Here is a 121896-nt window from a genome sequence, read left to right as displayed (position 1 = left end):
TCTTCCTCCCCCCCCCAACCAACCACCATCACCACCACCACCACCCCCAACCCTCTCGTCTCCACTCCCGTTCTCCTTGTGCTTAGTTCGATGGCACTGATTGAAAAGTGTTGGCGATGAGGATCTTTGGTTGTCCGCCGTAAGTGCCGGCGACGTTTTAATCAGGGCGTTTAATTCCTGCCCGGTGGGCGGGGGTGGGGGGGGGGCACATTCCCCCCCCCCTCCCCTCCCGTCAGTCAATCCACCTCGATCGATTCTCCGCAGTCGGCCGGGGCCTTGCATTCGTTGGGCGTGCGCTGGTGGCGGCTCAGCTGCGTGGCCTGCGTGAAGCTCTGCTCGCATCGCTCGCACCTGCCACGGGGGGGGGGGGGGGGGATGAGAGCGGCCGTTTCTTAATTCATCATCATCGTCGTCGTCGTTATTATTATTGTTGTTGTTATTCATGCTATGCTTGTGTACCCAGGACTGTCTCACTTGAGTGTCATGCCTCTCTTTTTCTGGGAGGGAGCCTGTTTCAGTAGGGGTGAGGGTGTTGGAGGGGAAGCGATTGTTGCTGTGCACAATCCCAATTGAGTATTGTTTCAAATTTGGCAAAATTGGACCATGACGCCGGAACATAATGGCCTCCTGTTGTGAATGACATCTCGGGATATTTGACGTCCGATGCGAAGCAGACGGCCTCAACCACGAACCTTGGCAACATGCAGCAAATGGGCTCCCGCTCGGTCATGTCACTGCCCCGTTAAAAAAGAGAGTAAAAAAATGGCGCAATTCACACGTGGTTGGTGAAAAATAGCGAGAGGAATTGTCCCACACATTCTCAAATATGGAACAAAAAACCGACGAGTGCGTCAAGAAGCGCGGGGAGATGAATGCGCGCGTGGAATTGCACAGGGAGGCAGAAAGAGAAGTGTGTGGATTGGAGAAGACACGAAAGTTACAGACATCACATTGCACGTTCAGTGAAGTAAAGAGGGCCTTGGGGCAGGACACTTCGCTCGAAGGGATGATGGCCAGTGGTCAAGACGAATCTCGGAGTGGTAGCCAAAAGAGAGAATAATAAAATAGGCTCGTGCACACGGTTCCCCGAGGGCTTGCGGCATCGTAGGACAGCGAAAAGATGGCTATGGCTTTGAGAAGCCTTTACCCATCAGGGAGTCAATCATGGATGATAACGATGGTCATATACGCACGCAGAGCTCTGCTCAAACTCATTCGCATCGATGGCAACCGTTTAGACACTTTAAACAGGTTTTAAGTCGCCACCTGTGTTTGCGAGGTTTATCCATATACAGCATCGGGTGGTCGCGGTGTATCGCTGTTGGCTTTGAGCAGGTGGTGTTGTGTCACAGAGAAGGCTTTGGGGTTTAGGTTATCTGCCTACGCGTAAGCCTATAAAATGTGGATGCTATTCTTGCTTGTCTGGATGTCTTGCCATGGGTTTTTAGTTGAAGACAGACACCGCGGATCGCGATCACTCCTCGATCTGTTTACCATTGCAGGCGTGTAAATTGTGCCTTTTAAAGCCTTTCCAGAGAAATTATATCCGACAACATATTGCCTCGCATAATAAGTTGGCTCTTACAGTGACACCGAGTCTAGACAAGCAGAGAGAATAAACTCGTGTCATATTTTATATCGTTTATTAATAAGTAACGCCATTACTAATGTACAGCAGTTTGCAATCCACCGCTAGACGTGTCCATCACGGGGGATACGTGACCATACTTCACGCTGGTCAGTGCAGCTTGGCGAAGGGGGTGTGGGGGGTGTGGCAATATGAATGTAAAAGCCACATTGTCATATGCAGCGGTGTGTAAAATAAATTATTTTGCTACATTATTTGCTTTATAGGTTTCTAAAAACAACAAAAACTCAACTGTTGTATTTCACCAGGTAAGGTCCACAGAGCTATACATCTCTTTTATCAGAAGCGACCTGGCCACAAATGATAGCTCAACGAAGTGGCTTATCACGTGGACATTTATATCAGCCAAATACTCCAAACATACGTTTCTAAATGTGCGGGGAAAAACCGGAGGACCAAGGGAAAAATCCACGCGACCACGGGGAGAGAGAGAGAACATGCAAACTCCAAATGTACGGTTCCTAGTGGAGGGCACGCGCGGTGGCATCGTGGTTAGCGTGCTACGTTTTGAACCTGGCCACCGAAATTCGACTCCCGGCAAACGGCCCAAATTAGTGGGCGAGGGATATTAGAACCCGGTCACAGCCTCCGCCCTCCCATTCATCAAGCCGCACTGATCAGCGTGGTGAAGTATGGTCAAAGCGCCCCGCGACTTTCACTGCGCGGGGGGTGGGGAGCGGGGGAGGTAATGAACAGAGGACGCCTGGAATTTATTTTATTTCCTTTATCAATTCCTATTAGTGCCGTGCCACCCTGGGTTAGGGTCACTGTCAGATCACTCACGGGTCCATCAAAGCCTCTTTGGCCGAGGCACGATTTCTCACGGGACGCGTGACCTGCGGGGGGGTGGGTTGCGATTAGTGTCTGGGAGCCGCATCAAAATCATCTCTCCAAGATCAAACCGTGAGGGCACCCCCCCCGCCCGCCCGCTCGCTCGCACGGATCTTCTCTCACGGCTTTCACATCAGTCGTCAGCGTCACGAGGGCGACGCGCGGCCTTTGATGGTTCGCGACCTGCCCGGGCGCGCGTGTGCGTCGTGAATTTTATTCGAATGCACGTTCATGCACTCGGGGGGTAGAGAGCCGTTGGTCAAAATCCATTGAAAATCCAACGCGCGTGAGTGGTGTACGTTTTTGTCTCTCATCACGATTATTGCTGAACACAGGCCGAAAAGGCACAGGAAACGCCAAGCAACAAACAGCGCTATTGAAGGTACAATAGGTATCAAAGATAAAGAGTTATACACATGTATTGACTTGAGCTAGGTTATTACAAGAGACTGGGAATAGAGACAATTGGGAAGTGGAACAGTGCGAGGAAAGACGCAGTCGTGGCCTCCGGCGTGGTGGTTGAAGGTGAAACAGTCAGTCTGGCAACACCGAGCTCTCAGCATGGGTGGACGAACCAACGAGTGACGTTCATGGGAACTGTAACCATAGCAGTAGCTATAGAAGAGTGACCGCAAACACTAAAACATCAAGTAGCCGGGATATATTCAACAACGATGCACAATTTCAATGGCAATTCGCCGGGCGGTGGGTGCTGCGTAAACTTTTGTGCCACCACACAGGGTTAGCTACTACTGGGAGGGAGCGGCGGGGGGGGGGGGGGGTCCCTTGATTAGACTGCAGCAGGGCATGGGGACGGTTGAGATGTGACAACGTAAGGCGCTCTGAGTTGCGGAGGTATTCAAGCGAGCACCCTTTGAATGCAATGAATTCCTCATCCTTCTCGTTCCACCCGCGTCGTTCACCGTGAGCGAGCGAGCGAGCGCACGTGCAACTCACTTGAAGGGCTTCTCGCCCGTGTGCGTGCGGATGTGGTTGTTGAGTGTGGTGGCTCCGGCGAAGGCGCGCCCGCAGTAGCCGCATTTGAACGGACGGTCACTCGAGTGGGTGACCACGTGATTCCGCAGCTCCGAGGGCTGGGAGAAGGACTGTGCGCAGTGGCCACACTGGTAGGGCCTGCGGGGAGAGGGGCGGCAGAGGTTCAGAGACTCACCGCCACACAGACTCACACCGACACACACTCGCATAGACTTGCACAGACTCACACAAAGACTCATCATTATACAGACTCACACCGATACACACTCACACCGACATTCACAACGACACAGACTCACACAGACACACAGGCACACCGACACCAGACTCACAAGAATACAGACTCATCCCAACAGACTCAGAACAGCACAGTCTCACAATACACACTCATAATAAAACACTCACCTCAACACAGACTCACTCCAATACACAACCGTATCCCAACACACTCACCCAAACACACTCACCCCAATACAGACTCACCCCAATACACTCACCCCAATACACTCACTTGTTGTACTTGATAAGTTCAAGTCAATGGATTAAACACTCTTCAAATTCCCCATACATACATTCATGACGTGAAATAGTCCATAATCATTCACCAGTATCTGTCCAATTCTGGATGAAGACCTCTCCAAGCCGTAGCTATCTCTCATAGTTTCAACGATGTCACCATCCACATAGCATCCTGCACGCAAGCTGATTTCATTGGTCCATCTCTGCGATGGATGTCTTCTCAGGCATGTTTCCTCCTTTGACTGCCTATCTGCCATGAGACTTAACCCAGGCGATACTCCCTTCAAGAAACGTGTCCTGCCCATGCCCAATAACTTTACTTTGAAGTGCTGCAATTGTACGTTTATACACTCCTAACTGGTGCAGTTTTTGTCACGTTTTTTCTGACAGCTTTAGTGTCACATTCAATGGCAGGGGAAAATTACGTTGTAAACAGATTATGGGGATTGAATGTTTTTAAGAGTTTGGCATAAGACTTGAAGCAGTTGAGGACTTTAGGCAGACCCTGCCGAATCAGCAAAACAAACCATCCTCAGGGCCCTCATTTTTGCAGGGCCTAAGTATGAAAATTTTAGTTTTGAGATGATTCTGTTTGTAAGAATACATTCGTGCCAAACTGAAGTTTTCTAGTCCTTGCTGAACACCATTCGAATTTACGGAAATTTTTCATCGACATTTTATTTTAAAAATGCCACACGGCATATGTCAGTTGACTACCGAAAGGCGTAATTATGTGAACGTTTACTAAATCCAACGTTTCAGATGTTTAATAATAACCAGCAGTTTCCGAAAAAATATGAAAGTGTTGGTAGGCCATTAGACAAAGCAGACAACTTGTTAAAGGTTGTGACATGAAAAGGATTTGCTAAAAATAAAAATGTTATGAATACAAAGTTTATTTTAATACGGTACGGTAATACATGAGCTTGGATTTAAATGCAACACCTTACACACACATGTACACAATACGCAAACGTTTACCACTGCAACGAGGCTATGTTTAGTGTAACTGACTAGATTCACATAGATGTATGTGTGGACATCTACACATATATTGCATTATAAACGTGCAAATAACCCGTCTTAAAATTAAAATATTAATTTCACGTAACAAAATTAAGCCGATCTAAACAGTGCATTACAATATTTAGAGTGGTGCAGGTAAAATACTACGTGTTTCTAAAATGACCTCTGTGGTCAAGTGTAAGGGAGACAAACATTCAGCGACAGAAATAAGAACTCGTGGATTAGAGAACGCACAAGAGTTTGAGACGAAGTTCAAACTGTTAAGAAGAAAAGTGGCAGTGGGCAGGACGCGTCGCAAGAATGATGATGGAGTGGCGGTCAAGGATGGAACGTAACACGTCCAAGAGGATGTACACTGTGGAGACGGAGCAATGAAATCAGTTTGCGTGCAGCATGTGCTTGGTGGATTATTACACCGCAGGACCGCGATGGATGCGGCACGGTTTGGAGAGGCCTTCATCCGGCAGTGGACTGGTCATGGCTGATGACGTTAATGCAACAGATACAAACAAATAACTTTCCTTAGCAATGGGCACAGCTTAACTCTACTTCCAATCTACATCACAGTGAGGGTTTCATCACGTACATTGTCAAGCTTGTTACATTTATTCAGTATAAGAAATGCATTTTGTACGTGCAATGGGATGATCGAATGTAATTTTTGCCGCGTATCAGCAAGTATAAAAAAACGTGGAGTGCACTGTGTGCTGTACCCGGCGATCTGAGTTCTATTCCCGACCATGGCCCACATCAGTGGCGAGTGATGTCTGAACTGATCCTGCGCCTCCCCTCACATCACCAATCCGCACTGACCAATGTGTAAAATTATGGTGAAACAAACTCCAATAACCAACACGGCATGGGGCATCCTTCATCCAGCGGTGGATTGGCAAAGGACTGTCAATTATTAATCATTATTATTACTATTAAATGTATGCCTACGTAGCATGAGAGACCTGCGATTGTTGTACAACGTGTATAAATGTTGTTGTTACGTTCATGAAAGTAATCACGTGGCAAACTTACAAAGTAGAAATTGCACCGTCCCGATGTTGTGTCCAGTATGAACACGTATTTTCCTTAACGCTCTTTTAGGATGTGAAACCCCACGCAAATCTTCTTGGTTCTTTCGGTAAAGTCACGTAGGAGGGAAATAAAAAATAAAATAAAAAAATAAAACATAATAAAATACAATTATCACGACGTTTCGACCACAAAGCAAGCAGCCGTCCTCAGGGTGAGAATTGTATTTTATTATGTTTTATTTTATTATTATTATTTTTTTATTTCCTTCTAGGTGACTTTACCGAAAGAACCAAGAAGATGAATCCCTGCAGTCACGAAAGCTTTAAATCGAAACCCACGCAAAGGTTTTTTTTTGCGTGTGTTCAAAGCGCGCTGAGATTACGCAGAAACCTGTTGTGTGGGTGGCCGTGTTATCAGTTTGTTAAAAAAAAAAATCCAGTGCACAAAACTCCGAGCTGTCAGCTACCGCCCTGGGAGTCGTGTGCTTGACGCCATATGGCCTGATGCGAGAGCTCTGATGCGAGCGCGCTGATGCGAGAGCCCCATTCTCTGTTTTCATCTCTTGGTCTGGCGATAACGGGAAGGCCTCGCCAGCTCCACCACCACCACCACCGTCCGTCCCCCTGACTCTTTGTCAATGCAATTGACTCAGGGCGGTGACACGGGCCAAACACCCAAATGGATTTTTTTTGTCTTTCATGTGACCATTTGTAGGTTAGGCTTTTTTTCGGACCTGCCAGAATTACACCATCGATTTCTGCGATCCATTGTAACAATAAACGCGCTGCAGGAATCAAGGTGTGATAACGACAGCTTGAAACAATGCGCCAAAGCAGACTAGAAAGTAGCGCCTTCTTCTTGGTTCTTTCGGTAAAGTCACGTAGAAGGGAAGTAATAAAATAATAAAAATAAAACATAATAAAATAATAAAATAAAATAATTATTATTATATTATTATATTATTTTATTTTATTATTATATTATTCTATTATGTTTTATTTTTATTATTTTATTACTTCCCTTCTACGTGACTTTACCGAAAGAACCAAGAAGATGAATCCCTGCAGTCACGAAAGCTTTAAATCGAAATTTAAGTAGCGCCTTGTATCCACTGTGCTTTATAACTGATGGCACATGCTCGCATTATAAAGCGTCAAATACCAAGATCCCCCATATAACCTTTAACAGGCTGTTACGGCAAGCGGTGTTAGCACAAAACGGTGGTGTGGCTCGCATCGTGCCCAGCCACCTTTGTCTCCCCAGTGCTAATGTTCATACAGCAAATCAGGTGCTCATTTAAGGCTGAGTCGGCCTAGAAAACAGTTCAGTTATTCTCCACTGATATCACCCATGGCAGGGAATCGAAATCGGGTCGCTGGTTTCGTAGCACAGCGTGCGAACCACTCACTACCGCTCCCCACACCAAAATGTCAACACACGTTGTCACATACACATGCAGCAAAAGTAAAGGGCAAGTGCGTGTGCGTGTTAATGTGTAAATGCGCGTGTGTGTTCGTGCTGGTGCGCGCTCACACTGTTCAGTGGAACAGTCTGATTTGGGCATTGTCACCTGCTCTTAGGAGTGCCATCAGCCATCCTGGCACTAACGCACCTGTCCGGGTTCTGCGAACACACGTGCATCTGCAGCAGGATTCGCTGCGTGAAGGTCTTGAAGCATTGGCCACACTTCCACAGGTGCCAATCACTGAACTCCCCACCCAGCTGGCTGGTGGACGTGGGACTCGCCAGCACCTTGTGACCGCCGACCCCACCGCCCCCTGCGCCACCGCCGATCCCACCCAAGCCCATGCCAGAGCCGGGACTGCCGCCCACGCTGGCGCTGCCGTTGCAGCCGTAGCTGTAGGCCGCCCCGGGCCTGTCGCCCTGCGGGTACGACCTCCCGGCGGCCGGCAGGGCCTGGCTCGGCCAGTGCACGGCGGGGGGCGGAAGCTTTCCCACCTTGCCGAAGGGCGACAGGGCCTCGTGCCGCGACATGGCTTCCGCGGCAGACAGGGGCACGTTTGCTGCAAGAGAAGATTCGATCACAATCAGAATATCTTATTTATCCCGGAGGAATCTGATGAGCTGTGAAGCTCTTTTTCACAGATGTCCAGCAAACTAAACTATTTTTTATTTTAATAGGTAAGGCCCACTGAGCTGCATCCCTCTTTTTCAGAAGCGACCTGGCCACAAATGATAGCTCAACGAAGTGGCTTATCACATGGAAATTTATAGCAGCCGGAGGATCCGGAGAAAACTCCACGCGACCATGGGGAGAACATGTAAACTCCAAATATGCAGCAGGCGTCAGGATCGGGATGGAACCCACGACCTCCAGGCGAGGTAGCTAACATCTCGCCACGCCAGCGAGATGTAGGGGCGGGTCAGCAAGTTTAAAGTGTGTTACGTAAGAGAAGGTGAGATGACTCTTTCCGCTCCAGTCAAATCGCACCGAATGATGCGCCAAAGCTTGCGGCAGATGTCGGATGTTAAGCGGGGTTCAGCGTGGTGAGCACTTAGATGGGAGACTGCCAGTGGAATACACCACAGGCGTGGAGGGCGTGGGCTACAGAGTGGCCAGGTAATGGCAGCGCACCTGTAAATGTAGACATCTGTGTGGCGCTCTGCGTGTTACTGCCTCTGGTTTTCTCCCACAAGCCACACACTCATTATTGGCCAAACATCCCAATACAGGAGCCTCTTGAAACTTTTGCTTACGTTTTGAAATGTAAGACTCTATTTCATGAAAGGTAAATTAGGAATGGCATGGTGATTCTGCAGTTGTGAAATGCCACGTTACGAGCATCGAGAAGCCAGTTTAAATCGTGGCTGGCTGGCCAGATTTGAACCCAGGATCTCATCACCGTTGCCATCTAAGTTTGTCATCGTTCCGCCGCATCTCCCGATTCGTGCGGTTGGCTACGTACGTGTGCGAAAGAAGTTCAACATACATACACACGCACGCAAGAGAACTCGCAATAACCAATGAGAGATCCCTTAATCCGCGTCGCGTGTCGCCACGGATTTTCCCGGCGAGCGCCGGGGTATCCACGGCCGCTGGTGGTGGGGGGGGGGGGGCGAGGGCCCCGTACCGGTGTCGTCCTGCGCGACGTGCTGCAGAGGGATCCCCAGGAAAGAGGCGTACGACTCGTCGTACCACACCAGCAGCTCCGAGCCCCGAGGGATGTCGGCGCATGCTCGGTAAAATATGCACGACCTGCACAGGGTCGTGGGGGAAGAATGGTGGGGGGGGGGGTGAAGCGCTTGAGGCTCAGGGCATGATGAACGAGCCCGTCGCGAAGCGGCCCCTGCAGTTTGTTTTGTGTTCGCGAGCGAGCGAGAGAGAAAGCAACGCGTAGTTCGCCACAACGGGATCGGTAGGGGCAAGTGGGGGGGGGGGGGGGGCTGCCTTCCTCCCGGCTCGGCTGAACCTGCCTTCGTCAAACGCCGGCCGCATCTTCTCGCGCCCACGCGCGCACACAATTAACCACCTCCTTGAAGGTGACCTTTAACTTCGTGGCATCGGTGGCAGGAAACTTTGAGCAGGAATATCGCTCCCGTCGTGGTTTGTCCCCCCCCCCCCACGGACAAACGCCCTCCCCCGCCACTGCTAAGCTCGTTCGGCTGATTAATTTCGAGTCGGTTGAATTTCTGTTTAGAGTTTTTTTCAGTGTTTTTTTTATTTTTTACGAAACTCGCAAACGTGATACATTTTTTGCAGCAAGCGTGAGCCAGCGTTACCGGGAGAATTCATTGATAATGCATTACGCTCTAAGTGAAAACGGATAAACGCCGAGGAGATAGAAACTGCGGGGGAATGGCACGCGCATTAGCGAGATATCGATCGCCGTGCGGCTCTCGATCGCCGTGCCTGTGAGATTCTCTTGTTGCGCCGTTAGGGAAATTATGATCGGCAAAAAACAAGCTCGTGAAGCTGTAGGTCACGGGAGATGCGCAAGTCATGGCCAGTTTTTCTAAAAGAAGGAAATGACTTCAAGAGAATTATGCGAGGACGTCACCCCACGCAGTCCTGCGACACACTGTGTTCTCTCGCGTAAATGCGACAGATCGGAGGAGAGCCGTTATCGCACGTGATGATTTATAGAACGTCATGAATTATCCAGATGGTCATTTTTATACGCATCTCCCAAACCAGACATACATAAACATACAATTATACGCACATAATGTGAGTGCAAATAGTTTACATTGGACGCACATACTTGTCTGTATAAAATAATATATTTTTAAATGCACCCATTGTTAACATACGGCGAGGTGTAAGTACAATAAACACTCCAATGCTTTGCACGTTGATAAATTACCACATGCCACGTTACATGTGAGAACGTTCAGTTCAGAGTGAAATGTTTGGCTGTTTCAGTTGTACGTGGCGCTCTAGCAGTCTCTTTTGTATCACACCCAGTGCTGGATTCAGCTAGTGTGGGGCCTGTAGCATAAGTTATAAAGGGGTCCTAAATATATATACAAAAAAAACATTTTTACTTGCATAGTAAAGCAATTGTATTGTTATCATTTTCTGTACAGCCAGATAATACGACAAATCGCTAACCTTAAACACCCAGTCGTTCATTAAAGTTGAAGGCAGTATAGTACTATAGTAATAAAGCAAGTGCAGAATCGCTGCACCGGAATTGATAGCTTGAAAGCATTTAGCGCGGGGCCCTCGAAAGTGCGGGACCCGTAGCATGTGCAGCTACTTGTGCTACTAGAATAATCCGGCACTGATCACACACACACACATCTGAACCCGGCCGTCTGAGTTTTAAACTCAGCCACAGCTAACGCCAGCGGCGAGTGGTATCTGAACCACGAGGGGCACGTGCCATTCCCGTGAATGATTCTTTCATAATGTCTGCCACAAGTAAACAGGAGATGTCAGCGGTTATCGAAGCGAGTTATGAACCCGACGAGCTGAGTTTGATTTCCGACCACGAGCTAACGTCTGTGGTGAACGATATATCTGAACCGGTCCTGGGCCTCCCCTTTCACCAACCCAGAGAGGCCAGCGTGGGCAGCATACGATCAAACAACACCTGACAATTAAAAGACATGAGAAGCCCTTCCTTCCAGTAGTGAATTCACAAAGCGCTATACATTATAATAATAATTAAAATGTATTCCTCTATATGCCAGGCCAAGTCTTTTCTTAAGTGAGGCATCTCTGCTGCTGTAACCCACAATACGCTAATCTTGCAAATGTGGTCAGCGTGACCTCGTTGGCGTGGCCTCCATAAATCATCGGTAGCACTAATAGAATTTAACAACGCGGCTTTGACCATTACAGAAATTGATGACGATGCATCACAAACGATTCCTGGAAGAAAAAAAATGCGCGTGTTTTTTTGGTTTGTTAATTAACATCTTCATGGTATTCAATGTCAAATTAGAATGTTGGCATTGACACTTGTAACTGACCGCTCCGATTGTGCACTTTGTTTGTTTGTTTGTTTCTTCTGACCAAACTAGAATAGCGTAGAAAATAGTTAAAAGTCGAACCTTATTTCAGAATGCATGGGGGGGGGGGCATTGAATGGTCTGTATTTAAAACAAGGGCGATGTTGTGTTCTCCAGATTACAAGATGATGCGGAGAGTAATACGCACCCCGAACTTGTGCCCAGCGTCCAAAAAGTTCTACAAATCTTTTGACAAACGAACACGTACACTTTACCCGATTACATGACACACCCCAAATGATGCATTATAATACAGGGGGGGGGGGGGAGGTGCGTCTTATGATCTGGAGGATTCGTTAAATGCAATTGCAAATTGAATGGCGATTAATTAACAAGAAGGTAAAGGGCAGTCTAGAAGAACAAGTATGTCTCTCCTGTGCCAAGATGTCTAATGAGAGTATTACATAATTGAAATCAGAAATGGCCAGCATAATGAAGCTTGGATTGCAGCTCGGCAAGGCTCCTGATTGTGAGATCATGAATCCAAAAGCTGGCCATGGTCCATACTCTTTGGTTCTTTCGGTAAAGTCCCGTAGGTGAAAATAAAAATAATAATAAAAATAATAAAAATAAAATAAAAATGAAAATAACTAAATTAAATGACGAGTGTCCACTCCAGCAAATTATTTCTTGCTGTGGCTGTCCTATCTGATGACGGAGACTTATGTTGCTTCCGAAACGTCGTGATAAAATGTTATTTGCATTTTTATCTCATTATTTATTTATTTTATCTTCACCTACGTGACTTTACCGAAAGAACCAAAGAGCATGGATCCTTGCAGTCACGAAAACTTCAAATCTAGAATTAACTGGCCATGGTCAATTCAGCTCATTATCATCACCGCACCAGGATCAGTAAAACCAGCAATGATTAGTGAAGGGGCCACCAGTTAATGGTAAAAGCAACATTGGTGGTCCTGTGGACACTGGTCCCTTGCCATGGGAATGTGTAATTTCCACCACCAGCTCACATCTGCGACATGATATGAGCACTTCTCAATGTCAATTTGAGATTTTCACACACGGATGCCGACGCTTCTTCGGTATTTTTTTTTTATCAGGGCTCCATTCCTCATCAAATGTTTTCCCGGTTGCTGCGAAGCTGAAGTAGGTCACACGTGACTATTAGGCATAGCCATAACGACAACTGGGTTAGTTTTCTCAGCATTGCCCTTTTGTTGAGGCAGCTGATATCTGGAAAAGCTGTGAGTCTTACCAGGACTTTAAAAGTTGTGGAATAATAACGAATCACTCAAGGCAATGCTTTTACATGAACTTCTCCCCCTCTTCCAGTATTGTGAGATATTCTGCTTCTCGTGATATGTCCTGTGTTTTTACGATGACATGCTGGTGGATAGGCGTGCTGCAGCTGATGTGCCGACATATTTTACGGGTCACAAATCTGGACAGACCTGGCTGAAATTAATCCCCGGGTTGTAAGCGTAGGAAAAGAGCAACGAGGAAGTTCGAGATCAAGTTGAGGAGGAGAGAAGCATAGCAGCAACAATTCAGTCTGGTAACGGAAGGAAGATTTGCAAGAAAAATGTTGGGAATGCGCGATGAGAAGGTACTGTGGCTTTAAGGGATGCTTTTAAAACGACTATTTACAAGACATTGAGAAAGAAGCCAAGATGCAGAAGGCTGCTGCTTGATGGCTTGAACAAAGGAGGGGAGCAAATACGGCGAAACAAACTAGAAGAAAACTCACGATCAGACAGGACGGAGGGATTCATTGTTCATTTTTGCGTCAGACCGACGCGTGTGTGTGTGTCGTGCACCCTCCTCCACCCGACACAGCGGCCGAACAATTAAAGCCGTCAGGCGAGCAAAACGTGCCAAAAACGAACGCCTCCGCGCTAAACCTGGGCTCAAGAAAACTCGAGCCCAGGCCCCCTGTCGTTTGGCAGAGGACTAAGGGAAGGTAAACGTGGACCCTGCGGGCAGCGACGCAACAGCGGCGGTCGAGGCTGCGTACTTGTGCTGCAGGACGGAGAGGTTCTGCTCGGCACGGTGGCGGGCACAGCGGATGTAGCGCATCCAGCTGCTTCGTCCGGGCTCGCTGCCATCCAGGAAGTGCAGCAGGCACCCGTCGCTGTCGTACACCTGCACGCGTCGCACGCCAGAATTTCCAGTCAAACGGATCGCTCATCGCCCCCCACCGGCCCGATATCCGACGATCTATTCCGCATGTCGGGAGCGGGACGTCGCATGCACGCGCACGCTGTGCTCGCGGCTCAGATCGCTCGTGAAGCCGCAAGCAGGCACTGTGTGTGTCGGTCGTGTGACGACACGCTGATTCAGCAAAGTGCAATCCCGCACGCATGACACACGCGTCGAATTGCACGCGTACATTTTTTTTTAACAAAGTATGACTCGTGTTAAAACTTTAAGCGCACGATTTAAATAAGGGTATGCACATTCCAGTCCTAATGAAGTGAACAACAAACACTGTTTGGATGGCTAGAAAGAGGATTGAGAAAGTTCGAGGGCAGATTCGGGAAGAGAGAATGCTGATCGAAATGATCCAAAAGAGGCAACACAAAGATTGCGAGAGCTCGATGAAAGCAGAATCCATACGGGTGAGGGATGTTGGAACAGAGGCCAAGAGCCAGGAAGAGAAAGATGCTGCTTCATGGCTTGAAACAAGGAAGTGGGGGGAGGGGGGGGCGGGGGGCTACAGTGAAATAAAGAAGAGGGCTCAAGATCGGACAGGATGGAGGAAGTCAAGGATGGAGGGAGTCAAGGATGGAGGGAGTCAAGGAGATGACATTGTGCATATGACTCGGGAAAGACGACTGGACACAACTCTACAAAAGCGAGAGGCAGAAAAAGCGTGGAACAATGAAAGCGCGACTGATGAAAACGAGACACACATCGAGTGATTCGGTAATCGAATCACAACTCTCAATCATGGCAATTCATTGCGGAGGTCAACTGTCGCACACTGATGGTAAGTGCCGTATGCACGCATCAGGCAAGTTTGTGAACGTGACGTCAAAAGTATAAATAGACCCACATTCATTCACTTGTTTTAAATAAAACTAGCAGCCGGCACATCCTTTGGACGTGGGCGTCCGTTCGTCTCTGCGGTCAGCCAGCAAAACTTTTTTTTACAGAATAGCGAGGGTGCTCGTCGCTGAACGAGGGTCCTCCCCCACCCCCAACACCGCACCTCCCCATCCAGGCCCCCCCCCGCCTCATCCAACCCGCACCGCAACCTGCACCCTCCTCCTCATGTACCCCTTTCCGCACGTGCCCCCCCACCCACCCACCACGGCCCCCCAACGCACCCCCCACCCGCGCTATCCCTCGGCGTGCCCCGCCCCCCCCCACCGTGCCCCCCCACCATGCACCACCTGCCCTCGGCGTGTTGACCTCTAGCCGATCAGAGCCCGCGCCGTGTGGCTCATGGCCAGCCAGCCGGCCAGCCAGCCGGCCAGCCAGCCGGCCAGCCAGCTAAACTTGGTTTGTAATCTAACATGATACCTCCTCGCATAAACGCACTTATTCTACGCGATCGACCGATTCAAGCACGGTGTCTACATCGCGAGGCTGCGTAGAATCGAGGAGGAAGAAGAAGAAGAAGAAGAAAAAAAACCCATTCCAGTGGCCGGGTCACCGCGTTTCGCTTGCGCTGCAGGACGTCGGCAGCGGGGCGGCCACCGCGCGCGCGTCGGTGGCCATCGCGCGCGCGTCGGTGGCCACCGCGCGCGCGTCGGTGCGCACTAATTTGCAGAGCGGGGCAGATGGGGCCGGGAGGGCAGGACAGGGGGAGAAGGGGGACAAAGGTCGCGAGGGTCGAGGTCTGCTAAGTAACGGGACGCTCTCCCCTCCTCCGCCCGGGCCAAGGTCCCATTGCGAACGGGGGGCAACGCGGGACCTGATTAGGGCTGGAAAACTGCAGGCACCTCATCCATCACCTTTTTGTTTGGGGGGTGGTGGGGGGTGGTGGGGGTGGTGGTAGTTGGCTCGCCTTAATCAGGGCCAGTGCGCCTGACTGGGGCGGGGCAACTCCCGGCACGCGCGGGTTAATGCCACAGACAGCACGGTGAAGCGGCGGTCACAGCCGCATAATCCCCGAGTCAGCACCCATCATCACCGCGCGGACCCTCATTGCGGAAAATGCATGCGTTACATAACAGAGACGGAAGACAAAGATAACCTCCCCCCCCTGTCCGCCCGCCCGCCCCACACCGTATAACCCGACACAGGCTGCTGGGGAAAGTGCTCTGAGCGAGAAGATGTGAAGGCCGAAACACCATTTCAAGTTCTAATTTCGAGCTGAGTTGAACTATAGGTGACTGAGAACGGGTTCAGATCTTGGCGACTGGTGTTTGCCGTGAAGCGAACGCGGTTCGCCGAGTTCGGAGTCCAGGGCACTAACTACAACGCTTCCACTCCCCCACAATATTACACGTGTGTTAGATGACAACACACAAACACACGTCCACTTACACAATAACACACAATTGCATGTACAGGGTAGGGGCATAATGCCCCAAGAGGCAGACGCTTCAGAGAACGACATCATCATACGTTATCAAAAATAAGCAGAAATATACACGAAGACGATTGCTTGTGTTGCGATCGAAACGTCGTGATATTGTTATTATCTTGTTATTTGTTTCTATCTACGTGGCTTTACCGAAAAACCCAAAGAACAGAAACAGATATAAACAAATACAAACCCGCCATACAAACACACCAGAGCCATGCCGGGCAAGAAACTTGCACAGCTGCCCTGTATCTCTGCGCTCAGACGCGGAAAAAAACCGCTCTTATCCCCAGGCTCCTCGCACATTCGCTGAAAGGGTTTGCGTCATTGAAAGCGACGTGGCCTCAAGTCCGCGCAGTTTTTTCTGCAGTGATGGCACCCCCCCCCCCTCCTCGGCTATATTTTGCGCCCGTCAAAACTCGCCAACTCGGCGTCGTATCTGAGACTCGTGCCACTCAAGCCGGAGCGACTTCTCCTCCGCAGCTGGCAGAGTCAGCCACCAGCGCGGGTTTATCTATCTCACACCTCGAGCGGTGGCGTTTTCCCACGGAGGAGGTCACGGGCTGAGAGGCAACGCTGCACGGTCCAGCGTGCCACACGCGCTGAAGCACTCGAGTTCTGATGACATCAACACCACCTCTATATCCACGTTGCCTCGGGCTCTATCTGACGTGGGCCACTCTCCCCGGGCCCTTGATTGGCTCACTCTTGAGCACACTTCCCCACTTTGTTAATCGAGTGGCTGACGTCACCTCACTTTGCGAGCGAGGGGCCAACTTCACCAAAATAGCCTTGGGCTCACGGCCTCGTGATGACGTGGGACAGAGGTGCAAAGCGGGTCGAGCAGTGGGGGTGTCTGGGACATCGCGCGCCCACTGCCGCCGCGATCATCGCGACGGCTCATTGAACGCGCCAGCCACGTGCGCGAGCGTCGGCGATGACGATGAGGCTCTATTTGATTTGACTTTTCTTCTTGGTTCTTTCGGTAAAGTCACGTAGAAGGGAAATAATAAAATAATACAAATAAACCTTCTTGGTTCTTTCGGTAAAGTCACGTAGAATGGAAATAATAAAATAATACAAATAAAACATAATAAAATTATTCTCACGACGTTTCGGCCACAACGCAAGCAGCCGTCCTCAGGTTCTGACAGGCCTGTTCTTCACCTGAGGACGGCTGCTTGCGTTGTGGCCGAAACGTCGTGAGAATTATTTTATTATGTTTTATTTTTATTATTTTATTTTTTCCATTCTACGTGACTTTACCGAAAGAACCAAGAAGATGAATCCCTGCAGTCACGAAAGCTTTAAATCGAAATAAAAATAAAACTTAATAAAATACAATTCTCACGACGTTTCGGCCACAACGCAAGCAGCCGTCCTCAGGTGAATAACAGGTCATTCAGACGCTGTCTTTCCGACAGACCTGTTCTTCACCTGAGGACGGCTGCTTGCGTTGTGGCCGAAACGTCGTGAGAATTGTATTTTATTATGTTTTTTATTATTTCCCTTCTACGTGACTTTACCGAAAGAACCAATAAGATGAATCCCTGCAGTCACTCGAAGATGTTTTCTTGTTCGTGTTTATGTTTTTGTTTGTTGCGGCTGCACCCGATTCAAGAGCCGAACGGCTCACATGGCTATACCAAATAAATGAAAGTGAAACTGAAAACTGAAATAGGCTGATCAAATACAGCACACGTGACCCGAGCTGCGTTTAGCAGCCCAGTGCACGTGATTTAACACACGTTGCATGATACAGCTGCTATACACAACACTCATTACCCGTTAACATTACCCTATTATGATCTATGGGGGGCCAGTGCATCCGATAAAACTCATTTTATCCGCGGCTCCACTATTGCAATTATTGGCGAATTATCCGTGATTCTTTGGCCTCCCTGCTCATTACGGCAGATAAGAGGGAGTTCTCCTGGAATAAAGTAATTCAAGCGACAGAGCCACGAGCAGAAGCAGAGGCACGCATCCGCCTGACGCTCATCCCTGCTGGAGGATGAAGGTCCAAGAGAGCGAGCGAGAGAGCGAGCACACCCCCCCCCCCTCTCTCGCACGTGCACACAACGCACCAGGTCACGGGGGGGTTTGATTTATTGCCTCGCCCGGACCTGGATCTGAACACAGTGCAGGGCATTGCCTCCTCCAAAAAGGTAACGCTAATTAAGCGATAGAGGGGTAATAATGGTTGACAGCGCTCACAAACACTTCATATCTGTGCCCCGTGGCCACCATCCATCATGCGCGGGGGTGGGGGGGATGGCGCGGGGTGGGGGGGCAAGGGGGGGGGGCTCTCGTGCCATGCCCCAAGAACTATTTCAGTCTCGGCCCTGAAGAGGGGCCCACGACATTGGAGTGGGTGGCGAGAAGCCGCGCGCGTGCGTGGCAGTCCCCGCCGCGTGGCACTCTCCACGACTCGGCCGTGTCATGAAACGTTGGGGAAAGTCGACACGCTGGGGCGGGTTTTTTGTTTGGGGGGGGGGGTTCGACAAAGGTGCGCAGCGTTCAACCAGTGCGGGATTAGCCCAGTAGCAAAAGTAGCTACATGTGTAGTAGCTACTACATGTGTACTAGCTACTACATATGTACTACATATGTAGTAGCTACATATGTAGTAAAGGTGCGCAGCGTTCAACCAGTGTCGAATTAGCCCAGTAGCAAAAGTAGCTAAATGTGTAGTAGCTACTACATATGTACTACATATGTAGTAGCTACTACATATGTAGTAAAGGTGCGCAGCGTTCAACCAGTGTCGAATTATCCCAGTAGCAAAAGTAGCTAAATGTGTAGTAGCTACTACATGTGTAGTAGCTACTACATATGTACTACATATGTAGTAGCTACTACATATGTAGTAAAGGTGCGCAGCGTTCAACCAGTGTCGAATTAGCCCAGTAGCAAAAGTAGCTAAATGTGTACTACATATGTAGTAGCTACATATGTAGTAGCTACTGCATGTGTAGTAGCTACGGGCCCCGCACGTTCAAGGGCCCCGCGCTAAAAGCTTTTAAGCTATCAATTCCGGTTCAGTGATTCTGCACTTGCTCTATTACTATAGTACTATACTGCCATATTATTTGGGTCTTTAGGTAAAGTCACGTAGATAGGTTGAAATTAAAGGCGACCGCCTGATGACAAACGCTTGTGTTGCGATCGAAACGTCGTAGTTGCATTATTATTTTATTATTATTATTTTGAACCTATCTACATCACTTTACCGAAAGACCCAAAGAATATGAATTCCTGCAGTCATGAAAGCTTTAAGTCAAGATTTACTATACCGCCTTCAACTTTTATGAACGACTGGGTGTTTAAGGTTAGCGATTTGTCGCATTATCTGGCTTTATAGCAAATGAAAAAATACAACTACTTTACTATGCTAGTAAAACGTTTGTGTTTTAATATTTACGTGTGTTGTTTTATTATTATTTAGGGCCCCTTCATAACATATGAACTTGATACAGCAATCGTGCTGTGACGGTTCCACCTGAAGACGGAAGCTTGTGTTGCCTCCGAAACGTCGTGATTTTTTATTTTACTTTAATTAATTTTATTTTTTACCTACGTGACTTTACCGAAAACACATAAGAGTATGAATGTTTGCAGTCACGAAAGCTTCAAATCTAGAATTAATATGCTACACGAGCTTAATCCGGCACTGTGTTCAATGTGTGATGCGTGCGTATGGTTACGTTCTTTTGTTGTTGTTTCAATAACGAGGTGGGGCTTAGTGGAGTCAATTCAGTTCAACGTGGCACCGGGTAGGTGCGCAGCTGCTCTGCATTCGCAGCTATCGATGTACACAAGTCGACGAGTGTTTAAGGGACTCCTCCACTGAACACTTGGGAGTTTTGGAACATGGCAGGTGGGGTGGGTGGGTGGGTGTTTGAAAGGTAACTACCCCCCTTCTGGACAGGTCAGGCAAGCTATATGCCCATAGTTTTACGTGCACCTTTTAATGGGATATGGTCATGTACAGATACAATTATTTTTAATGATTAAAATGTATTCTTAGAAATCACAATCAACTACACTTTACAGTTTACTCAAATTATAAGCTAAATATCTAAGTGATCCATTTCGTCTGGTGCAGTGACCTACAGCTGAGTAGTACAAACAACAGGACGAACATGAGAAACAATACAAACAAATCGTGAGCCCCGTATCGTGACGATCAATTGAATCCCTGCGGGCGGTGAATCATTGCACGCTTGTCAGATGGCTCAGGAGATGAGAGGGCGGCTCGCAATCGGAAGCTTGCGAGTTCAAAACCTGGACTCAGCCCATGATCCCTGCCGGGTCGATAAAATAGGGGGTGGCTAGATGTTGACTACCTCGCCTGATATACAGGAGGACGTGGGTTAAATCCCGACCCTGACGCCTGTATACGTGGAGTTTGTATATTTTCCTCACAGTCGTGTAGATTTTTTCCGGATCGTCCAGTTTTTCCCTCCGCATTTAGAATCAACATGCGTTTAGAATATTTGCCTGATATAAATGTCCACGTGATAAGCCACTTTGTTTAGCTATCATTTGAGGCCAGGTCGCTTCTGAAAAAGAGCTATATAGCACAGTGAGCTTTACTTGGTAACAAAAAAAATAGTCTACTTTTTTCGATGTTAGTACAACTTTGTGGGGAAGTCAACAATGGTTGCCCTATGGCTGGACCTGCTTATGTGAATGGAAATGTTGAATTTTCACCACTGGCTCATTTGAGCAGGAAATCACTTTGACTTGATGTGGGCCCTCTGGCCACTCGGATCTCCAGCTTAAATATCATTCCCAGCCACGGACACACCTGATGTGGAGTCAGCAATAAGAGTTGTAGTTGCCTCGAAACATGTTATGATATCTGCTGTTCAAAACAACAACTTCCCAGTCATCATCAAGTCCACGTTTTTGTATAAAAAAAATGCACTCGCTTAAATAATGAACTAATTTAGTGGCGAGTGGCATCTGAACTGATACTGGTCCCTCCACTTTAACCAAAAGACATTGACCAGGGTGGTGAAGTATGGTCACACAACCCCCATGACCAACACGGCGTGAGGGAAGGCCTTCATCCATCGGCGGATTGACAAATGATTATACCTCTTTTAAAAACGGATTAATGGAATGGTCATTCAAAAAGCTAACAATATTCGGATACTTAACTTGTAAGTGGGTTTATTTAAAATTACGCAGCTGTGAACTTAAGTGAACGTGATAAGCGATGAAGTGGCTTTGCGAAAGAATTATTTAAGTGAGCTCCACACTTAATTTGTTACCACAAAATTATCGCCTCCTTAAAACAGTCCAGATTTTTTCCTCTCAAATGACACATCGCTAGAATATCCAACATTTTACATTTCGCATTAAACTCTGGTTTGATTAAAATGCGACTGGCTCATATTAGTTAAAAGTAAACAAAATTCATCTCCCTTGAATCCATACAAAGCAGCACATAGGTGCACCACAAATAGCTCTTTTAAGACGTTATTTACAAACATTAGTATTCCCAAGACCATTGGATATGCGAGCACTCTAGAGGCATTGACTCTGCATTCAGAAGTGTAGCAAAATCCAATTTTCCACTCAATTGACTTTCAAACTTGTGATGAAAAGCCCATTTGACCAAACGTGGCAAAATACAAATGAGGCTTTTGGCACACGCGAGAAAAAAAATCACCACCACTTTTTAAAGTCGAGAGAGAGAGAGAGTGAGAAAAACTCTGTTTTTGGGAACGTATAAATAAATTGATGGACTTTTTTTTCTTAAACTGGCACCACTCATTTAACACGTTGAGCTCAATAAATTGCGTGTTGTTTTAAATCGACGATACATTTTCTCGTGACTTGCACCGAAATTCGCCCAACGTGGTGCATATAAACAGATGCACAGCGCAATCAGCATCCCAGAAATAATAATAGGGGTAATAATTTTTCTTTCTTAAAGGAACCCGAGCAGTGATTATCAGTCACTCGGTGTTTACATTGGGCCTGCCCAATGTTTAGCCTTCACTTTTAGCTGCACGAGGGCTCACGTGGGGCTGCGAGAGTGGACGCCACAAGTTACCATTCAGGAAACTGCTTCCCTGATGTTTTATTAAAAGCATTAACTTGAGACCAACTACAACCGAGCAAAAAAAAAACGGCGAGGCTTAAGAAAACATGTCTAAGATATAATGCACAGCTGGGTAAAATGAGTGCCTTTTCTTCATAACTTTTTTTTGTGTGTGTCACTGCAGGGTGTCTGGTGTATTAATTGCATTGCCTCGTATCCAGCCGAGTATAACAGACCATGCAATTGTACCACTCGGCGAATAGTTTATTGCCCAAGAAATGGTATAACTCAGTTAGGAATTGTTGTGGTCCATAACAGCAGTTGCTTTATTTTTGTTGCTCACGTAAGTTTCCTGGGGTTGTTTATTCTCCCATTAAAGTAAGGGTTTTTTTGCAATTAAGAGTACATCAGTTTTTTTTACAATTCTTAAAATGATATTTTCAAGTGAGATATGTTCATTCAATCTAAACGATAAAAGTAGGTACGGAGCACACACACACAAAATGACTCCATACGCCTAAAGTACCTTGCAAGAGTCCTGTGGAAACGGCTGTCCAATACCGCCACGTCAGTGGTTGACAGTGGCACGGGCAGCTCACTACCGTATTTGCACAGGCTTCTCAGAAATCGGTCCACTGCGAGAACACCTCTATGAAATGCCACCACAGGGGAAAACAGATTAGAATGGTGGTTTAGCAAAAGGCGAAGCAATTTGCTCCATTGCACGCGCAGTCCCAACGCTGTGTGGGGAACTCGCGCGGGCCCCGCTTGCTTCCTGCAGCAGCGAGGGAAGGCAAATTAAGTGTGGCCTGCAGAGGCTCAGCTGACGGATTTGTCCGTGACAGCCGCACGTCGCTCACGGCCGGCCGACCGAGCAATGAACTGACTCACTGGTCGACTAATTCAGCAACGAACCATACGACTGGCCGATTAACGAAATAACTGACCGAGCAAGAAACCAATTAAGTGACTGACCAACTGTCCAATTAAGTGACTGACCGATCGACCAATTTACCAACCAACTGACTAAATTTCGATTTAAAGCTTTCGTGACTGCAGGGATTCATCATCTTGGTTCTTTCGGTAAAGTCATTATTTTATTATTTCCCTTCTACGTGACTTTACCGAAAGAACCAAGATGATGAACCAACTGACTGTTTAAACGATCGACTGACTGACCGTCTGACTGACCACTCGGCCCGACCCACTGGCTGACTGATCAACCAACCGACCCGATCGACCGACCAATTAACCGACCAACTATCCGACGGACGAACAAATTAACAAACCAACGAACGCACCGACCGACCGACCGTCTGTCTGACTGACCAATCGCTTGACGCCCTCCTCAATGCGGGTGAACGCGAGGCGCAGGGCCGCCCGCCCGACGGGGGAACCCTGCAGTCGGTCTGCGCTAACTCACGCCACTTCCACGTGGCTAATTTTTGTTCCACCTAATGAATTAACGGATTAATTGCCCCCAACGGCGCGAGCGCATTCTGACTCAGTCCCGGGCGCAGTGTTGGAGGCACTCAACACAGGATACAATTGTTGGCGTGAGTCAAAGAAGTGGTTATTAGCCCTGTAAGGTTGTAATGTACACCGGTGCGTTACTGCAGACGAAGCTGTGTGGGGAACTATTTTGTAAATGTCAAAGTTTATTTTTTTTCCAATATATATAAAAGCTAAGGTTTTTAAAAAAAATTGTGTTCCCTTCAATTAATAATTAAACAAATTACCATCCAGTAAAAACTACAGTTTCATTAAGTCAAGGTCTCCCTCACAGTGATTTGCCAGTAAGTTGGTGTATTTTAGTTTTCAATTAAAAGTCCAAGAAGTAAACATGTTCTGCCCGTGCGTACAATACTCTATTTATTTAAAAAGCAATTATTGAATTTATTTTTTTAAATACTTCTGAAAATTGTCGCATTTGTTCAACACCGTGTGGTCTTTATTTAAACAGAGGTGGGAACGGATTGTGGAATGAAAGGCTTTTTTACTAATTTCACACGTCTTGCACAAATACATTCCAATTATTATTTTCTAACAACTGTTTCTCTGTTTGTCTTAGTCCATATTTCTCCGAATTAAAATTCTAAGGGTCCATTCTGTTATGTAAAATAAGTGTTTCATATCGCATAAGATAGCTTTCTGTAATATTTACAGTTCATAACTGAAAGGAGAAGGAAAGAATAAGAACATTAATTTAAGTTCTTTATCAGAATTAAACATTAAGCCAACAAATGATATGTCAAACATTTTCATACTCATAACACTGTTGAAATATTGCGTGATATACATGGTTTTTTTTTATTATAATTTTAATGGCAGGGGCTATGGTCACGCAGCAGTTTCCTCACTACGCTATGGATCTGGCAACCTGAGTTCAATTCTAAACTAAACTATTTGAACTTTTTTTATTTTATTTTACCAGCTATGGCCCACTGAGCTGTATAGCTCTTTTTCAGAAGCGACCTGGCCTCAAATGATATGCCAACGAAGTGGCTAATCACGTGGAAATGTACAGCAGCCAAACACTCGAAACGCGTGTTGATTCTAATTTTGGAGAGGAAAACCGGAGGACCCAGATAAAAATCCACGTATACAGCAGGCGTCAGGGTCGAGATTGAACCCACGAACTCCTGGATAACAGGCGAGGTAGATAACATCTCGCCTGTTAGCCACGGCTAACATCAGCCTTGAGGTGGCACAGTGGTAGCATTTGTGCCTCACAAAAATAATCCATGGGTTTCAATCCCAACTCGGGCTTCTTCTTGTGTGCAGTTTGTATGTTCTCCCTTGTTTCACACGGGTTTCCTCCAGGTGCTCTGGTCTTCTCCCATCAGATAAAAAAAACAATGTAACCGGTATTGGTCAAACATCCCAATGGTGGAACATTTTACCTGCATATCACTCAATTTAGATTACACACAGCAAGACCTTTCTGAAAAAGAGTTGAGCCTCAGTGGGGATTTCCTGGGTAAAACAAGCTGAATAATAATAATAGCTGTGCTCGAAATCTGAACCACATTTGAATGTTATGCGCCCTGCTTTTGGTAACCCATACTGACCAGCACGGTGAAGTATGGTCAAAAACCTCCACCACCATACCGAGACGATGTGGGGAGGCCTTCACTAAGGGAAATAATTTATTACATCGTTTGAAAAGTATTTGGCAAATGATTAATTAATGTGAAATTAAAAAAAATCCATATCAGCAAAGCACGAATTGCAGTGAATTTTAAATCAGGAGCATATAACGTTACAATGATGTCAGTGATACGTTTCCCAAAAGGCTTCCACTATGACATCACGAACTTTCGTGTGAGGGCAATATAACTCAGAGAAAATGTAACACGGTACTTTAACGTTGTGCGATGTATTCAACATATTGTTTAATATATATATACAGCCGTGACATTAAAACTGCGCTTATTGCTGGTCAGGATAAATCCTCACGCTACATCGATAATGTAGCGAACCATCGTTCCTCTTGTTTTTGTACAGCGCAATTCTGGCATTGAATCGGTCAATGTCATTGTGAATACGGCGCAAGAGAAGAAGACGGAAAAAGTCCTCTTAACGTGCACACTTATCCATATTCCATTACGCAGTGATTAACTTTAAAGCCGGTTTCAGTAGCGGCAATCAGTACCTACGGCATGAGCAGGACAGCTGCTTTTAGTTGTGCGAAGGGGCCTTTTTTGTGTGTGTGTGTGCCATGATTGGGAGTTAATTCTACTCCACAACAACAGTTACCCCGACGTAGCGCACACTGGCAAGGGGACGAAACCACTTAACGTATCAGCTTTGATAGCTCTGGACAATTTATGGCAATTACTGCAATTTTCTCGTGCGTCGTTCTGTCTTTGACTGAAATAAACCGGAGCCCAGCGCCGGAAATCTTTAACATATGTTGATTGCTACTGGAAATCAATCACTGACGGGGCCAAACTTAAATGCGTCCAATACAGTACACACAACTACAATAAACACACGCTGTAATGAATTTTGTTTCCATTTAAACAAAGTGGGTTATTTTAAGGCAATTGCGCGTAAAAAAAAAACTCCTAATGATTGCCGTTTAAGGATTCGCAAACACAGATCGCCTCTGGAAAAAAAATAATCCCAAGCCATTCACGAATGGAGTGCGCGCGGCAGCTTGTCAGCAGGATAAATGTTATTGTCTGGATTTTTTAATATTTCACTCCTTTCTGACAAAAATAAACAAATGAGAACTTCAGCGTGTAAGTTTATTTGTAATATTTTTTTTTTGGACGGAGGGGGGGGGGGGATATGCCGGTAGATACTACACGAATAAAAAAAATAAACGAGCCTATTTTTTTTTCCCTTGCGCGGTGCCGCAACGTGACATTTTACACCATTTCATTACGGCGAGTTTTAACCATTTTTTTGTTGTTGCCGTAAAGAATGGCTAAAGCAACAGAGCTCTCATCCAGCCGTGATTATGATGTTGAACTTGGACCAATTTCCACGCGTGTGCGCTCTCTCTCTCCCCCTCTCCTCTTTCTCGTCTCCGCCACCCTCGCTGCTTAGCGCGACGCATCAACGGGGACGCAGCGAGAAGGGGTCCCTCTCCTACCGCGCGCGCGTGCGTACGCGAGATAGATTTTTGTGTGCGTGTGTGTGTGTGTTGAAGCAGGCAATAGGGCACTGTGAGAGGCCTCTGAGGGCTTTAGTGAATTTCTTTTTTTTTTAAACATCCTGCAATTATTACACCAAAGGTGGCAGCCCAGTGACTGCTTGAGCTGACCCTTGCATGTTTCACTAAACAGACGGTTGAAACTCTATCCTCTGGTTACAGCATCGAGGCTGTTTTTATTCCGTGACAAGTTTCAGCACTTGTTATTTTGGCGTCAGAGGAATTAATGGCATCAAGAGGAATTGCAGTTGCTTTTTTTCCCCTCCCTTCTCCTCCTCCTTCTCGCCTTTTTAATGCACGCCTAATATACAGCTCTCGAAGAGGGTCCCCGCTGGACGTAAATTTGAGCATTTTAAGTGCCGTGCGTTTCCCCTGCCAGGTTCCTGCAGTCTGCTTGAGGTTGTGCCAGTTAACGGGCCGTCTCTCTCCTCCGTTGTGCGATTTCTCACCATTGTTTTCATAGCGCGGCAAATCACGCTATTGTTGCCGACCGCCGCCGCAGATTGCGTCTGTGTTTTATTCCGTGGCCATGAACACATGAATAAAGTACCGTGCAGCTCGTACCGCACTAAACAGGATCTATTATTATGGTTTCATTTAAATGCCCGCATGATGGAGAGCAGAAACAGTGTAATGCAATATTCTTTTCTTTTTTTCACGCGCACATTCAAATGTGTGAATTATTTGTCGTAGAAAAAAAACCCAATAATAATCTACATTTGTGCACTTTAATGGGACTCAGTCTTGTCTTCATCTTCCCTGTTCCCTTCAGGCACACATGAGGCACCGGGGGAGGGGGGGGGCAGGGTGTACGGCAATCTCCAGGGAGTCCAGGCCCGGCCCAGGTCACCCCCGTCTCCTGCCGTGGCTGACTTAACTAATCACGCTGGCAATGACTGTTTAGACACCTCCGGCCTGAACTTAAAAATAAAAAATCGCCCTTCCCAGCACCAAACCTACACGACCCTCCCCTCCGCACGCTCCACGTAGCCCCAGTGACTCTCGCTCGCTCGCTCACTAACGCAAGTCGCGCACGGTCACCCGTTCCGTTCCCACCGATCCCACACATCCCTCCCGCCCGCCCGCCCGTCCGCGCGCCGCTCACCACCCTTCAACCCAAACGCCCGAGCGGTAACCCACACTGTAAACTAGCCGCGGTGGTCCGCCGCCAAAAGTTACATGGATCCCCGCCGCCCGCAGACGAGCTCCAAATTCGGGGAGGGGGTGGTGGTGGGCGGGGGGGGGAGGGCTCGCGCTGTTTTCGTTTGCGCCCCATCCATCACCGGTGTCGGTCTATCCATAAGCGAGACGACTTGCAGAGCCGCGGGGCTGGGGAGGGGAGTCCCGCTCGCGAGCGTGCCAAGCTCTGCGCCGTCTCGGTCAAGCCCCCATCCCGCGAGCCATCTCCTCCGCGGCTCACAGCCCCATGCTGCTGCTGCTGCTGGAGCCGAGCAAAGCCCCCTTTCATTTGCTTTTGGTTTGCGATCATTTATCCGGGACATGCGGGGCACGCGTAAAACACTTCGACCTGCGCCCAATACGAGGTGCAGACAAATGTTTTAATGCGCGGTTATATTTCGGCCGCCCGCATGCAACTTTGGTAGAAGTGCCCACGTTTGCTAACTTACTGGATTTCATCTCAATTAGGGGTCCACTAAAATGGAGCAATGTCATTGATGGGTGCCCCAAGCTGCTGATTGATAGTGCAGGCGTAGCGAGCTGGGGAAATTGGTCAGTTAAGTGAAACCTTTGTTGGTTGAGTTTAGATTTTTAATAGCGGATCACCCGCATACATTTTTTTAATTCACACAAAAAAACTTTGTTACCTTGACGCGGGTGCCAGACAAGCGTGGAATCTATGCCAAATGTGAGTTGGGTCTTTATAGGAGTTAAGTGTGGAGAGTTTTCCGCATGGCAAGTGGTCTGAATAGCCACGGGGGGTAGAGCGATTACACCAGAGGTTTCCACGCGTGCAAAAGCCTAAATATCGCGTTGGAAACAGGCATCGCATTTCAACAGAGTCGGTATTTTCATTCGATCCCGTCAAATCGTAGCCCATTAATAATATTTTTACTGCACAAATGTAGAGTACATCGTGGCTCACTGCTGCTCAGTGGGACCGTGGCACGATTTGCTGTCATTACCATCGTTTTCCAATGAGAGATGGATGCGCTGTGCTGCCATAATGAAATTAAAAATCCCTTCACTGTTGCGCACGTCTCTGTGACTCTGCTGCACTGAAGCTCTCGCGTGTGTTTTCGGTTTGCACCGCGTGTTCTGTTCGGCGTGATGACCAACGTTGAAATCCATGTTGCTGGGAGCTTCTTCAATTCCCGAAGAGAGCTAAACAATATCTCTTGTTTACTCCCCACAAAACATTAATCACCTAGTCTAAAGTCTATTTTTTAGGATGGCCCTACATTGAGATCATTGTACACGAGTAAAAGACTTGAAGAGCAACCAGAGCATTGTCTGATCATGTGACGGAACCCACATTTTTTTTAATTTTGCCAATTCCCTCCACTACATCCAACAGCTCGTAACATAGAAATCGCTCAGGCTGTCTAACTCAACGTGCATTTCGATAACGTGAGACACAGCGGTCCCTGTCGTGGTGGAGCTGACCAGGGGGGTAGGGTGAGGGGTTACCACGTGGGAGTCAGAGTGGGAGGAGGAGGTTGCAATCACCCCAACTCCTCTTATTCAAACAAACAAGAACCGAGTGAGATAAAGCCTTTGAGCTCTGCCTAATGCCGAGTTGACCAAACCTCTGTGTCAGGGTGGCTGGAGCACATCCTTCACGTCAGTTATTCCTTTTTAAAAAACGTTCCTACTCCCACACCGAATTTAGGATAATTGCCCTTCAATTACTCAAATTGAAGCAACAATATATTTTGGGGAGTTGTGGCGCAGTGGTTTATGAGCTGCGCTATGAACCTGGGTGAGCCGAGTTTCATTCCCATCCATCAGCGGAAAGTTGTGTTTGAGATACAGCTGCAGGATAGGAGCTCTACGCATCCCAATTGCAACGTACTGTCATTGTGTCCGACAATGTAATCACAGCTAGCTAAGATGGTATTTGGGGACACATTTGCCCCTCTTGTTAATGATGGAGGTACATAATCAACGTTTTTGGGTTAGATCGCGTAATTTATAAATGTGTCGTAACCCTCCACCACCCGACACGGCCAATCAGCAAAAAAGTGTCACGTTGACAAAAGACAAATAGTTCACTACTTTAGCCCACCGGTGTGTTGAAGCGTGAAACCACAACATTTACAAATGTAGTGACCCATTTGTCTTTTGTCAACGTGACACTTTTTTGCTGATTGGCCGTGTCGGGTGGTGGAGGGTTACGACACATTTAAAATAACGCGATCTAACCCAAAAACGTTGATTATGAATAATATTGGTCGCGAAAGCCGACGTGTTAAAATGATGGAGGTGTCCAAAGCAGAGGCGCAGTTGTTACCACACCGCGCCATGAGCCTGGGTGCCTGAGTTTCATTCCAGGCCAGTGGCTAAACATCAGTGGTGGGTGAGTGATATCTGAACCGGTCCGAGGTCTCCCACCCATTTCACCAACTCGCCTTACCAGCGTGGTGACGTATGGTAAAAAGCAATTCCCATGGCGTGGGGTGACTCTCGGCCATTAGTGGACTAACAAACTAGTGATAACTATTGTGAAATTAGTGATGGAGACATTTGGAGCATTTTTGCCATTCTATCTCCCGAACATGAAGAGGATCCAAAAAAATCGCTCTCGTGAGTTGTTGAGATCTTGTTGCTGTGGTTGTAACCAGCAAAGTAGAATTTAGAAATTGAATCGATTACTCTACCGACTATCAGTACAGTCACTCGATGAATCGCATAATGCTAAAATACTTTGGGGAGGGGGAGGGGAAGAGGGCCTCACGTGTTCCCACGTGTGGTTCGGTGATGTTATTAACATCATCAGCCGTGTGACACTGGGCATTGCTGGAAGGGGGCGGGGGGGGAGGTCCTGCCTTCAGCAGGTAAAATGTTGGGGGGGGGGGGGACACACCATTTTTAAAGGGGCCAGGGTAATCGGCCACAGCAAAAAAAGTCATTCATAGTTGTTTACCCGATTATAAACTCAATCGACCAAATGTCTCAGCTTGAGTAAAACGTACATTATTCATCCCGTCTGACCAGATGCCACAGTCGCCGAGTGCCTCGCGAAGGGGTTAGAGACACAACACTATCCATGACGCTGAACGCGAACTCGCTCTAATGCAAGGCCAGCGTGAAACGAAAAACATTTCAAAATTACCGTTTAAATTGGCCTCGAAAAAAATAACCCAACAGGACTTAATTGTGGCTTTTAAGCAACGTGAGTAATGACTGAATTAACTTTTATTGCCCGCGAGAACGTAAACATTGCGTCTGGACCGTACGAATATATTTCGTTTGTTTGATTGAAAGAAAAATAGAACCCGGTTATACATTCCCATCAAATAAAGAGGTTATTGTCGGCGCAATTAAGCGTACGGGGCAATGCGGCATCTCAGAGAGACAGAGAGCTCCACGGCATTTCCGTCTTTTTGTATCTTGGGTAATCGTAAACCGTGCCACGGCCCCCGCGCAGCGATGAAATATACTGAGGGGGAAGGTGATTTACAGCTGTGGCTGTGCATTCATCATTGTCTTCGGCATCACATGGATTTTAACTGACGTTTTAAGTGTGTGTTTTCTCTTCGGCTCTGCTGGCCGAATGGTGCAGTCGTGGTCAGAGAGGTTTGTGGGGGGTGTGGGTGTAGGGATGGCGGGGGTGGGTGATGGTCTGAGGATGTGAGCTATTATGTATAATTTATTGATAGAGTTTTAATTTCAGCAGAAGCCTCTGCAGCCGCGCGTAATCACGACCTGAAACGGGACACCGACAACCGCTTGCCCCCCCCCCCAAAAAAAAAACTGCGACACGGGCCGACACGCTGAATGACACGCGGGGTAACTGCGGTTCCCCAACCTCTCTTTTGTTTCGCTCCCTTCCCGCGGCCGCTATTCCGCGGGTACTTGCTGAACAACGCTTCGCGAACAGTAAAACAAAGTAATCGGTGACGTTTCAGGCAATTAACCTGTTTTTTTCCATTAGCGGTGAGATACAAAAATAAGGGCCATTGCTCAAATGCGTCGCCTGTTGTTATATTTGGGAGGTTTTCTTCTTAATGTTAGAGTCACAATGTTATTGACGAATCCGTCAGGAGGTTTTTTTGCGATCGTGCACCACTGCCCAATATGTGTCAAACAATAAAATAAAAAAATTCACAGGAAATGTACTGTAGCTGTGTTACTTTGTTAATACGAGGTTTTAAAATAAATACGTAAAAATCACCAGGTTAAAGAAAGGCCACCTGCACACGCACCACTTACGCGCGGGGTTTGCACTGCGCGTAAATATTCCACGCGTCGAATGTTGGGTGCGCAAAAAAAACGAACAGGCCAGGAATCTTTGGGTTGGAAACGTCTGGGTGTGTAAATTACATATTATATATACACACACAGCGCTCACTGTATGAAATACATTTTGGAAAAGTGTATCAATTTCAGTAGATAAATATACACACGTAGACATGAATCTACACCTACAGAGAGAATTGATTTCGTTTTATACTCTTGGAGGGAAAGGTTATTTTTTTTACAAAAAAATATTTTGAGCATTAGATTCGCTTGTGAATTTCAAGTTTAGTGCCAAACCTTCCAACGGTTCTCTATCTCTCTCCGACCGTTGATTATAAAATAGCCTCACCACAACCCTTCACTCACAACTGCCGACAATCACACTCTTGGAATTTAGTTTAAATCGCTTGAAAGTAGTCGGACTGATGAAATAAATAAAATAAGGGCCGCGTTGGCAGTTGTGCGAAACGACAGATCCATACATATTCCAGGAGACTTATCATCGGCACTGGCCTTGTATTAGAACAAAAAATATAGGAATTATGAATGTCACATCTATCAGGGGAAAGCATCAATGAGTCTCAGGAGACCTTTTTTTTAAGTCCTACCTTGGGACGTTATGGTCAATGTGCACTTAAGGAACGAGTGTTTTTGCGCGTTGGAGGAAACCGGGATGATAACAATTCACCTCTCTCCCCGGAGTCGACGAGTCGTCCGAACTTGGGATAGCGATTACGATGACTACATACAGAACTGGACGTGATTTTCTTCGTAGTGGTTTAATATAGCGGCCTCTAGTGGATGGTGACTGTCACTTGAACGCATTACAAACAACGAAAAAACGCACTCATAAAAAACGATCGATTATCACTCGAACGATTCAATGATGATTTCGATTTTTTAAAACAGAAATCCATCGATTAATCGATGACGCACTATCGTCACGCAGACAAGACAAAGACCCTGATGGCGCGGGTGATGTTAGCGAGCAGCTATGAAGGTCGCCACGGGGGGGATAGGTGGCCAACACCACACCCGACCACATTTATCTCCCTCGTTCAGATGTTTATACACCGCTCCATTTAACGTTGAGTCAATCTACAAAGATCCCCCGTGTAGCCTTTAACAGACTGTTGGGGCAAGTGCTGTTCGCGATCACCTACGAAGGCCGGCACGGCACACGAGGGGGTGGGTGGGTGGCCAACACCACGCCCGGCCGCCTTTATCTCTCCAGTGGTGATGTTTTTTTTTTTACACACCGCCCAGGTACTCATTTGAGGCTGAGTCAACCTAGGGGTAGGAGGCCCATGACCGGTTCAGACATTCATCACTGCTGTTTGGCCGTGAGCAGCGTAGCGCAAACCGCTGATGCAAAGCGGGCCGTGGCGAGGTTGGTCGTGGGCTCGGCCGTCCGTTACCTCCCAAAGGTGGCGAGTGTTGCGGACCGCTCCCGCACGCAGCCTCTCCACGGGCACCCGCGCTCCGTCGTAGGGACCCAGCCAGGTGCCCGCGGGCAGCCGCTGGGCAGCGCAGAGGCCGAGCCCGGCGCCGGGCAGGCCGCTGCTGCACAGGCAGAGCTCGCGGGGCAGCGAGGCGCGCACGGACGCCGGCGGCTCGGGGCGCAGGGACGACGCGGCCGATGCCGGCGGTGCGCTGGTGCCGACCAAGCGACGGAGCGAGTGGAGGGGGCCGTGCATGGGGCACTCGCCGCTGCGGTTGTCGGCGCACATGTCGCAACCTGTGCGTGGTGGGGCAAAGGTGAGGGTGTGGATTAAGAGGAGTGGGGATGATGGCGAGCAGTGGGGGGGGGGTAGGGGAGCGGTAGTGTAGTGGTTAGCGTGCTGCGCGACAAACTCGAGTTCGATTCCCGCTCACGGACAACAAGCACCAGTGGCTATTATCCTGAGCTGGTCCCTGGGTCTCCTCTCCCCTAGGTCGACTCTGCCTCGAGTGAGTACCTTGGAAACATCGTGACTTAGAAAGACAAAGGCGGCCGGGCGTGGTGCTTGCCGCCCCACCCCCTCGTGTGCCGTTCCGGCCTTCACAGATGCTGCTCGCTAACAGCACTTGCCCCCTACAGCCTGTCTGAGGCTATACGGGGGGGGCGGTCTGTGACATTGGGGAGAGGAGTGATGAGCGAACAGTGGTCAACATTTCCATCCCACAACTTCCACTGCTGTACCGCCATCGTCACCATCATCACCATCTCCACAGTCACCATCACAGCCGCCACCACCATCACCATCATCATCCCCGACTGCCCTGGGGCGGTGACACGGCAAGAGTTTGCAAGAGGATTCGTGGTTCGAATCTCCAGGCCTCCCTGGTCATAACTGCGAGTGCTAATTACCATCACGATATCCGCCGTCTGCTTCACAGTGGACCTGTCCAGGACTGAGCTCAGGAAAATGTTTCGCCGCTGCGAGGCTACGCTGTGACGTTCATCCAGCAGTGGATTGACAAAGGGCTCCAACGTTAACAATGTAAACGCGGTCTACCCAAGGGAGCAAGTCAGCTGCTACTCGCCACCACCGGCGTTAGCCGCAGATGAGAATCGACCTCAGGTCACCATGTTCATAGCGCAGCGCGCTAACTGCTGCGCCACCGCTCAATTTGATCTCAAACGTAAGTCTGCTTTAAACATATTTTTTGTTGTTAATAGGCTTATCGCTTTTACTTGTAAGGGAGTTTAATTCGGACATAATGTAATGCATTACCGCGCGCTACGAGGAAGGGCCGTTCCCCAAAACATCGCCAGTTACATATTCAGGCCAGGCGGGTTGTCGACGAGCGTGCGTCGAGATTGTTTCCTTGTTGCACATTGCTCATTCGTGAATCACGTTTGTTAACGCGCACGACGTGAACTTTAAAAGGGCATTCGGAGAGGGCCGCCTCTGGCCTCCACACACGTGTCAGGCTCGGTGCCCCGACAGCCGCGTGTTTACATTTCGCGCTGCCAGCCCCAGCCCGAAGACATTCCCTGTCTCCCTGCCATGCATTGCACACACGCACACGCACACACACACGCACGCACACACACACACACGCACGCACACACACACACACACGCACGCACACGCGCGCACACACACGCACACACGCACACACACGCACGCACACACGCGCACACACACGCACGCACACACACACGCACACACACGCACGCACACACGCGCACGCACACGCACGCACACACACGCACGCACACACGCGCACGCACACGCACGCACACACGCGCTTGAGCATTTTACTTGCAGGCTTATCTCTATGTCCGAGCGTCCTATATTTAGCCACACGACGGCCCATTGAGACGAATTGCCTCTTTGGTGTGTGAGACCTGTGCAATAATTCTGGTTTAGGCAAAAGGACAGCTATTTAACTTTTGTTTTAGGATCTACAGTACTGTATATATATGTGTGTGTGTTTGCTATGACTTTCCGGGTACATTTAAATTGTAAAAAAAAATGTGCCCTGTGATACTGACCAGGGAACCTCGACACTAAACGCATCCACTTCTCTCGCTCTTCCTCTTGCAAGTGGCCAAGGTTGTTATAAACGACTTAGCGAACATAAGGCGCTGCAACACCATGGCAGTCGTTCCAAATCCGTGTCGGTCATTGGGGTTGATTGACCGTGCGTCACCAAGCGGGTCATCAGTGTAGCTTGTTTGACTGGTCGACTTAACACTCGCCACTGATGTTAGCCGATGATGGTTTATGCTCCTTTTCGTCAAGGCGCAGCTGCTATTGGCTAACCATCGAACAAAGACGCTCGCCGCATCGTGCGCTTTCGGATGCGCTTCTGCGGCCGTCTGGAACGCTCTTCCTTCTGATATTCAGAAGCCGCTGGAGATATGCACTTTGAAATCGTCGAGATTGAAAACTCATTTCTTTAGAACTGCTTTTTGCACGGTTGGCTACGTGCGGTGCGAAAGAAGTTCAACATACATACTGCGGCCCCGAATTCAACTTGTGATTTCGGCTTCATAGCACATTGCGGCAAACCGATGCTCCATAGCTCGATAGACTACACACTGGCTAATGTACGTCATACAAAACAAAGACACCCTAAAACCATATAGACCCTTGGGGGCGAGTGAATGAGCGATCGCCTATGAAAGCCGGCACTGCGCACGAGACGGTGACGTTAACCACGCCCGGCCGCCTTTGTCTTCCCAGCGGTGATGTTTAACCCACAGTGCCGGATGCTCATTTAAGGAGGCCCGGAACAGGTTCAGATATCTGCCACTGTTATTGTTCGTACGGGGGATTCGACCTCGGGTCGCCGGTGTTGGTCGCGCACTGCGATCAGCGCCGCACTAACCGCTGCACGCGCGTACTGTGTGGTAAGGGGCCATCCATTGAGTAGGTACGCAAAAATCTGTCAAAACTTGACCCCTCCCCCCCTCCCTGGACGCACGCGGACGTTTTACACCCCCCTCCCCCACCTGCGTACGTACGCTTGACACGCACCCCCCCCCCGAATCCTATAGAACGGCCGATATCTAATCCACGCAGAAACGATGAAGGATTAATCATATTCACGTGTTTCAGCAGACAGATAGTCCACCGCCGGCTGCGTTAAAGAATCAAGTCGCTTACCTTGGCCACTTATTTTGCTGAGCTGCGTGATAGATGGGGGCACGGGGGCACGGTGGCACACAAGTGACACCTCTCCCACAGTGCCACTTCTTCCGGCAGTACTTGTAGTTGTCTGACAGCTGAATAAACTGAACTGTGGCTCATTTGAAGGCCAATGTAGACAAATTATCGAGGCTTCACCACCCTCTCCCCCCCCCGTTTCCTATGCGCACATTGTCAGTAGACCCCCATACGCAAGCGAACGCATTTGGGTTAACCACCCCCCTCCCCTCTCCATGCGTCCGTACTAAAAGGACGGCCCCTAATTACTACTTCCACGTGCACTCCGCACGTGGAAACCAATTCGCGTCTTCTCCCTTCCGGGATGAGGAGCCGCGCGTGGCGCTTCCATCAACGCCGTCCCCAGACCCACACCGCGATGCGCGTGCGTACGAGCGTGTTTGTTTGTTTGTTTTACAATGAACCTTTAAAAAAAACAACAACGCCAAAGCGTGCCCCTGCGTTGTTTATAAAACAAACACGCGCTCGTAAGAGAGCAAATCCCACCAGAAATTAGACCGTCATTAAAAATAAATTCTGGTTCCACGTGTCCAGACCGGGTCACTTGTTTGGCTCTCGCTCCGTGGCAGATGCCGAGTCAAATCTTCCCTGCAAGGGGGGTTCTACCCCCCCCCCCCCGTCTCTTGACCCGTGGTTGTAGTCACAGCGGGGTTACACATCACGCTGTGTACGCGTGCCCGCTTTGTCAACGATATCGCTGGACGAGGGGGTAAGGCCCCCCCCCCACCCACCCACGCTGTTGTCGTTCATGAGAGGGGGTGGTGGGAGGAGGGGGAAATTTGACCATACTTCACCACGCTGGTTGGCGAATAGCGGTATCTGGTTACTGTGTCCACATATCACTCGCCGCTGATGTGTCGCTGGCTAGGATGGGGAATTGAACTCAGGGACATGGTTCACGTTTAAGTAGTGCATGCCGCAAATCCACTGCGCCGCTGATTGACTGTAGCACATTGCATGGTGTGCTAACTGTTGCATCAGTGCCATTATGCTAAACACTATCGCACTTACGATAACGTTAAGAAGCTGATCGATGTGTTATAAGCGCCAACACTTATACGCATGTTCCGCATTTGGTAAGTAACTAATCTCTCTTGATTCGGAACCCTCGCCATGTGCACCGCACATTCCGTGATTAAAAACTCACCATTTGATTTATAATATTGCCATCCAGCATATAATCAGCACTCATTATCTATCCACTGCTAGATGAAGGTATTCGTGATGTGTTGCCACCATGCTTCTTGGGTATATAAACAGGATGACATTTTTGACAATGGGCCCTCCTTGAGTGACAGGCGAATGGTCCTCATGCCCTGAAGAAGAGTGCTTGCCCGGAACATCACCGACAATAATTCGTGCTAGAAGGAAGTGCATAATAAGGCGTTTTTTTCTTTCTTGGGCTATATCGCCTAAATATAAATGCGTCGTTAAACCCGCCACCACCAGACACAGCCAATTAGTAAGGGTTATCACGTAAACAAAACGTGCCAATTCGTTACAACTTCAGCACAATCGGTGTGCTGGGCAGTAAACCCACAACATTTACAATTCGAGAACGACGTTCCGCTGGTGATTACACCCAGCCTCATCAAGCGATTAGCCAGAATTTTGCAGAAGTCATCCTCAGTTTAATACGTAGGCTTTCGCGACCAATATTATTCATAATCAACGTTTTTGGGTTTAGATCGCGTTATTTATAAATGTGTCGTAACCCTCCACCACCCGACACGGCCAATCAGTAAAAGAGTGTCACGTTGACAAAAGACAAATAGTTCACTGCTTTAGCCCACCGGTGTGTTGAAGCGTGAAACCACACCATTTACAATTTGAGTACGACGTTTCGCTGGTAATTGCATCCAGCATCATCGGGCAATTCGCCTTTTGTCAACGTGACACTTTTTTTACTGATTGGTCGTGTCGGGTGGTGGAGGGTTACGACACATTTATAAATAACGCGATCTAAACCCAAAAACGTTGATTATGAAGAAGTCATCCTTTTTGCCGTCTTAAGGCAGCGCAGTTATGACGAATGCGGCAGATGTTGCAATTAAAACGTCTACACCACTGCCGAAGCAATGCCTGGTATCGTTTCGTGTATAACCATGGCCGCCGATGATGGTGACGACGGAGGGGTGTAATGGAGTAGGCGGACAACGAGTTCAACAGAGAGAAGGTGGCAGAGACGGTGTGGTGACGGGATACACGCGCTCGCAAGCTTCGCCACAGCGCTATCTAAACAGGCATCCGGGTCCCTATAGCCAATACCCACCCACCCCCAGTAAGATCTTGTAGTCTAGCAGGATTTGTTTATAAAGGCCGACTCTGCTGATGAGACCCAGAAGGTCGAAACCGGTCCAAGAGCTTGCCGAAACAAATGTCAATCTAACAAGGTTGACTTTATATAAAAAATAAGAATAGGATTTTCCCCTTTCTGGCATATAACACAGGTGTCAAGATGTCCGAGCATCAAATAGAAACCGTTTGCAAGGGATCAAGTCCGCATTGACCACGCGGACTTGTGGTGAACGTGCAATCCAACTTGCTCCAATAATAATAATCAGAAGGTTGACTTTGCCGGTGAGACCCAGAAGGTCGAATCCGCTCCAGATTGTGCTTGTTGAAACACGTACTTTTGTTGTTGTTTGTTGTTGTTTGGTAACACTAACTGTTTTGGTCTGCGAAAGCGCAATAGACTGACGGACTAAAAACAACTGCCACGTGTTCTTGGTTCTTTCGCTGAAGTCACGGAGAAGGGAAACTGACGTCACGTGTGTTCGTGTCGGTACGCACACGCGTGCTCGCCACCTTCTAACAAAGAGACGCCAAGTAGCCCATCAGGTGGACGACACCCTGGGCTGGTTTGTGTTGCGCGCCACGCCGAGCCTCGGACAATCTATCAAAGTCAGTTAAACCGAAGGCTTTTTTTTCTCTTCCCCCCTCCTCCTCCTCTCTCCTTTGCGCTCCGTGAAGTTTGCTGAGCCCGCGGGGCTGATTGATGGCTTAGACGCACCTCTAAGCCTCGCCCCTTGACAAAGAACAAGCTTCGGCCAACACGGCGCGACACCCGAGATCCGAAACGCGTGTTTTTCTCACCACGCGACACGACTCGAGCGCCCGGACGCATCAATCAGTGCTTTCCCCGCAATGCAGATCGCACGCCTCATTCTATGCAAATGCAGATGGTACCTCAACCCCCCCCACTCACCCCACCCATACTACACCCCAACCCCCCACTCACCCCCACCCCTACCCCCCACTCATCCCCACCCTACACCCCAACACCCACTCATCCCCACCCATACTACACCCCAACCCCCCACTCACCCCCACCCCAACCCCCCACTCATCCCCACCCTACACCCCAACCCCCCACTCACCCCCACTCACCCCCACCCCTACCCCCCACTCATCCCCACCCTACACCCCAATCCCCCACTCATCCCCACCCATACTACACCCCAACCCCCCACTCACCCCCACCCATACTACACCCCAACCCCCACTCACCCCCACCCATACTACACCCCAACCCCCCACTCATCCCCACCCTACACCCCAACCCCCACCCATACTACACCCCAACCCCCACCCAAACTACACCCCGAACCCCCACTCACCCCCACCCATACTACACCCCGAACCCCCACCCATACTACACCCCGAACCCCCACTCACCCCCACCCATACTACACCCCAACCCCCACTCACCCCCACCCATACTACACCCCGAACCCCCACTCACCCCCACCCATACTACACCCCAACCCCCCCACTCATCCCCACCCATACTACACCCCAACCCCCCCACTCATCCCCACCCATACTACACCTCAACCCCCCACTCACACCCACCCCTAACCCCCACTCATCCCCACCCTACACCCCAACCCCACACTCATCCCCACCCTACACCCCAACCCCCCCACTCATCCACCCCATACTACACCCCAATCCCCCCACTCATCCCCACCCATACTACACCTCAACCCCCCACTCACACCCACCCCTAACCCCCACTCATCCCAACCCTACACCCCAACCCCACACTCATACCCACTCTACACCCCAACCCCCACCCATACTACAGCCCAATCCCCCACTCACCCCCACCAATACTTCAGCCCAATCCCCCACTCACCCACACCCATACTACACCTCAACCCGGCTCCTTCACCCGGCTCACCACCAAAAGCCAAGATCCCTCGTGTAGCCTTAACAGAATGTTGGGACAAGTGCTGTTAGCGAGCACAAATGGAGGCCGGATTGGCACACGAGGGAGTGGGTGGCCAGCACCACGCTCGGCCGCCTTTGTCTCCATAGATACTCATTTAACACTGAGTCGACCTAGGAGAGGCCCAGGACCAGTTCAGATAATCGTCACTGTTGGTGGCCGTGAACGGCAATAGAACTCGAGTCACCAGGTTCGTAGCGCAGCGCGTCAACGACTGCTACTCCATCCCGCACCTCCAATTAGCACAGGTTGGCTACGTACCGTGCGAAAGAAGTTTCGCCATACACACGCACCACTAACCACCACCTGCTACGCAGTTCACTTCGCATCCCTTCTCACCTACTCCTCCGCCGCATCTCCCAATGCCACGAGCAATCAAAACACCACTGCACTGCTATTCAGCAACAAACTCGTTTCACCTGCAAAACACGCGCCGTCTCGCGCTCAACGCACACGCGCTCTGAAGTCACTGAGCTTAATGTGTTCGCAATGAATGCCCAGTGCTCCGGAAATCCACTGCTAGACGAAGACATCCGCACTCGGTGTCGGTCACGGGCGTTGTTGTTTTTTTGTTTGACCGCTCTTCGCCACGCTGGTTCAGCGCCCGGATCGGTTGAAGGGAGTTGGGAGAACGACTGCCGGTGTCGCGTCACGCTCCGATACCGAACGGCGAGACGACGGATGCTCGTCCGACACGGTGCCGGGACGTCGACTCAAGTGGCAGGGTTCATTTGGTGCGCTAACCACTCCGTCACTACTCTACCCCCCCCCCCCCCAACAACAAACAAATGCAGAAAGAAAAAAAACACTCGCAGATAAAAGACAAACGTCGCGTGTATAAATCCTGCGCATGCTGCTCGAACCACGCCCGGCCGCCTTTGTCTCCCCGGTGCCGATTATTACACGCGGCACCGAGCATACTCGTCGTAACGCTGAGTCGACCTAGAGGGAGGGAGGGACAGGACCCCTTCTGTGAAATTCGTCAGCGACGCGTGGCCGTGAGCGACGATCGGAGTCAGATCGCCGCCGCAAGTTCGTCGTCGTGCACAGCGCTCACGGCACTCACTCCACCGCTCCCCAAACAAACAAACAAACACGCAACTCGCGTCCTCATCCTTTACGCCTGGAGAATGGACGAGGAAATTATCTCAACCGGAGCCCAAGCGAGTAACGCGATCCCGTGCCGAGTGCGCGGTTCCCGCACGCAAACGGGTGGTGGAGCGGGGGGTGGGGTGTAGATTACAGTGGATTTAAAGAGGGGTTTACATCGTGCACAGGAAACGCCGGGGAGGCTAATAAAGACGCGACCGCCTCCCCCCCCCCCTTATTAAAGTGATTTTTTTTCCTCCCTAATTTCGCTGTTGAAAGAGAAGCGAGAAGAGTCAGGGGCTGAATTTCTCACTCGGTGGTTTCCGGAACGCCGCTTATGAGAAGGAGGTAATCGGCGTAAGACGCTTAACTACTACGACTACTGCAGCACCATGTACGCCTATCTGGCGCTACGGTGACGAGATGTTAGCTACCTCGCCTGGTATACAGGAGATCGTGGGTTCGAACCCCGTCCCTGACGCCTGCTGTATATTTGGAGTTTGTGTGTTCTCCACGTGCTCGCGTGGATTCTTCTCCGGGTCCTCCGGTTTTTCCTTCCACATTTATAACAAATAACTTAACAATATTTGGCTGCTATACATTTTCACGTGATAAGCCACTTCGTTTAGCTATCATGTGTGGCCAGGTCGCTTCTGAAAAAGAGCTATATAGCCCAGTGGGCCATAACGAGGAAAATAAAAATCGTTAGAAAGTGAAATCTATAATAATACAGTACGCCTGTGTATTGTTACCCTATATGTATGTATCAATATCAACAGGTTAAAAGGATAGCACTGTATAATACGAGATGGATGTGGTGTAATGATTACAAGAACAGTGTTTCCGCAGTGTTCCGGTTGGAATGATTAAGCGCTTGGTATAGAATGAAACATGGTTTGTGCGTTAGAGACACAGACGAAAAAAGCTAAACAATAACTTGGACGAATGCGAGGAAGCTCCCAGAACGTGGAGAGCGAAACGAAGGATACGCGGTTCAACCCGAGTATGTCAGAGCCAAAACTTGGATGGATGGAAGATTCGTGCGGTATGTGTGCTGTTTTTTTAGCTTTGCGTTGGATGACCACCACGCCGTAATAAACACACGCCTTTTTACGCCTCCTTGCAAATTCAAAGATTGCCTATAGATGCTAAAAGCCTCGAGGTCAAAAGGAAAGAAAACGTTTTTGGAGTAGAGGGGGTGGTGGTGGTGGTGGGAAGGAATAGGGCGAGGGGGGGGGGTGAAAGATTGATGGCCTGAGTTAGTCGAGTTATTAAAAACAGAGCGCTGGACATAGAGCAAGTTTGACATCTAACTCAAGGCAGAGCGCTTTGAAGTGGAGCGTGGTTTCTAAAAATGCGCAATTGCTCTGCGTTGTGTTGGCTTGCCCGTGACTCGGCCATTCCCCGTGACTCTCACAGTACGGGCAACACCACACTGTGGCCTTCACGACACCTGTGGTCGAAGCAGAACTTTGGCGCAGACTACGCAGATTTGTCAAACTCCCGATTTGTGTGAACGTCGCGAGCAATCTTTTGCATGGGCTGCGGGCTGGCCAGGAAATTGCGGTATACCAAGTAGATTCTAGAATCCATCTGTGTGGAGTTTTGATGTTAACGTGGTAAGGGTTGGTTTTGTTATATCCGAGTAATCAGATCTAATCCACCTAAACACTCATTCATGGAATTGGCCAAACACCCCAATGCACGACCTTCTTGAAAATAAGTCTTGAGACTCAGCGAAGACGCCATTATATGTCATCATTGTTATTATCGGATCGTGCGGTAACGCAGGGGATTTCGCGAGTACTCAGCCTAGTGAAGTATGCTTAAACAACCCCTTTGGAACAAGCAGTGGAGCGACAAAGCGCTGTAAATTTGTATTGCTATGTGCACTTTACTCGGGGTCTACAAAGTTGGCTATCACCAAAAAAAACTGTTGAGAATCCACTGTGATAACAATTTGCATTTTGCAATTAACTTTTAAAAACAAACCTAAGCAATTAATGCACAACCAATTCGGGCGTCATATAGCCAATGCAATGCGGCGGAAGCAAACGAAACATTAACGCAACACCTCCAATACTGCAGCGGTGTGTTGGACAATGGGAACCCTCCTTCCCTCCTCCTCCGCTGGGGAACTTCACGCCACGTTCACCCCGGGGCCACGCCGATGCCTCCCCTCGCCGCGTCTCGAGAATCACGTGGAAGCGATTATTGCTCTTGGAGCGGCCGCAAGCTCCGGGCTAAATTGTGCCCGGCTACGCGCACGGGAAACGCGCGATATTACGCATCATAGGCGCACCGGTGCCTCAACTATTTCCCCAATTAAACTTTAAGTGCACCCCCCCCTCACCCCACCTTACTCCCCCTGTTGTTAATACGGTTGTTATGATTGTTGTGCGTTTCTCCACATGCATACGTTGGCCGATATCTTAATTTAGTCATCAAGACGGCTGTTTCTAATCAATGTCTCGGTTCATCCGGCGCGTGCCGCTATTATGTTGTTTAATAAGAGGAATGATTGCATCAATACCGCCTACGACCCCCCCGCCCGCCCCTCCCGCCGTGCCTCGTTCACGCACGAGTGCGCGTAAATTGAAAACACGATCGGGGCATTGGGTGAAAAGTTGTACGCTTATCTGTTATGGAGAAGGACCATTTCCAAAACGTCGCCTCTCAAATAATTTTCTTTTATTTGTTGCGACTCATTTATCGCAGAAAAGGGGGAGTAAAAGTCACCATCTCGCGATGAACTGATGAATATCGACTGACTGTGTGCTCACGATGCGTTCTTCTGAGATGCGCGTGTGCGGTGCGGAATGGAGGCCAGCAATGGAGGCCGCTCGCTGCATTCATCACAATCTAAAGTAAATAAATAAAAATTACATCCATCGCTTTTGCAGCAAACGAAACCTGGCAAACACCGAAACTCCGCGACGCGTCGAATATTTACAGGAGATAATTTTTACGCCTCGATTTAAAAATAAAAAAATGCACCGCTCGCGACGCGCGGGTCGTGTTTGACGAATTGTATCGGCGGCCGTGAAAACGCGACCGCAAATCCTCCTCCAACGTCCCGGAGTTACGTCGCGAGGGTCGTTGCTCGTCACGGACAAAGCGCACGCCACAAATGAACCACAGTGCCCCTTGCCGATCGCACCAACCCCGGTCATCCTCACAAGCGGCGGCCTTCGGTTGGACATCAAAGGCGGCGGTCGTCAGCGCATCATCATCGCGCGGCGATTTCAGAATGCCCTTCACTGCGGCCGTCTGGAACGCTCTTCCTTCCCATATTAGGAAGCCACTGGAGCTATGCACTTTCAAATCTAGATTGAAAACTCATTTATGTAGAACTGCTTTTTGTGTTTAGTTCGTTGTCCTCCCCCCCGCACTTCCGATTAATGCGGTTGGCTACGTACGGTGGGAAAGAAGTTCAACATATATTACAATACGTCACAATGAAAATACAGAGTCTCGTCAATCCACGACTCCGCACGCCGTGCAGGGCATGCGGGTTTGACCATACTTCCCCACTCTGGTAAGTATGGGGTTGCTGAAACGGCGGAGGGGACGGGGTGGTTTCCCCTGGGTCCGCTTCCGATATCACTCGCCCACTCATCTTAGCCGTGGCCTGAAATCGAACTCAGATGGTCAGGTTCGTTCATGGATAGCGCATTGCACTATCCACTCAGCGGCCACGCTAAACACGCGACTTACTCACGCAGCTTGCGTGTTTGAATTATTTTAAGGGTTGCACCCCTGTAACTGCCTATTCTTATTTGGGGTACATCCATCCAGCGATCAATGAGCTAAGATATGTGAAGAAAAGTTGAGATAGCGTGCGTGCATTACGCAACGTTTTCTGTTGAACGTTTGAAAAAATTCACTGCTCCTGCACGGCACTGCTGGTAATTGTGCACATTCAGTAATTGTACGCATTCAGTAAAGTAATAAAGCACTTCTGTGTAGGCAGAGCCGTCCCTGGGGTACGGCAAATCGGGGCGACCGCCCCGGGCCCCGCGTTTTTTTTTTTTTGGGGGGGGGGGCGCGCACGCTTCGACGTCGCGGTGTCAAATTTAATACCTCCCGTTTAGTTTGAAGGCGTCGGGGGGGCCCATGCGGTTGGGTTGGTTCCGGGCCCCGCACCCCCTATGCACGGCCTTGCGCGTGTAGGTGTTCGCGTGTGTTTCTGTATGGCTATCTGAATGTGGTTCCGAGGGGGTCTTCGGCATGTTGTCCGACGCTTCGCTCTGACGTGCTGAGCACTTCTGCGGAAATTCCGCTCGTGAAATGCAGGCCCCAAGCCGCGTGCAGCGAAACGAACGGGCATCGTGCCGAAGAACACGCGGTGTATAAAAGCAGAAAAAAAAACAATTTGTGAGCAGCGTGCGATATATTTCCTGCGTGCAACCCGATGTTTATTTTATTCTTCATCGTGTTTGCCTATTCAGCCACAGAAAACAATGGTCTGAGCGCGTCGTGCACCGCAGTCGCGTTCAGATGACTTTGACGATAAACGGGGTCCTGTGCTAGGAACATCTTCGGCTTATACCGAACATCGCGCGGAAGTAAATAGTGTGGTGGTGGTGGTGGGGATGCTGCGCTTGCAGTTGTGCACACGTGTACGCATGCATGTACAATATGCAACGTTTCGGGTACTAACTCTGCCATTGTTGCGCAGCGCGCGATGACAAAGGGTGTGTTCTGTGAAGGACTTGCCCGAAACGTCGCCAACTATTTGTCTTGTACCTTTTGAGGCCACCCATTGTTATTGAGCCAATGTGTTAGGTATCGCGTAGGATTGCGCAATTGACTTCCTCAAAAGCAACTTCATATCACGTTTACACATCGGTACATGTGTACATACATGTGCACATACGTACACGTGCACATACATGTCACCTGGACATTGATGATAGTGGCCCAAAAGTGAGGACAGATGGGGTTATTTCGTTATTTTTTAACACTAGCATTTATATTCTTTAAGTTAATATTTTACCTATTATCATTATAACTATATTTTTCTTCTTTTTCAGATGACATTTACAAATGGAAAGAACATTTATTGAAGACGAACGATTTAAATTCGTATTTACACATGCTAAAGAAGGCAGCTGTGATCTTTAAAAAAAAGTCCTATATGAATTTAGATGATTAATGCATGCATAGTTAGTTTGAACATTTGTTAAAATAAATTAAATAACCATATGTTATTTGTTAAAATAAATATATGTCCGACTAAATTGTGTTGTACCGATATTTTTTTTGACTTATTTAGAATACGTTTTCCTAATTAAATAACGTTACATTTATCGAGGAACATTAGACTTAAACCACGGTAATATGCGCGAGAGTGCATCGGTACTTTTGATATCCTGTTATTGAAACTGGACGAATCGTTTCTTGTACGAGGTGTAACAGACACATACTGTATTGCAATTGGTCATATTTTCCCGGAAAGTTAACAACAACAATAACAGCTATTTGGCTGCGTGAAGGTGGAACGCACAATCCTCCAATTGATCCTTATGGCAGTATCCCGGTATACCAAATAATAAAAACTGGCCGAGGCAATTAAATATTTTATTTCTGGGACACTATTTTTCCCAGGGGTGTACTTAACTCCGCGACTGGGGTACCAATCAATCCGAAATCAGTGCTACTCCACGATGTCGAAACGCAGCGAAGATGATTGCGCTGAAACCCTGAACGCTCGTACGCACCGTAGTGGTGCATCGTGTACAGCTCGTCGAGATGAGTCGATGGCCGCATCGCCGACCATCAGCAGACTAACATGACTGCATCACGGACATTATGCGAGAGCCGGTGTACTCATAAGGTTCAACCGTCAGTTAATCATTCTCATTCAAAGAAAGGTAATTGCTCGAGACGTCAACCTGTACATCTGATTGTATGCTATGAAGACCTATTTTGGCAGCGGATGTTGACACGGTGTAGTGTACGATGGCCGTGTGCGTCACTGCCAACGCAGTCCACCCCCATTGTTTTAGTTTTAAGTAGTTGCAAATAATGCGGCATTCGCGTCTCCACGAAGGGTCTTATTCAATTCAAACAAACCGACAGCCACACACATTCGTCCAGTCATCACGCACAAAACAAAGACCACCCCCCCCCCGTCTGGCCTTAATAACAGACTGTTGGGGCACGTGCTCGTAGCGAGCACCTATGAAAGACGGCACGGCACGGCACACGAGGGGGTGGGTGGCCAACAACACCACGCCCGGCCGCCTTTGTCTCCCGAGTGGCGATGTTTACACAACACACCAGGGACGTATTTGAGGCCGAGTCGACGTACGGGAGGGCCCATGATCGATTCAGATAATCGTCACTGGTGTTGGCTGTGAGCGGGAATTGAACTCGGGTCGCCAGGTTCGTCGCGCAGCGCGCGAACCACTACACTACCGCTCCCCAAATATATACACACATACAGATGTGTGTATATATACACACACTCGGTATATATACTGAGTGTGTGTGTATATATATACACACTCACATAATACGCCATACACACGCGGCGGAAAGAGCGAACTGTTGCTATGAATCTTGATTTGAATCTTGATTTGAAGCTTTCGTGACTGCAGGAATCCATACTCTTTGGTTCTTTCGGTAAAGTCACGTCGGTAGAAAAATAATAGATCACGACGTTTCGATCGCAACACAAGCAATCGTCATCAGGTGGGACAACCACAGCAAGAAAAAAACTACTATGAACTCGACCACCCGAGTTCGATTTCCAGCCGCGTCTACAATTACAATCAGCGGCGAGTGATATCAGAACCGTTACTGCGTTTCCGCCTCCATCAACCCCCCATTGACCAGCGTGGTGAAGTATGGTCAACAGCTCCCCCTTGATCGGCATAACCTGCGGGGGAGTAGGGGTATTTTGTGACGTTATTGGTGCTTGATCCACTGTGGCACTGAGAATGGCTGCGATGCGTACTCACACACGCGAACGCGCTGGCAGATGAGACGCACGTGCGATCACGATGCTCGTAGCGGGTACGATGCGTTCCGTAGCTTTAGCAGCGGCTTATTTATTTGTTTGGAAGACGCTCATATATATATACACTTGTTGTGTATTTTATTTCTCTCCCTCTTTAATGGTGAAAACGATCGATTTTCTTTCCCGGGGCAGGATCGAGTTAAGGCAAGACAGCTTGCGTTTTGCCCAGGAAAACTGCTGGCGGGACGCGGCATTCACGGAGCCGAACGGCGAGACGACGCCGCCCCCCCCCCCCCCCTCTTGATGGATCGCCGCTCTCGACGCATCGATCCGACCCCTGGCGCAGTCGAAGCGGCGAGCGCGCTCAGAAAACTGCCCGCAATTAATTGAGCCGTGTTCCCTTCATCGATCATTTCGGCTGGCAGCTATCGATGGAGATTAGTGCTGATAGACCATTTTATCACTTTAAATAAACATTCAGCCTCTGCGACGCCGTGACCGCGCGTGCAGTGGGCGGCCGAACGAGACTCTTAGCCGAGTGCAGGAGGGGGGGGTCAGGGGGGGGGGGGAATTTGTGACGTTACTGGTTCGTAAGAATTTGCTAATAGATGTCAACGGCCGCTTACAAAATACGACGACAAAATATCGGGGAGCCTCCAGAATGATTGGACCGTAAGTGATGGGATTTGTCTCCGTGCCACGTGGCCTAAGAGAGACACGCGTAATGAATACGCGTTATCCTGTTACAAAGTACAGCATTGCTTTATTCGTGTACGGGTCTAATGTGTATGGGTCTATATGAGATGATGCGTGCCTATGATGTATAGTTTTAAATATGTTTATGTTGTATTTATTGCTGTATATAGCTCTATCCTGTATAATATGGTTGTATGATGTATGCAGTACAGAGGTCTATGCTGTCCGTATCAGTGTCGGCATTGCACAGATCTATGTTGTATAAAAGGAATGTTTTAAATAAACTCTATGATCACTCAAGAACAGTGTGCCTGTGGCAGGCAGCGCGTAAAACGGTGGTGGCGGATATATGGGGGAGCGGTGGCGCAGTGGTTAGCGCTGCACTGGCCTACGAACCCGGCGACGCGAGTTTGAATCCCGCTCACGTCCAACAACAGTGACGAATATTTGAACTCGTCGTGAACCTCTCCGAGGTCTACTCAGCCTCAAGTGGACACTTGGTGCAATGCGTAAGACATCACCACTGGGGAGACAAAGGCGGTCGGGCGTGGTGCTGGCCACCCACCCACTCGTGCGCCATGCCGGCCTTCATAGGGGCTCGCTAACAGCACTTGCCCCAACATTCTGTTAAAGGCTATACGGGGGATCTTTGGAGAAAACGTACATACCGTTTGACAAAGATCCCCCGTGTAGCCTTAACAGACTGTTGGGGCAAGTGTTGTTAGCGAGCACCTGTGAAGGCCGGCACGGCACACGAGGGAGTGGGTGGCCAACACTACGCCCGACCGCCTTTGTCTCCCCAGTGGCGATGATTTTACACACCGCACCAGGTACTCATTTGAGGCTGAGTCGACCTAGGGGATGCCCACGACCGGTGAAGATAATCGTCACCGATGTTGTCCGTGAGCGGGAATCGCACTCGGGTCACCTGGTTCGTAGCGCAGCGCGCTTACTTTTAACCTTACCGCTTCACCACATATACACTGTGTATATATATGTGCGCATTCACGTAACAAAAAGCAACGCTCGATAAGCAGACGTTAAGAATTGACATGCGCGCCACTCGTATTAGGTTCAGTGCTCCGTGCCCTGCTGCAGATTGAATCGCTATGGGCCCGCGCTTGACTTGGCGCTGTCATAAGCGGTTGTTCGTACTTTACGCAGCAGCTAACATCTTTCGCCCACCCCCCCGCCCCACTTTTCCGCTAATTATAATTGTAAAAAAGAAACTACACTTAACTTGTCTGTTGAACGACAGAGCCGTTAGTCTTGCAGACCGGCCTCATTAGAAGATGATTAATGTCCGCGGGAAGCTATTATAATCTTGGAAAGTCAACCCCCACCGCCGCAAAAAAATAATAAGTTTGCGTTGTAATTTGATTCCCTGCATATTACAAAAAAAAATCATCAGGTGAATATCCTGAGCTTTGACTGCCGTAAGATGACGCCAACAACGGGAATTTAGAGCGGTAAAGAGTTTGCGGCTTACACAACACAGCCCATAAATGTAATTAGACACAACAAGAAACTCATTTGGAGAACACACATATATGTAGGCTGACGGTAAACAGTATAACATCTTGCTAGTAAGTTTTGTTCATTCATAAACCGTACACGTGCGGTGTGTGCGCATTGTACGAGGCATGTTTTCCGTGTATATGGAATTATTCACAACTGTTAATAATGCGCTACTTGTTTAGAACCTTTAGTTTAACCGTGTATATATTTAAAATGTCATTATTGTTGTCATTTAAATTAGCGACATTTCGGGCATTTGCCCGTCTTAATCGCACGTAAACTTTGCCGAATTTTTTTTTTATATTTACTTTAAAAGTTGACGTTGTTGTTGAGTTCTGTTTAGTTAACGGTGCCAGCGCACCAAATTCCATCGTATCACCAGATAATTTGTTCACTTAAATTAGGGTAAATTAATTGTCGATGTACATTTTGTACTGCAGCGCGCGTGTGTGTGTGTGTGTTGAAGGGAACAACATTACTCCACCCGATCGCATGAATTAAACTCACTATTAAACCATTCTGCTTTATACTTAATGTATAAAAACAAACGTGTCGGATTGTTTTCCCTCTCTCTTTCTCTGTTCCGAAATTAAAAATGTAACCTATGCATTACGCAAATTCTTTACGGGTAAAAAATATATATATACTTAAATTTGAACAAAATTAGAGGCGAGTTGTAACGCTTATACACATGCGCAAAATTCCGACAAAATACTTTTAAACAATCATTCCGGAATGTGTGGAAATTTACGTATTCATTGTTAATTAAGACCTGCACTGTACCACATCTGTACCGCCACCGGATACCCATGAAATTGAGCCTGGTAGCTCATTGGGCCCTTCCTGTCGAAATAAATAAAATGTATCATCTGTCAATCACAATTCCTTAAATTATTGTTCATTCCTTTCTGACGGACAAATATGGAAATATATGTGCATGTACATTTATTTTTGGGGGCCAGACTGCACACGCCAAAGCGACGGATGCCGTGTACCGCCCCAAGTTACCGTGAGAGTTCAATTGGGAATTGGGTTGATGCGCGATATTCACGTCAATTTAAAACGACCCCAGTCGAGTGACGGTTCCGTTTCTAGGCACAGGAATGCGGTAAGGATTCGTGCCAACCAGGGGCTTAACATTTATTTCACTCGATATTTTCCGGAACGCTGCTAAGGCTGCGCTTGAAATAAGATATTATCGACGTAAGGCACGACCACTACAACTACAAAGTACGCAAATCCGTGACAATTCTTTATTTATCGCACCATATATTTTACTAATACTAAGAACATATTTATATCAAGTATACGACAAATTAAGACGAGATGCAGGGGTGTGGAGTGTTGAAATAATTCCCCGCAACAGCCGTTGGGGACAATTCCGGCTCTATAATTAAGCTCGGATGTTAACGCGGTATATGAATACAAGCGGTGAAAGCTTTTATTTATTTAAGACTAACCTTTTAATCCCAATTTTCCAATTTACAGAAACGACCGTGTCAAATGTAACCAACACGACGCGCATAGCAGAGTCGTGTGAAGCACATTTCAACTTTTCAATTTAGTTTATTACCATTTTCCGTGTAAATATTGTCCGTACTCTGTTTTTGAGCACAGCATTTGGTCAGCGAATGCTTCCTTATCTGCATGAATAATAGGCATGATTAAGTATCATTAATAATTAGTATTATTCATAGTTATTAATGTTATTATCCCAAAGGCCCCGTTGCTCTGGTGCGTCCAGATGTACTGTTGCATCGAAGGCGAAGTATGAAACATAAATTATGAAGGTGATGACTAAATCTGGATTAACAATAACAATAAATGCACATGTACTCCGGTTTCACAGTTGACGTTATATTAACATCCAACATAAAACAATCACTCCACTCTAGATCAGAAGGAGGTAAGTCTTTTCAACGCCCCCACCCCCACGCTACGTCTCTCCGCGTGTACCAATCCCCCCCCCCCATTCAAATACAAATGAACTCGCTCTGCGCTGTACGCGCCCGATGATTGTTAAACACGTCCCACGTGACGCGCTAAGAAATTAACGCCGTCTGCGTCACGTGCACCACGTGAACACGCACACACGTGCACCACGTGAACACGCACACGCGTGGACCACGTGAACACGCACACGCGTGGACCACGTGAACACGCACACGCGTGCACCACGTGAACACGCACACGCGTGGACCACGTGAACACGCACACACGTGCACCACGTGAACACGCACACGCGTGGAACACGTGAACACGCACACACGTGCACCACGTGAACACGCACACGCGTGCACCACGTGAACACGCACACGCGTGGAACACGTGAACACGCGCACGCGTGGACCACGTGTACAGACACACGCGTGGACCACGTGAACACGCACACGCGTGGAACACGTGAACACGCACACGCGTGGACCACGTGAACAGACACACGCGTGGAACACGTGAACACACACACGCGTGCACCACGTGAACACGCACACGCGTGGACCACGTGAACACGCACACGCGTGGACCACGTGTGCAGACACACACTGAGATCACAATCTTAATTTTAATATGCTCCATTAACGTAGATGGCGTTAATTGCCCCAGTTTAAATAGAGATTCTGATGCTGTGGCGCAGTGCGCTAAAACAGGACGCTAGCACTCCCCGAAAAAATCATTGTCTTTCATTCACGTAATGAAATGCATATATATGTACACGTACATACCACAAAGCGAAAGTTACAACTCGAGTTAAGCAAGCGCAGCGCGGTTATCATCTGTTGGAGATCGTCTCGAATAGTCGCGTGGAAATTCCACGCGACAATCCATAGGGCAACCGGCGTTGCCTTTGCAAAGTGGCACGGAATTGTTGTGAGTTATTTGAAGGACCAAGTGGAGCCGAGACCGGGACTGGGACTTGAACTCTCAAACCTTCTCATTGCGAGCCGCATTACGCACACTGTGTTCACACAGTTAGCTGTCCAGACACACAAGGCAAAGATCCCCCTATAACCTTAGCAGACTTTTTGGGCAAATGCTGTTATTGAGAATCTATGAAGGTCGACACGGCACGCGAGGTGGTGGGTGGCCAGCACCACGCCCGGCCGCCTTTGTCTCCCGAGAGGCGAAGTTTACACATCACACCAGGTACTCATTTGAGGCTGAGTAGACCTAGAGGAGGCCCAGAAGCGGTTCACATAATCGTCACTGGTGTTGTCCGTAAGCGGAAATCGACGCTGAGTCGCCGGATTTGTAGAGCAATGCGCTAACCACTGGGCCACCGCTCCCCACGTCCAGAAACACCCCCCCCCCACACACGCATACAAAGGCAAATATCCCCTGTATAGCCTTAACAGACTTTGGGGGCAAGTGCTGTTAGCGAGCACCTATGAAGGCCGTCATCTTACACGAGGGGGTAGTGTGGTCAGCACCCGCGTCCCACACCGAATTAAGTAACGCACTCATTTAAGCCTGAGTTGACCTAGAGGAGTCCCAGGACCATTTCTGATACTCATCACCGATGTTGGCTGGACAAGTTCTGATTGCGCGTGTCACTCATAAAAAAAAATTGTGGCCATGAATCGAACTCAAGCGTCCGCGTGCGTCGTGCAGTGCTGGGACCCACAGAGCCACCGTTCACCACCACCACCACCACGTTGACGTTGCGTGCCCACGCAAACAAAGTCTGTTACACACCGTGCTCTTCAACAGACTGTTGGGGCAAGTGCTGTTAGCGAGCACTTATTAAGGCCGGCACCGCGCGCGAGGGTGTGGGTAAATCAATGTAGGGGAGGCCCAGCATTGGGTTCAGATCATCGTAACCCGTGTTGGCTGTGAGTGGGAATCGAACTCTTGTCGCCGGGGTTTCGTAGCGCAAAACAAACTACTGCACTACCGCTCCCCCTACCCACACATTCAAACACTTGCATACATAAACACATCCATACGCGCGCACAGACACACATATATACTGCACATACATAATACACATGTACACACCAAAAACGCATAAAGTATATACATTCACATGCGTGCATACCAAGATTCCCCCTGTTGTTACAGCCGACATAGACCGCTGGGGCAAATGTCGTTTGCAAGTGAGCGTCTGTGACGGCCGGAGCGATATACGTGGGAGTGGTGCGATTAGCGGCGCAGCTGTTTACACACAGCACTGGGTACTGATTTTATGGTCGAGTCGACCTAGGGGAATATCCAGGACAGGTTCAGATGTCACTCGCCCACTGATGTTACCCGTTGCTGGGAATCGGACCCGCGGGTGAGGAGCGTAGTGTGCTAACCACTGCACTCCCCATCAGTGACAAAGTTCCTCCTGTTGTGATATCGACTGTTGGGACGAGTGCGGTAAGGGTTGGTGTGACCAAAACCACGCCCGGCCGCCTTTGTATCCCCAGTGATGATGTTTACACCTCTCACCAGGTGCAAATATTGACTATAAATAACCTTCAACAAACTTTTGGAGCGAGTGCTGTTAGCCAGCACCTATTGAACCGACACGGAACACGGGCGGGGTGGTTGGCCAGTACCACGCCTGGCCGCCTTTGTCTCCCCAGTGCTGATGTCTACACACCACACCGAGTACTCATTTGAGGCTGAGTCGACCTAGGGAAGACCCACGACCGGTTCAGATAATTGTCAACGGTGTTGGCCGTGAGCTGGGAATCGAACTCGGGTCGCCGGGTTTCTAAGCGCGGCTCGCTAACCGCTGCGCCACCGCTCCCCGTCACGCACACAGACGCAGCAGACGACACAGACAGGCGCGCCGTGCATCGCTCCGCGCTCTCAGCCTCTGCTCTCTCACGGTTGCTGGTGTCGTCGCCGTGGTTATTCACGGGGATGATCTCCATGCGCTGCTGCCCGTACAGGTAGTAGTCTAGCTCCTCCGCCGTGAACGGGCTGCTGGCCTGCACGAAGGCCCTCTCGAAGGGCCCCGCAGTCCGCACGCTCGGTGGGCCCTCATTGTGGCCGGCGCACGCTGGCCCCGACCCGGCCATGTCAAACAGCACCTGCTGGCCGCCACGCATCGGCACGACGGCTGCTGCTGCGGCGGAGCCGGGCATGCACGACTGCAGGGTCGGCTTGCAAGCTTGCAACTGGAGCTGCAGCAGAGTGGGCCCTGCTGCCGCAGCTGCGGCCGCCGCTGCCGCTGCTGCTGCTGCCACCTTTGCCTCCTGCGTGGCCTCGCTGCCGCCCATGGCCAGAGGGCCGGGCTCGGATAAGTCTGGGAGGTGCAGGTCGAGAGAGGCGCGGGGTGGTCCCGGGTCCTGCGCCGCTGGGAGGCCGTGTGGAAGGAGCTGCTGCTGCCAGTGACGTACGTAGGCAGCGTCCACCTTGAGGAAGGCCGAGGGGTAGCTGGCCGTGGGCTTCATGATATCCTGCGCGCCTTGCAGGGACCCGTCGGCAGCCGGGAAGGGCCAGATCTCCTGGCGGATGGCGCTGCCGGCACAGAACGAGTGCGGTGGCGGGTTAGAGTACACGCGTTCATGTGTGTGTGCGCGCGTCTGATTATAGGCACACTCATTTACACAGAGCAAACAAGTTTGGACGAGAGTACGCGTGTGTCTGCGCGTACACGTGATATTGTACACTCGCACGCGTCGCGTGCGAGTGCCTGCGTGTGCAAGAGCACACGCAGGCAAGTACACATGTGCGGACAATCTTAGTACGCGTGTGTGATTACGCACGCACAGATCTACATTAAACACTGTCGGGGCAAGTGTTGTTAGCGAGCACCCATTGAGTACGGCACAGTGCACGAGGGACTGGTGTGGCCAGCACCACCCCTGGCCGCCTTTGTCTCCCCGGTGCTGATATGAGTACACCGCACGGGGTATTAATTTTTGGACCGAATGGGCGTGACAAAAAAATCATGCTCGAAGTAAGTTGTAATTTTCGAAGTAAGTTGTGATTCCCAGACGGCGCTGATGTTGGCCGGAGCTGGATATCGAACTTCAACCGCCGGAGTTCGGGGCATAAAACATCAACCGTGGGGCCACTAATCCCCACAAGCCCCCCCCCCCCCCCATGACCTTAACAGACTGTTGGGGCAAGTGTTGTTAGCGAGCATATATGAAGGCCGGCACGGCACACGAGGGGGTGGTTGGCCAATACCACGCCCGGTCGCCTTTGTCTCCAACAGTGACGATGTTTACATATCGCACCAGGTACTAATTTGAGGCTGAGTCGACCTAGGGGAGGCTCAGGACCAGTTCAGATAACCGTCGCAAAAGACAACGACAAACACGCACGTGGCTGATATTTTGTTGAACGAGACTTTAGCTATGGTGTGCATCAGGCGAATCTTGTGACAACATCTACGTTCATTAATAGAGTATGGTTTTTAGGAAATTGGCGAGGAGGATGGTGGAGGAGACGAGAAGGGACAATTTACTCGGATATAAATTGTGCACTTATCATCTGTTAAGCATGGGTTCGGACACGACACCAGCTGAACACGTGCAGTGTGTTGTGAGTCCTCAAATGTACTCTTAAAGTGAGTCCGTGCATCCGTATGAAGTGAATCGCTTTGCTCTATGTATAAAGTGCAGCACGCTTGTTCATGAACATTACACATTACGCACGACAACCGTATTCATGCAAACACACACACACGGGTACGCATTCGTAGCTGTGTATATATAATTTATGTTTTATAAAAAAAAAAACATTTCCGAGATTATTGGTCATCAGACTACATTATGACTCAGTCGGAGGTGCCCGTAAATCCCAAAACAAAATTACGCGTCAGCAAAAGAGAACCAAACTGCAACTTATTGCGAATTCGCGACAATTTTACGCGCATGAAAAAAAAACCCACGTGACGATTTTACCACGAGGAGGAAAGTTTCGCCCGAGCTTCAAACACTGCGCTGGTTTTGACGCTCGCCATCCAGCCTCGCAGACGGTGCATGCCCCTCGCAAAGCGCACAGAGCCCCCACAAGCACGGGTCACCCAAACGGGGTTTTCTCAACTTTACCACAGATTCCTCTGTAACAAACGGACCGTCTTCACAACATAACATACACAATCGATCTGTTACACTCGACTGTACCAATTGCTTGCGATATGCGAGTTTACATAAAAATGCGTAAATTTCCAAAGCGTCCCCAAAGATCTCGCGGCGCCGTTAAAACCCGCCAGTCAGAACCGTCGCGCGCGACCGCATTGAGCGACTTTGACTTTCACCCGCGCTCTCGCAACACATACCTCAGCTCCATGCAGCCTCTCTGTGCCATGTTGGTCGCGCAAGACATCTCAGAACCCTCCGGCGCGCTTCACGGATCGAGCAGGGCAAGTCGAGCCAGGGGTGGCCGCATGACCGGAGAGGTCGCGGCTGCGGTGTCGGTGCCTTCCGTACGAAACAAACACGAGGCCACACCGTGCGGAGTTTTTTCAAAGCAAGAATCAGTGGAACAATTGAGCAGTGGCACCTCGGCTGTGGATAATGGGGCGTGAGGTGGATGAGCCACGGGCGAGGCGAGCGGCGGGCCGAATCTGGTGGGCACGCGCGCTTCGCGAGACGCCTGGCGCTCTCTCCAGCTCCACTCGCGCAGAACGCACTCCGCTAACTCATCTCCTCTCCACTCCGAACCCTCCCCACCACCACCGCCACGACCACCACCACCAGCAGCAGCAGCTCCGGGCCCTCCCCCGCCTCTCGCGAATCGAACCCCCGCCTCCCTCCCGAGTGCCCCCGCCTCGCTGATCTTTAAAAAAAAAAAACCTCTCCCTTTTTCCCTGCTGCTGTTGTGTTCCGCCGTCTTGAACACGTTGTGCTGGTGGTGGGGGTACGCCAGCAGGGCAATTCAGGGTGGGGGGGGGGGTGGAGGGATGTGTAGCCCCTGAGCGCGTCTCTCCTCGTTTACATCTCGCACAGAACCCGGCACTCGCTCGCTGCCAGCCAGCCCGAGCCGTGAGAGCAGCAGCCCCGTGCAGCGCCGCTCCACGGGGCTGCATCCACAGCAGCGGCCACGCGGCCACGCTGTGGGACTAGCCCGTCGCGTCTCGCGCACGCACTCGTGTTGTCGTCGAGAGGGTAGCGAGAGAGCGAGAGGGTGGGGGGGGGTGTGCGTTGGTCGGCATTGTTTACGTGTTCATGTCGAGGTTGTGTAAGCGAGCCAGTGGACGACTTCAGGAGTGGCCACATCGCAACCGTGAATATCTGAAATGATGCGATCGAAGCGCGCGATGGTCCGTGGAAGAGCAGAACCATCCATACAGTCACTGGATGATACCAAATACAGGCAGGGCCCTGTTTGATAGTGCGCTTATATAGACGCGGTATACATGTGGATTTAGTCGACAGTAGAATTTGTTATTGGGGGGGTGGGGGGGCGGTGGCGCAGTGGTTAGCGCATTGCGCTGTTAACGGGGCGGGCTGAGTTCGACTTCTGGCCACGGTTGGCTAAGATGAGTGGGAAGTGACATCTGTCATTGGGGGAGAGTGCCGCCTTCACCAGTCTGCACTGACCAGCCTGATGAAGTATGGTCAAACAATCCCCATGACCGAAAGGCGTGGAGAGGAGGGGAGGGGGGTCATCAAGCAGTAGCGTGATAAGTGCGACCAGTCTCGTGCGTAAAGTTTAGGAGACATTGGCTGGATCGTGTTGTAGCCACCTTGGTGCAACTCTATTTGTGGTGCCTGTAAGATTGATGGGTGGGGTGATGTACCGCCACGTGGATGGTGAGGGGGTGGGCACGCGTGTTCTCACCACGCGTTCTCACCACGCGTTCTCACCACGCGTTCTCACCAAGTGTTCTCACCAAGTGTTCTCACCAAGTGAGTGGCAGCCTGCAGCGTTCTACGTGCGCTGCTTGTTGTGTTTCGTGTTGCTGTCATTTCCCCCGCACCTCCGATTAGCACGGCTGGCTACGTACGGTGTGAAAGAAGTTCAACAGACAGTACTTACATACGTACTCTCTGGTTCTTTGGGTAAAGTTACGTAGATTAAAAAAACCACGACATTGCGACCGGTAAAGACGGACGCTTGTGTTGCGACCGAAACGTCGTGTTTCTTTTATTCTATTTTTCTATCTACGCGACTTTACCGAAAGAACCAGAGAATATAGATTCCTACTTATATACGGTTGGTATGGCGTCAGTGTCACTAAATACTAATTAGTCAGGCACCTGTTAACCCGCGACCCAACGTGATACGACGTCACCTTGCCCCAGTCGTCCGTGCCGTTGACTGCCTACCCCTGTTGAAGTTCAGCAGTAAATCACCTTTAACGTTTTCCTCTGCCCATGACTGACACTGTGTGATTCCACTTCGCGTTGTTTTGCATTGCGACCCAAACACTGTCACGAAGGCTCATAGACTCACAGAGAGAGACCCCCCCCCACACACACACCTACCTACCTACCTTACGGTCGACTGCCCGTAGAAGAAACGGGCCCCGTGATGTCTGTGTACCGCGTCTATTGATGCAGTTGCATTTAGACGCGAGATGAATCCACGTTGCATTGTATTTGCGTTGCGTTCTCACCGAAATCATCAGCAATGGCACGAGCGACGGCGCATTCTCATTGAACCCGGGCAGTTTATAAAATCGCGCGCCGCGTTCGAAAGCCACCGAACTTAACGATTCACTTCCTCCTCTCGGTGGCAGTCGATGAAAAGGGAGGATGGACTCACGCGTGGCTGGTCGCGGCTGTGCCGTACAGCTCGCTCGTGTGGTCTCGGCTCGGGCCGTGCGCTGTCCGACAACATTTCCGATGCGTTCATCCCTGAAGACGCTCCAAGCACGTGGAGCGAAACGTCGGACATCACGCATCTTCAGGGCGGTGACACGCCACCAGCGGTAGCGAGTTCGCCGCTTGTCGGAGAGGTTCACGGCTCGAATCCACCGGCCGCCCTGATTAACACTGCGGTGTGTTTTAACCGAACAATTACTTACGCGTTGTGAAAAAGAATAAGAACAGGGTTTACCCTTTCTGGCAATCAAATAGGTGTTAAGACGTCCAAACACCAAATAGAAACCTTGTTGGAAGGAATCAAGTCTGCATTAACCACACGTACTTGTGGTGAGCATGCAAGCAACACCATTCTCTGATAAGTAATATACGTATTGTCTGATTGGCCCGGCCTCGCCAGTGTCAGAGCAGAGAACGATGCCACAAGGCGAACACCGTTGTCTGTTTCACAGCGAACCTTGACGGCTCCCGTGAAGTCATTCGCAAGAGGAGGCCATTGTGAACCGACGTCATGGTGCAACGGTTGTTTTCGTTTACACGTGTGAAGATTACTCAGTTTAACACGCAGCCTTTCGCGACCAATAGCATCAATATTACAGGGTTTGTTTGGGTTAGATCGCGTAAATATAAATGGGTCGTTAAACCCGCCACCATCCGACACAGCCAATTATAAGGTTTTTAACAAGTTGCCATGTTCTATTGAAGGGACAAACTTTAATAATTGGCTGTGTCGAGTGGTGGCGGGTTTAACGACACATTTATATTTATGCGATCTAACCCAAACAAACCCTGTATTATGGATGAAGATTACTCAATTGGAATATACATGACAATCATCGCCCTCCCCCCCCCACTACAAACATTTGGCAGGACCCTGCTGAAAAGAGGGTCGTGGGACTCTCAGTGAGGCGTCCCTGGGCAAAAACACGTGACCATCGCGCCGAACAGGCACGCGGCACCGTTCGAAAACGCGTTCGAGAGCTCAAACTGCATTGCTTTTTCAAAAGATGAACATGCACACCCACCGCTCTGGCCTCGCTTATGTGCTGTGAAGAAAGGCCATTGCACGAAACGTCGCCTATTATTATATTTTTTAAGGCAGTGTTATTGACGGTTATGTTACGAGTTATTTTATTATTATTTTTATTTTGCAAGTTCCAGAATCACGTAGACCACTGATTGTCCAATTTGACTTTAGAGTGTGCTGCACGTTCCATTAAATAACTACACGTACATATTATAGTATACAGGCGTTTGTCAATCCTCTGCTGAATGAAGACATGCAGATGTCGTGGGGGTTATTTGACCATACTTCACCGCACTGATCAGTGAGCGTTGCTGAAGGGGTTAATGAGGTTTTACTCGCGGTTCAGGTACCGCTTGCCACTGCTGTCTGTCAGCCTTAACGGGGAATTGAACTCAGGTAGTCGGGGTTCACAGCTCAGTGCACGGATCACTGCGCCACCGCTCCTTCATATATTCGGACCTTTATATGTAAATAGAATCAATATGAGCTATCTTCTTGGTTCTTTCGGTAGAGTCACGTAGACCTACGTGACTTTACCGAAAGAACCAAGAAGATGAATCCCTGCAGTCACGAAAGCTTTAAATCGAAATATGAGCTATCTTTAGCCGATGCCAACAAATCGTGCCATACAAAGGTACACGTGAATGAAAGGCGTCTGAGAGGTCGCAGTGGATTGACCATGGCTGCTGCTGCTGCTGATGATGATGATGATGATAAAACGCACAAACACACACACACACCCACACACGCGCACACCTTACTACCCAGAGCCGCCGCACACCTGCGCTAGCGGACCGGCGGGTTGCGCATTGAAAACCACTCGACCGCAAAAGGCCAAAACCCTCCCATTGGGCCGCGTGCTGCGGAATTAAGCGACACGGACGGTGCCGCTTAGGGAAGGCGCACTGCACGGAGGTGATATTAATGCCCTCATACGCCTCATATTATATATCCTAAAGTGCACGTCGCGTTTACTTAGCGCCGGCATGAGTCGAATATTGACGTCGAGCTCCAGAAAGAATGTTCGTCAACCACGTGTGCCCTCGTGCATCATCGTCAGCAACAAGCAGCAGCAGCAGCAACGTCTTCAGCCAAGCGTGACACATCCAACGCGATATGAAGGTCTCCCCAAAGCAGTCACCATCTCTCGCGATCCACACAGCATCGGCGCACTATTGCTCATTTTATCGCAACAGCACCCCACTTGAATCCTATGCGTGCTATATGAAGAAGGGCGATTTGCCCGAAACGTCGCCTATTGTGTTGTCCTTTTAAGGCCACAGTGTTATGAACGCATTTTGTTGAGTTTACATTTTTTTACTCCTTCTGCGTAAAATGCAACGTTTGTGATTATGTTTTTTTAGATTGTACCACGGTGTTGTCCGGCATGACGTCCGACGTTTCAGTTATAGAAGAAGCCCCCCACCCAGGGCGTTGAGCAATACGTTGGACAAATCGTGCCAAACAACACGTGCGTGCGTGTGTGTGTGTGTTCGGGGAGCGGTAGTGTAGTCGTTAGCGCGCTGCGCTACGAACCCGGCGACCTGAGTTTGATTTCCGGTCGCGGCCAACACCAGTGACGATTATATGAACCGGTCCTGAGCCTCTCCTAGGTCGACTCAGCCTCAAATGAGTACCTGGTGCGGTGTTTAAACATTGCCGCTAGGGAGACAAAGGCGGCCGGGCGTGGTGTTGGCCATCTACCCCCTTGTGTGCCGTGCTGGTCTTCATAGGTGCTCGCAAACAGCAGTTGCCCCAAACATTCCGTCAAGTGTATACGGGCGATCTTTGTCTTTGTATGCAACGCTACATTTAACTTAATAGGCTTAGCAGTTAACCGGTGAGCTATTAAATACATTGACAAACACCACCCCCTCCCCTAACACGGGCGACTATGAGATTTAAATATGATCCGTATACCGTAGTTGGGCACGTAACATTGCACATTGGCGCTGTCCATACAAAGTATTACGTGCAGTGATTGCTCGCCACATGAACGCGCAGTGGACGACGTATGATTCATAACAAAGTGGATAAGAGCAGCGTAGCGGGCATATTGCATCTCTCACAAAGGGACTCACTAATTGGGCGATATCGACCCCGCTAAAAGGTAAAAACTACAGCAGCGGGCCGTGTGCTTTGGTTGGGTCAACTTTCTGACCAGGCAATTCATCACTTTGCCTAAGATTGATTAAAGGGAACTAAAATAACACAAAATCTGATCAGTCGATATGTAATGCCGCCAACTAAGGGCAGCGGATCGATACAACAGGGCCACTTAGGACAAAAAAAATAATCGTATTATTCTTTGAAACAAGCGAATTGAGATGGGAAAAGATGATTTGGTATTTTGTGCGGCATGTGCCGCGTGGCTTGTAGTGCATTAATGGTGGTGGTGGTGGCGAAAGTGGGGAGGTGGCCACGGCACCACCGTGGGAGGTCAAAGGGTGTTGATAATTGGGGATGGGGCCTGCAGACTCCGAGCCTGAGCAGCTCGTGCCAGGCTCTTAATTGCCTCACTCCTCAAATTGTCACCTCTGCTAATGAGCGATCGCGTCGTGCCGCACTACAGCCAGCGGCACACACATTAAGAGCTTTGGAGACATGTCTGAATGACGCCGTGCGCGCGCGCGCGTGCGTGTGCGCGTGCATTTCACTTTAATTTGTTTTGCTATGATGCTGCTCGTTGTGTAAAGATCGCACGCGGACTCGCTGCTGCTGATGTGTTCTGGCGGGAGGTCTCCAGCCTCCATTCTCGGATGAACTTGGCACCTTCACTCCCGTGGACACTTTGGGATGTTGCTTGTGTTTCACGGCTGGCACGCTATGCATGCATCCGCTCAGCATATCAATTGCCGCTGTCAACTAAATGAGATCACTTTTTAAAATACAATTATTAATTATTATTATTTTTTGTTATCGTTTCCTTGAAGCATTTATGGACGTAATTTTTTCAACCTGTCATTCTCGCTTCTTGGCAATAATGATTTTTGTTTTTTTTTGCACGGAACGTCGCTCGCGTGACTTACAAACAAATCATTAGTGCCCCCCTCTCTCCCTCTCGCTTATGTGCTCATGTGCACATGAAATGTCAGCAGGAGAGCGGTGGCGCAGCAGTTAGCGCTACGCCGCGCTACGAACCCGGCGACCCAGGTTCAATTCTCGCTCATGGCCGACACCCACCGGTGACGATGATCTGAGCCGTCCTGGGCCTCGCCTAGGTCGACTCAGCCTTCAAATGAGTACCTGGTGCGGTGTGTAAACATCACCACTGGGGAGACAAAGGCGACCGCGCGTAGTTTCTGGCCACGGCCTTCATTGGTCCTACTCGCTAACAGCACTTGCCCCAACAGTCTATTTAGGCCATACGGGTGATCTTTGTCTGGGGGAATGCTGTCCAGTGATAACTTCTTGTTCGTACTCGTCGTCTGAATGGAGTTGTTTTTGTTTACTAATTCACAGCTCTTTCTCCAATCCACCGCTGGATGGAGGCCTCTCCTCCACGCCGTGTTGTTCCATGGAGGTTGCTTGGGCATGCTTCACCACGCTGGCGCGGTGTGTGTCAACATCGCCACTCTGGAGACAAGGGCAGCCGGGCGTGGTGCCAGCCAAACCAACCCCCTCGTGTGCAGAACCAGCCTGAGTCGGTGCTCGCTAACGCTGGCCCGAGACTGAATTACTCTGGGCAAAAGTGAACGTATTAAGGCTATGCGTATATACAACTCATGTATGTAGATCTCATGTATGTGTAATAAACGACTGGACCACGATGTCTGGCTCAGTGTCCTTTATTCGGTTCGTGCTGTACACCCACACGGCTGTCTTTACTCTGTAGCTTCTCCACGGTGCTGACTCCAATGTCGGCCAGATCCACAACAGCAGCTCCGCTGCTGTTTCTCTCACACAGCCCCCCTTGGCTGTACTCGCTGCAACTCCTCTCCCTCCGCAGCTCTGACAGCCTCTTGCTGTCTCTCTCTCTCTCCGCAGCTCCTCCTGGCAGCCACACCGCTGCCTCTAACATGCAGCCCTCTCTCTCTCTCTCTCCGCAGCTCCTCCTGGCAGCCACACCGCTGCCTCTAACACGCAGCCCTTCTGGCTGTCTCCTCTGCAGCTGCACACCACTCCGCAGCTTCCTCTTATCTTCGGGGTTGGCTCCCGATGGCCGTCGGCGCCCCCCCTCTCCACACTCGCCCGCGTGGCCTCACTCTTTTCCGCTCACACCCCGACTGCCTTCCCCTTCCGGTTTACCCGCTTAAGGACCCGAACCTTCCCCCAACGTCACATGACTCCACCCCCCGTGACGTCACATCCGGAAGGTCGCTTACGCCCGCATTACACCACCCTCCCCCGTAGAAAAATCCCAGCCGACCTCGGCTGACCAATAGCAAATCGTAATGCGGCGAACCGAGCTTCCCCCCCTAAAGGACACTAAGCATACAATGTAACAGCAAGAACAACAACAACAACGCAATTAACATCAACGAACGTACAAAAAGCATGCAATAAATACAACTGTAAGAAAAAAATAACAAGACAACAACAATCAACGAAACGTAAGCGATTTGGAACGTGTGCGGGTCGCCGGCCCGTCCCGGACGGTCGGCGGCCCACTCGCAGAACGGGAACGCGATGAAAGTCGAGGAATGACAGGGGGTAATCCCCCTGTCGCAGCTGGAAGTCCACCGCCGTCCCGTGTCTCTAAAGAGTTAGTCTTGGGCTTGTCCTGTGACCGTGCCCGCAGCTGGGTCGGAAGGGCTGCAGGGCTCGAAGGTCCCGCAGACCTGGCAGGCGTCCTCCGAGCAGGGCCCCTCGTCCCCCGCAATGTCACGGCCGGCCTGTCTGGAACAGGTACGACAGGCGCTCTAGCAAGATCAATGGACGCAGGCAGGGGAGAGTCAGCAGCAACAGACCCCGGCAAGGCAACATTGGGGGATGACGCATCATGTAAGGGAGCAACATATGGTTTCAAGCGCGACATATGCACAACCCAGCGACGAGACCCAATCTGGACGCGTGCTGACTGTGGGTTGGGAACCGCAATGAGGCGTACGGGACCATGCCAGGGTTTGTGCAATTTCGGCGAGGTCCCCGGACGTACCTGTGGACAATGAAGCCAGGCTAGGTCCCCAACCTTCCAAGGGCACTCCCCCTCAGACCGTCGCGCATATCGCTCGTTCCGGGCCTGGGCTTTGGCCGTAGCCACGCGGGCATTCTCCCGCGCCTCCGTGACTCGGCGAACCGTGTCCTGAATGTATTCAGGAAGTGGTTTACGAGGTCCCTTCACCCCAGTTCCCAATTGCACATCCACCGGCGGCACGTTTTCCCGACCATACATAAGGTAAAACGGCGAATATCCTGTAGCCGCATGAGGCGTCATCCTGTACGCCGAAAGCACCCCGGGGATGTGCAGATCCCAATCTGATTGTTGTTCACTCACGGTATGGCAAAGCATGGCAGACAATGTCCTGTTCAGCCGTTCAACCATACCATCCGTCTGCGGATGGTATGGGGATGTCCGTACTTTCTTAGTCCCAAGGCCCGCGCACACTTCCGCCAATAATTTAGAAGAGAAATTCCTGCCCTGGTCCGTGAGGAGTCTCTCAGGCGCCCCCTTATCCATAATATACCCAAACAAAAAGGCGTCGGTAATGGCCGCGGCCGACTGATCGGGCAACGGCCAGGCCATCGGCCAACGGGAGAGGTACTCAACCCCTACCAGCAAATATTTATTACCCCTCGCCGATGGTGGAAAAGGTCCCAATATGTCCAGTGCCACCAATTCATTGACTCGAGACACCTGAATCGACTGGAGAGGCGGCACGTAAGGATGTTTCGGCGGCTTACGTCGTGCACACGCAGGGCACGCGCGCACGTGCCCTACGACATCTGTCGCCATGCCGTGCCAAAAATAATGACGTTGCAACGTCAACAAGGTCTTCTGCACCCCTAAATGTAAGAGAGTGTCACAATGGAGGCTTCTAATCAACTCGAATCGCAAGGACGTTGGTACCACCAGGCGCCAACGTTCCTGGAACCCCTCCCGCCACATAAGCAGACCATCTCGGAGAGCGGTTTGCGGCCCCACAGCCGTACTCGGACTCCCATTGTCCTTAGTAGACCGCTTCCGCAAGGACACCAATGACTCATCCATCATCTGTTCCCGGATCCAGACAGACCGCGGCAGATTCAAAACCCCGTCAGCCGGTCCCGGTTCCATCGGAGTGTCCGACTTCTCGACGGCCAACGTAAGCGGCTGAGGGGGGTTTGGAATCGGCGAACACCTATGCGTCCCCGACTCACATTTACAAGGGGCGCGCCGCGGTAATCTGGAAAGTGCGTCAGCGTTCGCATGGCGCACTCCCTTCCGATGTTGAATTCGGAAGGAAAATTCCTGTAGCGTGTCCAACCAACGTGCCAACTGTCCGGATGGCTGGTCAATTTTAAGGGCATATTGCAAGGCCGCATGATCCGTACGCACAATAAAAGAACGACCGTAGAGGTATGGTCGAAATTGCCGTAGAAAAAAAACAACCGCCAATAGTTCTCTGCGAGTGACACAGTAGCGGGTTTCCGCAGGAGACAAGACTCGGCTACCATACGCCACGACACGCTCTACACCCCCTTTAGACTGTGATAACACCGCCCCAATACCTGTGTCACTCGCGTCCGTATCAAGAATGAATGGGTGATCGAAATCGGGATAATCCCCTTCTGGCTGTCTCCTCTGCAGCTGCACACCACTCCGCAGCTTCCTCTTATCTTCGGGGTTGGCTCCCGATGGCCGTCGGCGCCCCCCCTCTCCACACTCGCCCGCGTGGCCTCACTCTTTTCCGCTCACACCCCGACTGCCTTCCCCTTCCGGTTTACCCGCTTAAGGACCCGAACCTTCCCCCCACGTCACATGACTCCACCCCCCGTGACGTCACATCCGGAAGGTCGCTTACGCCCGCATTACATATGTATAATTCATGTATGTAGAATCATGCATGTATAACTCTTGTATATATAACTCATGTATGTACAACTCATGTATGTAGAACACATGTATGTATACAACTCATGTATGTAGAACTCATGTATATAGATCTCATGTATGTACAACTCATGTATGTAGATTTCATGTATGTAGATCGCATGTTTGTATAACTCATGTATGTAGATCTCATGTATGTAGAACTCATGTAAATAAACTCATGTATGTAGATCTCATGTATGTAGATCTCATGTATGTAGGACTCATGTATGTAGGACTCATGTCTGTATAACTCATGTATGTAGGACTCATGTATGTAGATCTCATGTATGTAGATCTCATGTATGTAGATCTCATGTATGTAGAGCGACTTCCACGACACGTCGTATAGAGGGTACTTCTTCTTTATTACTCACACTGGGCACAACACAGGCCAACACTGGTTCTTCCTGACACCGAGTACAACTCTAGGCAATAACACCTCCACTGGCTACACGGACAGCCGATCACACGGCGTGGTCCCCTCGCCCTCACTCGGCCACGCCGCTGGCTGGCGGCGTGACGACGACGGCGATGGAAATCACGCAGGAGATCTTCCGCGTGGCCGGACGACGAAGAGAGATGTCGGTGAGCAGTGACGCACCCAGGACCCCACCCATGAGCCCCGAGCCCCGGGTCCACTTCCCCTTATATCCCCCCAGGCGTGGCTAGGCCCCGCCTCCGGCCACGCCCTCTCGTGGAACCTTCGAGCAAGTTCCCGGAGCATCTCGGCTAACCCCCCACCAGTTACCTTTGCCCCAGATACACCTCCTTCTCTGATTGGTTGTTACTTATGTGCCCGTACCCGTGAATCCCTTCCCAGGCCAGCAGGTGTCACCATGTCAATACACATGTATGTATGTATGTGAGACCGAGCGATGACATCATCAGGTACTATTGGATGGAGTGTTCACAATGCAGGATTGTGACGGGTGGCGAAGACTTGTGAGGGAAGGGGGGGGGGCTGCGCGGGGGGGGCTTCATCTAGCAGTGGATTGATCATGGTTGCTGGTAATGATAATTTGTGTGCAGTCCGTCATGTAGGAACAAAAATATATATTGCGCGATTTGATGTATTGTATGTACGTTGAACTTCGTTCGCGCCGTACGTAGCCTTAAACGTGCAAATCAGAGGTGCGTACTATGGGTAGCGTGACATGTACTGCATCTCTTGATGTTAAATGTTCTGCAAGTTTATGTGACGTTATGTTCAGCGCAACACCTGAGTTACGACAAGGCAGAACAGGTTAATGACGCCGCGTGAAAGCATTTAACTGATTTTATCTGAGCAGGTGATTCGATGCGTGTATTTACTTCAAATATAACGCCATAGGTCTTTACCTTATCACGGGAAAACTGCAATTTAACAGATGCAATACGAGACGTTCCAACAAAGAAACGCTTGGACATGGAAATGTTAATAACAATGCTCATTTTTCTATTCTTGGTTCTTTCGGTAAAGTCACGTAGAAGGGAAACAATATTTTTTATATTTTTATTATTTTATTGTTTCCCTTGTACGTGACTTTACCGAAAGAACCAAGAATATGAATCCCTGCAGTCACGAAAGCTTTAAATCAAAATACAATGCTCATTGTGATGACACCATTATGACAGCGGCATTATGCAATCGATGGTTAATTTACAACATTCTTTATTATACACGGGGGAGCGGTGGTGCAGTGGTTGGCGCACTGCACTCTCAACTCAGCCCCGACAAACGTCACGGGGGGTGATATATGAATCAGTGCCGGATTATCCTAATAGCAAAAGTAGCATATGATACGGGCACTTTCAAGGGACCCGCGCTGAATGCTTTCAAGCTATCAATTCCGGTTCAGTGATTCTGCACTTGTTCTATTACTATAGTACTATACTGCCTTCAACTTTAATTAACGACTGTGTGTTTAAGGTTAGCAATTTGTCGTATTATCTGGCTGTATAGAAAATTAAAAACATACAATTACTTTACTATGCAAGTAAAAAAAATTGTTTTTTAATATTAACGTTTATTTATTTATTTAGGGCCCCTTTCTAACTGATGCTACAGGCCCCGCACGAGCTTAATCCGGCACTGATATGAACCCGTTCTGAGCGCCATACCTCCAATCACTCAGGTGGTGAAGTATGGTCAAACTATGCCCAAGAACGAAACGGCGTGGGGAAGCCTTCATCCAGCAGTAGATTTACAAAAGCTGTTGCTTGTGATGATGATGATGACGGCGATGATATATAGCAGAATAACCAGGCTGTGTGTGTGTGTTCTTGTGTTTGCTGTCACTTAAAGGGCAAAGCAGCAACAATAATAAAACACGAACTTGACTTTTGTACGCCGCTCGCGAGCTAACGCGCCTGAATGGCCGAGGGAAAGTCACTCGGAATTCACGTCGCTGTATTCGAAAACAAATCTCTAAAACTGCCATAAATCCTCGGGCTGACTCCAATTGTGCCGCTTAAATTAGGGCTGACGTCTCCGGTCGCGTTTTTCTCCCGTGATTAATAGCTGTTCGCATTACACACACACATACAAAATGTAGACGAGCTTTGAAAAAAAAAATCAATGTCTTTACCTCCCGGATTCATCATCTCTCTCTCTCTCTCCGTGGGGCAACGCGTTTAGCGTAGGCGTCCCTTCCTCCTCCTCCTCGTCCCTATGCTGGGTGACATTTTGGCTCCGTCCCGCCAAGCAATTAAAACGTTTTCTCTCCGCCTTTTAATTAATTAATGGCCTCCTCTGGCCGCGGCGCGCTGACAGAAGGCCAATAACGCGCACTCGCCGAGGGGCTTGAGTGTGTGTCACGCAATTCTTGCATCTCTTTATGGACATCAATAAGGCGGAGGGCCTCGGCGCCGCGTGGTCGTCCCTAATTAATCTACGAGGACTTGGTGGGCCGCTCTTAGAGCTGCCTCCGATTGTCAATATGTCAAGGGATATTTATGAGCCACCCGATGCCGTTGTCGACATGAACCAAAAAACGGTGCCCTCGGATATTGAAGCCGCGGCGCCGATATGACGGCGCCAGGACACGTGAGTGTGCGAACCGCGCTCGCAGCACTTGCCCCAAAAGTATGGTGAGCCTATAACGGGGGAACTTTGTCTTTGTACCGCGCCGGTGACACCACAGTGGAGGGGGGGCGGGGGGGGCACGTGCGGGGGCATCTGCCAGTCATCTCGGTCAGTCAACCCATGGCACCTGGGTCTGTCCCGTAACCTTCTGCCAGCAGCGAACCTTCGTCACTTCATGTGGCCTCAAGGTGCACCTAGCCTGGTACAAGCCGCCACTAAGTGACGTCACCGCCACTTAGTGACGAACGGAAGTTGTTGTTGTTGTCGTGTTTGTACCTTGCTGTGTGCAAGCGAAGAGCCGAAATGTTGCGTAAGCCCTTGCAGAGCAAGGGAATCACACAGGTGAGCGTTCAACAATCGTGATTAATAGCCTCAGCTACGAGGCGCTTGCGTGTGGGTGTAATGATTGCAACGACAAAGATCTTTAAGACTTTTTTAATGGGGCAAGTGCTGTTACAGTCTTTTGTCGTTTCACTGCTGGATGAGGGCCTCCCCACTGGTTAGGTGTGCAAAGGATCGGTTCAGATGTCAATAATCGCTCACGATAGATCGCTATACACCCCCCCCCCCCCCCGTGAAGGATGACCTATAGCATAAGACAAAGATCCCCCGTCTAGGCTTAACAGACTATTGGGGCAAGTGCTGTTAGCAAACACCGATGCAGGTCGGCACGGCACACGAGAGGGTGGGTGGCCAGCACCACGCCCGGCTGCCTTTGTCTCCCCAGTGGCGATGTTTACACACCGCACCAGGTACTTATTCGAGGCTGAGTCAACCTCGGGGAAGGTCCAGGACCGGTTCAGACAATCGTCACTGGTATTGGGCGTGAACTGGAATCGAACTCGGGTCGCCAGGTTCGTAGTACAACGCGCTAACCTTTGCACTACCGCTCCCTACAATAATATTGACACATCGTCATCATAATCATATTTACTGTACTGCATATATACGACACAAACACACTGCGACTTACAGAACAATGTGTTATTATTCTTAGTAATGTGAGATTTCATAGATTTCTGCAACAGTTTTGCAATGTTAATATATTGTTTAACAAATGCGTTGAATATGCAAAATGTAATAAATAACCATGTTGTTGTACACGGTTTACAACATTGACTCTTACGCCTCCAACGTGTATGGCCAAGACAGTACACAAGATGCATTGTGTACTGCCCTGATGGAGTCTTGTTCACGACAAGTCAAAGATCACGCGACTTCCTGTCCAAATGAGCATGGAGGTAGTAACCAGATAATCCCTGCGTAAGCTGTGGAAATTCCACGTTCCTATGACAGGGCAAAGTAAATAAAAAATTATATCCTGGATATATATAAAAATATCGCCCAGCTTCACCGATAAAAACATTTACGCGTACGCATGGACTCTTTAACGCTTTCCATTATGCGTTCGTCCTTAGAAGTAATACCGTAGTTTAAGAACGTAGAGAAGTATATTCTTAGGTTTTTTTCGGTAAAGTCACGTAGGTAAAAAAATTAAAATTAAAATTAATAAAAGTAAAATAAAAAATAAAATAAAAATCACGACGTTTCGGAGGCAACACAAGCCTCCGTCGTGATTTTAATTTTATTTAAATTTTACTTTTATTAATTTTTATTTTTTACCTACGTGACTTTACCGAAAAAACCTAAGAATATGAATCCTTGCAGTCACGAAAGCTTCAAATCTAGAACGTAGAGAAGAGCAGGGCAAAAATACCCTCTAGAGCAGCGGTCCCCAACCTTATTGGCACCAGGGACCGGTTTCATGGAAGACAATTTTTTCACGGACCGGGGGGGGGTCATCATTGGCTCTTTCCCCCTTTTCAAAGAAGCTCTCCAACCACATTTGTTTTTAACTCATGTTGGCTAGGGGTTAGCAGCTTGTGGGCTCACCAAAACTGTGACAAGTTCGCAGTGCGGGAAAGAGGCGCGGAGGAAAGTGGGCAATAATAAAATGATTGGGGCGGGCCACGCGCGGACTCACCGCCCTCACCTCCTGCTGCTGCTGTGCGGCCCGGTTCCTAACAGGCCACGGGCCGGTAGCGGTCCACGGCCCGGGGGCTGGGGGACCCCTGCTCTAAAGGAACTTTCCAGAACTCCCTCGAGTGGAGGACCTTCTGCCGGCAGCAGCGTGAGAAAGCAACTGCAGGGCTGCACCTTTATCTTTTTGACATGGTTCTGCGGCCCAGGTGTTCCTTAGTTCAGTCGAGAAGCCTTTCAACCCTCGCCGATCTCCCTGTGCGTTGAACGGCGCCTTCATCAGTGCAGAGGCATCCTCTCGTTCTGCACCGTTGCACCGAGCAGCGTTCACCTTGGGCCGGAGTTGGCTACCTGAGGCTCAGAATTCGCACGCCGGCCCTTTAAGGACTGCTTTGTGACTTTGTCTTTCTTTATTATGATTCAGGACCGCCACCGTCTCGTATTCACACGGCATCGCGGCTCTTGAAATATTGAGGGGGTTTTTTTGTTACCTAATTCGCAAAAAAACCCAAGGCTCTTCTTGTTATTCTAGTTACCGATCCCCGGCTGGTGTTAAATTAGGAATACTTTTCGATCTGAAAAAATTGCTCGTTGCAGATAAAGCTATTTTGGTGAAATACGCAAAAGCTGCAAACATAAATACGTGTTAACTATTCGTATGATCACCATTGGAACCTTCTTTGCCAGTAGCAAAATATTATAATTGTTTTTTACCCTTTTATCTGGCAACAAAACTGACACCTTTTTTTTACAAGGAGTCATGTTTGCATTGACCACAATACCTGCGGTCGGAATGCAAACAAGAAACACATCTCTGATAATGTATGCACTGTCCTTGAAATTGATTGGTCCACACCCAAGACAGCTTTCTTCAGAGCCTAGTCTCACATGGTATTGGACCAGATGACGCCAAAAGGCGCCTTTTGGCGTCATCTGGTCCAACACCATGTGAGACTATGGCGCCTTTTGGCGTCATCTGGTCCAACACCATGTGAGGCTATTCGTATGATGTTCACAATTATACCGCGGGATAGTGTTCAGAGTGCAAGGGGCGTCGGGATGCAAGCACATTGCAATGGACTGTGAACACTACTTCTTAGCACGGCCTAACTATTGTTGTGATATGGTCGCGTGACCCTTACGACCCGCGTGGCGTGGGGGAGCCTTCATCCAAGTCGGGGATTGACCAAGGGGCCCATTCTCTCTTTTTCCTTCACCCCCCCCCCCCCATCAGCTGTCCACGCTTCTCTCTTTCCCCGCAATCGCAGTCCCGCAAAAGTTTCCAGGGCGCGCAAGATCCTCGCTTACGTTGTCGATCTATCGTTGTTGTTGTTGTTGTTTTTGTTGCTTTCTGTTTACACGGATCGGTCTCCAAAGGGCCCAAACGTGCACATCGTTGCGTCGAGTCGACCGCGTAAAATGCAGCTCCGATTGTAGAATTTCACCCACCAATGTCCATCCGTTGCAGTGCCTCCCCCTCCCCGCCGCGCCTAAGACGAGACGTCACTTGCTCCACACGCTTGAAGGAGGAAAAGAACACGCAGCCGTGTGTAGCTCCAGGTTATCTCTCTCTCTCTGTCCCCCTCTCTCTCTCTTTTTTAAGATCAGAGGAAACAAGAAGATGCTCGGTTTAGTCGGCACTTTGCTTCGTTCATCATTTCGTTTTTTGGCACTGCTTTGCTTTAGGTGCTCCCCCCACCCCCCTTTTTAAATGACAGATTTGACGTTTTCTGTGCTACTTTCTTCGTAGACACAAACATCAACACGAAGAAGCACGCGTCTGCTCCTCCTCCTCCTTACCCCGTCCCTATCTTTCTACCCCCTCTCTCTACCCCCTCTCTCTCTCTACCCCCTCTCTCTACCCCCCTCTCTCTCTGTCCCCCCCTCTCTCTTTCGTTTTTTTGGCATTGCTTTGCTTTAGGTGCTCCCCCCACCCCCCTTTTTAAATGACAGATGTTACGTTTTCTGTGCTACTTTCTTCGTAGACACAAACATCAACACGAAGAAGCACGCGTCTGCTCCTCCTCCTCCTTACTCCGTCCCTATCTTTCTACCCCCTCTCTCTATCGTCCTCTCTCTCTCTGTCCCCCCTCTCTCTACCCCATCTCTCTCTATACCCCCTCTCTCTCTCTGTCCACCCTCTCTCTACCCCCTCTCTCTACCTCCACTCTCTACCCCCCCCCCCCTCTCTACCCCTCTCTCTATACCTCCCTCTCTCTTTCTGTCCCCCCCTCTCTCTACCCCCTCTCTCTCTCTACCCCCCCCCCCCCCCTCTCTCTACCCCCCCCTCTCTCTCTCTACCCCCTCTCTATACCCCCCTCTCTCTCTACCCCCTCTCCCCCCCCTTTCTCTACCCCCTCTCTATACCCCCCTCTCTCTCTACCCCCCTCTCTCTTTACCCCCCTCTCTCTCTACCCCCCTTCTCTCTCTACCCCCCTCTCTCTCTCTCTCTGTCCCCCCTCTCTCTCCACCCCCTCTCTCTCTACCCCTTCTCTCCACTCCCTCTCTCTCTCTACCCCCCCCTCTCTATCCGCGCGCGTAAAGAGTTTCGAGACGCGATTTGAGAATGCTCCTAATCGCTATGCCCCGGCGGAAGCGTGACATTTAAGTGTCGTCGCGGGCACGAGGCGACGCCTGTAATTACCTGCGACAGCGGGGCAAGACGTATGGGTCCCGCGAGGAACATCGCAGCGACGGCTGGCGGGACAGCTATGGATGCAAAGGGCACCGTTAACATAAGATGAGCACAATGAGCCTAGCGATCACCGGCCTGAAGCCGCTCGGGAGGAGCGCTCACACGCGCTTAACATGCCACTCCCCACTCCCAAAATAACAACAACAATCGCCTCCCCTCTCTATTGATTCCGTCCTTGCCGTAAGCAAAACGTAAGTCAGGTTGTCTTCAAACGGCGAGTGCGGCTTTTGGCTAAACGTCGAAACAAAGACGGTGGCCACCGCATCGCGCGCTCTGAGGTTGCGCTTCTGCGGCCGTCTGGAACGCTCTTGCTTCAGAGGTGAAGAAGCCACTGGAGCTATGCACTTTTACATCATCGTCTAGATTAACAAACTCATTTCTTTAGAATTGATTTTTGTGTTTAGTTTCGTGTCCTTCCCCCGCACCTCCGATTAGCACGGTTGGCTACGTACGGTGCGAAAGAAGTTCAACGTACATACATACACACATATTAATTATTTGGCGCTGCTGCTGCGTTTGCAGTGGTGCATCAACACAAATAGCAACAACAACAACAAATATCAACACGTTCCGTGTCAATAACACTGCCCTGTGCCATGCATGTGCTATGAAGGACGGCCATAGCCCAAGACGTCGTCTATTTCTACCTTTCCTTCAATGGCCACAGTCTAATTGACGAATGTATTGAGGCGTTTTTATTGCATTACTCTCCAGGAGGGGGGGGGGGGGGTGGGTTGTACCACGTATTGTTCTGCGAGACGATATTCGATGTTTTGCTCCGCAATTTCTGGAGCTTCGATTGAAGTTCGTGAAGACGCTCCCAGCACGCGGAAGGGAAACGTCCAACACTGAGCCCAGCGACGTGTACGTACATTGAACTTCTTTCGCACCGTACGTACAACCCCAAACCACACGGGAGAGCCGTGCAGTGCAACTGGCGAAAACCTTCGCAGCTGTAGAAAGCACGTTTCGTTGGCTGCGTGGGTTAGCGAGTGTTGCAGTGATTTTGCGGTGCGCTTTATAATGCGATGGGTAATTAATTAACCTGGACATTTTTGTCACGTGAATGCAGTAATTAGTATTATTATAATACTGGTGTGCCTCTTCACACTACTCTTGTACCGCTCCGTTTTGCCCTTGATGTACCCTACAGAACCCATCTATGCGAACTTCATTTAAACTATAATCAGCCCCCCTCCCCCCTTGTTCTACGCAGGGGACGGCATTTGGGCTATCATCATCCTCAAAGTGTTACAAACTAAAGACTGCTAAATATCTTCTGGATAATGTAATCGCCAGGTAAATTCCTGTATCCCATAGAAGCGCCTCCTCCTTGTGCCTGCTCAAAGCCCCCCCTCGCCCCCCCCCACCCCGCCCCCCGTAATATGAGAATCAACCTCGGTTTAAATTATTTCTGTGTGGTGGCCCCTAATTTCTGGAATAACCGAGCGAGAATGTTTGGGATAAAAAAGAAAACCTCACCACCTTCGTCCTACTTTAAATCACGTTTGAACCTTTGATTTCCTTTCACATGCACGTGAAATTGATCGCTCTGCTTTGTAGACTTATAAATGTTTTTTTTTACAATCCTACCTACCTCAGTGCTGTTTTACGCCCAATACTTTTAGCATGTGATGCGTTTTACTAGCCTTGTACTTTTTTGTGCTCGTTGTAGCATGTTGATGCACGACATTGCCATTCAGAATTTGACAATGTACGGTCTTTTTGAGATTGTGTTTTGCTCTTTATATATATATATCTTTTGTTATGTTATCAGGCCCCCGTTTAAAATGAACATTTATTGCCGAATGGGTTTTACCTGTGCCAGAAATAAACAAACATGAAGTGGCATCTAGCTTATCCAAATAAATGAACAGAATTAAACATATTTTAGAAATACCAATTCAATTATAGAAATGTGTACCATTCTTTATATATATAGAATGCCGTGATGTTACAACGATAATGTTAAATGTAGTACAATTAAATTATTCCATTATTTGATCTGACGCACGTGCAATTGTATACATTTATAATAATTCCTGTGACCCAATAGCTTCAAGGCGTATTCATGATTGATAGAATTCTGATTGACTTCTAAAGGTCAGTCTTGCAAAATCAAAGTATAAATGTAGACATTAACAGGACATTTGATGAATAAAAGTGGTGATTTTGAAATGTTATATCATTTTATAACTCTGATTAATTACAAGCCATATGATTGAATTTCTATTCAGCATAGGAAACACTTAAAAAATATAGGTTCAGGGGAATTCGAATTGCATTGTTTCATGGAAGTAGCTACAATTGCGACGTAAATTAACCAACATTTTTAGATAGCCCTTGCAGAAACGTTTGTTACGATAATGTCCTTAATTTACCCAGGAAAGCCTCACCGAGTCTAAAGACTCTTTGTCAGGTGGATGCTACAATGAATTGGGATGTTTGGCAAATACCGTTGATTACTGTTGGGACTTCACGTGGGAAGAACCAGAGATTAGATTACCTGGATTTATTTAATAAACCATGAATGTGCTTGCCTTCTCCTGGACACCTCACAGCCCAAGCCAACAATAGGCAGTGGTCCCAGGCAGCCTCCCGTTCGAGTGATAAAAACAGGCCCAGCAACGACTTACCTTCGGAGTTCTGTCGACATCAGGTGCATGTCAGAGGGAGATTTTGTCGTCGGTGTCATTCACAAGCAAAGCATCATATATTTTGTTTCACGTCATCAGTGGTGGCTATATCGGTGTAAAGAATTCGTCACATCCCCGCGTGTCCACGCCACATGCTGACGGAATGGCCCGCACGAGAGTGAATCCCAGAAAGCCCCCCTCGGAGGGTATTTGGCCGATTATTCTACTCTGGCCAGATTTTTTTTTGTAGAGGTGAGAGGTACCCACAACCTGGGGGGGGGGGATGGGTTAACTGCCGTGGCGAGAGATCGAATTGAAACCGGCGATCGCCCGATTGTTAGCTCGGTGACGTTACTAACCATTAAAATAACGACGGCACTGCACCCTTCCTTTTTTTGTAGATACATTATCATGTGAAAGATGGCCTTCAGCGTAAACAGCAGCCCTGCCTGCATCGTGCCGGGCCCCTCACCCACCGGAGGCCAGATCTATCCTCATTACCCTTGTGGCACGGCCCTTGTGGAGCCCATCACGCCCCGGCCGTCGCTACCAAATGTCACGCGTGTCCGTGGAATGGAAGCCTCCCCCAGTAAATAGGAGGACAAATCGGTTACAGCGGTTTAGCACGCCACCACATTATTAATGTGCTTGGCAACAATTATTTCTCCGATCCAGGTCACTGGCCAGAAAATGGAGGCTTGGCTGGTGCCTGCCTGTGCGTGCCTTTTGCCCGCAGGATGCAAACCTCGGTGATAGATCTTACACGCGTGCTTTTTTGTTTATTTAACGGAAAAGCTAATACTATTACGCGTGGTTATTTTGTGATGTTCATTGTATAGTTTCGCGTTGAAACTTGGATCAATTTCGTACATCGGACATTTCACCAGTATTGGTGCAAACAAGGCTGACTGCTGATGAAACGCTAAATGTCGAAACCCGTCCATAGTTTGCTCGTATTGAATCAATGCTGCGGATGAGGAGCACTCCCAGAAGGCCGTGCGGCTGGTGCTTCGTGATTATTTTGTGCACAAGATTATGCTTCTATATAAATGTTGTATCCGCAAAGCGTGCCTATATATTTCTCATGCCAGCACATGTATGCATGTAAACAAGTGAAATCGAGTAAAATATTTAGGTGAAATGCTACAGAGGGAATTGCATTTTACGTATAATTTCTAAACAATAACGTGCACCCCTTTGCCAATCCACCACACTGATCTGTGCGGGAGAGTGAATGCTGAACGTACCGGGTGCCTAGAAGGACAACGCAACACCATGGTTTTGCTCTTTTGCCACCTTGTTGTGTCAAATGGTCACATATCCAGGCTCGTTCTTGCCTAACTTTGCATCATCTGGTGACCTGGGATGCCATTAGTGGTAATAGATAATACTGGCGCCAAGTGGTGCCTGAACCTGTTCTGGGCCTCCCCTACATCGACTCAGTCCTAAATGAGTACTGTGTGTAAACGTCGCACTTGGCAGACTCAGGCAGGCAGGTGGGTATGGTACTGGCCACTACGCCGGCTCGTGTGCCATGGCAACCTTCATAGGTCCTCGCTCACATCACTTGCCCCAACAGTCTGAATGATGGTGTTTTCTTTTTGCGCGTGAGAATATGTACCGTGTGTTTGTGTGTTTTTAAACATACAACTGAGTGTAGTAATTCCAACAGGTTACGAACTAAATCAGATTTTAAAAAATAAAAAAGTTTCGGCCCTAAAAAGGACACGAGTACATTAAAGTTTTGCTCAAATGAATTTTTATAATTAAAGAGTACAAATACCAAGGCATTTCAAGGTGCTGCTCATAGCGCAGGGTGCTAATTTCATGAGAAACATGCGTGTAGAGTAGTTGGCTGCTATGAATTTCCACATGATAAGCTACTTCTTTGAGCTCTCAATTAGGGCCAGGTTACTTCTGAAAAAGAGCTTATTAGCTCAGTGAGCCTGACCTGGTCAAATAAAACAGAAGTTCGTTCATGGCTTTGAAATCGTAGCACAGTTATACACAGATTTTCACAAACGTGGAAGAGTAGACTAAATTGCCCACTTGAGGAGCATTCCAGAGGCCCTTTCTGCCGGCAGTGGGGTGAGCGAGCAAACGCACCTTTGCTACATTTGCTACCTTTATCTCACGCTGGCCAATCCCATAAAGGCGTGCGCGTGGCTGGCACTTCGGCTGCCTGCATGAGCTGCTGCTGCTGCTTCTCTGCTCACGACTCGCCGCCGCTAAGTCCGCCATCCACAATGCGGTCTCTCTCTCTCCCGGGTGGGGTCTGTACCAGCGCCGGCTCACGCCAACCAGCTGTCCACCATCTCATTTTCTCCCTTCAGCTGTGAAAATCATTATCTCATTAAACCCACGTACGCCGTCAGTGCCCCTGCTGGCGTGAGCTGCCGGCTCTTTCGTGGCCCCGTGTCACGGGGGGCGGTTGGAGGTGGTGGTGGTGGGGGGGGAGCAAGCAGAGTCACTGCGCTTCCCTCTTTACCACCGATTCTTCAGGGTAAGTTTCTTTGTTCGGCGCTGGCACTTGACAAGAAGTCACGCTTGGGTTTTGTGTGCACCGCTGTATTGCTCCGTGCGATAAAGCGTGTCAGTAGCAAACGTACACGTCTTAAGCCTCCGCGGGTTCTATGCGTAGCGCGGCGTTGAATTGATTAATTTAAAACTAAACTAAATAATATATATCATTTTACGAGGTAAGGCCCACCGAACTATACAGCGCTTCTTCAGAAGCGACCTGGCCACAAATGATAACTCAACGAAGTAGCTTATCATGTGGGAAATCTATAGCGGCCAAATACTCTAAACGCACGTTTCTACATGTGAAGGGGAAAACCGGAGGAGCCGGAGAAGAATCCACGCGACCACGGGGAGAGAGAGACACGCACGCTCCGAATTCGCTGCCCTTTGTCAATCCACTGCTGGATGACGACCTGCCACCATGTTGGTAGCGTTGGTGTTGTTTGACCAGGCTATCCCACGGAACGGTGAGTGTGGATTGATGGAGGAGCTGGGTGGAGGAGGGATCGCAAGGACCTTGGTTAATATATCAGTTGACACTGATGTAAGCCGTGCCTGGGAATCAGATCGAGAATCAGATCGAGAATCAGATCGAGAATCAGATCGAGAATCAGATCGAGAATCATATCGAGAATCAGATCGAGAATCAGATCGAGAATCATGTCGTGGGGTTCAGAGAGCAGTAAACTCACCACTGTGCTACCAGTCACCCCCAACACAGCATTAGATATATATATTTTTTAAAAGATGCTGAACAATTGTTAAACTTGTTCACAATGTTTTAAAAAGCAGGACGCTCAGTATTTGTGTGAATTGATGAAAAATCGTTAGATTTAACATCGACCCATCATGAATGTAGTTAAAGCATGCTATATAGCGCAATTAATTAAGCTAGATACTTTCAAACTAATTTAGTGTATAATGTGCCATTCTAAAAATTAATTGAACGTTCTTCATTTATGCATACGGTATTAATAAAATGGCTTTTCTTAATCTTAATGTCTGGTGCTAAGTGATCCATTACATTTGATGGATGTCTGCGCACAAAAATGCATTGAATCCTTTGCAAACTTTGCAACGCAGAAAAATGCTCTTTTCTTAGAAAAACTGCACACACACATTCACAAACTCTCTCAAGCTTCGCCACCCTTATTTGGCCACGAGCCTCGTGACATTTCTTAAACGGGTCAGAACATTTCTCAGCGGCGCACAATGCTGACCGCCGTCATAACGCAGAGCCGTCCAGACGAGGGCTAAGTTCCACGTAGAGTCGAGCGAACGTCAATTTTGGAGCCCCCTTTGCCACGGCGCCAAAACAAACCTCCCCCCCCCACCCGTTTCCCGGTCCGACAACCACGACTACCCCTTGTGTCCGCAGAGTAAAGCACATTTTGATGTGACAGATGCCCCCGTCTGCGCTAAATCAGCTCTGGCAGAGGAGTCGTTACGTCCAGACAAGATGATACGTCCTGCACGGCCAAGGGGTGCATCCAAACGTCTGCCGAGATGCGCCGGGAGTCTGATTTGTGCCTCGTCAGGGACCTCGAGCTGTGGCTACCACCGCCCATGATTTGGTGCGATACACTTTCTGCTGACACTATTCTGTTTTATCCACAATTTGTCTCTTTAACAAGCACCGGGCCTCCTTGGTCATTTTAGGCACTCCTGATTTTTTTTTTTATCAGTGGTCCCCCTGGCATAAGCAGCCTTTTTGGATTCGGGCCGTTTGCTTAGCGTGTATTCAATTACGATGCGTGAGTGATAACGGTGCAACGTTCGCACTCGGGCCTCGCTCTGTAATGCCTCATTTCCGGGAGCCCGCTTGGCATTTTTCTACCTGAGTACGTTTGTTAGTCATAAAGTGAAATATTTTTCTCGCATTTTTATTTTCACTGATTAAAAAAAAAAAACTTCTGAAGAGCAAACATTTTAATTAAACGTGAGCTAAATGGAAATGCACATCTTAAATGCTAGTTGAGAAAATTGAGAGTGGGTTTGGGCAGGGCATTTCGCGAGAAGGAATGATGGCCGGTGGTCAAGAATTGTGATGGAGTGGAAGCCAAGGAATAGAACGCGCGCGTTCGATAGGACATCAATTCGTGTGCGGTGGTGGGGTGGATTGTTACGTTTCAGAACCATGAGAGATGCCGACAGCTTGGACAGGATTTCATCCAGCAGTGGATTGATCATGGCTGATTAGAAAGGTTACCCAAAAATCTCCAGCGCACCCTTTCGCAGCTGAATGTTATAATCACGGAAAAATAAACATTATTGGCTGCAAATGTTGCTTTGTGAATGGGTGAAATATTTAGCAGTTCCATACTGCATATAACATTGTCATGGTAGTTATTGGCAATAACAGACATGAGCGCAAAGTTAGGGACGTGAATTTTTATTACATTAATAATACGGTGATGATACAGGAGTATACACACACAAGAGGGTCGACAACTTTTGATGTTTGTATTTTGGAAGTGTCACATTGATTTACACATTAATTTGACTTTACAACATAGCCACTCTTTCTACTACAGCCATGCAATACAGAAATGTGCCTAATCTATGTACTCAGACAAACCAACACTAAGCCTATTTTTAGGTTTTTTTCGGTAAAGTTACGTAGGTAAAACATTAAAATTAATAAAAGTAAAATAAAAATAAAAATCACGACGTTTCGGAGGCAACACAAGCTTCCGTCTACAGGTGGAACCGTCACAGCACGATAGCTGTATCAGCTGTCGTGCTCCGAAACGTCGTGATTTTTTATTTTATTTTTATTTTACTTTTATTAATTTAAATTTTTTACCTACGTGACTTTACCGAAAAAACCTAAGAATATGAATCCTTGCAGTCACGAAAGCTTCAAATCTAGAATTAACACTAAGCCTAACAATTCCTTTAACACAATTTAAACGATTCATCATAACTTTTAATGACTGGGTAACCTCTTTATTTTAGAGAAGGCATGGCTTTCCCAAACGCTTACAACACAAAAACATCCAGTTGTGTCACACATTGTGCAGGCACAGGGCCCCAATTCAACCGGAGGTGTCCGGGGCTGACCTCCAAAAAATATCCTCCCACCCACTCTGGTCAGCTATTCATGTGGGGGGGGGGGGGGGGCGGCGGTAGGGAGCAGGGTCCGGGAGCTTGGAAAGGGGGGGGGGCCCAGAAAACATTTGATGACAAATTAGGCCCAGCGCAGACATAAACGCCATTCCGGTGTGCCGGTAACAAATTAGGTGCAAAAAAAAAAACGTGCGCGCGAACATTTCCACGTGAAGCCGCATGCCAGGAGCAAAGTAAGCTGCGGACCGGCCGTGAACACAACACCCATCGCGCAGCGCCACGCATTTCTAGATTCCATAACTTCCTCTGGCCATTAATTAAATCGGCGACAATAGCTGCTGCGCTGCCTATTTGCTCGATATTCGCCTTCATTTGTCTCGCCCCTCGTTTTCACGAGAGAGCGCGGTGCGAGAGAGCGAGAGAGAGAGAGAGCGAGTAGCTTGCGAGAGAGGGGGCCGGTGCTCACTTGGGCGGAAAGGCGTCCTCCCCCCCCCCCCACCAGTCTCGTCTCCCACTGAAACTAATTACGGGGTCCGGCGGGCCGACCTAGAGGCAGCTGAGCCGAGCCGCGCGATCCGGGGGGACACGGCCGCCGCACGCGGGGTTAACGGGAGACCCATTCCTGCGCAATCGACGCCACCGCCGCTTCCTCCAGGAATCCCCGCGCCATCATCCACCGCCCGCCCGCCGGCACCGCGAGGCATTAACCCGACACCAAGCGACGGCAAATGCGCAGCTCAGAGGGGTTGTCCAAATAAACTTAAACTAAACTTAAAAAAATTTATTTTACCAGGTTTGGCCCACTGAGCTATTGCAGCTCTTCTTCAGAAGCGACCTGGCCATCACAAACGATGGCTCAACGAAAGTGGCTTATCGCGTGGATATTTATAGCAGCCAAATACTCCACAACGCATGTTTCTGAACGTGAAGGGGAAAAAAACACCGGTGGGCCCCTGGAGAAAAATCCACACGACCACATGGAGAGCAACATGCAAACTCCAAAAATATACAGGCGTCAGAGTCGGGATCAAACCCACGGCACCCTTCCTACCAGGCGAGGGAGTTAACATCTCGCCATCGCGGCCCTCGGCATGGGCTAACTTCGCAGTCGGAAGCGCAGCGCCCCAAGTATCTCAAGCTCACCACCCCCCCCCCCCCCCCCCAGTGGTGGCGCTCTGTATGCGCCAACGAAGAAAACACTTTGGGCCCAAAGTAGTTCAAGGGGTTCGCCAGTGGCGACGCTCGGTATAGGGGCCGTCCATAAATGACGTCACGCACCTAGGGGGGGGGGGGGGGTTAGACATTTGTGACGATGTGTGACGAGGGGGGTGGGGGTTTGAGAAATGTGACGTCACATCAAAATGCGCAACTTTACATAAATTTAGACAACACTTTCTACTTAATTAAATAGACTTTTTTTTATAAATGTTTTCGCCTACAATATCAGAGTACAGCGCCACATTAAATACGCACTAAAATGACAATAGTTTTAAGCGATTTGAAGCATGTTTATTTTCAAAATGGAAATATGGTTTTGGGGGGGGGGGCTTTGTGACGTCATATTTGAGGGGGGGTCTGACTTTTTGTGACGCCGTGTGACGAGGGGGGGGGGAAGGTCAAAAATCGTCCAAAATTGCGTGACGTCATTTATGGACGACCCCATACGCGAACTAAGCAAATGCGAAAGCACAGGACCCATCTCATGGGGTCCCCTGTGGCGACGCTTGCTTTACGCCAACGAAGCAAAAGCGTAGAGCCCAAAGTAGCGCAATGGGTTCCCCGGATTTGCGAGAAAGAAAAATACATTGCAGTAATCAGCTCAAATTCGCAAACAAACAAACAAACAAAGTCAATAATCTTGAATGACGAGGTTACAAATCAGTTTATTGCAGTTAGTCTATTCGCTTAATATTTTACGTGACACAGCCAACGTTACAAACAGACCGCACACAAACGTTGAATGCTTAACAGAATGAGTTAAAGACACGGTCTGCTTCTTCCCCCAGTGCATTCTGGTCTCGCCCTCTCCCTCTACGATGCTACAGGGCGAGTTGGAGGGGGCTGACCCCCTCGCCCCCCCCTCTCCTAAATTGTTCCAGTCAAGTCGAAAGTGGACAAAACAGAAACGATCAGGGCAAAGAAAGTGATAGGTGTCACAGCTTTTCTTCATACACGCTGTGTGTGTTGGGGGTGGGGGGCAGTGCGCATGACAGACGCGTGCACATCGAGTCGTGACTTGTTCTGTTGACAGGTATGAGAGCGTGCTCACAGTTTGTTCAACACGAACTTTGTCGTGCCCCCACACACACCCCGAGCTATGTCTCCATCCCCCCCCTCCCCTCTTTTAAACCAGGCCACGCTGCACGGTTTGCGTTGCCACCCCACTCACTGCAAATTGTCTCGTGGTGAAAACTTGGCGAGAGGAGCGGTTTGTGTTGTTGTCGTTATCCGCTTCCTTCCACGTCACGCTCTCATACCTGTCAGCCCATTATCAGTGCCCAACCTTACTACGGACAAATTCAGACCTGATTGGTCACACCTTATACATCTCGATGTTCATCCTACAAAGTCCCGCCACAAGGTAGAAACACAAACAAAGAGACATTTTTTGGCCCGTATTGAAACGGCTGTACGCCGTATGGATCTGAAACCTGAATTTCCCTGTACAAGATTACGGGGTAAACCGTGATGGGTTGACACGGTATGCTCACTCGCTCGGATTCTTCGTGGCAAATGAAACGAGTGCGTCTTTCAGTTGGGTGTCCACACGTTGTAATGTGCTCAACTTAACCAACATTTAAAAAATTCGGTGTGCCAAGATGTGCACTGGCACGAGGGAGATCGCGCAGTCTGTGTGTGTGTTTTAACAGATTGCTATGGGGTTTGTTGTTGTTGGTGTTGCATCTGTTTACGTTCGTTGCATGTTTGGGCCATCTGGCCAGGATTTGGACGATGAGGCCCATTTCTCCGGTTCGCCTTGAACGCCGCTCATTAAAGCAAAGGGGTATCGCACGCGAGTGAAATTAGCGGCGCTTAGGCGGACAGGGAAAATAAACAACGATGTTTCCACCGACGTCGGAGTTGGTGGTTGGTGTTGGAGTTGGTGGTTGGTGTTGGTGGTTGGTGTTGGTGGTTGGTGTTGTTGGTTGGTGTTGTTGGTTGGTGTTGGTATTGGTGGTTGGAGTTGATGGTTGGTGTTGGAGTTGGTGGTTGGTGTTGGTGGTTGGTGTTGGTGGTTGGTGTTGGTATTGGTGGTTGGAGTTGTTGGTTGGTGTTGGAGTTGGTGGTTGGTGTTGGTGGTTGGTGTTGTTGGTTGGTGTTGTTGGTTGGTGTTGGTATTGGTGATTGGAGTTGATGGTTGATGTTGGTGGTTGGTGTTGTTGGTTGGTGTTGTTGGTTGGTGTTGGTATTGGTGGTTGGAGTTGATGGTTGGTGTTGGAGTTGGTGGTTGGTGGTTGGTGTTGGTGGTTGGTGTTGTTGGTTGGTGTTGGTATTGGTGGTTGGAGTTGTTGGTTGGTGTTGGAGTTGGTGGTTGGTGTTGGTGGTTGGTGTTGTTGGTTGGTGTTGGTATTGGTGGTTGGAGTTGATGGTTGGTGTTGGTGGTTGGTGTTGGTGGTTGGTGGTTGGTGTTGGAGTTGGTGGTTGGTGGTTGGTGGTTGGAGTTGGTGTTGGTGGTTGGTGTTGTTGGTTGGTGTTGGTATTGGTGGTTGGAGTTGATGGTTGGTGTTGGTGGTTGGTGTTGTTGGTTGGTGTTGTTGGTTGGTGTTGGTATTGGTGGTTGGAGTTGATGGTTGGTGTTGGTGGTTGGTGTTGTTGGTTGGTGTTGTTGTTTGGTGTTGGTATTGGTGGTTGGAGTTGTTGGTTGGTGTTGGAGTTGGTGGTTGGTGTTGGTGGTTGGTGTTGTTGGTTGGTGTTGTTGGTTGGTGTTGGTATTGGTGGTTGGAGTTGATGGTTGGTGTTGGTGGTTGGTGTTGTTGGTTGGTGTTGGTATTGGTGGTTGGAGTTGATGGTTGGTGTTGTTGGTTGGTGTTGGTGGTTGGTGTTGGTGGTTGGTGGTTGGTGTTGGAGTTGGTGGTTGGTGGTTGGAGTTGGTGTTGGTGGTTGGTGGTTGGTGTTGGAGTTGGTGGTTGGTGGTTGGAGTTGGTGGTTGGTGTTAGTGGTTGGAGTTGGTGGTTGGTGGTTGCTGTTGGTGGTTGGTGTTGGTGGTTGGTGGTTGGAGTTGGTGGTTGGTATTGGTGGTTGTAGTTGGTGGTTGGTGGTTGGTGTTGGTGGTTGTTGATGGTGTTGGTGGTTGGAGTTGGTGGTTGGTGGTTGGTGGTTGGAGTTGGTGGTTGGTGTTAGTGGTTGGAGTTGGTGGTTGGTGGTTGCTGTTGGTGGTTGGTGTTGGTGGTTGGTGGTTGGAGTTGGTGGTTGGTATTGGTGGTTGTAGTTGGTGGTTGGTGGTTGGTGTTGGTGGTTGTTGATGGTGTTGGTGGTTGGTGTTGGTGGTTGGTGGTTGGTGTTGGTAGTTGATGTTGGTGGTTGGTGTTGGTGATTGGAGTTGGTGGTTGGTGTTGGTGGTTGGAGTTGGTGGTTGGTGGTTGGAGTTGGTGGTTGGTGTTGGAGCTGGTGTTGGTGGTTGGTGGTTGGAGTTGGCGGTTGGTGGTTGGTGTTAGTGGTTGGTGGTTGGAGTTGGTGGTTGGAGTTGGTGGTTGGTGGTTGCTATTAGAGTTGGTGGTTGGAGTTTGTGGTTGGTGTTGGTGGTTAGAGTTGGTGGTTGGTGGTTGCTGTTGGTGGTTGGAGTTGGTGGTTGCTGTTGGAGTTGGTGGTTGGTGGTGGTGGTTGGTGGTTGCTGTTGGAGTTGGTGGTTGGTGGTGGTGGTTGGTGGTTGACGACGGTTCCGTTTTGTTGAACGCGCCGCTCCTTGCGCCACAACCACGTCACGTGACGTCAAACACCCAGTGACGTGCAGCGCACGAGGGATTACAAATAATATCATACTGGTAGGAACCTCCTGGTTACACCAGCCCACAGGGGATTATTGTGTCCGTCGTGCAGTGAGGGGCTGCGTGGGGAGGGAGGGGCTGGGTGGGGAGGGGAGGGTGGGGAGGGGCTGGGTGGGGAGGGTTGGGCTGGGTGGGGAGGGGAGGGTGGGGAGGGGCTGGGTGGGGAGGGTGGGGATGGGCTGGGTGGGGAGGGTGGGGCTGGGTGGGGAGGGGCTAGTCACCCCGTGGTGTCCTTATATAACTCAACGTTTAATCTACTCACGCCGGCTTGTGCCCGCCCTCACAGTCGGGCATATTTGCGGAATACACCACGCCCCCGTTGACCCTGGCCATTGACCGAGCAACCCAACGTTCCTAACAGCTCCCTCCGCAGGAATGTGTTTAAATAATCCTTCCGCGCGGGGAGGGGGGGTCAAAATGCATAACATTTTTATAAATTTCGCTAAAGCGTTGCTGCTGATGGTGGCGGCTTTATTGCAGCTTTTTAAAATTACAGCACATGATTGCGCAACTGCATGAATGACAATTATTTTCATTTCCACCGTCGCAACAACGCACTGTGCACTATTAATATAGCAATTTGCACATATCGTCATTATTATAGAAACGTTGTCGCCTTTCTCTACGTTGCGAGAGAAGAGTGCATGTCTGATGTTCAGTAAAGGCACACATTATGGTCAAATTAAAATTCTTAAATGATCTCGAGTGCAGAGCATTTTGCTTTGAAATTGGCACCAAATTGGTGACAGTCCAACACGTGGCAGGCTCATTTGTGCGTAACGAAAAAAAAAGTGAAGTGGGAAAACGCGTGGCCGACTTCTGCTGCGCTTCGCTCGGGGGGGGGGGGGAACTGAGTTGAAGTTTATGCTAATGAGCTCATTGTGACGTCACAGGGTCACTTGAAAAGCGTTGCTCAAGGAACGCCCTCCAAGCCCCGACTTTTACACCCAGGGAACCGGACAGCAGGTCAGAGATATTTCTTGACTTATCGTTAGAACAACAATTACATAAACAGGACTGTAATTTTTTTTTTTAATTCACATTATAAAAAAGATATATACACGCACAATTAAGAATAGGACTTGAAATATATATTTGTTACTTAAAGATTTTATCAGTGATTCTCAGACGGTCTGAGACTTACTGTACACGCAAATAATGTACAATACAAGTAAATACTTTTACCAACAAAATGTTGTTTTGTCAATACGGTAAACGATAAAAAACCGACTTGTACAAGCAGCGAACAATATCAATGCCGGTGCGTTTTAAATGTTAAACACAAGCAAACGCTAGCAACATGCAAAAAAAAAATCGATAAAACAATTAAGTTTGTCCAAATGCTATCCCATTAAAACAAATCCAGCGCTGGCCAGCGACGGTGAAATAAAAGTCATGTCTGACATAAGTGAAGCGCTTCTGCTAATTAGATAACCCTATTGTTTTTTGACTCCCAAGTTTTCCAAGGCTAACTGATAAAAAAAAAGTTGTTGCCAGTGGTCGACGGTCGACAGATCCTGCCTCTGAGGGAGCTGATGAAAATCGATATCCTCTGCTCGCCATCTGCCACGGAGATTGATCGCCCAGGAAGGCTTGATGATGTATCACTAACTTACAGGGAAAAACTCTGACATTTGCAACGTTGCCAACACCTCGGCCCAGATCAATCGCAAGGAATTTGAATTTCAGAGGTGACCAGTTCCTTAAATGCTGGCGAGCAGAGGCATTAAATTATCTGCATTTAAATTGAAAAGGGCTGCCCTGTCACCTTGCCTGATCCCAGGGCTGAAATTAGACCGAGGCAGTAAAACAGCATTGACAGAGTTTAGCTGACACTGGGTAGAGTTTGACAACTGAGAATAGGATATTTGACTATTTTTCTTCAAACATCCTTAGGGTTTTTTGTTTTCTTATGCTATTCATATACTTAGAGAAAATTGAAGATCAAAATGTACTGTCAGTTTTACAATAGTGTGTCAATTAGCCACATCCTGTTTAGTGGAAACAAATTTAACAGCATTCGGTATTTGAATGCAGAGGTAGCAGAATTTTAATTGGGTGCATCAACCGTACACATCTGTGTACATGTTTATCCATAACATATGACACTGTGGCGAGATATTAACTCCCTCTGCTGGTATACAGGAGGTCGTAGGTTCGATTCCGACCCTGACGCCTGCTGGATATTTGAAGTTTGCGTGTCCATCTCCCCGTGGTAGCGTGGTTTTTATTCTCCACATTTATGAACATGCGTTTACAGTATTTGGCTGCTATACATTTCCACGTGTTAAGCCAGTTCGTTGTGCAATCATCTGTCATGGCCAGGTCGCTTCTGCAAAAGAGCTTTTTAGCTCAGTGGGCCTTACTTGATAAAATAATAAAAATACATATATTGAAGCTAATTTCTGGTTGCCGTATTTGTTGGATTTTTTTTTCGGACAAAGCCTACAAACATGGGATAAATCACAGCAAGTTATTTTTTTGTGATACCAGAACTTCACGTACCAGGCTGTGAGTCCTGTGCAACCCAAAAAAGAATTGTGACATTGCTGCCTGCTGGCAAAAAAAAATCCACGGAGAGGCAAGCTGACATTCTTCACGCGGGGGGGGGGGGGTGTTCATGGGGGATCATAGTAGGAGCAAGAACAACAACAACAGCAGCAGCAGCAACGAAAAAAGTGTGGGAGAAGAGAGAGGCCTCGAGCATGGGGGAAGAGGAGGAGAGAAGCGCATGCGAGGGAGACACGAACTTTCAGCCATCTGACAACAAAGCTGCATGAGGTTTAGCGATAATAAGGGGAGCTGTCAAAACACGGAGACCTCCACGCCTGCGCGCTCGTGCAGTGAGCGCGATACCAAGAGGGCCTGCGCTGATACGGCCTCCTGCCTGTCTTGCGTTGGGTGCAAGTGCGGCACCCGCCCCGCCCCTCGATGATGGCAGATGACTGATGCTTTCAGCGGTTCTCAAGGGTAGAAAGTGACTTTAAACCGCGCAGAAATTGGAAGTTTTCAACGGCACAATCGAGACGAGGATCGTTTGTTTTCGCAATCGTAAATAAGGGTTGCGTGTTTCAATCCGAAAGGATGCGCTCCTTCAAATCTTCCAGTAGTAGGAATGGGCACGTCAAATTATTTGGTTCTTTCGGTAAAGTGACGTAGATAAAAAAATTTAAGTGAGAAAAAAAAGTACATAAAAATTTAAAAAATATAAATAAAAACCACGAAGTTTCCATCGCAACAAAAGCGGTCGTCATCAGGCTCGTCAACGTTAGTTGATCTCGGGAGGTTGTGTGCGGGGTGGGGTAAAAATGTGGGTACTTCCACTTTTCCAAGAAGTCTGGCCAGCATGCCAACAATACCCTCTGGAGCTTCTTGTGGTCAGCTGGTGGAGGCCCTTCCAGCACCAGTGGCAATAAGCAAGCAAGTTGCACGGCTGCACTTTTACAATTTACTCATCCTTCGATGTTGATATTCTTTGGGTCTTTCGGTAAAGCCACTTAGATAGAAAACAAAAATATCACGACGTTTCGATCGCAACACGAGCAATCGTCATCAGGTGAAATCATTGCTTGGATGTTCACTCACATGTGCTATTGCAGCTGTTAGAATTATGCCATCCCTATTTATAGATTGGCACAAGGGATGTAATGACATTTTTTTTCCGGACAAAAATCGGAAAATTGAGTTCAGATCGAAAATTTTACAGACTCCGAATTCATCTTTTGTTTCGGTTTGATCCCAAAACATTATTCGAAGTGATGTCACGTGGCATCGGGTTATGCCACTATTGTTAGCAAGAACCCAATAAAATCCCAGCAAACAAGCTGTGTAAACAAGGATGCGCACGACCTGTAATGCCGGGCAAGTGCTGTTTATTGTTGTAATGTATCATGCGTCGGAAATTCGAAAACAGAAAATCATTAAGAAAAAAAATGATACGTGAAATAATGTACATTACCCAAAACTCCGAAACAGATCCAAAAATGTCCTTCCAAATCCAAGCATCTTAAATTCTAAATATTGCTATCACAAACCCATACCTAATTTGCACACAAGCATTGGTTTCCGTGCACAAAAACTCGAGTGATTGGGGGATGGAGAGGGAGCTGTGCAAGCCGCAACGCTTCCAGGAGTGCGCGGAAATAAAATAAAAAACCCACCAAGCGAACGCATTGAGAGGCGAAGGCAGTAATTAATAAACTAAACCAAGTCAATCTTCTCCTCGTTGAAAAATGTCACACTGGATTTAGCTTCGAGCTTCAGGTCAATGTCCCGTCGTAAAAGGTAATTAAGACCAACGGGATTCTTGGCACGTGGCCGTAGCGGTAATATCTCCACGCGTTTGGGCGCGGTCACGGGCGCTTCAGGGTGGCAGCCGACGGCGAAATCGACGCATCGCGCACGGCACGCCCCGGGGCGCAGCGATCCTTCCCCGACCGGCGGAAACCCTCGGCGTCTTTGTGGAATTATCCCCCACCCCACCCTGTCCATTGCGTGCGCTGTTTGTTAAAGTCACACCCACGTTAGACCACCACCGATGGCTGGGGCTGCAATCGTGATTGCTGGTGGTTTGTACACGCTGGCCACTGACACCTGGCATATATCCTGATGGCTGATGTCTTGTCGGCGATGACTTCCTCTCTCACCTCGTAGTTTGCAAGGCCTTGCTTGATGCAAGTGGCGCAGGCCGTGTTTCGGATTGCTCACGGCGGACATTAAGTTGTATCCGTTGATTGCATTAGTTCGAGAGGCGGTCTCCTTCGCCGTGGGTTTCCTGGAGCGCAGCGACGTCGGTGTGGCTAGCTAATCACACTCTGCACGTGAGAGGCCTTCCACGTTTAGCTGATGCAGGTCCCACTGGTCTTTTGACCCTTCAAAAGACGTTTTTTTGGATGGGATTTACACGTACTTGAAATATATAAACGATTTTCCAAAAGGCCCAAGTGATGGTATACTAGTCGTGCGATGAGGCACTTGGGGTCGCGTGAAGTCTACCATCTCCCACCCATGACACCAGTTTCCTCAGTTTGATTTTAAGCCACGGTTAACATCAGTGGCGAGTGATATCTGAACTGGTCCTACCCCCACCCTTCCCTCCCTGCATTGACCAGAATGGTGAAATATGGGTAATCAAGTCCCATGAACGACACGGTGTGGGGAGGCCTTCATTCATTCGTGGATTTACAAAGGGCTGTAAATTTGTATTAGTACCAATTACTCTCCAGCCCTATTACTGCTGTTAGAATATTGCTTTCTGCTCTATCACCGGTACACCAATAGGGGGATTTTATACACCAGGCCTAATTATAATAGCTCATTGTGACATTAAAAAAATATATACAGTATATGGATGTAATAAGTGCATTGGTTAAGACAGATTCTCTAAGTGTACGATACATGCAATCGGATTGCGCGTAAAAAATAATCTATGTTTATTTCCCATTTGTATGCGTTGTATGTGATGCTTTAATGTCATCATTGCAGCCACTAGTGGCCGCTACGTTCACCCATGATGTAACACAATACATGTATAGCTGATGCTTGAATCAAACTGCACTCCTGAATCTCAACAATTCATCAAATCGACAGGGAGGCATATGCACACACAAATTGGTTTATTAATAATGCACCGGACGGCATTAAAATAACGCTTACAACGGCATTACCTAAAAGCCAAAGTTTTTTTAAAAAAATGTTTACTGCTAATTGGTGTCACTCATGGTTCCAACGGCAATTCACTATAGACACGCTTGAGCCTAATGTTGACGAGCAGCCTAATCCAAAGATTTGGTTTGCGGTGGATAAAATGTAGCCGGCATGAAGAGAGGATATTGACAGGGCGTGTACTGTTCGATACCGTGGACCTCGGCTCTGCTAACAGCCCAACAATTACCAGGCTCGCACTGATGGTATCATTTTTCTACATTAAACGGTGTTAACCCTCGAGAGAGCAGACTGGGCTAACAGCAATTAATCAACTGGAATTAGGTTCTTAAGAGTCCCCTGCATCACTGGGCAAGTGCATCCTTCAATTCCAAAGTTTCAAGCCAAGAGACTCTTTCCGTGCAAGCATCGTCACCATTTCGTGTTTTATTAACGGAACCGAACCCAAAATGACGTATGGCTCCTAAGAAAAAAAGTCAGCTTTGCGCTTTGTGTAACGTCGAGTATTTTGCATAACAAGGAAATGCGTGTGTGTGCCGATGAAAAAAAAATTATGCCTAGCGAAATACAATTCGTTGGTCTTCTTCCTCTTTCGTACGACTGATGTAGATGCAGAGCATCAACTGCGATCTCGCATTCAAGGCGGTCAAGCCGGACAACGGCGCAAGGAACAGCGAAGTGCATCGCTGTGACGTCTCCGTCGTATTTGTGGATCGGGCCATTGCGTCGTTATACATTGTACGGTCTGTTCTGGATGACCACAGTCGCACACTGGAGATAGTTTTAGCATCTGCATTTGTGCATCAGGTATCCGCATCTGCCATGGTGTTTGTGGGATGCGATCATTGAGGTGTTTACCCAAGTCGATGTTGATCAGTATAGATACTGGCCACTAGACGTGTATCCAGAGCCTTTTGCTAATCTACTGTTGGATGAGAACCTTCCTTTATTCTCAGTTATGTGGAGCATGGAAGTAAGGCACAATAATGGATTTTGCGAAACTGCCCTCTTCCGCTCCACCACATTGTGGCCGCCCATCCAGGCACTACCTCGGGTCATTCGTGCTCAGCTTCTGAGATCTGACGAGATCTGGAGCATGTGGAATGTACAAGGAGTGCACAATCTAATGTTGGGTAACCACCTCAGTGATAAATCCTCTGTTGATCGCTGCTGCGGTTTCAGAACTTTCAAGTGTGAACTCTGGACAGGCTGCCAGCAGTCAATGCTGAAATGTTACCGGCCTCCCCCCGCACCTCCGATGAGCACAGTTGGTTATGAAGTTCAACATAGACACACATACATACGTACAAATGTAGCGGAGTTTTTTTTCTTCCCCCCACCCAAAGAAAGAGGGTCCCAAAAACGTTAGTCCAAGAAAGGGCACTTTTACTCTGCATTGCCCACCATCAACCCACACCGGTACACATCAATACCCCCCCCCGCCACTGCCGCCACATCCATGTCATTTAACCCCCTAAGCTCGCCCCATCCCCTTAATAACGTCGGTGGCCATCTCCATTGATCTCGCAAGGTGGCTGAAATTTCCTCCGGTGACGAATGGGTGCCTCGCTCCAAACGATGAACCTCCATCGCCAGGAGAGCCCTACGGCTCCCAGGAGCAACACATTTGTCCGAGCGCTCTAACTCACTTGACTAACGACCGGAGCGGCAGGCCGTGTGAGCCTCGCCGACACGAGCACGCCAGCGATGGCAAGCCGCTCTGCAGACGAACTACATTTATCGACCACCGGCGCAACGGCCTCGTATAATCACGAAAACGTGCGATTAACAGCGGCGGTGTTGGGCCCGGTGCTGTTGATCTCGGCCGTAGCAATTCGGCGGAGTCCAGAATTGTCCGCACAGCTGCTGTCCGTTTATAGTTCACAACCTTGCCGCCGTTTATTTGTTGTTCTCATGCAGTTGCGGACTATGTTGATACGAACGTTACTTCGTATATCAACAGATTGCCACATGCGAGCTGCTGGAGAGAATGGTACCTGTCCATGCATGCTTGTAAGTTGATTGACACACAGATGCCTGTTTGTACAGGCCATAAAATCCTTTGCATCTCTCAACCAAAGAAAGTGATTTTACACCTGATAATCACCAAAAATAAATTTAAGTTGCTAAAAATGTTGTATTGCCGTACATAAAAAAACGTGGTGTTCAGTACTTTTTTTTAAAGAGGAAACCCTTAAACGTTTACAAGGACTGCGAGCACCATAGATCACTCTTTATTTCACTGACTACCCACCTTACACATTAAATTATAGCCGTGTTGCTTTCATTGTGCATAATAATATCCACGAGCTTATGAATTCTTCCTTCTCGATGTCAGTAATAAATAATAGAGAAGGCAGCAGTAAAGGTAAATTAGTACTCGGACATCAAGCATTGTTGATAAACCTGAAATTATCCGTAAGATGTATGTCTGAGAATATTTATTTCACGGTCAATAACTCTTGCTCAAACTAATTATCTGCTTGAATAGTGCCGGACGCTACTCATTTTCCTGCAGAACATTGATGTGTTGTCTTCTGTCGATCCAAAGCTTTGTTAATTTTCAATTAACATCCGATGCCGCACGGCAGGATTAACCAGTCTTGAGCGAAAATAGAATTGCAAAGCCTTCAGACAGTTGAAGTCAGCCCTTACCAAGGTCCTGGCCGTGTTGAAAAAAAAATCATTCAGTGAAACATCGTTAGAACAGGAACGACGGCACAGAGAACATCACGATTATTACAGATGTTCTTCATTCGTAAACACGAATGTATCATCGTAATAATACACCCGTTATAGAAAAGTTAAAAAAATATATATATACCAAATACGAATCCATTGACATTCACTGTCCACGAAACACGGCGGGTCGAGCGAGGCCCATTTGTAAGCAGGGCAGGACTTTAACTGGCATTTGCAAGTGTGACATCCTACACGGCCAGAAACTCCACACACCCAGAGCTTAATTGCTCTGGGTGCCAAATCGAAACCTACTAAACCCGTAACAAATAGACTGTCACTCAAACGGCAGAGACAAGTATCTTGCCGTCCTGCTTCTCGTAACCTGCTGTAATTGTAGACTACATTACGGAATACCTCGTTTCGCAGACGCCTCTAAATTCAACTCTTACAAACTACCACTCGGCACTTTTCTCAAACCATATCTTTTTTCTTCTTCTCCTTTTTTTTACGCGTGACCCAGTAACATACCGCACAATGTGTCCGTTCGGCTTTTATTGATCTTGCTTTAATATTTCCCCACCCCCCCCCGCCACCACCACCACCCCTCCTCGTTGTCAAGGTTCAACAGTCGGTACAAACACTGAGAAATCATGTCACATGTGACATGGATCATGGCGGGGTAGCTGTTATTAATTTACCTACACAGCACCCTGTCATGCCAAGATGTGTTAATCCTGTAATGGACAGTCGGGAGCCCACAGAATGTTTTCATTTTTCCTGTTTACATGCGGGAATCCCGTCGATATATGGATTGCTTGGCCCCTTGCAATCCGGCACGGGGCTGCTCCTCCACCGTAGGTCTTGTCTCGCACCATTTTTTTTATTCTGCTGAAGGATACTCACAAACTACATTCGGCCACGAAGCGCCACGGATTATCTGGCTAAAACCCCGTGGCACATTTGAAATTAGCCGGGAGGAAGTTACAAGTTTTGTACAACGGCAAAACGCAAAATATTTAGAAGTCGCCTGTGTATATTAACACAAAAAAACTTGAGCTTTGAGAGTTTGATGACCGCATCTCTTCTCTGATTAAAATCTTTTTTTTTCATTGCTTCACCGCACGTACATTTTTGGTTACCTTTCACGCGAAATGTAACATTCTTCAAAACAGATTGGGAAGATGCTTATACGACGGGGTCTAGTGTAAGCAGAACGCTGCACGCATTGGGCCGCCCGTTCGAGTGTTTCAAAACAAAGTCAGACAGTAGCTAAAAAGGGGTCGGGAAAAAAAGACACAGCAGAGAATTTCAGGCTACTCCACGCTTAAGGCTGAACTCTATCTAACCTCTCCCTCTTTCATACATCACTGGCCACATTTACTCCATCATTACTCTACGGCTGAATCAATAGGCAGCTAATGAATTGCCATAAATTGTACATTTTGCTGGCCTTCTGTTTGATAAACACAGATTTACAAACAAGACAAATGAATGCAGTAAATTAATGGCAAATTTGCTCCATGCGTGGACATCCGTCAACGATATTGCACAAGGGAAACGTACCATCTCTGAGGATGGCTGCAAGGGCTCCCGAGCCTTGCAAGGACTCTTTATTAAATGATAATTCATGCTCCGCCCGAACAAAATACTGCACCAGGAGCACACTATCAGCAAATGAAGTTTGTCACTTGTTTGCATCAATAACTTTCAGCAACTTGTCACGGCCGGAGCTGAATGAGGGTCAGAAGAAAAGTGGTCAAAGGCACGTGGAGTCATGATTCCCACACACCTACCAGGAGGCACTGCTTGTGTGTCACCGTAAGGGTCAAAGGTTAAATATGTTCATCACAGAACATTTTGGAAGCTCGTGGTTACAGCATGCACTATTTCACCCCATCGCATTGTCGATAAGGAATGTATCCGACCAGTGTAACACACACACACGGTAGTGTACTGCATCACTCTGGTATGCTGCCATGGTGTAAGAGTTCTCACACTGGACCTGCAATCCAAAGGTCACCGGTTCGATCTCCCAATCTGTTAGACCTGCAGTGTATGGAGGTCCACGGCGGTCAATCTGCATGTCGCGTGTGACGGGGTAAAGTGTGGGCATTATTTCAAGATGTTTGGCCGGTGTGGAACGAGTTGGCCAACGTTCCCTCTAGAGGGCCTCTCTGGAGCTCCCTCTAGTGGAGGACTTTCTCCCAGCAGTTGGCGTGAGTAAGAAGTTGCAGGGCTGCGCCTTTATTCGTTCTCTCTTCCAATGATGATGATTGAATGGGATTCATATTCTTTGGTTTTTTTCGGTAAAGTCACGAAGGTAAAAAAATGTAAAATAAATTAAATTAAATCTAGTGGAGGACTTTCTCCCAGCAGTTTGGGTGAGTAAGACATTTTTACCCACGTGACTTTACCTAAAAAACCAGAGAGCATGAATCCTTGCAGTCACGAAAACTTCAAATCTAGGATTGAATAGGATAATAGGACCCTGCGGGGTGGGCTGGTAGGAACGAATAACCAAAGAATATAAACATAATGTATTATTACACTTGTTAAGCCAGGAAAGCCCCACTGAGTCAAAAGGTTTTTGTAGGGGGCGATGTTGATACACGGACGGACGGACGGACGGACGGACGATATAATCTATTGGTGGTCTGGTCCACTTCGTTCCTACCAGTATAAATTGGTATTACACTGTTTATTTTTGGTTATTGCCATATGTTATATATATAAAGAAAGTTAATACATATATTTAAAATCATCTTGATATTGCTCTAAAGCTGACGTAATTTTAAATAAAGACCCAACCCCTGTCCCTTGTAGACACCCACTGACGCGCGTCTCGGCTGTCAAACACAACCTTTGGTAACTGGGAAAAAATATCTTCAAAATAATTGTGCTCAAGTGAAGTCACCACAGTCATGATGTATTAAGAGGTGCAGCAGTCACACGACAGTAATGTCCCTGTAGTTCTATGGTGACATGCATAAGGGTCACTTCACGTAATTTTCTCATAAAAAAATATTCAGACTCTAGATTTGAAGTTTTTGTGACTGCAATGATCCATACTCCTTGGTTCTTTCGGTAAAGTCACGTAGGTGAAAATAAAAAAAATTAAAATAAGAATAAAAATAAATAATAAAATAGAAATAACTAAATTAAGGCACGACTTTTCGGAAGCAACACAAGCTTCCGTCATCAGGTGGGACAACCACAGCAGTAATTTTTTTTTGCTGTGGTTGTCCCACCTGATGACGTTGCTTCGGAAACCTCGTGATTTAATTTAGTTACTTCTATTTTATTCTTTATTTTTATTTTTTATTTTCACCTACGTGACTTTACCGAAAAAACCAACGAGTATGTAATATTCAGACTCATTCAGAGAGTGTAAAACTAACATACCCAGATATCAGCATCAACATCATCACCACCAACCACGGTCTGTATGCGTGTTGAATTCCTTTCGCACGGTACGTAGCCCACCGTGCTAATCGGAGGTGCGTAGCCAACCGTTCCGTGGTTTATCCACTGCTGGATGAGGGCCTCTTGCAGCCATCACCATCCCCAATGGTCTTGCGATACAACAGTTCATCTCCCTCGTGCGTGCCAGCTGATTTCTTCGCTCCATCTCCCCGGTGGACTTCCTCGAGGGTTTGGCACAGCATCTGGACACAATGCAGTACACGGAAGCTCAGTTGTATCAACATTGCGTTTAGGTTTGCGCAACTGATCAAAATCATATTGATATCGGGAGCGTTGGAATGTGGGCACACGCACGCAGGTGTGTGCATTGCAAATAAACGGATGTTGTGAATCGTGTGTGGAAGAGGCGAGTTTAATTGCTGAGCTTTACTGAGTAATGCGCCCGCGGCGAAAGCGTAAACTTGGCTCCCGGCTCCTTGGTGTGTGTCTCATGGCCCAATAGCTTCTGACAGATGATGTGTGGCCACAGCAAGTGGGTTATTGATTGCATCCAAAATGAATGCCCTTATCCAGTACTAGCTTTTGACAGTCTGCCATCAACTTAAAAGAGAAAATACCAAAACAGGTCAGAAGAAGAAAAGATTTGTCTTTGTAAAAGACACATGGATGTCTAAGGTTTTTTTTTTGTAATACACGAACCACACCGCTCTGCAGTTACAACAACATTCTGCCTTCGTACCTTTCGGTTCGCAGCTTTTACCCAGTCTGGGGGCTCAGCGTTGGAGCGGGCAGCTCGCAATCATAAGGCTGCAAGTTAGAATCCGGGCTAGGGAATGAATCAGACCATGATCCCTATGGGAGTTCATAAAAAAAAAATTTGCACCACTTTATGGAGAAGTCAACAGAGTGGTTCTCCTATAGACAGACTAGCCCCTGCCACAGGATTGTGGAATTTCCACCACTGGCTCAGGGCTGTAAACAGATGGGCACTGCCTCAATGCTCGATTGAGCAGGGAATCACTTTGACTGTTCGGCTGGCTTTGAGGCTAAACTCATGGGTTGACACCCATCTTCTGGCACAAGGTTTGGATTGAAACCTCCAGCTCCCTGCCTCTGTGAAATATTATTTAAAAAGTAAATAACCCAGGTAAAGTGGCAGTGTACAATTGTTTTATTGAAAATGCCCTCAAATTGCCTGAATTCACCTTAGAAGTTATATTTTGGTGCCCTCTTGTGTCGCAAAATAAAATCAGCGAATAAAAATAGCAAATAATTTTTACTCGATGGATTACAAACATAAACAAATCTTATTTTGATCGTACTTCAAGAATCCATGATAAAAGAAATAAATACATACGTTTTTTTTTTGCAAACATTCTGAAGTGCAAAAAGTGTATTCTGCAATTTACACCATCTTAATAGTGCTGCAAAGAATAATGCCATGTGAGTACTGTACATGTACAGCTAAACGAAACTATTTCAACTAAACTATTGTATTTTACCAGGTTCGTCTCACTGAGCTATTTCGCTTTTTCGCGACCAGGCCAGAAATGAAAGCTCAACGAAGTGGCTCATCATGTGGAAATGTATTTCAGTCAAATATTCTAAATGCATGTTTCTAAATGTGGAGTGAGAACGGGAGGACCTGGAGAAAAACCCGCGCGACCACGGGGAGAACATTCAAACTCCAAATATACAGAGGGGTCAGGGTTGGGATCGAACTATCAATTGTGGCCTGGTCGCTTCTGAAAACGAGCCTGGTAAAAGAAAAAAAATTTGTTTAAAATCATTTCTAAGCCTTCTGAGGTGTATAATTTCAACGAAATTGGATTTTAACACGATCATCAACACTGAACTTTAAGTGATTTCAACAGAGTAAAATATTAAAAAATGTGTGCTATTCGTGAGTCAGATTGAATGAGCTCTGATAGTTCAAAAACTAAACACTTCTTTTTGGATACTCAATTGTCAGTGGTTCACCAGCATGCATAGCAAAACACATTAATCAATAATTCTGCCCTAAAGGAGAGTACATATGCAATGGAGGACGTTTCGTACAATGATCCTTCTTCATAGTAGATATATAGAGTGGCGCTGTACACTATGGGGGCCCTGACAGCGTCCCCACATTTTGTAATAAAATACAAAATCTTTTTATATGATTTTGTTTCAGTATGATTGTAAGTTATACTGCGTGGCTACTTGAGCTATGGGCTGGCAAGCAAATGCAGTGCAGCAACATCCACTGTTGAATTGTACATGTACATGGTGAACTGGACTTCCATGGTAAACTGGACCTCCATGGTAAACTGGACCTCCATGGTAAACTGGACTCCCATGGTAAAAGCTCTGGAGCCGCTGGTTTTCCGATCCCTGAGGTATTGTGACGAACATCTTCAATGGTGGTAATTACATGGACAGTGAATACCATACATTTCCACGTATTATACCACTCTCAGAAAAAAATTGCGAATGTCTCGGTTTACCCCACCACACTCCACGCAGCGTAGCTGCGGCCTGACACAGACGACTAACCCAGTCACACAATCGCCTTTATTATTTAAAAAGTGGGTTTCACCAGCTGAACATTTGTCTGCGAATAAACGGCACAAATGAGACATTCAAGGCTCGTGATTAAACGTTTGTGCGCTTGCTCACGTCTCAAGCCTGGTTCTAATTTGTGTTAAATCAAGGCTGACACCGTAAATACATCGCCCGACCTGGGTGGTCAGGCTGTAAAACCACCTCGACCGCAACGGGGACTCTCCAGTCCACTTTATGTTTCCGATTAAAACCCTTCCGGTGGACAGAATTCACCATGCAAGCCTTGTTCCAGCGCCCCACCCTCTTGTCTTAAGAGAGAACAGACACATTTATCATTTTTTTGCGCACTAGTGTGTGTGTGTGGAGTGGGTGTGGAAAGGCAGAAGATGGTTTTTAATCCGTCTCCGTGCTCTGTGCTTGATTTAAATGTGGGAGGTTGGACGAGGGCGGCAGATCACCCGATTGTGGAAGCGTCTGACCTCCTCCCCTAACCCATGACCCCCGGGGGCACAAATCCCAAGGTTTTATTGACACTTTTTCTCTCCTTCCGGAAGAGTCTTCACAAAAATCTGAGGACGTGCAGGAAGCGTGCTTAGGTACCAGTTAGAAATGAAATCAATTGAGGAGACACATCCAAATGCTTGAAGTCAATGATGCTACAAATTACAGTTTGGGTCCAAGTAATCCACCGGACATGAATAAAAATTGTAATAAATTAAATTTATAACGTGCAAAATATTTATTGCACGTAAATGACCACTTTAAAGCCAGGCTACAGAGGTGGGGTATTTAAGTCTCTCTGAAAAGTCGGTGTACATTGAACGTTGTGAACGTGAAGTGGAATGGCATTCCAGATAGCAAGGGCTGCCACGGAGAAACGACGTCTGGCAGTGACGGTTGTGAATAATTCTGCAAAGAATGTTGCATTACTTTGTAACACCATGGTAGGACATTACATGTGTAGTGTGGTGGTTAGCAGCAGCAACTGTGGTGGACAGACAGTACACACGCCGGTGGGGGCGTGCGCGGGGTGTAGGCAGAGGGGGGAACTAGGGTAAGGGTCATTGAGGACCCCATCTGGAGATCTCTGGAACCTGCTAGCGAGTTCGAGAAGGCAGGCGTGGTCAGGGCGGAGCCAGGCGGCGCTGGTAGCATAAAAGGAGCCAAGAGCTGGGGCTCAGGGCTGCCGGTTCTGGGAATGGACTCATCTCGTCGTTGCTGTCGTCTCGTCGCCATCGTCGCTAAATGTCTCCGCTAGATATTGCGCTACCAAGGATAGTAATTGACTATTTCAGTCAGCGCCGTCAGTGTTAGACGGCTAGTGTTCTGTACAGACTAGGCTAAGCTACTGTGGAAAGTGTGTGGACGAGGCCGTGAAAGTTGTTAAATAAAGAAAGTGCCTCCTAGAAACTCTGTCTCTGAATCGTTGACACTACACATGTGTAGTGACATAGAATGGGTGCCTAGAGTACGTAGCATAGGATGCTCGGAGAGAGGAGGATTATGGGTACAGCAGCCCGGTCTGCCAGTGAGACACGTGGGCAGAGTCAGGAACCTTCTGATGAGAGCCAGAAGGGGGCGTGGCCGAAGGCGGAGCCTGGCCACGCTGGGGAGGATAAAAGGGAGGCTCCGACACTCAGTCGGGGCTGTCGTCTGGGAAAGGAACTCGTCGTGCTGCCGTCGTCCTCATCTTCACATCCTCGGCATCGCTGGTCAAGTAGCGTACGGACCATGGGTAGATATCCCCTATGACTATATGGAACGGAATAAAGGATGTGCCTCGAACTCTTAGTATGTCCACATTGATGCACTACACATGTAAACAGTAAAGGTGCAGTCAATTGCTTCCTCATGCCATTGGTAGCAGAAAGGCCTCCACTAACGGGAGTTCTAGAGAGCTCCTCTAGAGGGCATTTGGCCTACTCTTCCATGCTGGCCAGACCTCCGATGAGCACTGTTGGTTATGTACGGTGCAACAGAAGTTCAACAACGTACATACTTTAACCGACCACATACCACCTGCCAATTGACTTTGGTGTACCCATTTTCACTGCTGGGTGGACAGAGGTGGTAGGATTTAGGAAACTTGCACCATTGTGTCCACTGCCGTATCAGGAGATCGAACCCATGGCCTCTGGATTGCAGTACAAGTGTGCTCACCATTACGCCACAGAAATATCCCTATACAGTCGTTGGGAGTCATTATAATCTAATTTCTTCTATTCCAATTCCCAATTCGTTCAGATCCTGACAAAACTCAACAGTGTCACCTGAACAACGCGGTGCTCCAAAAAGAACATCAGTAGACACTTCTTTAAGACTGCTTGTTGAGCGTGGGTAAAACTAGCTACTTTACCCAGAAAGCGTAAACGTATTCTTATATTTTTCATCATTTTTACTGGTTCAAAGGTCCCACAGATGAAAGAAGCCGTTTTAGAATATTTTAATAAGATGGACAACTGTCGATGCTGGAATACACCCAGGCTCGTCAAATCTCAGAAGCTAAAAGCAGAGTTGAGAAATATGATAATAGGGTTTTCCCCTTTTTCCCCCTATTTCCTGGCAACAATTGTTGACCGAAAAAAGGGGAAACCCCTATTATCATTAAAATCCATTGTTGTATTGGACTATGCTCCCAAGCCCCCCACGACCCTCAGTGCGAGAAGTAGGGTTGACCTTAGGAGGTAGGCTGCTAGCATGGGCCCTGCACCACCACTTTGTCCACCCAAATGTCCACCAAAGTTCACTCTCATTTACATTACAGCACTGTTATGGTCACCCACGCGAGAGCTCTAACTGGCCCACCATCATCCAGGAGAAACTGGAGCAGAGCCTGATGGGGAGGCCCACATCCTGCAGCGGATTGCCAAAAAAAGGGTCTGTACGTGCACACACGCGCAGCTACACTTGAGATGCAGCTCGGTAGATCGTGGTGCTGGCAGCAGTGAGTGTGTGTGATGCAGAGGTCGCAAACGGGTTTGATTCCTTACTCGTACCCGGCCGCACCAGGGTCGCAAACGGGTACCTGATTGCGACCTCTGGGATGAAGCCATGTTGCAGGCGCGGGTGGGTTGATGCTAGGAACTTGAATTGTGAGAAGAGACAAGACGTTGGGAAATGAGTGACAAACGGTTACTCACCAGTGACTCACGGCCTACCCGTACTCGGCCGCACCAGGGTCGCAAACGGCTACCCGTACCCGGTCGGGTACGGGTAGCCGGGTATCGGGTAGGGTACGGGTATCGGGTACCCGGTTGCGACCTCTGGTGTGATGAGGCTGCGTAGCAGAGACGGGTACAAATGAAGCACGTGACCTGACAGAGCGCACTTCCGTATGCAAGCATTTTTGTGTTGATGGAAAAAATCAGCAGCTTGAGTAAACACAACAGTTTTAAAATATATATAATATATGAGGTATGCGGCGAAAACTTGTAAACAGTTTTAAGTTGACTTTACCAACTACAATTCCTCCTAAAAAAAGTATGCGTCTAAAGCGTGATTACATTTACTTGTATTGCTGTGTATTTACCGTATTACTGCAAAAACTTTGGAATTCCATCCCTACCATCTCTTTCTCTGAAGTTCTTAATAACCTTATACAATTCAAAAAAAATGTGTGAACCCTTTTCTATAAACGCATTCGACTGTGCCGTTTGTTATTGGTCGCTTGGCATGTTGAGTCTTTGGGCCTCTGCTCAGCAACAGCTGATGAAATATATAACTTACAATTTACACGACAGGTCAGGCCCTCATGAAGTGATTTCTATTTAATTGTTGTCAAGATAGAGCATCTGTAAAACATGTTTGATACATTTTCACACGGGCACACAAAACTTTATGAAACATACTTTATTATCACCATCGGCATTATAATGATCGCACTACATAATTGAATTACCACGCAAACATTCTCGATGCGAATGTGGGAATGTCACCAAGAGCTAGGGATGGATAATTGAGGCAATTGATTTGTACAGAATGTTCAAGAAGGATGGTGGTGTATGCTCTAAAGCGAAGATTTCCTATACAAAGATATCTCTAAAAGGGAATGGGATCGGACTGTTTACACCACGTTGTCCTCTTCACAAGATCCATGCTTCTCAAAGGTAGATCAGCTGCTGAAGCTTCTGGCTTCCTGTAGGTTTTTCACCATCTGTATGAGTTCCATGCTTCTGTCTATTCAATCTGCACACGCAGAAAGAAGGTTGTTACTTAAAAAAAAAAAGAAATTGTTTTTATAAAGGTCCGACTAAATGTTGAAATATTTTCAGCTAAGTCACATCAAATATAGAAATCAGTTCAAAGCGTCGTAAAATTCAAATATAAAAGTTTAATCCAAGGCTTAATTTCTCATGGCCTACCCCAAACACCGAACCCTCGGGGGGAAGGGGACACGGGAATATTTTCTGCAGGTCAGCCCTGGACAGCTCCATCTGAAATGAAGCCCTGGTGTAAACCTTTGAGATGTGTTCATTATGCGTGCTATTCATGCGCATTATTCAATATATTATACTGTACGGTTAAACATCCTGGTATAAATGTTTTATTTCTTAGCTCCACGTGAATTTGCCCAAGGCTGGTTGCACATGCCGTGAATGCAGAAAAACTCCAGAAAATATTGGTAACATTTGCCAGATTCACACAAAATTGCTGCCACCTACTGGAAAACGTAATACATGATATAGATTGTAACTTTTAACAATGGATCGCTGTCCTACATTACGGCTGCATGTATATTCTGGCAAAATAATCAGCACGAATTCAGCACGAATTAAAGGTATGAAACAACACATAAAATAGTGGCTAACAGTACTTACATAACATCCATCTGAAAATCGAAAGAGATCGTGCATCTCACACTAAACCTAACCGATACTGGGAAAAAAAGCTAATAACAAACTGAGAATACATCACCAACCCAGTGATTCTCCATCTCGGTCAGGTTCTTTAGTCATGAAAAGCTTGCACGTTGCTTTAAAACAGACTTACGGGGAGAAGCGTTTCAGCCGCGGGAGAGTTTGAGCGGGGGGGGGGGGTTAGCACTGGTGTGCCCTTGGTGGTCCTGGTTGCTTGTAATGGCATGCAGTGTGCTCGAGTGGCTTCCCCGCAAATTGTGGCGTGAGTTGGCGTTCGTCTGCTTTGTGGCGGGGCATTGATTTTCCTTGTCCCCTTAACCTTGGCGAACCGAGCGGCCGCCATCCAAGCCTCCTCCTAACGTGGGCCAGCACTCTCCACAAATGTGTCTGCGCTCGCAGATATTCCTGCGAAATGGTAAAAAGGCATTAGGGGCACCGTAATTGCATCCCTGAACTGAAACAGTCGGCGGTGGAATAAATTATGCCACGGTCTACTCGATTTTGCGGGAAGACAGGTCCGATATGTAACCAAAAACGAGGAAGAAAAGTCATGCATATGCACGTATTCCCCTTGTCCTCGGAAGTATTTAATTATCCACAGTGATGGCTCTTTGAGCGATTGGCACGCTGTTACATCGGTTAAGTCCTTAATAGCAACACAACATTACACGGTACTAAAATGTAATTTATTTGAGATAATCTCCACGAATGTATCATGACTCTCCTCTACGGACAGAGAGATGGACAGAGCTGATGCATGAATGCTTTTAATCCTTAGAAAGTGTTACAAACAATGCAGCCACTTGTTTTCATAAAGTGGGAGGGGGGTCAAGACAGAACCTCTCAAGGGATGACTATCTTGACACAATGTTTTAGATGTAATTGAAGTTGGCTCATCCACAATAGAGGTGTTTTGGGGTTAGATTGCGTAAATATAAATATGTCGTTAAACCCACCACCTATCCGACACAGCCAATTAGTAAGTTTTGTCCCGGAAACAATTCGTTACTCGTTCAGCACGCCGGTGTGTTGGAGAGTAAACCGACAACATTTACAATTCGAGTACGACGTTTCGACAGTGATTACAACTAGCATCATCAGGCGACAGCCAGATTTGGATGATGGCGAGTTTAACGACACATTTAAAGTTACGCGATCTAACCCAAAAAACCCTCTATTAATGGATAATATTGGTCGCGTAAGCCGACCGCGTGTTAAACTGAAGTTGTCTCGTGTCTGTGCTCCTTCAACGCACCGTGGGAAAGAGACACTTTCCATTAAAAAGGGGTACAACACAACAATGCAACATGTGATTTCGTTGTTTTTTTCACTCAAGACGTTTAAATTGTTTTCCTTATCAGTCCTCTACCAACAGTACATTTTCAGAGAACGGGTGTGTAAATGAGAACGGGCAAACAGACTTTTATTTAGACATCGCACTTATCTATAAATGTACTTGACGACCTTTTGCCACGGTGATAGAACCGTATTCAATTCGGACAAAGGTAGTCCATCAAACTAATCTGACTCCGGCCGCAAAACCCACCTTAAACGCCGAAACCGACGCGCAGATGCATTACAGCCCTTTAAACAAAGGCCACCAGGGTAGGTTACCTTAAGTAGGCAGTGCACCAGGAGTAGGTTACATACCCGTAGGGAGGTAAAGTGAAGCCGACAGTGTTGTTTGTCCTGATTAGGGAACCATTAATAAGGCCCATTAAACACTGCCATCAGGCGGCTACCCGGCCGAGTGCGGCTCATTCATCTTGATCGTCATCTTGTTGACGGTGTCGGTAGCCCTGGCCGCCACGTGGAGTGTTGTTTGGTGGCTCGGCCGCGCTCAGGGCCGGCGCGTTGAAGGGCCCGGTGCCGCAACTGCAATCAAATGACAAATCTGCAGTCAGAGGCAGTTCGATTAAACACTGCAAGGCAGCACTTACAAAAGAAAAAAAAGCTGCTCGCTCGCAAACTTTTTCAAAACATTTCAACCGTGCTTCGTCGAAGGCTCGCGGGGAAATGTCAAATTGCTGCGATTGTCCTTTTTTTTTGTTTCCCTGCAATTACCGTTGATTGGTCGTCGTCGTTGTCATCATCAGCCATGGTCCATCCACTGCTGGATGAATGAGCAGCTGACCCACCCTCAACCAATCTATCACCGCCACCCTCTCGCTGTTCCTGCGATGCGACAATCCAACCAGCCACCTGCCCACGAGCTGACTTGATCATCGCTCCAAAATAACACTCGCACGGACACGTGACTGACTTGCAGGTGGAATGTTAACTCTAAGAAGAGAATACCGCAACATGAACACGACAACAAGCAGGGGCACGCTTTGCAATGAAATTGCAATCAAACACTGCCATCAGGCGCTGAAGAATAGGACTCTCGTGACGTCTCAACATTAATGCACCGTCTTGTGATATATGGCAATGACATTATAGTGACATCATTGCCTATAAGTGGAGCAGCTTCAAGCTTCAAACTTTCGTCTGACATCACCGCTGAACGGGCAAGGCGTATTTTAAAAAAAGATTACTTTTTGTGGTTTCGGTTGCATCTCACTCTTAATACCCAACGTGTGAGGCACAGGTCGCAAACGGGTTTTGATTCCTTACCCGTACCCGTACCCGGCCGCACCAGGGTCGCAAATAGGTACCGGTACCCGTACCCGGCCGGGTACGGGTAGCCGTTCCCTACCCGTACCCGTACCCTACCCGAAATGAGTGACAAACGTCTACTCACCAGTGACTCACGGCCTACCCGTACCCGTACCCGGCCGCACCAGGGTCGCAAACGGCTACCGGTACCCGTACCCGGCCGGGTACGGGTAGCCGGATATCGGGTAGGGTACGGGTATCGGGTACCCGGTTGCGACCTCTGGTGTGAGGTAGCCGAATTGTGCAGAGGTCGGAGCACTCAGCTGGGACTGCTGAGATCCACAGTTTCAAATCCTGGCCTCTCAAGTGTAGAGAGTTAATGGTCTTGTCCCAGGAGCCAATTACTGCACAAACACACACACAAATGCCCATCCCATCCACATTATTTCCGCGCGTAATTTTGCTCAATTCGCACCCTGATAATTGCAAATATTACTTTGACTGGCATGCCACGGGCATTGCTCTCCGTAGCCGAATGGGTGGGCAATGTGCTGCCCCCTGCGGTGCGGTTCAGTCAAAGCCATGAAACGAAGAAATGACCGTGGGTCATCACCCGGGCGTGAGAGATTGGCCCACACAGAAGCAGCTTTCAACTACGTCCGAGACATCCTTCAAGTGCCCTCTTTTATCCACGCAGAAGGGTAAAGCTGCCTTTCCAAACAGAGACATTTTTTGTCATGCTGCAGTCAAACCGATACAGATATGTTAGCGTCAGGATCAGATGAAGTGAAAACTCTGTTTTAATGCGTGGATGAAATTCAAGCGATACCTTGAATTTCATCCACTTGACTTTCGTCGCTTCGCTCTTTCGGCTGTTTTCAACTATAACCACATTTCAAATGTCGTCCACGTGGCTTTCCTCTTTTGTCCGATTTCATCCCCAAACCTTCCACGATGTTCGCGCCACGAACCGTATTTTTCGTTCCGTCTTTGAATAGAAGTCGTTCAGTGAGCATCTCTTATATTTGTGTTTATTCATATATTATTAATACTGTACCTATTTCTGTGATTATACAGTAAACAGTTCATGGTTATTTTTGTGATAGTAGTATAATACTACAGTGTTTACTTACGCAAGAATAAAAATATTTAAAGGTATAATTTTGTTCATTTAGTTTTGCTTATTTATTAAGTTTTGTTTAATGATTCTTATGTTTATTTTTCTTTTATTTATATTTATTTAGGTTTTGCACGCATGTGTTTTATAGTTAATGTAGTTAATTGCATGTACGTTTTTATATTCACTGTAGTTATTTGCATGTACGTTTTTCGCCGGCCAAAATAAATGTGCAAGCTAAATAAAGGCTCTGCTTTGACATTCGTTCATTTTTGACATTCGTCCGTGCTCTGCTCCCTAAGGGGCCATCCATTGAGTAGGTACGTAAAAATCTGTCAAAACTTGACCCCTCCCCCCCTCTCTGTACGCACGCGGACTTTTTACACCCCGCCCCCCCCCCGAATCCTATAGAACGGCCGATATTTAATCCACGCAGAAACGATCAAGGATTAATAATATTCACGTGTTTCAGCAGACAGACTGCATTAAAGAATCAAGTCGCTTACCTTGGCCACTTATGTTGCTGAGCTGCGTGATTGCTGCAGTCAGGGGGGCATACAAGTGACACCTCTCCCACAGTGCCACTTCTCCCGGCAGTACTCGTTGTCTGACAGCTGAAGAAACTGAACTGTGGCTCATTTGAAGGCCAATGTAGACAAATTATTATCGAGGCTTCACCACCCCCCCCCCGTTTCCTATGCGTACGTACATTGTCAGTAGACCCCCAATACGCAAGCGTACACATTTGGGTTACCCCCCTCCCTCCATGCGTACGGACTAAATGGATGGCCGCTAACCAGAAGAAAGTGCAAGGAATGTTAAATCATTTGAAACCAGGTGGAGAGCATCAATTCACTAAGTCTTGGTCGGCTTGAACTCGGATTCAGACCCAGGTTCTCAGTGGTGCTTTAACACAGCTCAGATAATGGCATTTGTTCAACGCTTCCGACGTCAAGTGGCCAGGCAGCTGCATCAGGAATAAAAACTGCGCCATACAAAGTGGCGGCTCTTGCCGACCACAATTTCACTCAGCTGCGCCGAGCGACGGGCGATTTCGGATCGATTTTTCCTCCATGGATCTTCAAACGTCATTTGTAGTCGTGGAACAATTTTTCCCCCTTTTGCGATGCAATCGTTCGTCACCATTTGTCAAGGTCGCTATTTGACTATTCGGTGGTGAACGTAGGAGAGACACTTGTGGCCTGCGACGTTGACATAAACAAATGACAGGACATTTGATGCTTATGGCGGTACCCCGGGGTACCAAATAATACAAAATGGGCCGAGGCAATTAAATATTTTATTTCTGGGACACTATTTTTTCCAGGGGTGTACTTAACTCCGCGAGTGGGGTACCAATCAATCCGACATCGGTGCCACTCCGCAATGTCTAAACGCAGCGAGGACGATTGCGCCGAAACCCTGAACGCACCGTAGTGGTGCATCGTGTACAGCTCGTCGAGATGAGTCGATTGCCGCATCGGCGACCATCAGCAGACTAAAAATGACTGCATCACGGACATTACGCGAGAGCCGGGGTACTATGGTACCCCGGGGTACCGCCATTATGGTAATTTGTGGCACAGAGTGTCAGGTAGGGGTCTGATAGAATCCTCCCCTGCCCTCAATGATAAATTAGAATTAGAGTGTAATTAATTGTATCTCTTGCCAAAATGGTTGGTCAGGACTCACGAGTGTCCGACAATCTTCCCCTCTGATCTGACTTGAACCCGTAATGATTGCGAGCCGTCAAAATCATGGCAAGTCTTTGCAAATCACAAGTCCGAGTTGACGTCCGTCAGCCATGCCGATAGCTTCGGGAGTATCCGCGACTGATACTGCTCACTTCGCCAGAGAGAGGGCGTAGGATGCCGTCGTTCGCGATACGGGTTCAATTGTCCGGTCCGGGCGGGTGCAGTCACACTGTGGGTTGTATCTTGATTTGAAGCTTTCGTGACTGCGGGAATTCATACCCTTTGGTTCTTTCGGGTAAATCTTAATTTTAGAACTTTCGTGACTGCAGGAATTATTATTTGGTTCTTTCGGTTAAGTCACGTCTAAAGATAAAATAATAAATTAAATTAAATAATAGAATACGACGTTTCGATTGCAACACAAGCAATCATCATCAGGTATAATGAAATAGCGACATAATATCTAACCAGAAAACTATAGACAGACATATTAGCAGACAGATATCACAAGATACATACATAGCGAGAGCAACACAGTGTGTCTTTCGGTAAAGTCACGTAGGTAGAAAAATAACATTTTATAAAAATAATATATCACGACGTTTCGATCGCAACACAAGCGGTCGTCCTCAGCAGTTCCACTGCTGAATATTTTTTTCCGCCTGAGGACGACCGCTTGTGTTGCGATCGAAACGTCGTGATATTTTATTCAATTTTTTTTTATTTTTTCTACCTACGTGACTTTACCGAAAGAACTAAAGAGTTTACTGTGGGTTGTCTTCAACTCTCGACTTGTGGAGGGAGGTGTGCGCAGCGACAAGTTGTTGTTCTAAAGCGGTTGATGGAGCGCCAAATGTTTAATTGGCAAATTAAGCCACTGGCAGTGTGCATTAGCTACAGCTACGATTGTAGGGATCAGTGGGATAAGGTTACTGTATAGTGTAGTCTGTTACGGGATTGGTTAGGTGGTTAATAATGTATCGTTTGTCTGAGAAGGCCACGAGGCCAATTTCATGGCTGTGATGTAATACATTTGTTCATCGCATTATGACTTGACTGAATGTGTATATTTCGATTTAAAGCTTTCGTGACTGCAGGGATTCATCTTCTTGGTTCTTTCGGTAAAGTCACGTAGAAGGGAAATAATAAAATAATAAAAATGAAACATAATAAAATACAATTGTATTTAAGTAACATACTAAAATAAAACATAATAAAATACAATTGTATTTAAGTAACATACAATTGTATTTTATAATTTTTATTTTTATTATTTTATTATTTCCCTTCTACGTGACTTTACCGAAAGAACCAAGAAGATGAATGTGTATAATTCAGTAATCAGAGTAACATAGATACGGAGCTTGGATTATTCACAAGGCACGTTATGATCAAAACACATGAAAGTAAAACATGCTGTAAAATCATCGTCAATGTGTGTTAAGTAAATAATGCGCCGTTATTTCTGTAAATTGTTCAAGTGGATAACAGTGGTTTCACAGTTACAGAGTAAAAATACTATAATGAAGAGATAAGCCCATACTGCGAACTACTTTTAAATGTTTAATTGTTGCATATGTTACTTATGTCATAGTGTACGTGGTTGCCTATGCTATTATAATGCTCCGTTAAGACTGGGAACTATTATTAAGCATTATAATGGTTTAACAATTATACAGTGACAGTATAAAGTACAAATATGAAGAACTTACACCAGATATATGACAGTGCTGTATGTTGGAAATGTTCATTGTGTTAAAAGTGACTTGTATTAACTTGAATAATTATTAATGGGTCAATAACAGTACAGGCATAGTACATGTTACTTTAGCAAACTCTTTGGATCTTTCGGTAAAGTCACGTAGGTAGAATTAACATAAAATAAATCACGACGTTTCGAATGCAACACAAGCGCCCGTCTTCAGGTGAATAACGCGACAGCTACAATGTCTGCTGCTAGCAGCACGTTGTATGCTGCCTTTAGAATGTTTGCTATATGATGCATGCTTCTGTACAGTACTAAATCTGATTCAAATTGTTAGCTGATGGATACACGAATACTTAATGTTAAAGAGTGTATCTAATTCGCGAGAATGGTCATGATGTGGGTTATATTTAGAAGAGTTCACATGTTAAAGGCGTGTATAATACTGTTTAATGTTTTTAAGATAAGTGTTGTATCTTTATATTACATCAGCACCACGCTTCTTGCCCACAGGTTTCGAGTTGGAGTTTAAGAGTATAACGGAACCTACCTGTGATAAGACTCCACGTCCATCGTTGTGTGCATACTAGGGCTGAACGATTAATCGATTTCAAATCAAAATCGCAATTTCAAACAATGCGATTAGCAAATCGCAAAGGCTGCGATTTTTTGCGATTTGAGAAGTCCCGTTACTTTCTTATTGGAATTTATATTATTTATTATTATAAATTTATTTATTTAACTTAACAATTGTTCTATGTTTGATTGTTCTATGTCAATTAAACATTTTAGTAAATACATGTTGGAAGCAATTCATAACTTTTAAGTTCTCATCCTTGCATTAGAATATATAGAGCAGTTCATATGTTGATGGAATCATGTGGTAATGCTCCATCACATGTTTGAAATCTATTACACAGTGAATATTGAACTGAAGCTTGACTTTAAAAATTGTAATCGCAAATCGCATTATCTGTCAGAAAAATCGCAATTATATATTCCCCAAATCGTTCAGCCCTAGTGCATACCTACACCCGGGTTCATTCTCATACAACTATCTTTAAAAAAAATTATGTGCAGCCACATAACTGGACATAAGCTGTACAGTTCGGAAACGCTACATGCAAATGTTTTGAAACGAATCAATTCTTATGCACACAATTTGATGCATGTATCCTGAGAATCGATTGTAATCGATGTATCGAGATATTTAAAGTTCATGTTCGCTCCATTGGAACCTCATTTGCCAGTAAAAAATATGATAATTGTTTTTTTACCCTTTTATCTGGTAACAAAACTGACACCTTTTTTACAAGGAGTCATGTTTGCATAGACCACAATACCTGCAGTCATAATGCAAACAAAAACATAACTCTGATAGAGTTGTAAAAAAGATGTCAGTTTTGTGGCCAGATAAAAGGGTAAAAAAACAATTATTCATGTTCGCTGCTGCTACCGATTTGCAGTGCCCGGTCCAGTTTTGCTTCTAAATTCCATGAGTGCATCATGGCCTATTTTATACCTGCGTAAAGACGACTTCGACGCACTTGTCCTGGGAAGGTTTTCTTTATTAAGGGGCCACGTGCTCACATTCGGACGGGCGGAGACCCCCACTGCAACAGCCCCGAGTCTCCCGCGCATCTCCCTTTTATATACGGTCCGAGGCCACGCCCCCATTCCAGAACCTTCTCGATGGTTCTAGACCGCTCGCTCTACCAGCTGTCACCTGGCCACGATCCTATTCTCGATCATTCCCGTAGCCACCAGTCCATTCGCACTGCAGGCTGACTCTACTGTCATTACACTTGTGCGAGGTGCAATTTCAAGCCACGGCCATGGTGATGATACATCCTTTATCGCCTCCTATTTACAATGGAGCCTTGTGAAATTGCCTTGGTCTTGAGCTATGCAATGGCAATGCAAATGTTGATGTCCGTTAGTCATGAGGGCTTCTAGAGGGAGTTCTTGTACTTTTGATATTACTCCTCTGTCGATGGAGCGCTGACTACAGTGTGTTTACGATATGGTCCGTCCACAGTTTGGTTTGCAAGGCCAGAGTTGCACTGCTGTTGCTTGTGTCTTGAATTTACTATGAACAAAGGAGATGTGCCCATCGGCCTGTCGATGATCTGATGCGGTTGATGGGTCCCCCAGTGTCTTCGAGGAATGGCAAAGCCAGGAGGTGCGGTATGAACTATGAACTATTTTTATTTTACCAGGTAAGGACCACTGAGCTATATAGCTATTTTTGAGAAGCGACCTGACCGCAAGCGATAGCTCAACGAAGTGACTTATCGCGTGGAAATATATAGCAGCCAAATATTATAAATGCACGTTTCTAAATGTAGAGGGAAAAACCGGAGGACCTGGAGAAAAATCCATGGGACCATGGGGAAAACATGCAAACTCCAAAAATACAGGCGTCAGGGTCGGCATGAAACCCACAACCTCTTGTATACCATTCGAGGTAGTTAACATCTCGCTACCGCGATGTTCGGGCCTCGAATGAGGTGTTTATTCTTCACATTTGCGTTGTTCCACTGTGTTCGCCAGCGGTTTTTTTTTCTCCCAGACCTGGATGAGATTATAGGAATGTGGCAGCTGGTGTGGACCCTTGGTTTGTGTAGACACGGGGAGAGAATTGTCTTGATGAGCCTCTAGCTGAGAATAGGTTTTCCCCTTTTTTCTGGCAACAAAACAGGTGTTAAGATGTTAAAACACCAAACTGAAACCTTTTACAAGGAATCATGTCTGCATTAACCACAATGCTTGTGGTCAGAATGCAAACAAAAAAAACATAATCTGAAAATATATGTAATGTCCTTGAAACTGATTGGTCCACACCAGAGACAGCTTTTTTTTGTTTGCATTCTGACAACAAGCATTGTGGTTAATGCAGACATGATTCCTTGTAAAAGGTTTCAGTTTGGTGTTTTAACATCTTAACACAGCTGTTTTGTTGCCAGAAAAAAGGGGAAAACCTATTCTCATATCTTGGTACTGGCAAAGGAGGTCCCATGATGGAGCCTCTAGCTGCCCATGCACGTGCTCCAGCGTGTGTGGATTGACCTGGTCAGTACTGGTCAGGGACCAGGTCTGCCCTTGTAATGGAATTAACCTTTTTTTTTTACCACAGCTGATAAATGGGCCACTTCATCCAAAATGTCCCATTACCCACTGTAGTGTTAGAATATCGCAGTACAGTGGAGTCTGGATATAAGCAACATGTGTATGGATATGAGGAGAAGGCAAAGGGCAACTTCTGGTATAAGCACACGTTGCTTACATCCGTCTACTGTACATTCTAGCAGTTGCCTCGTTTGCTCTTCACTGTAGCAAATGAATTTGGCCTCAAGACAAAAGACTGCAGTTGTGACATCTGCAGTATATCCAACGTGAAGATTGTGAAGCGCTGCAGTTTTAACATGCTCATCTTGTTTGCATTAAACAGTTAGAAATGCGTGTCCACACGAAGCACATCTGACTCATAAGTTCTCATAAGCGTGCTCGATTGCATAATTTAAGAAATTAATCTGTTATACATTTAACCGTTCTGCTACTGGCTGCTTGGCACTTTCAGTCCTTGGCCCCTGTGCTAAGCAACTGTGTTAAATAAATATATTTCCAAGGGTATTCCATGAAGTAAAGAAACATGTAAAGAGTAATTTGAGAAAACATTTGTCCTAGTTTTGAAGCTTTCGTGACTGCAAGGATTCATACTCTTATGGTTTTTTTTTTCGTGACTTAACCGAAAAAACCTAGAAGTATAAAACATTTGTCCACATTAAACGACAAAATATATATCTAAAGAGTCACCCGCTACTAAAACGCAGTTGTCCCGGCCATCCATAAGCTTCCTAAACCAAGCATCATGGAAGATTTCTGGTTGGCCCCTAAGCCATGATTGCAGCACTGCTTGTGCAGCCTCATCACAGGTGAGCCGTCATCGATGTAGAAGCTTCTTTCAGAGGCCCGTCCAGATGGAATACCAAAGGGGGTTAGGTCTGGGCTGTTTGCGAGATGTCCCAGAACATCCCATCCGAGCATTGTCCATCAATCCCATTGTCGTATGCGAACAGCGCGTCGCGTGCTCCCCTTTCTCAATCTTCCACGCTGTGCTTCTGATGAATGTCAGCCTTCAATTTGTACTCCAACAAATCATAACATGGAGCACTGGTGGCATAGTCGATTTTCCTGGAAGGCGACTGTCATCGCACCCTGCATGTTCCCAATGGTCTTTCCAGGAGCCGATGGGAGTGTGAATGTTTTTGTTACTGGGTTATTTTACGTTCAGTGCTGTGGCGCTCATAATGACTCCAAAATGGGTTAGTCAGTGATGATGTGAGATTTAGGAACAGGGCCAATAAGGTTTTGCCTTGCGGTGTTTCGTTAAAATTTGTTTTGGTCACGTGTGGGTAAACAAGTGGATTCAATCTAGTTCTTAGGTTGTCGTGACTGCAATCACCCATACTCTTTACTTCTTTCGGTAATGTCACGTAGGTATGAAATAAAATAAATTAAAAAACAAAATAAAAATAAATAAAATCACGACGTTTCGCAAGAAACACAAGCTTCCGTCATCAGGTGGGACAGCCACAGCAAGAAACAAATTGCTGTCGTGGGCAAAATAGCTGCTTGTGACAAGAGATTATTTAAGATTTTAAGGTAAGAGGAGGAGCCAGGGAGGAGAGTGGATTCAGAAAGGGGTGCATTATTTATTTGATGTGTAATTCATATTAGGATTGTGAAACGGGTGGTATTGCAAATGGTACATCGTGCTGGAACCAGACTTGGGCTTCCCCTTGGCCAATCCGCACTGATCACCGATGTGAAATATGGTCAAACAATCCCCGTAACCAACACGGCGCAGAAAGGCCTTGATCCAGTAGTGAACTGACACAAGGGCCAGACTACATGTATGTATTTATTCATAACAGAAAAGTACAATCGCTCAAAGACAAATACAATTGAAGTCGAGAGGATTTTTCATATTTTCTGCACCACGGTCCTGTAAAGGAAAACATAGTTAAACAATGTATCCTTGAAAAAAATATTTCTTTCAAAAATATGTCTGAATGTTATTATGCAACAATATTATGCATATCTACTGAGGAGACGGAGCGATAAAATACATGTATGTTGAACGTCTTTCGCACCGTACGCGAGCCAATCGTGCTAATTGGAGGAAATCAGCTCAAGGTGCGGGTGATGTGTGGAGGCGGATTTTGGAGAAGCCTTCATCCAGCAGTCGATTGTGGAGCACTTACAGACAGACCGTTTTATACAAATGTGTCCATTATTGTGAGCCAACAGTGTACCTCATTCAGATGTTTTCATGACAACAGGTGAAGGAATTTGAATGGAAGGGAGATCTTTGCTGCTGGGTGCATCTACATAAAAAAAAACGTAATGGCATGAGCAATTCTCCAATGATGTACAAAGTGGCTATTTAACTTCTGGTCTTTGAATACAAACTGCCAGATGTTCTAATCTTTCCCCCTTGGCAGTCTACTTCTCAACGATCTCAGTTACGCCATGTAATATTTCAGAAAAAAAAAACACATTGTAGAAGATCAAATA

The 121896-nt window shown here is 47.9% G+C and overlaps 1 protein-coding gene across 1 annotated transcript; it reads right to left on the bottom strand.

The window, feature by feature from the left end:
* Nucleotides 1–236: 236 nt before the first annotated feature.
* Nucleotides 237–58595, bottom strand: PRDM6 (PR/SET domain 6). Its single transcript, XM_078861865.1, has 8 exons — nt 58549–58595; nt 56143–56777; nt 33580–33899; nt 13500–13627; nt 9139–9263; nt 7617–8070; nt 3437–3613; nt 237–351 (listed from the first exon to the last, which is right to left on the bottom strand). Exons 1-8 carry the CDS (start codon nt 58593–58595, stop codon nt 237–239), a joined length of 2001 nt encoding a protein of 666 aa, XP_078717991.1.
* Between the last annotated feature and the right edge of the window lie 63301 nt (nt 58596–121896).

Source organism: Lampetra fluviatilis, chromosome 13 (genome assembly GCF_964198595.1).
Source record: "Lampetra fluviatilis chromosome 13, kcLamFluv1.1, whole genome shotgun sequence".
In the NCBI taxonomy this organism is placed as follows: Eukaryota; Metazoa; Chordata; class Hyperoartia; order Petromyzontiformes; family Petromyzontidae; genus Lampetra; species Lampetra fluviatilis.
The sequence above is the reverse complement of the archived record's forward strand: the minus strand, read 5'-3'. Positions and strand labels throughout refer to the sequence as shown.

Bases quoted from the DNA above. Each gene is read 5' to 3' on its own strand.
- PRDM6 (XM_078861865.1), bottom strand. From the start codon at position 58,595: ATGTCTTGCGCGACCAACATGGCACAGAGAGGCTGCATGGAGCTGAG. The intron at 56,778-58,548 runs GTATGTGTTGCG...CTGTGCCGGCAG, and splicing joins AGAGGCTGCATGGAGCTGAG to CGCCATCCGCCAGGAGATCT. The intron at 33,900-56,142 runs GTGAGAGAGCAG...CACCACGCACAG, and splicing joins CGGCGACGACACCAGCAACC to GTTGCGACATGTGCGCCGAC.